Source organism: Rhea pennata, chromosome 9 (assembly GCF_028389875.1).
Source record: "Rhea pennata isolate bPtePen1 chromosome 9, bPtePen1.pri, whole genome shotgun sequence".
Classification (NCBI taxonomy): Eukaryota; Metazoa; Chordata; class Aves; order Rheiformes; family Rheidae; genus Rhea; species Rhea pennata.
In genome coordinates this window covers 21690078-21834256 of record NC_084671.1, presented here as the reverse complement: position 1 = coordinate 21834256, position 144179 = coordinate 21690078, and positions in this window count along the sequence as shown.

Below are 144179 nucleotides of genomic sequence, written 5' to 3'. Positions count from 1 at the left end.
TGAATGATAATTGACAGGTGCTATAGGAGAAACTATATGAAGAATTCATTACAATATGCACCATTAAGTGAGATTGTGTATTATATTATATTGCTATTTAAAAGCAGTTTATTTTTGTCCATATACCTACAAACTTTTCGGCTTCACTGAGGACTAGTTCCTAAGGTAAAGGGAGTCTAGATTTTGTTCTACAAAGTTAGCAATAGACTTTATTTGATCTGGTCTATAAAAATGACAATAAAGATCTAAAATAGGAAAACCTGTCATTTTTAAAAGAGGCTGTAATTTGAGAAACTCTTGGCCAAATTAAGAGCAAATTTTTACAATATACCGAAGGCCTAATCCCTCTTGTGGCAGTTTTGAAGGTAACTGAATAAAACTTGTGAAATGTTGGTAGTAAGCTATCTTGTTATTACCAAAACCTAAAAGCTTTAAAATATTATTTATTTGGAAATTTGTAATCTGATCTGATTATAAATTTCCAATTTGATGAATTAGCTGTTTTATGATAATAAAAGGACTGAACCAGAATCTCAGCTAATAGCCCTTGTAGCCAACTACAAGGACTTCAGCATGCTTTGAAAAATCAATTCTGTATAGAAAGTCTGGGGCACTTTTAGGTAGACTGTCACTATTCTAACTGTCCTGTATACAGAAATTTAAACTCACATGTACTATAAACAACAAGAATTGATGATTTAAGAACACAAGAAATACATTTTTGACATTTTTGTGGAGGAAGGCACTATGTGCTATAGACAGTTGTGAGTGGTGTGCGTGCTGCTGGCCAGTCTGTATGTACTGACAGGCCGGCTGCTTCTTGTTTGACTCTGTAACAACCGAGTCCAGCATGTCCACTTGTGAGTGACGGGGCTAACTTGAATCTCTCTGCCCTATCTGGGCACCAGTCTTCAGGAAATCTACAGGAATGTAACTACCTTTTAAACTTCCACTTCTAATTTAGTTTAAATTAGTTAGCAGATTCAAAGATTTTTAGCAGGGAATAGACAGCACAATCACAGAAGCCTTGTTTTGTTAAGAAGTCGGGCTTGAAAAGCTAGCAAATTGATTCAATGACAATTTAAGGACATAGACATAATGAAAAAACAGCTTAATGGCCTTAAAGTTAGAGGATTTAAAACCTTAATCTGTTTCACTTACTCTGTTTATCCAGCTTTTTTCCTAACAGAACTTCCCTGTACCTTGCCTTAGAGATGAACAGAAAGTTCTCTCTCCTAGGATGTATTTGGCAACATGATCTGGCAGGAACACAGAGTATCTGTCTCTAATTTCCCTCTGCTATGAGAGAGTCACTTCACCTAATTTTGTCTGCTGGTAAATTGGTGATAATGGTTGTGATCAGCTTTGTCAATATTTTATTATGAATAGTCCTTTATAAGAATCAAAAAATATTGTATTGCTCCTATAGAAGGCTATGGAGCAGCCTCCTCTGAGAGGTTGAGAGACACATATGAATACTATCACTTAGAATATCCTGAATCTCCTTCTAAACTTCCTATGTATGGTTCTGTTGTCTGATGGAAAAAAAAATGCAGCTGACTAAAGCAAGAAAAAATTTGATAATACAGATAGCTGGCCAGCTAAGGTTGGCAGGCTCCAATTCTCTTGTTTTGGCTAGATCAGGAATCAATTACCTTATTTATTTTTCTTTTTTTATAATTCTAAAAGGCCACAATTGGATACTGGTGTCCAACAGCAGTATTACTTGAAGTCATTAAAGAAAAAATACAAGCTGCTGAAATCTGTTTCTTCGTTGTCTTATGCTTTGCAGTTGGTCGCAGCTTGGTGAGGGACTTGGCTGTTTCCCCACCAAGAAACTTTGCACTCTAAGACCGCTTAACACACTGACCTCCAGGTGGGAGAAGTGGGACACTGACTATTTTCATTTTTTCAGCCCTTCACTAGTGCCTGATTCCCTTTTTGTTCGCTCTCCAGGAGGTCACATGGTTAGAGTGAGAGTGAGTTTGACTCACAGCTCTATTTAGACCTAAGCCTGGTTAGTAGAAATAGCATTTCTCACAGTTGCAGGATAATGTAACGTCATAAATTGAGCTATCAAGATTGTCAGGCAGCCTTTGTGGTTGTCAGAGCAGTGATGTTAAAAGAAAAGGTTTTTTTTGTTGTGGGTTTTTTTTTTTTTTTCCTAAATAGCTTTCCTCAAACTGTCAGGAGAGCACCTGGTGAAATGAAGCCTTGCTTTTGCTGTGTAGCTTTTTGTTCTCAGGGATGGTTTAAGTAATAAATATGATGAAATAATTACATAGAAAAATAACAACTTCATTTCCATCAGAACGCTAAGGGGTGGTTGTGATTCTTCAAAATGTCTTGAATACTTGAGGAAATAATTACAGCTGGGCTACAGCTGAAATACTCTATGCAGTATCCCAATATCTGTGGGTTGAGGAGGCTGCATAATACCTGAAGAAGCAGGGGGAGCGAGCGTTTGATGCTCAGGCTAATTACTCTGGAAATGGTTGATTGGGAATGAATCACCTCTCATCTCATTAGCATTCATCAGCACAAGGACTGGATAAAAAAGAAACAAACACTTGGAATTGCAAAGAGAAGCAAAAAGGGCCGCCAGTTTTTCTGTTGATGTAAATCATGATGGTTTTACAGGGAATTCACTAGAGCTTATTGTGATTTATGCCTGCTGAGGACCTAGCCTTAAGGAAGCTGCTAGAAAAAATTTCGTTCTTAAGGGACTGTGAGGTCTCTCTGGAATCTCTGCAAAATCAAGCAGTGCATTTTTGGCTGCCAGGGGCCTGCAGACATCTGTCTGGTTTATCAGTTGGTTCATTTGGTTATTGTTTTCTAGCAAATAACTGTAGTTTTCTACAAATGGAGAAAGGAGGGACCATAAGACTCCTTTTATCACTTGTTGTGGGCCTTACTGTTAAGTCTTCAGTCCTAACCCTAGAGTTATCTATTCTTAATTCTCCGGACAAGGAGACAGGAGGTTGCTGTAGCTAACCATGTAGCAAGGGTGGAAAGGTGTTGCTTAATATAATCACTAACTACAGCTGTTTTGTGCCTTACTATTTCTACCACAGGTTTTACATTTCATGAGCATGACTGCAGGCCCCTCCACACTTCTATGTTATTTTCTTTCTGCTAGCTACAGGATGCCATAAGAATGCAAAGCTACCAAAGTGAGTGAGAAATTCAAGTCTCCTGTTAGGACTGCTGTAAGCCCTCTAGGATAAAGGTACAGAAAGTTTTATGGGGACTTTGCTTCTCTGCATTCTCTACATCTTCATCATGCAGTTGTCTGGTGGTAGAACATCTTCATAAGACTAGGTATTTCTTTGCCCTCTACCCTTGTGTGTGTACAGAGGCCAGGAAAAAAGGGTCTTGCTTTGTGGCCTGCTATCATGGGTAGCAATGAATAGTTAACTGTTCCTAAGGATTGGGACAGATAACTTCTCTTGCTTTGACTTGCTGCACTAGTGACAGGCACAGTTTGGCATGAACCAAAGAATTTGCACTATGCTAGTGGCAAGAGAAACCTCAGTTCTTGGTTTTTAACACTACTTGTCACTACTTCTTGGTTTTTGTTAAACTGACTCAGCATTGAAGCCCTTTGGAAGTGTGTTTTGGGTAGCTTGGAGTAGCTTTCTAGTTTCTTAACAGTTACTGTTTCTCAATATGCTAAATATTTAGACAGAACGTGTGTGGATATTGTACACTACAGGGGCAGAGTGTTGCTGTTGACGTGAGATACAGCAGCAGAATAAATCTGGTTTATAGCACACAAGGTCACAGCAAGAGACACAAGAGTATGTCAGGCATCATTACTGTCCCAGGAAAAAAAAATCTCACTCTGCAACATTTTATAGTGGTAAAGGCTTTATTAACAAAATATGGAATGCTTCTTATACAAGGCTAAAGCAGTGAATTTTTATGGATATTTTCTTACTGGAGAATGAAGTGTGATGTGTGTGTATACTTCTGGTGAACGAACTTTTCATTTCATGAGATCCAACTAGTTTGCCTGTAGCTAACAGAAGAGAGAGTTCTGCTCTCATATATACATCTGAGATTTGGGGGCATTTTCCTTTTTCTTCCCCTTCCTTCCCCTCCTGGGTATGTATCTTGCCTTCATTTTGTCCGAAAGCAACTTCTTCTTAATTCAAAATACTACTTTTCTGAGTCAAACCTTGATAGCAATATAACCTTTCAGTTTAGCTGACTTTTTAGAAAAAAAAAAGGGGGGGGGGGGAACTGGAAACTGAGGGAAGGATTATGACTTGGCAGGGAAAGAAGACTCCATTTAAGAGGTTTCAGAAACAGATTGGCCTGGTTTACGGTACACATGCTTGGCACTTACTTGATGCCTTAATGCTGCAAAAAAGGCCTCTTTCAGGAGGAATGCTACCTGCTTGACTACTGTATAGGCTTTTGTTGCTGCTTGTAGATTTTGGTTCTGATGCTGTCTAAAAATAGTTTCTCTTTCACTTACAGTTGTTAGAATTTTATAGTGTATGTGTTGTTCATTTGTGGCTGCAGAACAATGTTTTTTTCTGACATGGATATGTAAGAGGAAGACAGTTCCTTACTATCAGGTGTCCATCTGTCATTTGATGCACAAGTGTGTGTTTTTCCTTAAAAGGGATGTATTTGCAAATATGTATTTGCAGGAGGGCCATTCCTTTCCTTAGAAGATATTTTTGTCCCATTTGATTTGTTGTCTGGGGTAATGGGTGTGCACAATATTTGCAGAGGTTAAGTGACTGCCATAAAGGAAAGAGAATATGTCAGCAAAGTGTTCTTACAAATGTCATGCAAACTTGGAGACTGACTTAAATAACCAATTACATATCACTGTACAAGTTAGGATATATATGGCAACACAACAACCCATGCATGAGAATTCTGTAAACTAAAACACTGTTTGAAAACAAAGTAAATGGGTCAGTCTGTCCCTTAGAAGAGAGATCACTCCCACAGAACTGGCTAAAAACGTCAGGGAAGTTGTTCACTGAAAATGTTTGCCCTGCTTCAGTTGTCTCTCCTTGAGCATGCAACTCCCATTAATGAATATTTATGAAAATTTAATACACATTCAGAAATGAGCATCCTCCTTGAACTCAGTGATTGTATCCTTCAGCAGGATATGGTTTAATGCAGAAAGCCTGTCACTGCTGGCCAGTGAGCTCTGACCATTTCTCCCCATCATGAGATAAAATTATCCTCACTTTATTTAATATTTTGCATGTTATGTGCTGGTACAATACTCGTTGACCAATGGGAAAGAGTCCTTCCCCTGCCCCTCCCCCCCCCCCAAAAAAAATAAAGTGACAGCAAATAGTGTTATTTTATTGATAGGGAAACAGCACTTGGATTCCAACCCCCCACTTCCTTTTTTTCTTTTCTCTTGTGACTATATGCAACATCTATTGCTTCTTTAAACTCCACAAGGGAAATGATGAATGGTGGATATGGAATTTATATCAGATACCTGCTGGGTCATAAAATAAAATAATAGAAGGATTGGGATGCAATAAATAGGACACCAGGGTAGAGTTAGGGAGATCTGAAAGGTAGGTCTTTTTCTGAACTTATCAATGCTTAGAAGTTGTGCACTGTATTCAGTAAGGTTTCGTACCTCAGTCTTTTAGTTACTATTTTCTTATACAGAAGTCATGCAATGTTTTAGCTGCAGCATGCAAATGTAGATGTCTCAGGGCTGAAGACAGAAGCAGGGAATCAGTAAACTGATGTCTGGCCAGTAAGCTGGGATTAATCCCTACATTAGTAAAGTAAATATCTATATACTCTTTTCCTGTTATGGTTATGTAGTATATAGCAGAGGGAATCTCAGTCCCTGGCACCTAGATGCAACTGCATTTCAAATAAATTATGAAGCACATAATTTTTTGAGGGGTAGATTGAGGCAATTTTGTGTTATGATTAAACCCCCAAAGACAAAGAGCAAAACAATGTAATGTTGCAAATATGTGGAAAACTGGAAACACTAGAACACTTTGCAACTTAAGTCTCTTGGAACCAGCTCAATATTCATAGCTCATGGATTTTGCTGAGCTTGTCAAACATAAAGAAACAATGTTTAAAACCTTGATGGTGAAAGAGCTGGAAATTTCTAGATAGCATAGTGGTTTCATACATACAGTGTCACATCTCTTTACTGACTTTGTTATCTAAAATCTCTTTTGATAGGTCACCAAACTGATCTTAGGGTTCCAAATATGAACTTAAATCGGGCAAGGTCATCTTATGTTTCTGTAACTCCAAAGAACATTTGTTTCTATTTGCTCTAAATTAATAGTGCATATAATTAGAGACTATGTTATGGGAAAGAAGGTATCCTTGGCTTTCTTCCAATAAAATGGGGAAATGAGTGACTCTTCTTCTGACAGCTCTTCCTTTCCATTTTGTTTTGGGGAAGGGGGAAATGCTAGTACAACATGAGATTTGATAAAGTTGAAATGAGAGAGTAAAAACTAGGCATTGAATGCAACAAATTTTATGCTGCACTGGAAGGAACAGTTAATGACTCTTGAGAAGTGGTGAAATGAAGCATGGTTGGGTGATCGGCTCAAAAGACTGAGTCAGGTCTCTTTAGCCTCTATTTCAGAGTAGCAGTGACTGTCTATCTGACCTTGGACCACTTGCTTGAATGCATGAGATCAGACACTCAGTGACTCTACTCCTTCAAGTTCGCGTATTGGCTGACGCCTGTAATCGCATAGAACCACACAGAAGTCAGTCCTTATGGCATAAACATGCAGAAATATTTGTGTTTTGTGATGTTAGAATATGACAAACTGCTAAGAACTGGTGCTGTCCATGTCTATATTATACTTTCAACAGTGAGGATTCAGATAAGTAGAGCATCATCATAGAGACAGGGGAGAAAACATTAATCTTGATTCGTAAAGGTTGAATGTCCTAAAATTTGTATACTTAAAATCTGTTATCATGTAGGTTTGATAGTTTCTAGGTAATACTCAGAACTACTGGACTAAATGTGGAAGAAAAATTCAGCAGAATTCCTTCTATCAACTTTCTCTTTGCTTCACAGAGACTATATCCTTTATAGCTGTGCATCTGATCTGGGATTTTTGAAATCCATTCAGTCTTCCCATTGCTTTCAGTGACCCTGGCTGAAGCCCAGTAGGCATGCTGGGATGGCTCTTGGTGCACATGAAACAGGGTCAAGCTCCTGGATCCTTGATGATTTACCATTAACGTGTATCTTGTAGACTTTTCTGCATGGAGGGGAATGATGTTGCGACAACACTAAATTGGCATCTCTAGTTTGATGAGCTTCACATTTTATAGTAATAGATCCCAAATTAAAGGGTAAAAAAGTTATTTCAGAGGAGAGGGAGGTATGAGAAATAGACCAGAGGTGCCAAGAGGACAAATTCTGGGTGAGCTGCAGATGGTGTAGAATAACTCCAGACTATCGCTGAAAAGGTAGAAAATTGTAGAGGTGAAAGCACCGCACTGTCTAATTCCCAAGATACGCTGTGTGTATGCTGGGGAGCTGACATGCGAGGAGAGGTGAGAGAAAAGAGACTGCTGAGAACTGGTGGAGTTCCTGTGTTTTCATTCCCTTGATAAGGCAGTCAGAAGTTATATCAAAGCCCAGCAAAGACTGACAGGTATTTACAGTAACATGCAACACCATCCTGGCCAAGCTTTCAGTTCTGACTCAAATGTTTTCATTGCTGCAGATCTTCCAGAATCATAAGAAACTTGTAACATATATGCATAGAAGGCCAACATTTAAAATACATTTAGAGAGCACCATAATTATCAGAGTATAAGTGGCCAGCTATTGTGAGGGATGGTTTCAAGTAGACTGAAGTTCTGAAGTGACAAACCTGGGTTGCTAATCCTATTTACAAGAGTATAAAATCTAAATTGCTGTCTCCTGTGCAAACTTGCACATCCATAATTTTATTATTTCAGAAATGTGCTATAAGATCTCCTGGGAAGAAACTTGATTAAATGTTGTCCTGGGGTAAAACATGAGGCATCATCATCTCCTCTTTAAAATGTTTCAGTAATCCCAAAAATTTAGCATGGAGTTAAATTTAGAAAGTCTGGATGCCAGTGAAGGCAATTCAAGTTTTCTGCAGACAGTGACAAACAGTATATTCTCAATCACTCACTCAGGTCAGAGTTCAGCTTTCATCCTTGCCTCTGGTCAGACACTGGATGACATCCTGAACAACTGGCTCCTTGTGGTTTATGATGCCAAGTGACAGTGGAGTAGTTCGTTATATGATCTACAGCCTTTAATTGTCTGGAGAGGAATGGAGTTGGCAATATTTGATAAGTCATTCATGATAAAGGAATAATTGCTACAGAGAAGTGGAGCTGAAGGAGCTGCAATGCAGGATACAAATAGCTGTTGTGTTTATTCTGAGTGCTCTAACTGTGTAAGTCTGACCTGGAGATGCATGGTGAAAAGAATGGGAAAATAGGAACATTACTGCCTGCCATATGGGTCTCTACCCAAAGAAAACCTGGGTTTTCTGGGCTTTGAGAAAGAAGCATTGTATTGAAATTATCTTACAAATTAACTTTCCTAGTGTCAGCAAACATATATGTATATATACATCAATAATGGGAATCAGCACTTGCATAGTATATTACAAAACTAAACAGATTGATAAAGTGGAAACTAAGACAAAGACATAAAATGTCTATTCCTTGTTTATGCTAAAGCCATGCTCCTGTGCTAGGGGTATATTTGTCAAAATTACTGCCAAACACCTTATGTCTGTGTCTTTGACTTCATTTCCTTTTGTGATATTCTGTTTGCCCTCTTCATAGCACAATGCTACACTAACTGATGAGGAGACAAACTAGGCATCCAGAGGCTAGCAAAGGGCTTACAGTGTATGTGTAATAACAGCCACAGCAGTCCCTGAGACCCTTTTGCTGTGCTTGACATAAGTGGACTCGAGTTATACCAAAACTGAGACTTTCACCAGCTTTTTTATAAGGTCAGAGGGCAAGTGCTTAACTAGAAGGACTTTCACTGTTCAAAAAAGCCTGGGAGAAGATTTCAGGCTTTATGGTGTTCTGGGCTAATCTTGAATTTTGCAGGGAAATCTGTAAAATAATACATATATATATATATTATTTAAAGATGAAATATTACCTGCGATATTGAAATACCCCTGAAAGTCTACAGATGAGTGTGAGGATGGAAAGCTAGATCTGCATGTCTTTTTTGCTTAAGAGAAAAAGCAGATTTCCACTGATACAAATACTGCTTCTGAATTATAAATCTTGCATGGGTAGTTCAGAGATGGCTTTCCCATTCCTAGTAATTATCCAATGGTTCTGCCATTTAGTAGATCTGGCTACAAAGCACAGAGATGTGGAATGAGATCTGGCTGGCAGTGCTTTCTGATTTATGGCTTGCTCACATTAATGGAGCTTCGGGCACATAGGGTGGTAACAGAAGAGAAAGAATGTGGCCATTCAGTGCAAGTATTGTCGAAGAGTATCTGAGGGAACAGGAGGTTATTGGCAATGATTTTGTGTGTCAGATTAGCAAGATTTAAAGGGGTGTCACTGTCAAGAGTCACCCTGAATGCAGTTTCTTTTAAGCAGAGGTGTATCATTGCCTTAAGTTGAATGAAAATTATTATACAGATGAGCAGGTAAGCAGGGATGGGGTGGGGTTGGGGGGGAGGACCATTTGTGATGGAAGCTGTTCAGCAGGGGTAAGAGCTGTGCCCCATTAGCCTTCAGCTTTAGCAAGACATGTATTTCATTGCAATGTGTATGCAATTTCAGTGACGTACAGTGAAATCCTGCTTTCTTCCACTAACACCCAAAAGACAAATTTAGAATGAGCTGTATCCTCTTCTATTATTATCTAAAGTAGAACTGCCATTGATGTTTGAAGGACAAAAATGTAGAATGCATGGACCAAAACAAATAAGTGGTGATGAATGCAGCTGACAAATTCTAAGCTGGAATATTTATGAATGTTTGCTCCAGATATGAAGGTACACACGTTTGAATACAGCTCAGAAGTCAAAGATGTGGTAGTAAGTAGTGTAGAATAAGGAGAATTACTACTTAAATGTTGGCTCTTTTAGTCATAATTTGAGAAAGAGGGGCTCTGTAAACCTCATATCTGCTCCCACCCTGCTGCAGACACTGCAGAACACAACTTAGCTGTGTTGCAAGAGCTGCCGTGCCTTGCTCAGTATACATGCGTGGGCAAGGAAAGACTGCCTCAGAAGGTGCAATGTTCACAGTAGTAATGCTGAGATTCTGGGAAATCCTCCTTTCATAGGACATCCTAAAGAGTCTGCTGTTACTTGAGGCTCCAAGAATCTCTCCAGCTTCTTGATCAATCAGCAGCTCATAAATGTCTGCAGTCTTCTCCAGACAGATGCTGGCTCATTCTGCCAAGAAGCCATGTAACTGCATCAAGCCTGGGCCTGATCTCAAGCTAATATGAGAGACTGTTGAGAGGCAGCTTTATTAGTGAGAGATTTAGTGTATAACTTCTGGCAGACTCAGAGGTGGGTGAAACAACTTCACCTTTGCCTTTTAAAGCCACTTTTGCACACTTTATTTCTGGGTAGCAAGCTGACCTGTATTGCTTGCTTTGTATGTCTGAAAAGTATACCAGCTAGTGTGTCTAGCCTGAGCTCCTTTGGGCATTCCTGTTCACATTTCCTCTCTGTTTAAATAAGTGTGCTTCTCCCCTCCCTCCCTTTCCCCCCATCCTGCCCCAGTTGTTTGCAATCTAAGAACTGTGTTTGAGAGCATAGTCAAGATGTTCATATTCTGAATTATTACTCTGAACAAACCTTGGACACAAGGGATATTCTGGGTTTGGAAGAGCTGTTTTTTATGTATTTGTATTTTTGGAAAAATATGAGAAGCAGCAGAACAAAACCAACTATATTCAGTTGGTTTCAAAGGGGAAAACAGATGCACCCCCTTGCCCCTAGAATACGAATGATAAAACAGTGCAATGGGCAGATCAGGATCATGGCAAACATTTAACAAAAATAGGTATTTTTAGCTGCTGCTATGAGCCTAGTATTTAAGATATACGTTATAGTTCTTCCCATGTGGATTTCAAAATACTTTGCAAGTGTGGAGAAGTGTTATTCCTATTCTGTACCTGGGTAAGCTGATGCAGAGAGATGGAGGCTGAGGTTTCAAACTTGCTTGTCTATTTGGAAGCCTCCTGTGGCACTGGTACTGGCACCATTTAACATCTTCTCAAACTACTTCAGATGTGTTCAAGTGAAAGACTGTTAACTCGCACAAGCGTTAGAGCTGGTCTTTATTTGGGTGCTTGATAAATAGGCAACGGAATAATTTGATCAGAATTTTGTCATTCCATTTCAGCTAGCTTCTCCAATGAGCTTCATTCCTTTCCTAGCAATGGCAAAGTATTGCCATTATTGAACTATGAAAAGGCTCTGTATCCCACCAGACTTAGAGTCAGTAAAATGGAAGATGCTTATATTAATGAAAATCACCTGGTAGCAATTAAAACAATACTTTCTAAGCAGAATAGCTGAACATGCCATTGATTTAAACTTTGGCAGTGACTGTTTAGTTGGATTTACAGGAAGCTTCACATGACATTTCATTAGTATCACAGTGAATTAACTTTATAGTGGTGTAGTGCTTAATCCAATTTAGGCTTGCTATTATTAATGATACTGCTAGGGAAATAGTTTTTAAGGCAATTAAACAGCCGTATGTAATGTTGCCAAGCATCACTACTGATATCCGACGGCATCACAAAATAACACATTTTAAAGGGGATTTGAAAATGGAAAGATAGCACTTCCTAGTGATTTAATCCTTCGCATTTGGAAGGCTACCAAGCCACATAAAAATCCGTTCTAGAAGATCTAGTTTCAAGTGAGCGTAAGTAAATACATTTGTCCTTCTGCTTGCTAGCAGCTTGAGCCATATGCAGGGCATGTGTTAACTTCAGCAAATGTTGCTTTGTTTTAAAGAGGAAGGGGGAAAAAAAGTGTATTCTTGTCTCCTAATGTCAAATTAGGAAAAATAGAAGTTGTAAAAATGGAATATTTTTAAATATTAGAATGCCCAGGCTAAAGTAAACTCTAGTATAGACTGCAGCAAAATCACAATATTTGTGTCATGTCTGCATGTTTGTAGTTATCTGGAGCCCCAAAAGATTCAATTCGGGGAGAAGGAAAGCCTGCTCAGCAGTGTATAGGGTGTGTAAGGCTCTGACTCATGATTTCTGGATAGTTACCTTGCAAACAGGCTACTGTTTATGGTTGTATATCCTTCCCTTCTTCTTAACCTCGCTTTCTCCACAAAAAAGGCTGTAGAATGGATATGGTCTCTGTTCAGTCGCCACAGTTCCTAGCTTGTATTAACAAAAGCTGGGTTGATGCTTATTTGAGTTGATATGTGCGGCAGTGAACTTCAGTATTTGAGGCCATGGACATACTATGTCATCTTTCACTTTTTCAACAATGACAGTAACCTAAGGCAGTGGGTTGGCTGATACTTACGGCCAAGAGCTGCTTTAAACACCCAGTCTGAATCAAGAACCAAAGGCCACAGTTTGATCTCTCTCCCCCCCCCTTTTTTTTTTAATTCCTTTCCTTTCTTTCCCTTCCCCCCCCCAACTGTTTCAACAACTTGACCTTCTTAAATCAGCTCACTGGATAGCCAAAGTATTGAAGCGTCAGCAACTTCTTTACATAAAATGGGCCTATAATCTTTATTTTCCCTCTTATGATTTTGTCAGCATCAGTAAGTCTGTAAATTTTTTGCATGTGGAAATAAGTAGTGGCCCTAGATTTCAAGAGAACATCTTTTCAATAAGAAATTGGCTTCTTTACTTTTCTATCGAATAGCTTTGTTCATCAGGAGGTACCCAACCAAAACTCACAGAAACTGATTGAAAACATTGCTACTGATTTGACTCTGTTGGGGTCAGGAGAGGGACCAGGCATTCAGTGGATTTTTCTCTTCTCTTCTCATCCGTCCTTCCTTCCATCTGCCTTTCGATTGATTTATATGAGTTAAAACAGGATATGGTACTGTAGGCTTCCTTCAGTCAAAATACTTGCTCACATCAACTGTAATGTTCCCTGATTTATGACAGCACCCATAATTACCCATAATAGCAAAGAATGATGAATTGGACCAGGTGAAGTGACAAGTGTATTTTAAGAGATCGTAAAATTCCTATTTCTAGGTATCGTTGTGTTAATGCCTCACGACCAATAACCCATATCACCATATACAAGACTGGGTGCTTATTAAACTGTATTTTATAACGTGAGCTGCACTGTATAGTATAGTGGTTTGGCTAAGAGATCCTGCATTTATCTGTTGTTCTGGATGTGGTCTTAATCTTGCTTACTGCCTCAGACTTGAGTACTTTAAGTTCTGCCCCCATCAAAAAAAAGTGATGAATAAATGTGTAAGATACTCTAATGTCACTGGTTTAAAGGAATAAGCTGTGGGTTCTCTTGAGACAATTTCTTTTATGATCTTGCTGGTTACTGTTCTGAAGATGATTCCTTATGCTAGTCCCATTGCTAATTTTTTCTCCTTGGTATTTTTAATAATGACAAAGTACCTTATTTTTGTTTTATGGCATGAAAATGCAGTAAGGGAAAGAAATAACATGTCTACACCCTTCACACTGTAGTATTTCACTGCCTAAACTAACATGACAAAGACACATACTGTATGGCATCATTTAATTACATTTCCATACAGTGATTTTTCCTTATCACAAGAAAGTGGGCTCTTTTGCCTGTTTGATTTGGTGTAGGCACACTAATTCAGGTGTTGTTGTTTGGATTTTTTTGGAGGGGGTGCTTTTTATTTTGGGGGTTTTTTGCTTTCTAATTATGGAACAGAAGCTTCTTTCATTACTTAACATGGATATGCACAAATAGATCGCTTTGTATGCTGTGACTTAAATCTAGTTGCTGATACTAACAGGTACTTATAAGGCCTAAATGGCAAATTCAAAACAGGCAGACATTGATGGTTATTCACATAATGTGAGGTTAAAACACTCTCTACTGAAAGATGTTGTGGCTTCTAAAAGTTTACATATAGTTAAAAGTAGACTCACTACATTCATAGACAAGAAGTTCCTGAAGCCACCAAGTGCAAAGAAAGCACCTTGGCTGGGAAGTGCTTGTAGCACAGGAGCTAGAGGATGTTTCAATAGATATTTTCCCCTTTTCTATCCTTTTTCAGAGTCATCTCCTGTGTTCTGAACTGTCAAAGTCTGACTGCTCATCAGACTGCTCTTATTATGTTCTTTATGGCATAACTAGACTGAAAAAGGAAAAACGTAGGAAATGTGTATTTATACCAAAAGGAACCAAATAAATTTACTACAGGAGAATAATGAAACTGATTGTTCTTTCCAGTTCCAAGGCCCTCCAAAATCTGATGCAGGCTTTGTTTGCCCTTGTTACGTATGCTGTTGTGGGGGTGAGTAAGAAGTACAGTTACTGTAAGATTTTTGTAGTCTGTGCTCACAGTGTAGTGTAATTGATGGCATAAGCTACAAACATTAATAATGAAACCTTGAGGAGGTTAAGCCAAGTACTTTGGGTGGGGTTTCTGTCCACGAAATAATACTAAGGGAAGTGGAATTAAGTACAAACTCCCAGGGCAAGTATTCTTGGAGGAGTTGATTCAAATCTGGACCCTACTGATGTTCTCTTCAGCTCCTAACATGTGGAATTAACCTGGTTAACGTGGAGTTTTTTGTGAAGGCAGTTTTTTGGAGAGGAAGTAGATCAAACAAGGAACTTTAACTGTTGTAAAGCAGCATAAGAGTCTGTGAGCTATGCTAAGCTATCTATGCTGTGCATTAGGGCTGGGGGTAGCCTTGTGCATCAAGGAGCAGAATCTGGCATTCTAAAGCCCCTTTTCTTAGATGACCAAAAGTCTACATAGCCAGTGTCAGCCTTAAAGATGATCACAATTCTGTCATAGTTTGTGCTAAATATCCTGATTTCCTTTATACCTTTGAAAACACAGTTTCTGTCTATGTGAAAGTCATCATAATAACAAGTTGAATTCTTGAGCAAGCTGAAATATATATTCCATTAATAACTATTAATTACCATATCAGTGCAGCACAATAAATCTATCCAATTTTATATTGCTCAAAGAAACACTGCTTCCCTTCTTTGTATAGCGCTTCCTTTCTTTGAAAGTCAAACTTTCCCTTTGAAGGGAGTAGTGCCGAACAACATGCTGAACGAAACTGTGCATTACACCGAACATGTATGTGTTGACCTCATTGGACGTATACGGGATGTGTGTGAGGGTAAAATCTGGCCATCGGCCTTTGACTTGACGAATTCTCCTATTTTAAGTTCAGTTCACAGGTATGCTAATTCTCCTTTACTTATCCCAGGGAGGTCTGTGGTCTGTAGTTGATTTAAGGGTGGGAAATTGTTGCAGCCTGTTGCTGCCTGTTGCCAGTTTGGTCAAATAATTTATGAATCAGGAGTCTCTGGACAGTTACAGAATCCTAGAAATTGCAGGTGGAAAGGGACTAAGTGTATCATTCAAATAGACATGCCAAAGCAGAATTGTTCTGTGTAGCTTATTCTTCAGTGCTTTGTCCAGACATATTTTGAAAAGCTGTTACATGATGTTCGCAGTGAGTGTTGGGAAGTATTGTGTTCCTTAAGTGTGTGCTTCTTGAAACTTATGAAAAAACATGTATTCATGTTGCACATATTTGTCATGTGAATGAACCATTTTTCCTGAGTGACAGGTTAGAAAAGCACTTTTTGATACTAATTTATTATAAACTTCTCTAAGACACCAGTTGTAGGCTGTGGGAGTTAAATAATATTTAAAACTGAGGGCCTTGGAATCTATTATCACTCAAATGATCATTTTCGTAAAGTACATTAAAGTCTGTATTTCAGAATCTGGGATTTGGAGGAGCTGATCCATTCTCCTTCACAATTCTGTGCACAGACTAGAACTAGGAACTGAGTTACAGAAGATGCACGTAGGGAGGAGGATCTGGGCTACTGCTCCTTCCATGGCCGTTGCTTTGATTTTGTGTAGTCGCAATATAGTAGTAGTGGATGTTTTCTGAAGGATATTCTTTGGGAATAGGAACAAAACCTCAGTGGAATACTCTTGCAACTGTGATTTGTTTGAATGCCACCCCTCTCTATAAGTTTTATATGTTAAAATGGTAGCTTGGATTTAACTATCTCTTAAGGTTCTGAACTTGATAATGTCAAATTCACTAGTCTGACTTTTGATACCAAGACCAAGAGCATCTTTCATTTAAGAATATTGTCCTTCTAACATTAATCAAGAAGAGGCTCTATGGATTTTCTTTGGAATACATGTATTCCTTTTTTTGTCACTTGATTTAATCACAAAAGTGATAAAAGTTTGACCTTAAACTTTGTGATTGAATTTAAGATTTAGAACTGTCTTGTTGCAATACAGCTGATTTTAGCAAATAAGGTACTTTGTGTAGTAGCAGAAAAATCTTTTTCTTTTTTCTTTCTTTCTTTTTTTTCCCCCTCTAATACTAGGTGTTAGTACCCAAATGTTGATCTGTTTTGTAGGCCAGATTGTTCCGGGCTTCTGCTTCACATGAGTTGCCTAGCCCCTCTAATTGTTCTTGTGGTGCAGAAAATGTTAGAAGGTATAGGTGCTGTACATGGAAAGAGTAAATATATACGAAATTTAGCCTTAACTCATTAAATTGCATTAACTTCAACTAGATTTCAGTTGGCTAAATGAACTCACATGGCTTAACCCAAATATTTAATCAGATAATGTTAGTAAGGTCAGTGTCTCATTAAAACAAGCATCAGATTTCTACCTTGGTGAATGGAAGACCTGAATTACTGACTTCTGTGCGTTCAACCAGATTTGCAATATATGTCAGACATATTTTTATTAAATCAATAGCTGTTTTAATCAAAGTATGACCTTTCTATTGAAGCAGTTTGTGAATATCTCGGTGGGTAAGTTTGGTAGAAAAAGTGGCATATTTTAAAGAGATGGAATAATGCACAGTGTATATCTTTGCACTTTGTAGGAGTGCATAAAAGTAAATGCAAGACAAATGAGACGTGGCAGACTGTTTCACATGTATGTGTCTGACAGGATGATTTCCTCATGCTACTTTTCACTCTTGATATTGACTGCAATACATTCAATAGCAGACCCAAGAATTACAGTGTGGGAGGATTGCAATCTTAAAGGACCAACCTCCCACACTAAGATTTGCAAGATTGGTTATACTGTTCTATGTGTTTGAGAAAGACAAATGTTTCAAATTTTTCAAAGATCTTTTTGGAAAAGGGTGGTTCTAGGGAGTACGTAGTGACTAGATAAGGAGAGTCATTTTTTTGAGGACTTGAGACAGGGAGTCTTGCAAAGATTGCCATGCTCTTCTAGTTGGCTCAGGTTCTTTCCTGCTTTTAGGCTGACTTGAAAGGTATTGAGGGAACAATTGGGTTCTTGCACATTGTGGCTAGGAAGAGGTTACCAGCCAGAGCTCCAGGGAAGTTCAAGGAGGACAGGCAAACGAATTTTTGAGGCAGATGAACACTTCAAAGCAGCGAGCAAGGAGAACTAGTGGGAGAAGAATGTATCAGGGAGTTCCTGAACTGAAGAGGCCAGGGATGGAATGAAAACCTGAAAGCCTAGAGAAGGACACTTCCTTACCTAAACAGAAAACCCTTATTTTAGCTGTTCCACTGGCCTTGGGAAATCCAGGGATATTGAAGAGCCTGTATGATGAAAAGAACTGACAATAAGCTCCAGGAGAGGAGGAATACTGACTCGCAAATTCTAGGTTGTCTCTGTTGTGTTTCAGAAGCCAAGGTACAAACATATTGGGAGTATATAGAGTCATTCCTGTGCACAATATGGACTGAGGTAGCATTGCTTCCTGGGAATGCATACAAATATACCCTTCTTGAATACAGATGGATTGATGAAGGTGTATACTAAGCTGCATCATGTGAAAGAAACTTGTCTCTACCTATAGTCATTGCTAAGCTGCTTGCACTATACGATATGCAGAAAGAAAATCTCTGAGGCAAAATCCCTCCCTCATCTCTCTGCACTATAGGATCATTTTACCCCTGTCTCAATCCCTCTGAATAGAATTAGAAGTAAAACATAAGTTTTTTTAAAAAATTAATTTATTTTTTTAAAGACCTGCAAGTTTCCTTGGCTAGGATAAGCTTCAGTATGCAAAGGAGAGGTTCTTATAAGTGATAAAAGTGATCTTAATCTCATATCTATTATCATTTCAAGAAGAAGCAGGAGCTAAACTGAGTCTATTCATTTGAATGAGCATATACAGTCCATGAAGGCGCTGAAATCCTGTAATCTGCAACTGTGAATTGTAGTGACTTCAGCATCATACCTGATAAGCAATGCAGAGAGAAGGGTAAATATCAGAATCATAGCCTTTGCTTTTCCATGTGTGTGTGGGTTTTTTTGTTTGTTTTTTTGTATGCAACAACTGAGAGTGGGAAATCAGGTTTTACCTCTTTTTATATGGGATTGTGCTTAAGGATGACTTTTAATAAACACATTTTTGGATGACGACACAGTGTGATATGAGAACTTAACAGTCATTGTAAGCTTTTTCATTATCTGAGTAAACACCCCTTAATCTGAGAACCAGCAGAGTTTAGTGCCCCCTCAGATCTATAGGACAAGAGTTCTCTCAGCTATTGTACTCTGACAGATATTTGTTGAGAGATGTGATATAACTATTCTGATGCTCTGATTGGACCAAGGATTTTCTGCTATCAGTTACCTTTATGCTATATTGTAACAGCATAAACCCTATGCCTGGTTGGCTGTGCTGAACAAGCCATGTTTATAACTTAATCCATTTCAATGTCATGTTTTTCTGTTTTCTGGACTCTGCCAGTAAAAGTAGAATTTTAGTTAAGGTAACTTGAAGTAGAGCCTGGTTACCGTGAGATTGGGTGTGTTGAGGCCCCCATAGGTCGGGATGTCTTGAGGTTAGAGGTAACCTTTCTGCAGCTTGCAGGAGGGCACTGGTTTTTTTTTTTTGTTTTGTTTTTTTTTGTTTTTTAAATATTACATGAGTTATCATGAAAAAGAGTTTTCATGGGCCATAACTGAGCTGAAAGTCTCCAGTGTGGCTGTCTGTGCTTACTGGCATCCAAGCCTATGACTCAGATGGTCCCTTTAAAACCTTTGCCCTTATTAAAGAGAAAGAGTAAATCTTGGAGGAGGCTAAATCAAAACTTCAGGTAATGATCTGAACAGCTGGTCACAGGCATTTTGAGAACAGGCTGTTGCTGAGGCTCTTGGAAGAGCCAGATGGTTTGGGTAGTGCTAGTTTAAAGTAGATCTTCCTTTTTGGGAGATGGTAGAGCCCTGAATAGAGTTGCCTGAATGTTGTATCAGTTGGTCATCTGTTGAACTCTTTATATTTGTCTAAAGACAAAGGGGGAAAAAAAAGCAGAAACACTTCTATACTCCTGGGAGGTTGCTGTGATTTACAGGAGGAGAGAAGTACAGTTAATTACTGTCTGCAGGCTGATGAGCACATATCCCTGAGAAGCTTTGCAGAGACTGGAAAGGAAATGCTAGCCCTGCTGAAATCAATGACAGCACTCCCACCGAGTTTGGTGGGGCCACTCTTTTACCCAAAGAAACCATAAAGTAATCAGGAGTATTGCCAAGGACTGTGGGAGAGGTGGGAAAATCAGAGTTCAAAAACTTCCTATTCAGGTGCTTCAATTTCTAATTCTTAATTTATAAAATAATAATAATAAAAAACCTTCATAAAGGAATGGTGCAAAACTCTGGTTCTTGTTATTCAAAGGACTTTTATTTGGCACACTTGCTAGGTGGCAGCTTCACAATATTTACTCTAAAAGTAGCTCTCCCAGGCTTCCATAGACAGTGTCTGTCTCAAACGTCTTGGGGGGAGGGGGAGAAGAGGAGGGAAAAAAGTTAGAAGTAAGGTCAGTAGAGATTTAGTTTTGCCACAGACTGGTGAATACCTTGTATACACACATGCAGATTTGAGAGAACCACTCAATATACTTCTGTTATATTCATGAAAAGGAAAATTTTAAAACATATCTGAAGAGAGGTTAATTAACTACTTCCTAGGACCCTGGCTTGTTCCCCAAAAAATTCAAAGGCAAAACTCCCACTGACTTGAATGATGCAGTTCTAAGCCCCTTGAGATTATTTGAGAGAGAATTGCAGACTTCGAAATTCAGGGTCTTGTGCTTCGCTGTGATTTCCCTAGAACAGCTGACAACAAAAATAACACCTAAACCAGCTGTGTTCGTGGAGTGCTTTGGGTGTTAAAGTAGACTTCAAATACAATAGGCAATACAAAATACCTATATTTCAGCTCTGGCGGGTAAGCAAAGGGTGGAGGGGGATTTTGTGCTTTTCAGAATGTGTGTGACAGTCTTCCCTAACACCCCAACTCTGCCTCTCCCCTCCCTCTCTTTCGCTTTTTCTGTTAACAATGTGAGATTTTGAAAGCCAGTTTAGTGTTAATTATTCCCTGTTACATTTTGGTCAACCCAGAAGTATTCATGGTACTATTAAAAGCAAATAAAAAAGGGATCTCCACTGGAACACTCTTAATTCTCTAAGTAGGATTTTGGAATATAAAGATGTTATTTTGGCTTTTAAGCCCCAGTTTGTGACGGAGATGCAGAGTATAAGTTCTTGGGAATGTTTTGGCTGAACCACAGTTCTTTCAAAAGCGCTGCTGGAAAACAGAGGACTGAGGTGGGAAGAGTGAGAGACTTGTAAGGGCTAGTGTCACCAGAACTGGCACTGTGACCCGTTCTTCTCATGTAAAAGCAGCTGGGTCTCTTCCAACTCATAACTGCTGGCTGCTTGAGTGCTGTAACTCCCTGCTCACCTCTCGTTTTAGTGAGTTTGCTGTCCCTGGCTGCGCTGGACTTATTTTGACTTTTGAGAGTTCATCTCTGATAAATATGATAAAGTATCTAGTTGTGGCTGGTTTACTGTAAGCTTCTCAAACCTTTTCATGGCAACATGAGGACAGACAGGGTGTAGTTGTACCCCTGCTCTCAACCTTTGCAGGAGCAGGGAGAAGGAAGCCAGGTAAGACTGTAGAAACGACAAAAAAAAAAAAAAAAAAAAAAAGATACTTTTATTTATTTGCCAAGAAAATTCATTTTGGTTCACAATTAATCTTGCTGGTCATACAGACAAACACAGGGAAGACTTGCAACACATTGTTTGATGCTTTTCACACAGAGAGATATTAGAAAGTGCTCATTAGCTGTCACCTCTGTCTGCAAATAAACTTCCAAATATTTGGAAGTGAAATACTTCCTTCAGCATCTAAATTCTAGGAACATCTTGTGCATTCCACTGGTGTAGCCACAAAGACAGGGGAGACCTCATCTAATCATTGACTTCTGCTCATTGACAGAGCCTCTAGGTTCATTTCAGGTAGGGAATAGGAAATGGAAAACAGTTCGTATCTAACAGAGGTATTTCTTAATATGCAACTGATGGAGAAACTAAGCCCTAGTTATGGTAAGTTCCTTTTGGAAGAGAGATTTGCAATGGAATCAGTTAATAAAGTTTTAGAGGTTTTAATATTTTGCTAATGTTTTCGTGTATGTCCTGCAAGGTCAAATGCCTGGGTTATCTAATCTGTTTCTGTGACTGGTTGAAGTTCTTTAATTATCAATAAATAGCTGATTTTGCAGCATACCTTCTGGCCAAGAAGTGAAATCACAGAAAACACTGCATCATGTTTTTCATTTGGATTATTCTACTGAAAAGCCCTATTTTTTTCTTGCACTGGTTTTAAACTAATATGGAGGGTAATTTCCCTTGGAAGAAGCTACCCTGTATTGTCTTTATACATGACCCTTGTAGTTTTTTTGGCTGTTCTCTGATGTGAATTCACCTGTTTCTTCATTGCTGTAGGCAGTAATTTTGTTCTGATCAGTCTTGTCTGTGCTTGGCATTTCCAGGACTTGAGTACAACTTATGCCCTTTGGCTTGCACAGGAGTCAGCCCAGTAAGTCACATGGGAAGCACTAACGTTGTTAGGATTCAGATGATAGCCAGACTGATGGGAACTGATTCTTTGTGGCCAGCTGATCTTTCTGGGTGCCTTTTAGGCTCCCTCCTGAGAGATGGCAGTCAAGAGAGGATCCTGATGGCTGACCTTAGTTCCAAATACAAGTGATTCCTTATTTTCCACCAATAAAACCGAGAACATAGCCTCGTGGAGACTTTTGAAAGTGCAGTAAGTGATAGAGGGTAAAAGAAAAGAGAAAAAAAAAATGTCAATAGATGTTCTGCCTGACCAAAAGATCTGAAAGCAATGTAATTAGTCTAAAACAGGTTATAGGTGGTTGCCAGCAACCACCATTAATTATTGGGAGCACTTTTAGGGCATGCGATTCCCTTTCAGCAAAGCTATGTTTCATCATTAAAATATTAAATCAGTTTTGTAAATTTCTGTACATTTAACATTTCCAGTAAGCTCATTTTCACTTTTATTTCTGTTCTTCTGTTGTGCATCAGGGAAGTGGTGAGGGAATACGCCTGTCTGTTGTGTCTGAAGTGGCAGGGTATGTTGACACCTTCTTGTTTCTTCCATCTGTCGTAGACTATGTGACTTGTGGCCTAATTTTTGTTCTCCCTCCCTGGGTCCTGTTATCTTTCATGAATTAAACTCCCAGGTTGAGCTGCAATTCTGTATTCAAATCTGTGAAATGCATGCAACGTTTGCATGATGCCAGCTCTTTTCAAATTACTGCCTATAATAAGTAAGCAATAATTGTTAAAATTAGTGATGACTCAGAGATTTTTTTTTTTTAATCTTCTCTCTACTATTTGATTCCAAAGCACTTCTGCAAAAGATAAGCAAACATTACATGAGACAAAAGCTGGGAAAAACTGCAGCAAAGGTAGGCCAAATACTAGTATTTTCCAAGCCTCACTCATCTGAGTTGCTTTCCAAGATCCCAGTATCTCCAGCCTACATGATGCCCTTTATAGTACTTGTAACTGAGACAGAGATTGGTACTGACCGGATGGTAATTCTTTTTCTTCGGGAGTGAAGAGTGGAGGACAGGTGCTATTTACTCCTTGTAAGTTATCAGTTGTAAGGCTAGGCTCTCCATATACTGAATAAAGTAAAGGAAGAGCCTCCAGAGTGCAATTCACAGATAAGAAGGTTGTTTTGACTTGGTCTCTAGAAAAACCCCTGCCTTTTTCTCTTGAGTAAACAGGATAGCAGGCTGCCTAACCTGGGTCCCTGAATCATGTGCCTGAAAGTATATAGTGAATACCACTATCCTATATAGTGATACTACTGTGATTAAAACATAAGTTTCAGGCTACATTGTTTTCCAACTTTTGGATTTTTTTTTTTTTTTAATTTTTTTTGATTGGTTCTGGTAAAAGTCAGTCTCCTTCAGGGATCTAGCCCCCTCAAAATGTTTTTACTCATTTTTTAGGAAGATATCCCTGATAGTTATTCATGAGCAGCATAACTGTCTGTGGTCAAGTACAGTTTGGTGCAAGGTTTTAGAGTTGGAGACCTCCTTGAGGGTAAAATCCCCAGCTAATTGAATTCCATTAGTTCATAGCAGCTAAGGATGTGACTCTCTTGATGTGTCCTTGTTTTTTCCCAGGGAAAATCATCTTTCCCGCATGTGGATTGCTCCATGATTTTTTTTCCACCTTTAGTAATATGGGGAAGGCAGGATGGTCTGGCCACAGTGGCAGATCATAAACCCTGTGAAACTTGTGACCCTTGAAGGAAAGTCCAAGCCATCCTTTGCTCCTGAACGGAAGTGTTTAGAGCAAGTCAAGGGAGTTGGAGGCTTAGGAAACCATGTTAAGCAAGTCATCAGTGCATGTTCTGTGAATCCAAACAAGTGATTCTAACCTCACTTCTCGAAAAGCCATGGGGTATTTTATGGCAGAGAAACAACAAAGTCTGAACACAGTTTTCCGTTAATCATCACACAATAAAGAAGGCTTCCTTGAGGTTTGCCGTACTGAAAATGCAGGGGTTCTAAAATCTTAGCAATTATCCCTTCCAAGTACATGGCTTATCCCTTTTGCCATAATATCTCTGGGCATAAGCTGGATAGTTGATTTGTGGCTACCTAGACTGTCTTTCACTTGCTGCAAATCCTAAAAAAAAATTATTTGATGAATTTCCTCTGGAGCTTAGCTGGTCATTAACCACAAACACATGCAGGAAGTTACTGTGTATGAGACTTTCCTACTGAGACTTGTAAAGTGTAAGACACATCTATAGTTTTCACCACATTAGCTTTTTAAGGCAACAGCTGTTTTTGAACATCTGCAGCCATATCATGTCAGCTGATTGAGTCACTGAAGAAGAGAATTGCTTTGGCTTGACTGGCAGCAGCAGGCCTCCAGATAACATTAATAACATCTGGAGCAGGGTACAATCAATGTTTCTACCGTGATGAAGTTTGGCAGCTTTTTGCTAATCACAGTCTGATGCTCACTAAGCCTGAGTATGGTGCTTGGAGAGCTTTCATGTTTGTAACATTGCCATTTGATAAATTGCACTTATAATTTAGTCACTCGAGTACTTTCGTTTGAAGAATTCTGCTTATTGTGAGGAGAAAATATGGATGCTTGGTTCCTAAATAACCTATTGTTCTCTTTTGCTAATAGCTATGTGCATGTACGCCATCTACTGTGGCAAATCCTTTGAAATCAGTAGCTGGGGAGTTTTCAGGTATGCTTTTGTTTAACTTTGCCAACAAGAAAAGCATGGCTACAGAAAGCAAGATCACAGAAAAAGTTTTTAATAATCTTGCACTTGGGCTCTCTGAATACAGTACAAGTATGTTCACCATAATGCAGCTGATAGAGAAAATTGGAGAAATTAAGCAAGTGGAAATTCAAGTAAAAGGAAAATAATTTTTTGCAGGCCTTGCTAAAGCTAAAAATTTTTATTTCTTATTAGGTGGGAAACGGGGGAGAATGTCTGATTTCACTGGATGGTGTGACACGAATGGAGCAATTCATGTGGGTTAGAGCTGTTGTTTCTGGCTGTCTGCAAATTCAGGCAGCCTTTGTTGTACTATTTTACCCTGAATCTCCATTTCTGAAGGACCTCTATGATCATAAAAGCAAAGAATTTTCTTCTTCCACAGGAGGAAGGAGGAATCTTATTTTCCCTGAAATCTATTCCTCACAGTTAACTGTGAGATTATATCTGCCTATTTCAGGATGTCCTGTGGCAAATGGACTGAAATCACTAAACCTAGGGAGAGTTCTTATTCCATACTAGCTATTTATCTAAAGTGAAAATAAGCAAAAAGAATAAGCAAAAAAGAAAAGGTAGTGTTCCCTTGTTTATATTTATTCCTTAAAAGACTCTGAATTTATTTGCTGAGTGTTTGTATGTTCTTGTTCTCTGGACTTGGTGGAACTGGCTATGGAACCTTTCCTGTGTTCCTGCAATATACTTGACTTCTGGCAGAGATGTTTAAGGGGAATGAAGATGCTAGCAATCTGCCTTCATAAGGCTTCATTGCTATGATGAGCTTAGATTTCCCTCTCGTTTGCTTCCCATAGATGCAGTGAATTTTTATTTTTTAAAAGCTAAACCATTACAGGCCTAGATTATACCTTTTGCATGTGGACAGAGGACCCTCGGTGGCTAATTCATTATTCCAGACTGGGAATCTTGCCCTCAACAAACATATTTAATGCACATACAATGTCTCTTGGCTGTGTACGCTCATGGCCCATCTGTTTGACTGGCATGGTGCCTGCTCCTTAGGGCTCAGGTTCTAAGCAATGATGGGTTTAATTTGGCATTGCATATGACAGTGCAAATACCATTACCTCTTCAAGAGGTAGTTTTGTGAGTTATGCTATTTCATTAGGTCACTGAAATCTTTTTAAAAGATATTAAACCTGTTGACCATTCAGTCTCTCTCAGAATAGCAATAGAGGAAGAGGAGGAAATGCAGAATTCAGAGGCATTTATTTAGACTGGCAGTGATCTGGTTTATTTTTGTGGTTGTTGTTGGTTAAATGAAGGCCTCACAGAATATGAAAATGCGAGGCACATTTAGGGCTATGAAGATGATCAGAGGGCTGGAGCATCTGCCCTAGGAGGAGCGACTGCGAGAGCTGGGCCTCTTCAGCCTGGGGAAGAGAAGACTGAGGGGGGATCTGATCAATGTGTACAAGTGCCTAAAGGGAGGGAGTCAAGGGGGTGGGGACAAACTCTTTTCAGTTGTCCCATGTGACGGGACAAGAGGCAATGGGCAGAAACTGAACCACAGGAAGTTCTGCCTGACCGTGAGGGGGAATTTCTTCCCTGTGAGAATGATGGAGCCCTGGCACAGGTTGCCCAGAGAGGTTGTGGAGTCTCCTTCTCTGGAGATAGTCAAGGCCCACCTGGATGCAACCCTGTCTACCAGGCTCTAGGTGACCCTGCTTGAGCAGGGGAGTTGGACTAGATGATCTCCAGAGGTCCCTTCCAACCTTACTGATTCTATGACTCTATGTGATAAGAACCTCCATATGTTATAATGGCTTTATGCAATAAACTGCCCTGGAGAAATGCAGCAGTGTCTTCCAACATGAAATAAGTTAGGTACTTGTCTGTTAAAGCCATAGCTTGATGAATGCGTTTAGTTTTTTTGAGTAGTCGACACCAGGGAGTACATTGAACTTGTCTGTATTTTGAAAGCATGCAGAATATGCTTGATTTGACTTACTATCATCTCTGAAGGCTGAACTGAGGAATGGTAGTCAGCTACATGGATTTACATGGCTTCAAATTCAGATCAGCACTTTGCTGATTGAAGATGGCATTTTCAGTCGGTCTACCTTCTCTTAATTATTTCATGATATGAATGACACTTCAGCTAGGATGTTGGGATAAGCATAAATAATGTCCCACATAGTTGAGGGCAGTAGTTAGGAGGTTCTGGATGCAGGTTCAGAAACTTTGCATCTGGTGAGCTTTAGGCACATGAAATGTGTGCAGACTCTCTGGTTGATTTAGCTCTTGTGCACTGGGTTGTCCCCTGTAATAAAGGACAATAACACTTCATGGAATCCTTCTATCCTGCACTCATGACCAGTAAGTATCTTGGAGTGTGCCCAGTGTCCTAAATGAAATAGTCAGCTACATAGATTCACAAGAAGAGCTGCTGTGAACTAGGTGTCCAAATTCCAGTGAGAACTTTCCGGATCCCACCTGTGAAGTATATTGGTATAAGTAACAAGCAGTGCATGTGTTTTGTTTGCTTTAAGTTTATTTTCTGTGGATACTGTATGTCTCCATCTGACTGGGCCAGAAGGAGAAAAGCTTCTGTCTCCTAAAGCATTTTAAGGTTATGTGGAGCCATGAGAGAGGGAAGAGGAGGGAGGAAGGACTATGCCGTGCCAGAGGGCAAAAGGGCAGCAAAGAGCCCTGCTGGAGTGCAGGCTAGGGAACGGGCTGTTACTGGGAGTGGACGCAAGAGATGCCTGAGGAGAGCAGGGGACAGATGCAGAGACTTGGTTGAGGGAGCCAGAGAGGGTAAGTGCACAGTTTGTACAGCTTGGAAGCTGCTGAAAGTTGCTGGTCTTCTATGGGAAGCAATAGTGGTCAGGAAGGGAGATCTATTTGCAAACCTTTTATCTGACTCATCCAGCAAAACAGTATTTTCTGCTTTAAAAAGTGACTATGCCCTAATTTGCATCTGAATAAAACAGAGCTTTTGATACTGGAAAAACTGCTGGGTGTTTCTGATATAGCTTCTTTAATAAAAAAGTGCAAGCAAATCTTTAAATCTCTAGTCAGCTTAGACTTCCCTTGCAATACGCTTCTAGTAGGTTACAAAGTCAGATGCACTGTTTACTTTTTGTCCTGTTTAATCATCATGATGCATTAGTTTAGGCATTAGTTGCTTCTCTCCCATGCACAAGCCTTTTATGAAGCTAATAACTTTACTGGTTTTATTCAATTTTAAGTATGTTAAATGTCTCAAAATTTACGGAATCTTTTAAAGCAGTGACAGATTTTGAAGTGCAGGAACCTCAACTTGGTTTCTGCATTCGCATACTACATGGAAAATCATGAACCCACTGGTTTTTGAGTTAGCCTTTTTGAAAAAGAAATCTTCATAAAGAAAAACATATCTGAAGATAAGGAAATCATGAATAAAATATATATTTTATAAAAACCCTTAGCCTACTGGATGAATATAAATCGATCTTTTAGCAACAGGTTACTGTTTCCTCCTACTCAATGACCCTTAATGGTCTTTGAAAAATGATAACAATTTAATGCACTTTTGATTGCCTTATTCTGGAGGTCAATCTAATAGTGTATTGCCAAATTACTCTTCTCACAGTTAGCGGATAATAATTAAAAGCACAAGCACTCTGTTTTTGATTAAGAGAGCTGAAAAGAGTTTATTTTTCTTAATAAGAAAAATACAGTTTCATGGAAATAACTTTGGGCTTTTAGTTATGCTGTTGCTTAACCTTTTCTTTGCCATTAAAGTCTTTGGGTGTATGACTGCTTAGAACAAAAAGTGAATCAGCAAAGCAAACACATGAAACAGCATCTGGGGGTCTTTCTAACTTCTTTTGAAGGAAGTATATCATATATCCTGATCCAAGGTAGAGTGAATTTCATAGAACTCAACTGATAACTGCCCCCAGATGACTGGTGTTATAACCCCCTGCTTCTGTCTCTAGGAGAATTAGAGACATCACTTCTATCCGTAGTATTGGAGTAACTTTACACAATTAAAAATGTGCTGAAATACAGTGGCAGAGGAGCAAGAAAGTTAAGAAAGTTAAAACAAAAAAACAAACAAAAAACCCCCCAAACCAGATTTCTCCAATCAGTAATGGAGAAATTACAGCGCAACTGCAGCTTGAAATATGATCCAAGTGGCCTAAGTACAAACAAGGATACAGCAGAATTCCATCCTATTGTAATTTTGTAAAATTCATGGTTCTTAAGCTATGTTTAGAATTCCTAAGGATTTGGCTCATGATTTCTGAATGCGTCAAACTGGCAGTACTATGTTTTTTTAAGTAACCCAGACTGCACTTATTCACACAGTGTAGTTTCATGTCGCAGAGGGCTGTTTTCTTGTTCTGTTTTTGCTTCTTTTGTGTTCTGATCTGGAGCTGATTTAAACTCATATTTTCAAGCAAAATAAACATTCTACATCTTGGAGTGGAAAACTTAGTAGTAAGTGGTGTCTTAAATGTAAAAAAACTCAACCAACCAACACCCCCCCCAATTTTCTATCTGAGTATATTTATATAAACACTGTAGTAAAAATTATTACAATGCTATGGATATAAAAAGTCACAAGTGGGTGCGCAATGAATTTACTAGTTGCTCTGACATTCACAATTGCAGGAGGTATTTGAACTGTTTCGCATCAACCTCCTTTGTAGTAATGGAAAGAATTTTAATGGACTCGCGAGCCTCTGGATGAGGCCATCACACTCAATATTTTTTCCTTTACTGGTAATTGTTGTCCAGTGCAACTGAGATTTCTTTGCTGTTAAGCAGCAATTGGTCAGAGCAGTTTGAAGAAGTTGAGGTTCCTTTCCCTGCCGGTAAAAGGTGGACTGCTCCTGCCAGCAAGGAGGGAGGGTGGATGGATGGATGCTTGCCACAGATACAGCAGCTCTGAGAGTATGCTGATCTCTGAGCACATGGGGCAGTTCAAACCTGCCAAGCAGTAGGAAATGAGTTAGGTCAGCCAATGTCTTTGAACTGTGGTTTGAAGGTTAAAAAAGACTTAAAACAGCTTTCCTGGGTGCACAAATAGTACAGTCTGCTTTACTGCTCAAGTAGGTTTGGAGGGGAGCCCAAAAAAACCACCACCACCAACAACAAAAAAAACCCTGTAGCTATAGATTTTGTATGAATTGAGTTCAAAAGAGAGATCACTTGCTCTTGTGGACTGACAGGTATTTTCAATTTTTTGTAGCATGATTTCATTACTCATAGTCACCCAGATTTATTTTGTCCTGCTGGAGGCACTTACTGGGCACAGGGGTAGATTTAATTTTAATAGAGGTTTGGACCTGCTGGCAGTTTAGTATTATTAGTCTGGGGTGGAGAAGGGAAATCAAACTTGGATTGCTGATTTGCCTCTTGGCTGAGAGATTATCAAGAGGGAAATAAATTTGCAGTAATAAAAGTTGTTCTTGACATTCCCTTATGCAGAGGAGGAAAAGGTGATGATTAAATGGGGGTTACACATTAAACTTCACAGCCAGAGGAGGGGAGAAAAGGCAGAGCAGGATGCCTATTTGTCCCGTTGGATGCTGGAAGCTTCAGGTACTGGTTTTTATTATGGGCTCTGATGGGTTATAAGACCTTCTTTCTACTCCTAATGGGCAGAATATATGGTGTCAATTTACATTATTTATGGTTTCCTGATAAGTTCAGATGTGCAATCATAAGGATTGCATGGTTACCTGTTATGCTCTCATTTGGATTTCTTTCCAGTCAGTCAGATTAAAGAAGATAGTAGGGTCAAATACAGATGTGTGCTGAAAATGAATGAATTTTCCTCTCATTCTTGTGCTGAAGATAAGGTTTTCTGCAGAAATGATTTAATATGCATTTGGACTCCCCTTCATACATTTTTTTTTTATGGATGCAGTTTACTGGGATAATGAACACAAACCTAGACTAGTTGAAATGGGAAATCACAGGTAATGACTATTGTTATGCCCACAGAATTAATAATTTGTACTCTTATGCCTCCCTCTCCCTGGTACTTTAAAGAAAAATGAGCTTTACTGTTGCTTTCCTGTGCAGTGTCAGGTTTTGGGTATCAACAGGGTAACACTCAAGTCTTGTGTACTATGTTGTCTACTTCTGCCTGAATCAGGCCATCATCAACTGGTACAGAAGCTGGTGATGAATATGAGATGTAGTCAGTAGCCTGAGTTTTCCTGTTGGATAGATCTAGTGATACACATGTGATGTGCAGCTGGCCTGAAAAGCAAGTAGCTGGAATTCCTCTTAGTAATGACCCAGAAAGGGAGAACAAGACTACAGTCTTTTGTGTTGTGGAGTGTTTTTCTTTCTTTTTTTTTTCTTTTCTTTTTTAAACAAAATTGCATTTCTGCACTCTCTTTCTTTTGCAAATTCTTGGGCTACATAGTCCCTTGAATATAAATTGCGCACCTCTTGCTGTATCTGTCAAAGTCGTGTGACTGTGACATGAATACTGATGAAAAGATGGTACCTTAGGAATTCTCATAGTCCAAGGAGGTTTCTGCTGGGCTGCGTCACTTCTTCACTTGTTTGTCTAACCGACCCTCAAAGATTGCCAATGATAGAAACTCCACAAACTTCTGAAGTAATGTGCTGTTCTTTCCCTGTATTTAGAAATCTTTCCAATGTGTCTAACCCCTTTATTTCCTGTTTTTTACACAAAACACATGGAAAACAGTGTGTTCCCTTCTGTGCGATAGCCCTTTTGTGTACTTGGAGGTTTTCCTCACAAAGTCCCTTCTTCTGTTCTAGGATAAACTGCTCTGGTCGTTCAGTCTTCCCATGCCAGTCACCTTTTCTAGAAATGAAAAGAGACTAATGTACTGTCTTGATGGGCTGCATGGGAGGAGAAGGTTGCTGAGTGAAATTCTTCTGTGAGAAATTATTTGTGCTCCAAGATGTGCTAATGAAATAATTCGTAACTTAATGTGAACATTGGAGTGTATTATTTAGATTCATGAACTTATATTCCTTCAGCATAGTTGCTAATGAAGTTAGTTAGTTGGTTTTACTGAGAATTAGAGTTTCAGCATAAAATGAAATATATAAATATGTATTAGATACAGCCATGACTGTGCTAGCAAAGAGCAGCACATGTGGCAGTGGCTTAGTTTCAGCTGACCAGGCCACCAGCATCTGAGAGTTGAGTACGCAGATTCCACTGAAGTTATAAATGCCAGTCTCTTCCTTATCATAATCTACAAATGAAGCTAGGTTTTAGGTGTGAGGTTAACTGCACTTTTAGAAGGCAAGTGTGACAAGTTTTTGAAATGCTCTTAGTTACAACTAGTTGTGTCTATTATTTCTGTGTTAGTAGTTTGACTAAGATATCTTGATTTCCAGTCCTCTTCCTCTTCACAAGCTCTATTTTCCAATACTTTCGTTATTATCAGTTATGTTAAATATGCAATGTGTCTGAATTACTGCCTCAGGGTAGTAGAGTAAGAATGAGTAAGAGGTTTTCCAGCATAACATGAAAATAAAAAGAATTCTCTTCATTCCCATCTGTTCTTTTATCTCCTTACCTCTTCCATCCTTCTTCCTTTCTCTCTTTCCTCTTCCTATTTCATCTCTTAGCCACTCATAACTGCTACTGTATAGCCTTCTGGCACTGCCTTGAATTTGACAGGAAATTCACAGAGCTTTTTCATTATGGGATCTGCCACAGGAGAAGTATCGAGGCCTCTTCTCCCCCATTGAAAGAGACAGAAGAATCAGCATGAATGAAATCTAATCTATCTTTAGAGAAATGGAAGTGGATGAGATATTCCTGTCTGTGACACTTCTTCACTTCTTTCTCTTCCCCCATCCTACGTGCCATATGTAGTGGGTAGGTAGAGCAGGACCTCAGTAGTTTCTCAGCCAACAAAAAGCTATCTCTGCATTTCACTTCCTAACTCATTTGATGCACCCACAGAAAGAGTGGAGAGTCTGGGAGAGGCATGGAGAAATTCTCTTCTGATCAAGAGGAAGTGATTACTGCTATGCTTTTCAAGGGGTGGACCAGTGGGTCTATTCTTTTAGCAGCTGTTTCTCAGATGCACTTTGTTATTACTTCATTTCTCTGACGCAGGACTCTCTACTAACATCTTACATCCCTGTGGCCAGTGTATCTAGCAGGATAGATACACATCTGCAAAGCTGGCTTCAGAGCTGGAAGTGCTGTAATGTGTGAGCTCTCTCTTACCCTTGCTTATCATGTGTTCTGCATCTACTGCTGTATTTCAGGCTTACTACTGTCGCTTGCACAAAGTGATTGTTTTGACTTATCCCTCATGCTATGACAAAGGGAATCTAGAGCAAGAAAAATGCTCCAAACTATCTGAATCTTGTTCACAGTGGGATATATTTTTCTATATTAATTCCTGTTAAACCTTCCACAGGCAATAGACAAAAGAATTAGAAACACATAAGGAGATTGATATACAGCTACATAGCTGTTCCTGTTATAGTTGATTTAGAATAATTGAATCATTTTCCTGTAGAAATCTCTTCTTCCACAGACCACTATTATACTCTGCAATACCTTTTGTTCCTTTGGTTAATAGAGCTATATAACAAATGCATATCTGCATTGGCAAATGCAGGCCATTTGAACTTTAAAATATTAATTTTCAATGTACCTATGGCTATTTTTAATAGTAATTTAAAATGATCCTAAAAAGCACATGTTGAGATAATGAGATCCATAAATATTAGTTGGCGTTATTGATTCACATGTATTGCTTCCGTAGATTACTTCCATTTTCCACATTTCATTTCTTTTTATGTCTACCCTTATCAGGGGTTTGGATTTTAAATGTATTTATTTATACTGAGCCTTGCATAAATACAATGGAATAAATTTTCCAGTGAGAGCAGAGCTAAGCCAGGACTCACCATATGGAAAAAAAAAATGCAATCCTTAGTTTTTCTTAAAGATTAAGGGAAAGTGTTTAGCCTATTACATAAGAAGGGAGGAAGTTAACTTTTCCTTTCTCAAAAATCAGGAGGAACATTCCTTACTTTTTGCACTGCAGAAGAATCTTTAGGGAGTGGAGATAAAAGGACCTGTTGTAGGAATGAAAAAAATCATCTTCTATGAGAACAAGGTGGAACAGCACGGGTGTGTCCAAGATGATGTGTCTTAGCTTGTGTGAGTCAGTGAAATTCTATGCAGCTGGTGTTCTATGGTCAGGACACTGGAATTATTTTAATTGTGTTTCTGTAAGATAGTCTGCTGTCCATCCCCACTGATGTTCTATGTAATTAAACCAGGAAAAGGTATGACGTTATTAAAACAAGAAAAAAACAAAAATGGAATCCTGTCTAACTTGTGATTTGGAAGTGATTCTGTTATACCCATTCATATTTCTGTCAGGCTGCTCATTTTCATGTTGTATATGGTGGTTTTTTTTTTGTTGTTGCATATGAACCTTTCCCAAGCTGATTTTGAGATAATCCAAAGTAAGCCACACTTAAAGATTCCTCATACAAAGTCTCAGCATTAAAGCTTATTTAAGTGGCCTTTGGCAGCTGTCCCGTATTAACAAAGTGTATCCACATTAGAAAAAAACTAGTGTGTTCTTACCACATGGTTGTTAAGGATTAGTCATTTAATACTGGATAAATGCTAGTGAAGCAGTTTGTGCAGGGGTTCTGAAAGATCGTCCCCACAGGGTTTAAGATGTCATCGTACTTGCTGTCACCTCTACTCTTCTGCAAAAGAATCCTGCCAGCAGAACAGGGATGGCAGAAGTCAGCGTTTTTCCATGCTTCTCATTATTGCTGCTCAGAAGCAGAGCCCTGCCAATCCTGTTTGTCACACTTCTGGGCTGTGTGGCCAGTTGACTAAGTTAAATTCTGCGGGGAGCTTCAGATTCCAGACATATTGCACCTCGTACAAGTTTTATGTTCTGTTATTTCAATACTTCTAAAATAGTTTTAAAATTTATGACTGTTTAGAAAGAACACTTTTTTGAGAAATGCATCTTGTGATGTTTTGAGATCCCTAAAATTATTCATTTTACAAATTATACTTCTATTTCTGCACTATGGTGCAATTGCTGAAATGAGACTAAAGTCTAAACTACTGTGGCTTATGCAGTTTTTGTATCATAAAGTTTTTTTGTTTCCTTTCTCATGTTTGTATTCACGCAACAATATCGACCACGATCTCTGTCCAGTGAGAGGTGACATACAAAGGTGGAAATAATATGGTGGGAAGTAGGATCCTATCAGCACTGGAAGTATACTAAGATGGTAAACGCTGAGAGGCATGGGTGTAAGGCAAAGTTTTATACAAAATTAGTCTCTTTTGCACTTGTCATCTGCTCTGAGATTGACGGGTTGAATTATTTACATAACACACTTTCCATTCATAAGATTTCTTCTCAATATGGTAACAGAAAAACAGGACAAATTTTACGTTGAAGAGGTGACGGGTCAGGCTTTTGTTTTATTGGACATTGATAAGGCAGTATATCACTAAAAGCAGTTTTAGAGCCTAGGAAACAGCATTATTGATCTCCTCCCATTTCCTTGTTGCCAGAACTTGTATTAAAAAGCTTAATACTATGATGTGTAGCCTCATGGTCGCAACATAGCCAAGAAAAACCTTTCCCAGAGATTAGCAAACTAAGAATCCTGGTGATATGTTTATTATCTGCTGTGAAGAACTAAACTTGGAAGATAAATATTACTTAATTACTATATTACTATTACAGATTTGTTGACAAAAATCTGTTCGACAACTGTAAATGCAAAATTAGTCTCTACCAGTGAAATGAGGTGTTCTAAATTTATGCTTATTAATTGAAATTAGAATTGTAACTCCATTTAAAAATTAGGCTAAAAGCCTTTTATTCAAAGAAAATGCTTTTTCTTTGATGCATGTTTAAAAAGAAACACTGCATTTAATATATAGCTTAAAAACAGGTTTGAGTTGTTTAATACTGCATGAGATTTTGAATGTTTACATATGAAAGACTGCTTTTACGCCAGAATGTGTGTACTGTAAAAACAAGTCCATAAAGAAATAATGCATAGAAATTTGGAAAAGTATGCATAACTACAATTTTTGTCTACGTGTACAAAATGAAAGAGAAGCCTGCTTAGCTTCTGAAGGATCATACTGTATTTGTTTCTAAACAGACCTGGAGTTCCTTAGAAATTTAAGGCCAGATTTTCAATATATGTAGTCACCTAAAAATACAGGTAGACTCCTTAGAAGTTCCGTGTTTCATGCTTCTGATCATAGGCATCTCACTTGGATATTTCTGAAGTTCCCTCAAGGCATCTGTTTGTATCATTAAGCATTAGGCTGTGTCCTTAGTGTCTTTGAAAATCTGATTTTTAGCTACTTTTAAAAACATAACCTAATGTGTTCTTGAGAGAAAATCTGCTTATTGCAAATACAAAACATAAAATTGTATTCCAATAACCTTATTACAATCTTCTAAGCCATATAAAACAAGATAGGGAATGTCTCATGAATGTGGGTATGCTTTGGTTCCATACTCCTTCACTGTAAGTGAATTGCTGCTATTTTCATGCCCTGACCCATGGAGGAATGTCTTTTGGTAAATACTGGAGATAATTCCCTTATGCTAAATACCTGAAAACTTGGTGCCTTAGCCTCAGTTTCTCTTAGCTGTTGAAATTGCTTCATTTTTTCAAAGGGAATGGGAATGCTCTTAAAGGGGGTGGGAATATTCTTTTTTTGGGGGGGGGGGTGATTTGGTTCCATTTAGAACTAAGAAATGAAACAGGTGCAAGAAGCAAAAGGTTATGGAGAAAAAAGTTAAAATTGACTGCAGCTTCTCAGTTAGTCTTAGACAAATACAAAAGTTTTTTTCCTGTGACTTTTTTTTCTGTGTCCCATCTAATAAGAATGTGTTATACTTTTTACTGAAATGTCATTTTTATAAACTTTCATACAGCAGTTCTGATTTATGCAGCTCTCTTAAGCTCTCTTTTCTTTCCCATTTGCTCACAGGTCCCTTATTAAGCCACAACTTAATTGGAAAGCATTTAAATATGGAAATATGGCTTGATTCCCAATATCAGCTGTGATTCTCATCCACAAGTCAGTGACTAAAGCTAGAATTACTGTTCTATAGATTTCAGCATTTCATCTATTTAGCTTTCTTTTCATTCTATGTTGCTTCAGGAAAAAACTCGAAATTTCTACTGGGGGGGGGGACACCCTCCACATCTGCAGGTCAGGCCTACTTTTAATCAGTGGAGAAATGGGAACTCTGATGTAAGTTAGTGCCATTAAAAATACTTGAACGTACACAAGGACTTTGTCAGCAGTGATCTGTGTTTGCAGAATAGCTGAGTGCAGTGTTTAGCCAGGAATTCAACATATTTTTATTAGATTATTACCCAGAAAAAGATATGAATCAACCACGAGAAAACTGCTTTCCTTAAAAAAACAAACAAACAAACAAACAAAAACCAACCAACCAACCAAAAAAAAAAAAAAAAAAAAAAAAAAAAAAAAAAAACCCTTTCAGTAGGAGGAGTAGTCCTGAATGTGCTGTGGCTGGTATTCCAGTTTTTCATACAGAGAGCAATGTCATCTTATTTGCATTTTGACCCTTCAGTCTGTTCTCCTACCTAACTCTTCAAGTGTTGTTCAAACTTTGGAATATGTCTTTTCAGGTTACACGATCCAGGTGTTTTTTCTGCTACAACAATAGTATTTTCTCTTCAGTTGAAATGAAGTTGTGGATTGTCACTAGACTAAATCCTTAGATATAGAGACTTTAACCATATGGAACACAAACTTGGCCTTTCATTGCTGTGGGTGTAAGCTAGGCTTTGGCATGGGCAGACAACACAACTGTGGAATGAGGCACAGCCCTAGCTGTGCTCTGTATTCATGCTGTGTTCTGTATCCTCTTCTGCCTGTCCTACAAACTGGAAATGTGGTAATCATGACTGTGAATTTTTGTATTGCTTTATCCTCTAATTCTGTTTTATTTGTAATTTTAGATGGACTCAAAGCCCTAGTCCCAGATTTACAGTCACATGCTGTACTGTTGATGTCTCACGAAGAAATCAAAAGCACAGCTCTGAGCAGCTTCTGCTGTGAAAGAAGTGACATATTTGCAGCTTGGAAGTCAAGGGAGCTGCCACAAACCATAAGGTAACATTTTTAAATGAAAGCACACCATTCTCTTTCTGAAGGATGGTTGCGTGTTAGGCAGACTTTAAGTGAAAAAGGCTTAAAGGAGGGTTTGTCTTCTCTGTAGAGAAAAGACAGCTACTAACTCTTAGCGCTTGTACCCCAATCAAGTCACCGTTTTTCTTATAAATCCATTTATAGCTAGGGGAGTGAAGGGTGCTCAATGGATGAGAAGGAAGTGGGAAGAATTCAGAGACTTGCTAAGTTTCTTAAAGTTCAGTGGAATGGAAAGTATTCAGAAGAGATGGGGCATATTATACACAGCCAACTAGAAGGAAGAGCTTAGTTTTTCTCAGCCATCAGAGGAATGAGAAACAATGACTTTTTGGAGTGCAAATTACCACCTATCACAGAAACAGGCACTCCGCACTGGAAGCGAGGCTGAGAAATAGCTGGTTTCACTGTTAGGAAGAGTTGCCCCTGTGCTCCAAAGGTGGTACGTGCTGTAGCTCTGTCCACAAACTGTCATGTTAGGCCCTTAGTTAGAAAAGGTGAGAGAAAATAGTAGCTTAGGCAGCACTCCTTCAGCAGTGTTTGCATGTGTGTGTGTGTGTGTATAGAGAGTGTGTGCCTATATGGGAAGCTATTGTCCTTACAGAGATGGGCTGACTTCTATGCAGTTAGTGCAGGAGGATGATGCAGGTAGGTTGTAGCATGTAGACACTTTCCTGTCTCATAACATTTTCCTCTGTAAAATGCATGTCATTTTATGTAGTGCTTTCCCCAAGTCCTTCAGTGATTATGGAGTTTTAAGGTTTTTTTTCACCTCTGAAAGCAACACTTTCTCATAAGAAAGCCTGAAGGACAGTCTGTCGATCAATAGGCTTGTGTATTACCTGTGGGATTTTGTGGCAAAGTGGAGGTAGCTGAGATTAGATCTCAGTTAAAACGTCACTACTTTCTGCTGCTCATCACCATCATTTCTCACCACTTCCCCACCCACATCTGTTGGCCCAGCTGCCTGTGTGGTTGCTTTCTAACATGGTTTTGTCAGGACAATGAGAGTTAACATAAACTCAGTGGTTAGCAGGGCTTTTTGCTCTGTGAGATGCCCAGCTCTGCAGTTGAGGCATTGCATGTTGATTACGGTGGGCAAAGAGCAGCTGCCTTGGTATCCAACATAGATGCAGTCAGAAGAGTAGTTCTGACTGAACTGTGAGCCAGAATAATCAGTCATGGCCTGCCTCTTGAAAAGTTTCCTTTGGAAGAAATTGAAGAAGCAACAGCCATTAGGTGGTCATTGTCTTTATGGAGAGAAAGGATTCACATGGAGATGATAATGTTACCAAAGAATTAAAAATAAATGCCTGCAATGATTAGAAGGACATTTATTTTACACTTTCCCCTAGAATTGTCTATGTGATTACTCATTTTACAGATGCAATTTTTGGTCCAGCATTTCTGCTGTCACAATCAATTGACTACAGTTAATAAGGTAGTGTATAAGTTATTTAGACCACACAAATGAGGCAGTTAACCAGCTAGCTGCAAAAATTAACCCTTGAAAATGGCATGAGTAGAAAAATGCAAGTAGAAATACTTTGTTGGCTCTATATTTCCTTTCTCCTTCTCTTGTCCTCCCTCTTCCTTCCAAGACAGATGCATGCACTTGAGGCACAGCTGAAGATTTCATTTAAAAATAAGTAAACTGCTGCTTAATTCATTGCAGGCCTTGTGCATAAGGTAGATGTTATATTTCCGGTTACCTAATACAATCACTGATGCCTATGATAAAATACTTATTAAATGAAATTTCTTTTGAAACTCATTTGGAATTAAGTTTATTTTTGTGCTGAGATGTTTAAATTCAGATGTTCACTTTTCAAGCCTTACATGCTTATGCAAAGATTTGAGAGCAGATATAGAATTAGTAGCTGTGCTTTTTGATGTATTTTAAGTAATCAAAATTCCAGGTTTTAGGAGGATTTCCAGACATGAACATATATGAACATTTTGAATACCATCTATAAAGAATTCAGAGTCATTTTTTCAGTCCATGAAACAGAGAAGATGGGCTCTGGAGATAGCAGCGGCTCCACTTGCTGACCAACAATAGTGCAGGAGGAGAAATGAATGAGTTAATTGAAATGCATCTGTTGTTATTATAGAATCAAGTTCTGTTCTGGGAATCAAATTGCATTGAACTTAACATTGAACAATGATTTGCTTTATAAACAAGCCAGCTGTGCTGGCATCTCTGGTCATTTCACGTAGTATTGTAGCACAGAGCTGTTGTTTTTCTTCACCGCAGCTTTTAGATTCTGTTCAGTCCTTATATCTTAGTCATTTCCTGAAGTTCATCAGTTTCTTTGCTGCTTTATTTCCTCTCATGCTCTTTCTCTACATTGTCATGCTGGAGTTATTTCCATTTCTTTCTATCTGACATTACAGAAATAGACAAAATGTCTGGATTTTAATTTTATGGTCGTTTTAAATCTGTATAGCGTTTTTGACTTTGGTGTAAATTGCTCTTGATAAACTGTAATGCCAAGGTGATTGGCACTAGGCTCCCAAACGAAATTCTATTAAATTACCTTCACTCCATGTTGGCTGTAAAGAAGCTGGCTGGATGCAAGTATTTGAAACAGTTCTGTTTCTGTGGAAAACCTTTACTCATAGTTAAGATTCATAAAGAGGTACTGTCAAATTAAACAAGCTTTTAGTCAGGTTCAGCATATTTGAAAATCAGGCCCAGTACATCTTGATTTTGGTACCCAAAGTCAGATGCTTCTGGCAGCTTTCTAAGACAGATGGGAAGTTGTACAATAGAGTTCTTGTGTAAAATGATGCTGATCGTTAGCCCAGGAGAGCTAACTCTTCCTCTAAAAGCCATGCACTGCTTAACTCATTAAAAGTATCTTTTTGGCTACCTCTTTGGATGTCCCTTGGGAAGGCATGTTGCATTGCGGTGGAGTGGTGGTGTTTTGGGAAGCGTGTTTAGCTGCAGTAGTATTTCAGCTGTGAGTGCTGTGAATCTGACTTCCAGCAACCAAAGCAAAGAGGTCTAAATTCCAGTCAACAACCTCTGTCTTCTAAGGAGTAGTTCCTTATTGGGTCAAATTTCTTGCATCTAGACATGTCAGAAGTTTGAGTAGCTGATAAATTAGGCCCCATTCTGTGTGTCTCAGTGACTGTGTATAAGGCCTCATTTTAAATTTTCTCATACCTACCCATCCTTCAAAAAACCAAATCAAAGCAAAAAACAGGTGCCATACATTTGGGAACAGATGGCAGGAATTTTAAATCTCTGAATAGGGTACAAATATATCTTAAGAGACCTAACTGAATTTCAAAATAAAATTAAACATTTTGTTTTTATATTGCTTTTTTTTATCAGTAGTTGTCAAAGCATTTTATAAAGGAGTTTGACATTACTGTATTGACTTTACAGTGGGAATTCAGGAATACCACTGAAAGTCCAGCCCAGCACTCTTATAAAGATTGTAATTTTTTTCTTCTTTGGTAGTTTCAGATTACTATGTATTTCTCCAAGACCTGATTAGCTGACTTCACTGTGGTTAGTGCCCAAATACTGAGGGAGGGGCATTTGGAAGGGCATCAGGATGTTACTCTTGGAGCCTACTTGTATCTTGGGATGCCAAAATGTTTGCAGGCCAAAGAGTTCATCTGGCATTTAGGCACATGTGTGAAGAGGCTGCTTTTGCCCAGCACTGTGAGAATAAACTGCATTGCTGTTGTCAGGAGGAGCTGCTTGCTGCTGCCTTCTCCAAGAGAGGTGCCTGTCTTCAAGGCACGTGAGACATGCTGAAGGGAACTGTGCTTTATTAGAATATTAAGGGTTAGAGTGGGGAGACTAGTGGTGGACAAAAAAAATTTGATCTATTGTAATTACTTCTCTCCATATTTTATGAAAGCACTCTTTTTAATCAATTATTTACTCTATAGATGGCATCTCTTATTATTTAGGGAATTTTTAAAATCAGTAAAAGGCCGAACTAATTCAAAATTGTGTTTTGACTTGTGTCAGTTCACAGTGTGAAAGCACCAGTATTTGGTCCATGGAATATAAAACAGATTGTGCCCCAAAGGTTGCTCTCTTATGTGCAGGTGTAAAATGCCCTGCTGTTGTCAGTGAGAGCTCTCACAGTTTAGCTTCTTAAAATTTTGAAAAAAATATATTAAATGTTCTCTGTTATATGCTCATTATAATAATCTTTTTATTGGGTTGTCATTCAGTGGTGTTTTTGTCAACTTCTGGAAGCTGCTTGGGGAAACCAAAGATTCAGAAGCACAGACAGCTGCAGGCCTCAAATAACCATGCTGTTACTAATTATAAAATGCAGTTATTAATATACTGATTTGGACATGAATAACTAACTTGTTACTTTGTAAAATGCCTTGAAATTCTTTATGCATATAAAAGTAGTCTCTTGGCTGATTCTTCAAACATGTCAGATGATAGATTCAATGTCCTTTTTAGCACAGACAGCCTTGTAGCTCTTGCTGCTGAGATTAGTCTCAGGGCTGCCTTAAATTGCTCAAGCTACTAGCTTAATTGTTTCCATACAGAACGATCTGTAGTATCAAAGGAATTCTGAATTAGGGTAAATTTGTTGTGTGATAGAATAACAGATTTAATGATAAGGGTATTTCACTGCATATCTGTATAAAGACAAGCATTTACCCTACCATTGAGTCTGGATCTATAGTTTTCCCACATTTTCAAACATTTGGATTCCTGCTTCCAGATTTGAGCTATTAAAATTGTGATGGTGTGGCAGGTTTTGACTAAAAGAGCTGAGACCTGGAGCTACGCACATCTGCACTTCCAGAATATTCTGGTTCAGACCTATTGCTATTTTGTGTTTGCTAGTGTATTAAGCTCAAAGATGTGTCTGTATCAACATCAGGGAACCTCCAAACCCCTAGTGTTTTGTTGTGGCTCAGAAAATAGAGAATTGCAACTACCTGAAGCTGCTTTTCATGGTCCTACAGTCAGAAACAAAATTTTTCTTTCTTCCCCTGCTTTCTTTTTTCTTTCTTTCTTTTTTTTTCTTTTCTTTTTTTTTTTCTTTTTTAATATGGGACATATATGTGGGCTGACAAGTTTTATTCCAAGTTTAACCCCATGTGACTGAAAAAAAGCTGCGCTATAAATCCCTAGATATTGGTTTTACAATGGAAACCTTGACAGAACTTAGGTCTGGTATGGTGGCACTGGGAGAATGCTGCTATAACTACTTCTATTTCACAAAAGAGAATGATCAAATTCTGCTTATAAGAGAAAATGCTATGAAAGGATCACCCTCATGTCTGATATAAAACCAGTGTGTCACAACAGAAAGTTTTGCTGTGATTAATTTGGTTTTAAAATCCAGTGTACAGGCTGTGAGCATGTTCTTCATCTGGATTTTTTTGTATTCCAAAGTCTTTTCATGTGGACTGGGAACATAAGTGAAAATAGGAGAAACTGAATAGCCTGGTATACTGCTGTAGGGGAATATCTCTATCTCTCATCCAGAAGATTGTTTCACTACCCTCAAAGCAACAAGAGCTTGCCTGTAAAATCAATTTCTTTTCTTCCATTGCTTTTCTCCTCCTATCTTAGTGTTCATTTGGAAACATTTTGAATCAATTCTGCACATATAAAACAGCATTAGGGCAATAGTTGTACTGATCCAGACCCCAAATCATTTTGTATTCCTTAAAAAGAGGGGGGGGGAGGGGAGGGAGGGGCGCATGTGATTTGGTGTTTCCTTCTGTTTCTTCCCTGTATTTTCAATTCCTGGTGCTAGCTGCTTTAGGTGTATTACCAGCTGCTCTGATATCTCCAATTGTATGAAAAATGAATTGAGATCTCTTCTACAAGTGTGAAACTCATTTCTGTAATAGAGAGACATATGCCTTTCCAAGACTGGTTTTCCCACTTGCAGATATCTAGAAGCACGTCAGACCTCACTAACAGTCTATCATATTCTAAGCTGAACGGAAGAACTTCCTATGTCACAGATATGCCCATGACACCTCTCTTAATATTCACTAATGGATATCTGGAAAATGTGTACCTGAGATAAATACCTAAATAAAGTAAGTACTGTAGTAATTATCATCTGTGACACATGTAATTGTGAGAAAGGCGCCTTTTTTTTTTTTTTTTTTTTTCCCTAGTAGCATGTTGCAGTGCTTTTCTAAGAGTCTTTAAGAGCGGTAGTATGGTATTTCAAAGCATTCCTGTAAGAATCCTGTTGGAATTAAGTTATTGCAAACACTGCCATTGATTATTTTTTTATCATTTTTAGTCACAGTGACAGTGATTATATATGTCACAGCAGGACCTTTTCTCCTTTTTGTTAGTAAAAACAAATGTTAGAAGGAACTTTGGATAAAGACGTTGTTATAGTACCTAGTGCTGTCTTGCTTTGGGTATCAAACTCTGTGTTTCATAGTATTTTAGAGACAACTGTAAATCTTGGGTCTCGGTGTTCCACCTTGGACGTGAGAGATAGCACTATTGCCTAAAGTCATCGCTACCTGTACCTTATTCTCCACAGGTATAAGGCAAGAGTAGAGTTGCAGTGAGCGCGTATAGCAAAGTGAGAGTTTGCCAGACTTCTCTGTTTCATTTTTATAGATTTGAAATGTTGGATTTCACCACATCACAAGGAAAATGGTTCCCATGTCTAGTTATCCCAACTAACAACTAAAAAAGAAAATACTTTATTTCAGAGAAGCCTATCTCCGACTCACAGCTTTCATTTTGTCTGGTTTTCATAGATTAAAGAGCCACTGGTATCACACTCTTTTTTCCGTGCGATTTCATACTCTTAATCATCTCCTGATTAATGAGATGCATGGAATTTAGCAGCTCTCTCATTGTAAAATAGGTCCTTCCTGTTTTTAATATCAAGTTTGTGAAATAAATACTAGAATGAACATAGTATTTCTTGAAAGGTCTCACCCTGTAGTGAGTGCAGAAGTCTTCTTCCAGAGGAAGACTTTTTGGACCTGTGCTTTGTGGTAGTTCTGGTATGAGTGAGTTGCAAATGTGTTATGCTAAACAGTAGTTATCTTTAATTTAGATACTGAAGTAAGATGCTGTGTTCTATCAGACCTCTTTGAATAATTTCTGAATGACAACTGCAAAAATGAAGGAAGTGAATTTAGAAAAAAAAAAAAAAGAATGGAAGAATTGAGCAGTCAGAAGTCTCAGTACTGCAGAGAACAGTTAAATACAGCTTCAATTTTAAGTTATAAGTAATATATCCAGCAAAAAGAAGGTGGCTGGAGATTAGCCTAACTTCTCACAACAGTAGGTCCTTAAGCAGCTCGGTATTTGCAATATATTTCGCTAATTCTGGTAGAGTGTGAAATTGTATGGGAGACATTTTAATGCTGTATTGCACCTATATTTGATATCAAGTGACATCTTTTTAAGCAGCATGGTAGGAAACCCCCCTCGAAATTTCAGAAGACTGTTGTCAGTCTTAGATCCATCTCAGTGTGGTAAAAAGGGAAGAGATGTTCCAAAAAAGGAAAATGGACTGCATCTGAGCTCTCAGACACACTGCTAAGCTCCCAGTAACTATGCAAAGTTGATAGAATTTACTACAGGAAAGAAAAGATGCCGGCCAAGACTGGGGAATGTGTTGGTTGCAGAGTTGCTTAGGTTACTAAGCTACACTACTAACAAACCCACTTAAACTGGATGATGGGTTCTTATTCATAAAATAGGCTTTTCGGTTAGACCTACCTCCCTCCCACCCCCAAGAAAATCAGTTAAGTAACTTTTTTTGTCTATTGAGCAGAAATTACAGTGACACATCCTGCTAATTTTACCAGTTATTTAAAAAACCACCATACTTTAGCTATAATTGCTTAACATGATTTTCTTAACCAAATTGTGTGATAAGTCTGACCAAGAAACAGAGCAATAAAGCTGCATTGATTGACGTTAATCTTTAACTATTTTCTGTTTGCATCTCTCATCAGTCTTTCTATTATTTTGCTTGGGGAGAGTGTCAGCCTGGACCAAGCTATTATTTGTTCATTCTCTTTCCCATTCCAAAATATTATTTGATTTCTTTCTTTCTCTCTCTCTCTTTTTTTCCTATTCTCTGAAATTTATCATGACCAAAATGTGCTAAACTTGACAGTAATACTTTAGTTTTATGCAGGTTATTCTTTTTTCTCTGAGTGGAAATTACCTGACTCTGTAGAGTTAGAAATACTGAGTTTCTGTTAAATACTTTCCTTGTTCACCAATACAATGGAAAACTTTGCTTAGCAGTGAAGGAGGAATACTCTGCCTTAGATTTGTCCGTATCCAGACAGAAAGATTTTCCTTTCCTTTATGTTTGGTTATCCTGTACCAATATCAGATCAATACCTTGCAGGCCTAACACTGATAATGAGGAAAATCAGCAATATGGAAATCCAGGATGCTTTTGCAAGTCATTAAATAGAGGCCTGGTGATATAAATGACTGATTTTTAATCTCGTTTCCACACCTGAAAACCAGAGGCCCCTAAATTGACAATAATGTTGTTCCATGTTAAAATGACATACGTGAATTCAAATTTGAGGCCAATTTAGAGGATTAGGTTTCATAGGACAGTGAATGGTCCGAAACATTCTGAAATTAAGTGAAATCATAATCAGTAAGTATTGCATGTAGTATGTGTCTATAGGTGTGTGCATATATAAATATATATATGTATATTTTAAGCACTGTTAGGAGAAAAAAAATGTGTGAACTGCAAGAAGTAGAGGTTCAGATTTCATTGTGTCTAACAGCTGGTTGATTTTCCTATACTGACACATGATTATCCTTGATAAAAGTATAATCTGAAGCAAAGTATAATCAACTTAATTTTTTCCCTTACCTGTAGTTCATCTAAGGCTCTTTATAAGCCTTATAAAATGCTGTATGGCATTTTACAATACTGAGTGATGTCTGTGTAGGTGTATCAGCCTTTAGGAACTCATTTTCTTCTGGGGAAGAAGGGATTCCTCGAGGCCCTTCAAACAACTATCATTCACATGATCTTTGTTGTTTTTAAATTATGGTAACATTCCTTCTTGTCACACCACACAGATCATAATGAAAGGGAAAGATTAACCTCCTGATTACCACAGTCCATTGCCTACACCCTCAGCTAAATGATAAGAACTGTAAATCAAAATGAAAGGTGTTGTGCGCTTCAGCATGGTACACTACAACCATGACTTCACTTAATAGATGTGCTCATTATCTCCTTAATCTTTAGTGGATTGGGAGCATGAGAGAACTTGTTCAATCCTTAGTTAAGCAGTAGTGATGGTTACTGTATTTTCTCATTGCAATACATAAATTTTCATTAACATTCTCGCTACTTTTTTATTCTGCCTACTTGTGTTTGATTGACACCAACTTTGTGCCTTCTCAGAAGATGGGTTGTATCCAAGCAACCAATGTAGCCCTTCAGATAGATTCCTTCCCCCCCCTTTTCTTCTTTCAAATACAATTTTTTACAAGTTGGTTTCCTTTCTCCAGAATTTTCTGAATCTTAAAACAACAATATTGCATCATTCAAATGTCAGCAGAAAAGCCTCTTAAAAAAGAAAAAAAAAGTAATATATAATTCACCTTGACTAATGTTTGTCAGACCAAAGAGAAAGAAAATTTAACGTATAGAATTTTTAAGGACAGGGTGGGGGAGGGAGGCAAGAGGGAGGATATTTAATAAACATCGGGAAACTCAAATGAGCTTGGAAAAGCTTTTCTTTTTCCCTTTTTGCTTGTTTTCCCCTTTTCACTTGTTTCTCCCCCCTTCTCTCGCACTCCCCCCCCCCACTGTTCCCCAATGTTGTAATGTGAGGAGGCCACTTGGAAACTCTATTTGCTGAAATTCCTCTCTCCTTGAATTCTGTGTTTTGGGAAGAGCTTATTTTGGTGTTTGTTTCCATATTTGTTTCCGTAAATGTCTTGATTTAAACATTTGATTGTAATGTTCATATATATCAAATGCAAATTTGATGTGTTGAAACAAGAATAAAAGAGAGGCTGTTGTGAGAAGTGAGGTTGAATGTTGTATTGGACATGACACATTTCCATCTCCCGTGTTCTTTTGGAGTGTGGGCAAGGGATGTCCTGAAGGCTCTGGTCATTGTGAGGGTTGTATAGCTAGAAAAAGTGGGGTGGTGGGTCTTAAAGGTGAATCTTTTCAGGAGCTGTTTGGCGCAAAGAGGACCTTCACATCTTCTGGGGATGAATGTGGGAGTACCAATATCCTCCCTGGCCGACTGGGGAGTTTTGCAGAATTTGTGGCAGATAAGAGGAGGCGGAAAGAGGCAGAAAGAGCAGACCTTGAACAAACCCAAGGATGCCACAGATTTTTCACTGGAATGAAAAGATTGGAGTGGTGTTAAAGCTCTTTTACTCTGCACTTGAGAATTTTCCTAGGAAGGGAAATTCAGAGAAGCGTAGTTACTGTCTGCTGTCCCCCTAGGAAATTTGTTTAGTATACAGGGTGGCAGGCGAGAGGGGTATCTTGGAGGTCTACTTGCAGAACACAATGACAAAAGAATTATGGGCAGCCTTGCCTGACAGTCGAGACTTGCACAGCCTCAGCTCTGCCATGGTCGTCCCTAGGATGGTCTCAACAGAGCAGCTCTGTGCAGTGCTGGCTCCCTATAGCCCTTCTAGTATACAAGTATCAGGTCTCACCTCAAATTAAGAAATGGAAAATTCCATAAAAGGCCTGCTATGAAAACGTTAAGTTGTATATTACATTGTCAAACATTATGACATGGCAAAGTTAAACAAAGATAATATAATATCCATTTTTAGAAATTAAGATTCATACCATGTCTTGTAATTTTTCTGAATCCTGTATTTTTACACAACTTACATTATCGTAACAGTTCAGAATATTTTTATTAAGTTAAACATTTTATACGATAAGATCTTTTCTCTCCAAGGTATTTATTTTAATAATTTAATCAGCAGTCACATAGCACTGAATTTTAAATGAATACAGCTCTGCTGTTTGTTGAAAATAAACTCACTAAGTTAGTTTCAGACTTAGATGGCTGACAAAAGCCTGCAAATTCTCACTCTTACACCTTTTTTTTTAATGTTTAAATTGTGCTATATTATGTAAGAGCAGATCTCTCTCTATCTTTTTTTTTTTTTTTTCCCTCTTTAAACAACTCTAATGAATTCTATTTGTGTGGAATAAGTAGTGTAGTCCCCAACAGCAGAAGTTATGGTTTTATCCAGGGGTATATTAAAAACGTAGGCCCTGTTGTTTCATTTGAAAAATGAGATGTAATCATGGAAATAAATTATTAGAACAGAAGAGGCAGTGCTGCAAATGTGCATTCAGCCTTTGTTTTCTGAGAAAATGTTTGGGTTTCTCACAGCATAAATCCTTTAGTTATGTAATTGTGAGGCTTTTGCAAAAAAAAGTTTAGTTTTTTTGAAAGAAAAATGGAGTAAACTTCCCTATAAAATGGGGTTTCCAGCATGTTCAATACTACACACTTTGTTTTCTAAAAAGATTGTGCACTTTGGTTTCCTGCTTCTGTATCTTTCCTAAGAGACATTGGTGGTGCCATGCTGGGCAATAGGAAACAGAGAGAATCTCTGTTTATTCCCCTCTCTAAATTTGAAGTAGCCTTCAAAGCATATTGCTGCACAAGATAAATATGATTAGTATTGTTTTATGCTTCTTATTCACTGCTTATAATAAATATGCCTAGTGTTGGTGGATTGGGGCAGCTACTAATTGAAAACCCAGCTCCTCTGGGATGTATGTATTTGCTCAAGAAGCACTGCTCCTGTAAAGCAACTGTCCCAAGCCATCTCTGGCTTGGCCTATCTTAGGTGAATATTGGCAAGCCTTTCTTTCTGAAAAGGCCTAAATAGCTGTAAGAAGCATGATTTGGTCAACTTCTGTGTGTTTCTGAGTATTTCCATGATTCTTCTGAGGGGAATGGAGGCTGACTAGACTATTGAAGGGGAAAAAATAGTATTTTTCAAAGAAACAGATGAAGCAAGCTCTGAATTGAATTCTGAAGTCATTATAGAAAGGTGTACTTCTGAGAGATGAAATGTCATTTTGAAAAATTATCTGGCAGAGTATGGAGAAAGGACCTAAAAAGTAAAACTCAGTCTTGCACTGAATTTTTGAATCCAGAAAGACTGTAGCTGATGAACAAAGCTGTAACAAGACCCTTGGAGCTTCCTTTAATGCAGTTGGTTGAATCAAAAGGCAAAACTCAAGTAGGACAGCCTTGTGTTACAGAGAAGGTAAAACAAACTGGAAGTTGTTTTATTTACAAAAATGCTTTTTGCGTAGAGTTTTATTTTAAAGAGGTACATTAAGGCATGCAGGTGATTGATCTGCTTCAGCTCTGTTAAAGAGCTGGATGGGAGGCCTTATGTTTAGATAGTTTTTTTTGAGAGGTCTTAGATGTTGAGACATAAAAGTAATACAGCAGTCTTCTGGTATCTCATGATGAGTTGTTTTGAACCCCTCAAGTAGTTAATGCACTCCAGCATAGATCTTGTTAAATTATGTGTAATATATACAACATCAGGTGGATTTTGATTTGCCTATCTTGAAAATACTTCATAGGCTCATACTAATTACAATTAATGTGTCCACATTTTCAACATTCCTTAGAATTCATTAAAAGAAAAAATGCTATCTGGAAGAAGCTGGGCATCTCTTTCTCTTTTATTTGTACTTGGGTACAAATAAAAGCCGTGCATGTATATTGGAAAGACATCGGGCAAACATAATAACAGAGCTGATTGAAAAAGGTTCATCATGATGTTTTCATGTTCAGCAGTTCTGCTTTGCTGAAACAAAACTGTTTCCAGTATAAAGATGGGATGCTGGGGCTGGGAAAGAGAGACAAGTCAGAATAACTCGGTGTCCAATGATTATGATATTCACGAGATGTGGCATAAATTAAGCCCGTTTCAAGGCTGAAATCAGACATTTCTTAAACTTATGTCTTCCATATGCCATCTGAGTGCCATCATCCCTGGGATATTATGGGGCATACGTGTGTATCTTTCTGGCCATTGTACAATTTTGCAATAATCTCAGCTCTGTTTGACAGACAAAGGAAATGCTAAATTGTCATTATTCTCTGCCCCTTCCCATCTGAGTTCTTGTTTTCCAGCCAGGCCCATTCCCCATTTACTCTCCTACTGCAAGATGAAATAACTTGTCCAAGGCCTGTTGTGTAGGCAGGAACAAAGCCAAGTTCTGTGTGCCAGTGCAGGGTACTAAGCCCAAGGCAATTCCTCTTTCTTTCCTCTTTGTCTTTTGCTCTATTTTTTGTGGTGTCATTTAAAGTGTCAATATTCTCTGAATTAGTGAGTAATACTTTTAAATTAAGAGTGATTGTTTTTACAGTTGTTATAGTGAGAAACATTTTTTCACAAGTACCTCAGCATAAATTCCAAGCATTCATGTACAAATAGTATTTCCATATGTATCAGTGAAATGAATTCTTCCAAAGCATATTAATTCATTTTTTTTGTTACTGGACTGCATTGCCTAGGCATAGTATTAGACTACTCTAGACTCCAGACTTCAGTCACAAAACAGTCCTACTGAAACAGGGGCTTAAATAGGGGCTTAAAATGCTCCCATCTTATCAGTACTTCCCAGTGCAATTTGTACTTTCATTGTTTGTTCTTTTTTAATAAGAAGCCTTCCTAAATCCTAAGACTTGAATAAATGAATATTTAATTCCAAAGTAGGATGGTAAACTGTCAGAAAGTTTGTGTGTATGCCTGGGGTTATCCATTTGGTTACTTCATCTCTGAAAGTTCACTGTGAAGCACAGATTAAAGCAACAGGTATCTATTTAAATGTCACAGCCTGCCATACAGACTCATCAGGCAGCCAGAGGGATAGATTTAGATGTCCTTAGCTTCTGCTTAGAAACACCGCACAGATTTCCATAGTGATTCTCAATCAGAGTAATAGAGGTGGAACCTCAGAATTTGTGTTTTCAAATAGAAATGGGTCACATGCAGATCACTTCCAATTCTCCTTCTAGGTACACTTGCCTAATATGATTGCTGCTAGCTCAGCTTCCTCTGTTACTGTGAAAGCAAGATGTATAGCTATTTACTAAGAGGAATATAATGGAGATGAAGATGTTGTATAATTGTATAGGTTGTGTAATTTTAGGCCCAACTTTGACTGTAGTCTTTAATCTTGGACTGAAAGTATAGGATAAATTTTTTGGTGGGCTTGATTAGCCCAAATAATTTAAGCAATTATATATTGGACCAAAATTTGCCGCTTTCTGTGAGTGTTTCTTTGGAGTTAAATAAAAGCCCTTGCTGGGGGATTAAATAATTCCTTTTTTGTTTACATGGGAAATATCACATGTATCCTTTACAGAAGTTACATGTCTAGCATGTTTAGTTGCTGTATGGATTCATCTTTAATAGTTTCTATTCACCATATGAGATAATGTTATTAAAAAAATTGTTTTTGATTAAACTGGAATAATTCACTTGATTTAAAATGTAATACATACAAACATACATATATCTACATATACATATATATATATATATATAGAGAGAGAGAGATACACACACATATATGTTTAAAAGTTTGTTTTACTATCTTCATTTTTAATATAGGTTAGCCTGTAAATGAAATGCCATCTTGAAACAAAAGCTCCAAGATTTGTTTTGAAATCATTCATGTTGAGACTGAGATTCAAAAAGAATTGTTTTTGTTTCTCTTTTTATTAGAATGGGCACAAATTTATTCATTGTTTTGGTTCCCCAGTGCCCTTCTTCAGCAAATGTACTTTCTATAGCAAATAAGAGAACATGCCTACTTTTCCCTAGATGAATCAGAGGACAGTCTGGATTGTTTGTACAAAGAATATAATTTTGAATGGTATATTATTACCTTAATTTTGAAATGTTGAGCTCTTTCTCCTGTGAAGGATCAGCAGCTCCTGTGCACTGCTTGATACAGAGAGGCTGAAGCAGAGCTCAGGACTCTGGCAGTAAGAAAGCTTTGTCTCTTATTCTTCTAAATTTAATAATGCCATTTATTTCAGAAAGCTTTCTACTCCATTCCTCAGCCTCTGCCAATCATGTGGTGTGATTAAAGTTTCTGGCCTGTTTTTGTTTTGTTTTATGTGAAGCTAGGGTGGTACAGACGCCCTCTAATCAGCAGAACCTGGCTGGGAGGTAAATCTCCTTCAAGGCTTGGCGCCTTTGCACTGTCACTGCTTCTCAGTGAGATTACAGGAGAATGATGTTTTGGATGATTAGTCAACCTTATCGGGCCTGTGGTAGAGCTGGTCACAGAATCTATTGCAAACCCAAGCATTTCTGTTTAATTCTAAGCATGGAGACTGACTAGAGATGCTCCGAAACTTGATTTTTAACTCGTTATGGTTTCGTGCACATGTCAATATTCTCTACTCTGTAAAGGTCATCAATAGCTAAAGAAAAAAAGTAAATTTATATGAAAAGTTACCAAAATATTTTTTTTACAAACTGTTCTATCCTTGGTTTGCATCATCCAATTATATTTATCAGTTATAATTAGATATGATTGTATTCTGCATTCTAGGAAGATTTTTTTTTTTGCTACCCTCTCCCTCTATATTTGCTTTTCAAATTGAATTTTCTATACCAAAGAGCGAGAAGGCTATTTAGCACACTGATATTCATTCAGAATACTGATTATATAGCATTCTTTCCTCCTCCCCCACTTCTTTAAGATAGTGAATTCCATGACATGCTATAACAGTAATAAAAAATTGTAAAATGTATCAATAATAGACAAGCAGTAGGGTTGGTATATAGAAAAGTATCTTCTTTGTAGTTGCTTCATCATCATAAAGACACAGAAATTAGGGTTGAAGCCAAAGAAATTCAGGGATGGAGATATATATGCGTGTATATATATATATATATATATATATATATGTATATGTATATATACATTACAGGGATGGATATATATGTGTTTTTTTCAAAATGCCTTCTTAAATGATTTGATTTACTTATTTTAGCTCTATAAATAAAATGCATTACTTATTGTAAATAGCATATTAATTGATATTGATAGGAAGTAACTGTATTACAGATGGTTCACACTGTGGTACTAAATTAACATTCACCATCACGCTAGAAAATTTATTGGTGTGCTGGGGCGGTGTTGTTACTTCAAATGTTGTTACTTCAATTATAAACACTGAAAATCAGGATAAAAGAGCATGCAGGTTTCTTCATTCCCTGCTTTCCTGAGCAAAATTCTTCTCTCACTATAGTAACCATTTAACACTACCAGGAAGTGCTGTTAAAATGTAGGATGGTTGCAGAAATTAATAATTTCCTATTTACACTGACATTGTGCTTTAAAGAGGACAATGTCATAAAGAGGTACGATTTGCTCGACAGTATCCAATGGTTGCCTCCAGTGCAGGTTAACTGTCCTGCAAACATGCTAAAGGCCTTTTTTGGCAGAAAAAAACGTCTTCCATCCACTCCTAAAGAATGTTATCAGAAAGTTTGCTTCCTTTCAGCTTTTTCAAAGGTGGTATGCAATGGAGAGAGCGTGTAAAGATTTCATCACCTTGTAGCCAATTTAATGTATCAGCAGAAGTGCAAGTCTTGAGGTCCACATGAATTGTTTCCTCTGTATTTCCTGGGCGGAATATAGTGTCCATTTCAATGATTTTAGAGTGTGCAGAGACGTAATTTCACTATGACCTCCTCCTGACCAGGGATGTCAAACACACAGTTGAATGACTTTGTCAGCTAGTCTGGTGTTGACTAGCTTAAGGTCCTCTTACACTCTGAAAAGAGATTCTGCTGTAACTGTGATTTCCCCTTGCTCCATACAGCTACATGACTCAGTTTGTTGTATTGCTCAGTCCAGCTCCAAGGAACTGAGTGTCTGATAGACAGTGGCTATTTGCATCTGTTTTATGGCAGGGCTGAAACACAGAAGGATTCCAGGATGTCCTCTACAAGCAAAGAGTGGCCTGCCCAGGCAAGCACATGCGCCTTAAAGGCAGCGCTAGGTGCTTCCCAGATGAGTTGTCTTGGTGAGAGAAAGGTAACTGCTTCCAGCATTCACTGCTGTTTCTTCCTTGATGCACAGCAGCACTATCTTGATGAACACTTAAATTTGAAAGGCTTTCCCCACTTACGTACTGCAGAGCAGCGTAACTAAAACAGAAATTCTGATCCCATTTGGAGAATGCCGGCCAGGTACAATTTAGTGAAATAGTCATATGGTTACAGAATTATTTTTAGCTAAACATTCAATACCTTTATTTTTACTTAGGTCAGATGCTTTATTCTGAAACAGAGCATCACTTATACTAGCAATGACACTGCATCTAACTGTAGAACTTAATGTTGCTTTACGTCATTCTGTAGTTCAGAGTGCTGATAAAACATGTGGTTTCAGTATGGTTCCAACAGAGCGTAACTACTAAAATTAACTTTATGAATGTCTTTATTTTCTATGGTTTTCAGGGTAGCATAAGGCTGATTTTTCTTTAGTGTATAGCAGAATTGTGAATGTGATCTTCATGTCTTAATTACAGTGTATATTTTATGAATTTGAGCTCTTCCAGTTACGGGAGGAGGGAACCTAACATAGGAAAGCTGATGCCAAATGCACTTGACAGATTTATAGTTTCCTGCTGATATCCTCTGATTCTGATGTGTCTTTTTTGTTCTGCTATTTCATTATAGCACTAGAAGAAGAATGCACAATATACTGTGTATTATCTTCCTGCAGTATAGTAGAGTATATTTTGCTACAGTAGCTTGTTGATGAAGAGAGAGGACGCCATAGAGCACTAGCAACTCTATCTTACTTTTTGAATAAAACAGAATATATTTCCATTGTGTGTCATCATGGAAAAGAATGTGAGTCTCTATTTTTTAATACTTGACAAGGAACTCCTCTAAAATGAGAAAACAATTTAATCTTGATTACAGTTTCTTGCTGTAGAGTCAGTGCATCATCTTGTATAGTATTTTTCCCAGCTGTAGTTTTATAGAAATAGTGCACACATCCGCATGCACTAGATAGCTTAAATAGAGATGAATGCTGTTTTTCATTTCATTAGATTTTGAATAACAAATTCATAGACACACTAAAATGTCAGTACTGCAGACAAATTTCAGTCTTTACAATATTGTCTTTGTATTTTCTGCTTGCACTTTACCTGTAAGTATAAGTAAATGATTCAATTCCCTTGTAGTAATTAAGATAGGAAGGATGTTTGAAGGATGAATGTCAAAAGCTCAATTTAACTGTTTGGTTTACTGTTCAGCTATTGCTGAGTTGCAGACAGGAAATTGAAATTGGCTGGAACTAAAGGAAGACTTGAACAAAAGACTCACCTGCTAAAGGTCGTGTAAGAAGAGGTTTAGACAGAAGCATCTTGTTTAATACAAAATGTATCTATCTGAACTAATCCATGTGGATAACACATTTAGGGTTCTCACTGACAGCAGGTCATACACCATCTGTATTTGATTGAATAACATTGTATCAAAGTCAACATGCACAGGGCCTACCAGAAGTTATCAGAATTATCATTTCAATTAAACAGATGGCTGAGGAATCAAATGAAGAGCCTTTGAGTGATGGCTACAGAATCAATAATGTCTTTCTGAGCTTTATTGATTTATCTTTGTCCAGGCAGTAGAATTGATTTATGTCTGCAGCTTTATTTTGATAAGTCAATGATAGCTCAACTATTCCTAAATTAATGTCGTCTTTTTGTGGCATTTACATGTATATATATTTTTTCCCCTATGGCAAAGAGAGTTTTACATCAAGCCAGACTGATTTTGCAAAGTAATTCTGTGGCTAACAGGGTATCATAAATCAAGCAGAAGTATGGTCTTTGTACTTTGACATGGAGTGTATGACTTAGAATTGTGGAAAAGGCATTTATTTATTTAACCAGTCAGATGGTATTGCATTTTTACTTTTTGTGCTAAAAGACCAGCTGACATTTGTAAGCAGACAGGATTCTTGCTGTGAAGAATGCAGTAGTGTGAGGCTTGCAGTGTCTTTCCACAAATAACAGTTGAAAAAGAGGAGAAGAATGTGTCTGTGTGTGAGAGAAGGAGAAGAAATGGGCACTGCAACTCCACAAATGAGTTGCTTCTGCTATGTTATATGTTCCAGATGTATGTGAAATTACATAACACATGGTACTCATACTCCCCGGTGTTGTGGTTAACAACGCCTGGCGTGGTGCTAGCTTGCATCATGTCTGCTCGGTCGTAGACTTGCCAGCAGTTGGTTTTGCTGCTGTTAAGAAAGTCTGTATTAGTAAACATTTTGTTTTCTAGGTCACTGGAATATTGGTAAAAGTTTTACAAGCAGTGTAAAGAATGTTCACAGCTGCTTACTTTCTTTTTAAGTACGAGCCCTTTAAAGTTTCCAGAAGCAGTTATATTTTGCTTAAAAAAAAGAAGACGAAGAAGAGAGAGAGAGAAGTAATAATGAAAAAATATCAGAAATAGTCTCTTATCTGCCCTTTTTCGGTATCAAATTTTTTCAGGTAGATTGCTCAGTAAAATCTAAGTAAATTGAACCTGTGGCAGACCTTATGGTAAACTGGTATGGGAGTTGCTGAGGCAACAAAGAATTATGGTTGAGACTTCGATTTTTTTTAAAAAATTTTTATTAGCTTAGCAGTTTAGATTGAACTAGCTCATGTTCCTATGTCCTTTCAAACATATGCTCTAGAAAATGTGGTGCAGCCTCCTAAAATTTCATATGCCATGTAGACTCTTCCACGATTTATCATTTTGGGATCTTACAAATATCAAACAAAGCACAGCTTGAAGTGTCTTCAAATATCTAGTCTGCATTTATTTTTTTTTTTTTGAAATGAAGAGAGAAAAAATATTATTGAAAAGGCAGTGTGTTTGGAAAGAGTGTCAGGAGATCTAGAGTTTAATTCTGCCACTTGCTGACTTGAGTACATGGGTAAGTGGCTTAATTTCTTTTGTCTTCATCAATACATAAGGATAAATAGGTCCAGAACTGGTAACGCCTTTTAACTTTTTAACTCTGTTCTGGTGACAGTTTGGTATCTGAATTCCTTCAAGCATATAGGTTACACTTTTAATCACCTTTTCCAGCGAAGTTTTGTTATTTAGTTTGTGACAGTCTTTCTGAGATCGTAAATTCAAAGCATTGCTGCTACTGATTAAGAGGAATAGAAATTTTGATTAAAAAAAATCAACCTTATGCAGAGTGGGGAAGAAGGAATTGTGTAGTCTTAAAAAGCATAATAGAAAGCAACACATTAACAAACTAAAAAAAAAAAAAGATTCCTTGAAATCAGGAGTGTAAAATAAAAAGTACCTTTTCAACAAAAAATACATGGTTCTTCATGGGAATCAAACCACTGTAGCCGTTGACTGATTTCTCATCAGTAATTATCATCATTAAGTGGTATCTGAGAGCTGTGTTACTCAATATTCCAGATCAGTTTTTCTATCAAAGCATAAACAGATAACCATAATCAAAAGCATCTAAAGTCAATGTAAACATTGTTGATCAACCTATATTTGTCCTGAGTATTTAGTACTCTATTACTTGAACATTTGTATACTGGATGCATAATTTCTTAGCTAGTTGAGACAAAATACATATATATTTATACACATGCGCACATATATATGTATGCATATATATATATATACACGTATAGGTGTGTGTGTGTGTGTATATATAAAATATATTGTATGTATGTATATGCAAGCACACATCTTCAAAGGCTTGGTCCTTACAGACTAAATTAATGATAGTGGAGTGATTCTCTAAAGGCACACCTTATCTAAAGGTAGATTTTGCTAGTTTTTAGGTTGTTAGCTATGTTTTCATGTATTTACTGCTCAATCAAGTCCATCATCTGGAAGTAGTGCCTTTTTCTGTTGTCTCAGAATACTAAGTAATAAAAGGCATTTAAGTATCATTTTGAAAGAGGTCTGTTTGAGGGATCTGGAAGAGGTATAGTGAAGATGTTTACAGTGCAAATAAAGCAATAGCGTAAAACCACTTTCTTATAAGGGATGGTCAGTCATTTTTAACTAATATAGTAAAGTTATGCACAAACACAGTAAGAAAAGGAAATAAAAGTGTTCCAACTGTCATACGAATATTATCACTTCAGTCAGATTTCAAGCACACACTAACACACTAACCGTAGTTCAGCATGTCAAGCCATTGTCTGGCATGAGCAGCTGTGTATCTGCTATTGTTTCAGTGAAGCAGTTGCCATTCAAACCTGTGATGGAGTAGGTGGCAGGCATTCCACACTTAGAGTTGCATTGTGCTACACAAAAGAGACCTACTGGGATAACTCCCCCCTCTTTTTTCTTTTTTTTTTCTTTTCCTTTTTTTTTTTTTTTTTTTTTTTAACTTTGCATGACTTTAATACAAGAAATCTTTTATTTGAAATATTAGACAGGCTGATAAGCAGAATCTTGGAGATGAAAATTACAATACAGAAATATCTATATATAACATGATCTGTGTGACAAAGTATAGATGTATAAGTTGTGCTTCTCATTGTTTCCACTGGTGGGTGGACATACACCCTCTACCTGGAAATATCCTCTTGTTCTTGCTAGAGATACTTCATTCATATCAGAGAATTGGCTTATGCATGAAAGAAATTAAATTTATTCACTTGAAGAGAGAATGAATATATTTTCATAATCTGCTGTGCTGAGATTTTTAGGAAGGAGGAAAGTACAGATAGTTCAGAGGATGGCAGATATGGCTCTCAATGTAGCTGAGTGGTCAGTGATTAGTAATCAGAATGTGATGGCTGGCTAATGCAAAATGAGTTGCCAGTCTCAACTGAATCCTTAAAGCTTTACTGCTTTTAATTACAATCTTCATTAGAGGTAAGTGGAAACCTCTTCAGAGAGAAGAGGAGGAGTGAAAGGGCAAGTCAGTTTTCCTCCTTTGAATTTCTTACTGAAGTACCGTCCTTGTCGGGAGAATCAGGACTAAGGTTATCAGAACCACCTGTGAAGGTCTGAAGTCTGCCCGCCATGTGTGCTTGTAGTGTGGAGGAGGAGGAATGGAGGAGGAGGCTGAAGGAGGCATGGAGGAGGCTGAAGGATGGTGTGGGCACCATACACTTGAACCATACACTTGAACCTCTTGAAAGTCAGAGTGGTGGAGAAGAGAAATACCAGAGTTTTAGGATGAAATTAAAGGAGTCTGGAATACTGATAAAGGTAGCTACATCTCTAGGAGATGTATCCAAGCATCTATGGGGTCTTCCTAAATTACCTGACAGGTCATTTTGTTCTAAGACAAATGTTAGGAAGAACTGCTCTGTTTGTGATTGGCTCCTGAACTTTTGTCTTATTTTGGGGTGACAGTCTATGCCAACCTAGTTTACTGTATTTTTTGACTGAAGTGGCAGTTTTAGGCTTGTGTTGCTCATATAGCCTTTAATAGTCCTCAATGCTTCCTTCTTGTAAGAGAGGTATTTTAGTATTTACTGAAAGCATATATAAATGTATATCTACTGTAATTCTACAACATTTAAGGTGCAATATCAACTGTGAAGGAGGATGCTGGATTTAAGCTTGGTGAGGACAATGCTGGAAGTTGTACAGTCCAGATTAGCAGAATAAACTGTTCAACAGATTGTTTACCAAACTGTCTGTCAGGCAGTTCCTGCTGCTTCTCCCTCATCTGTAATTTCTAGTAGCACTGTTGGTTTAGTATGTTCTTTCCTTTCGCATATAGCTTCCTATCTGTGCCTGGGTTCAAAGCTGGAAAATTCAAACTTTTCCTCGTCCCCATTCCCTCTGACTCTATATGTTATCTTTAGTTTCACATCTGCAGTACTGTTGGTTTAACTGTACTGGGAAACCCCAAACACCCAACAACACAATTCTCATTGGGGCAGATTTACAGGAGTTTTACTATTGCAATCCTAAAAAGCTTGTGACATTGTACTGGAATAATAGTACTGGGCCCTGTGTGAGGAGGAATTCCACCCCGTAATCATGATCCAAGGTGCCACAGGGCTTCAAAATCTTACTAGTGCTACCCTTACCAGACCCACTGTAGAGTGGCCTCCCTTCTTCCTAAGAACAGCTATGCATAAGCAGAGATGGTGGGACCAAGCCCAAATTTTGCAATAACCTGAAGGTCTATTCTTGTTTTGATTCATTTGATTTCATTTAATTTAATTAAATTAAAACAAATTTAACCAAATTTGTTCATTTGATTTAAAAAAAAAAACAAAACAACAAAAAAACAAACTTCTCTGTTAAAAAAATAAAAAAAATTACTTATCTGCAGTAAGAGTTAGTGGGCACAAACTGAAATACAAGAAAATCAAACATAAGAAAATTTTTGCTGTTAGATGGTCAACCACTAGAACATGTTGCTCAGAGTTGTGGAGTCTCCATCCATGGGGATATTAAAAACCCATTTGGACATGGTCCCCAGGAACCTGCTTTAGTTGCCCCTGCCCTGAGCAGGAGGGTTGATGGCACTAGGTGATCTTCAGAGGTACCTTCCAACCTCAGCGATTTCGTGATTCTCTGAGGAGACTTGGGAAGTTTTTTCACCTCCCTTACTGCCTGTTCCATATATGTCACTGTAACTTTCCATTGACTTAGTGGCTTTAGGATTGACCACAGTGGATTTTAGGTAATGTCTGTTTCTCTGAACGTCCTCAAAGGAATGCAAGGGACATATGATATCCACAAATAGTCTCATAACATTCCATAATGAATAAATAACATTTTTTTCTAAAAAAAGCAAAAACAAAGAACTTGCCAGGCATACTTAATTAAAAAAAAAGGGGGGGGGGCACTGGAAGGCATGAGCCTCTATGTCTCTAGAAAAAGTCTTTTGTAGTTTGTAGTTGCAGTGACTTTGTCTAAATTCCATGAGACACCAAAGTTTGCATTGAAATGATCTTTGTGGATCAATTTTTTTGTAAAAGAATGAAGCTTAGAGAATTTTCACCATGGAAAGTAAACAGTATAATGCATTTCAAGTTGAGGTCCAAGCTTTGCAAATGCATTATCTGAGCAGTTCTTGATAAAAATCCTAACATTTTGAAGAAAAGGGCAACCCTTGAAGAGAAAAGTTGCCCATTATTACATTATTTCTGTCTGGATTGGTATCTTCAGATGGATTAAATATTGGGCAAATTGTTATTTAAACATGTAGCTGCAACTGTATGCTTGCTACTAACCAAGCAAGGGGCTTGTTGAATGAGCAGGTTATTTTCCTAGTGGGTTGTGTTTGGTTTGGATCATATGAGGAGAGACTATGCCTTGCTATTAAGATTAAAAAGAAATAAATGGAAAATTGAGATTTTATTTCCAGCCTCTCCATCTTGTTTCCTAAAAGGAGAAGATGCATATGACTTAAAAATGAAATTTGTAATAAAAAGAAAAAAGCAATCTGTGCAGTAAAGCAAAGGGAAAAGGAACAAAATAAGACAGAAGCATTGAACAATTTGTTTCCAAACCACTTGAATTCAGTGGGAGTAGTGTCAACAATGTTGCAGGTGGTGGGAGCACCAGCTAACACTGCAGTGTTGGGGATATGGCAGTGAGGTTTATCACTTCTCTAGTGCCACCTGCATCACTTGATAATTTTTAAAAATCACTTGGATACTTCTCTGAGTAAGCTTGAAAAAATTGTCACATTTCTTATTAGCTCAAATGGGAGGAGGTCTGTGTATTCTTTCCCCTGCTCCCCAGTATCCGTTGTATCCTCTGGCTTCACAGCACATCCAATGTGAGCTCACCTGCTCTTGGGAGGTATCATGGTAGTGCAGAGATTTTTACAAAGTCCTCCAGGCTGGTATGTGCCAGCTTTCAGCATATTGCCATTTTATTGACTTGCCAAAGAGGAATATTAAAGGGTCAGTTATGTAAGCTGTGATTGCTGTTGGCACCTGAGGCAGAAGGAGAGTGTACAGAGATGTGAGGTATTGAAAACAATATTAGTGTTCACTGCAAAGAATTGCATTCTTCCATTTAAGCTACAGTCTCAGTTTTCAAGAGGTTTGTCAGCATATGACCTTGAAACACTCATGCATACATGCAAGCACTCAGCAGATAGAAACGTTTTGTTACGACTACTAGAGATTTTGACTTAATATTCATAGTGTGGACATTTCTTTACTTACAGTAAGGAGTCGCCAAGCCGAAGCTGAGGGCTGCTGCCCTTGCCCAGTGCACACAGTTGCTTGTATTGTACTGCCTGTCAGAACGTACTCTGCATGTGTATCACTGTCAGACTGAAAGGCAGGCATTAGCACATGAGCTGCTGTTCTGTGAAGTCACTGATAATCTCAAAACCAGTACAATATAATACTACTGTTTATACTTGCAAAGTATCAGAATAAAAATGGGGAAATTCAGAAGGCCCTAATTAAAAATAAATTCTAAGATGCTACGTCTATCTTGGCTTCACTGGGAATGTTGAAAACAAAAAAACCCCAACAAAGCAAACGAAACCCAGAACCTTTGGCAGAGATGTGTAATGTGGAAAAATGCAGAAGAGAATAAAAGACAATAAGATACTAGACTGATATAAAAACAGAGAGAAAAGAGCGTAAAATACGATGGTGGTCTTTATAGGGCAGTGTGCTAGATCTTGCTTTGAATAACGTGCTCATTGATGTATCCCTTGCCAAGGCCCTGAGATGGAAGGTGGAAAAAAGAAGTCTCTATTGCTGCTGGATTCTTGGTTACATGTTTCTTTGTAGAGCAGGAACCCACTGAGCCCCTGGTGTGGTCCATCGTTACATAATCACAGAGCCATTGCAGAGCTGTATGGCCTTACTGGGGGTGGTGTTGGTTCTGGCCTGTTTCTTCTGCTTTTGCAGAATCATCAGATAGTTGTAGCACTGAATTCAGTGTGATTTGCATTTCTTATGTTTCTTCTCACCGTGCTCCAGTGAATGCAGTGAAATGGATGCACCTGGTGCTGTGAAAGAGAATGGAGGAATCGGCAGCACTTGCTTACTATTTGGGTTAACAAAAAGCAGTCGCTGTCTGGGGATGGTTTTGAGAGAGTTTCAGAAAACGTGTACATTTATGTATGCACAGGATTTAACAGGTTTTTGTGATTTAGCTGAAGACAGGAAGAATAATTTTGCAGGTTCTTGTGTTGAAATGGTGAGGCCAGGCCTGTCAGAAAAATTTACTGCACCCAGGCCTGCAATGGTTGAATGATTTGTGTTTTGGTGTAGCCAGTACCCAGGTCTGTGCATTGCTGATGCACTTTTCCCACTGTATGTCTGTATTTGGACAGATAACCCCTGATACTGCTGATATTCTTTCTAATGAGCAGTGTATTGTGATCAGGTAGGAAAAATAGAAAAAAACAATGTAGAACTACTGTTCACTGAGGGGATGTTATCAAAGCAAGGCAGGAGAATTGCCATGAGCTGAGAGCTCTCTGCTGCTTCTTGTGACCCACTTTGTGTTTAAATGCACGTGGTTTGAAAGTTAAATGCAGAGTGAATCCAGATACTGGGTAGACTTGCTGCTGGTGGCTAGCACAATGCTTCTATTACAACTTGTACTGGATTTTCAGCCCCTTTTGCTGTCTGAATCTTGGTAAGTCTAGGTTCAGCCATTTATTTTGGTGCCTGAAACTGATGTGTAGGGTGTGTTGGTTATGGTGGTTTCTCTTATTTTTTATTTATTTCTAAGAATTCTCTGGCTTTACTGAGTGTGATCTGGGCAGATATTTGGTGCGGTAGTTTGAGACTGGCATTTGTTTTAATCTCTAGTCCTTGATCTTCTGAAATCGACTTGAACAACATTAGCTTTTTCTGCGCATTCCATATTTTGAAAAGGTTAATACTAGCTGCTGTTCCAACACCTTTTCACAGCAAGATAGGTTCATTGCTGTAAGTGTATTTTTGGTGATTTGAAGGCAAGTAACTGATTAGGGATTATACTTCCGATTGCCTCCTTAATTTAGTTAGAATAAAAGCAGCAGTGACATTGCCAATGACCCAGATGTTTGCAAAAACCTTAGATTAAGCTATTGAGACCCTCACCTTCAAATCCTACAATATTATATTAATGCACACTCAGAAGCTGCAGAATTGGATTTAAATCCAGCACTTGAACCCCCCTTCATAATCATATTTTGTACTTTGTGTGGTGAAAATAAGAGTAATGCAGCTGGTACAGGAGTGAGTGTGTGAGCATTTTTCACATTAGAAAGCTTTTAATAAAGTAAAAGTGCTTTAAGTGCAGAAGCAGCTTTCCTTACTTTGTTGCAGTCTTGATGACAATTAATAAATTTCAAAGTATTGTTAACTCAGTGTGGCCTGGTGATTGGGGGAAAAGGGGTATGGTTCTCTAACTCAGTGTAATACAAGCTTCATATGTTAAAGCCTTGTTAAAGGTAGATGATGTTTTTCATCATTTATGGTTACTTTCAATTTTTGTTGCATGTATGACTGTCAGATAGCATTACAGATGAAGCTGAAGAGTGAGAGCAGTGATTATATCAATCTCAATTTCAATCCTAGATGCTCCCTAAAAAGGGAGGGGAGAAGGGGAAGGGAAATAATAAATGTATATATTTATAAAGACATCCTAAAGTGGGTTACTATATCATACATTGAAGGTCCTCAGCAAGGGTCATTAATAAATGTAAATGTAGTGGCTTACATCCAAGTCAAGATGCAAATTTGGCACACTTCTCCTAAGTTTGATGAACGGGCACTGGTGTAAGAGAACAGACAGTAAGCAGCATACACTTCAGGCATGCTACTGGAGAAAAAATAAGCACTAAATCAGATAGCGCTTCGCTGGGGCTTACAGTGCTGATTTACCTCCTGATGGTGGAATTAGAAAATGGGGTTTCCAGTACAGGTGATCCTTTTCAATGCTAATTTACCATCTGCTAGGAACAGGTGGTGTTTCCCTTTGAACATGTTTCTATCATACATAAATGAAGTGATGAATTTCTATTCCAGGACATTTTGTTCAAAGAAAAGTTAATAATCTGCATATTTTTCAATTGGTACAGGGACCTGCTAGAGAATTACAGCCTGAGTGGGGAAATAGCTCATTTACAGTACCTGATTCACATAGGGGAATTTACAGGTATTGTCAATGCCTCCCCTCCCCACCATGCTCCAATGTGTTAAGTTATAAAACTTAGTTCTGAGTTCTGTAGCCCGTAATAAAATGCTAAGAACGGAACCATGATTTAGGCTATTTTTCATCTGAATAGAGAGGCAGCTGTTTTGCAGGCTGTTGTTTTACTGGCAGAGGATATAAGGAAGGCATGAATGAAGATTAAGGTCAGACATGTAGTTACATACTACAAAGCCTGTAAGCATAGGAAGTGTTATCCAGGGACTGTGGACAGCTAAAGCCAATTGCCTAAGTCAAGTCTTGCTACACCTAGCAGTTTGTTGAACTGGCTGCTTTTTTAGCAGATCATAACTCTTACAGATCACTTCCAATAGCTACTGAAGTTAACTAGTTTGTCTACTCTTTGGAAGACATTGGAAGAACCAGGAAAAAGCTACGTACAATGTTATGCTGACTTGTCCTTGGTTTAGGAGCATTTTTTCTCTCTGAAATAGAGGACTAATCTACTATGTTCAGTAGAAAGATAAATTAGAATTCTAATGCTTTGCAGTACATGAAGGAGTACGATGAAGGCTTTGTGCTTCTCTTGTACAGACACTTGGGTAGTTTAGCCAGTGGGTATATCATCAACCTAGAGAGCATCTTAGGAATTGCATTTATAGCTTAGATATGTCTACTTTGGCTTTGTCCTGTCCTGATCCAATTTTTGCCTCCGAACATCTGTGTTTTCAAACATTGAGATGCAGCTACTAGGTGCTTGCTTTTGTTGACAGTTAGTCTGACAAAGACCAAAGATCTGGTGGTTGACAAAGGCATCTCAGCAGCACACCCTTCCTTCTGGATGTGCCTTTTTTCCTTCCAGAGAAGAGCAAGAGGGTATTTGTATTGTAATGGTCTTTGTATTGAATATGTGCCCTGTCAATTCATTCTTCTGTTCAAAAGACAAAGCCAGCAGTGTAGCTTCATTCTTTCTGCATATCATTTCTGATTAAGTTTAATGTTTGGTTCATGACTGCAGTATATTATTTATCTGTGCATAGACAACTACTGGAAGTTGTCTTCATGAGTCAGGCCTATGACACAGGTAGTTGCTGCTCAAACAAACAAGAAATTCCTCAATAGATACAGGTAGCAAAATTAACTTCCTACAGATCCTAATCTATAGTATGCAGAGAACAGTTTAAGGCCTGAAAAAGGAGACATTCCCTTCTGAGATTCTTTTTCTTAGGGTTAGCTATCATAACTCTGGATATTCCTGTTGAAGAGTAAATGATCAATTAAGTGGCATGAAGACCAGGTAATTGTTTTAAGAAGTGAAGATAGTTATGCATTAGGCTTTAAAGTTTTCTACCATTAGTTTGATGAACGCAGTTTCCTCAAGAAATGTCCTCCAAATGTATTTTATAACTCAAGAATATTAAAGTATGGGTATTTTAAACCACTGAAAGAGAAAATTGGTAAGAAAATCTCCAGAACTCAAAATATAAATTATTTGAAGGACTGCTTCTTTTTATTTTGAATTTATTTGCATCACCCTTAACATTACAGTAACAGTATTTGTGGCTAGTCAAGTTTTTGATTCAATGTCTCCGTTCCAGGTAGTGGGCATTACAGAACTGTGCTTTGAGGAACATCAGAAGCCCAAGCCCTCTTGAAGACCCTTCTTGCCCATTGTATTAGCACTTGATGTGACCTAGAAAGCTTCTCCTAGCCTGCGACTCCTCTTCTGTGGGCTGATGTGAAGAGGACTGATGTGCCTCTTTGGTCTGGCAGATATGTGGTTATCATATGTGGCACATATGATAAATCTGGCTTTCTCATTTTGGAAGAAATGAGCATCAGAGACTGCCACTGTGAGGGCGGGAACTGCAGTCTCCCTCTTGTGCGTGTGGTGGGAGAGCTTTGTGTCACCTACGCAAGGGCAAGCAATCTAGTTCTAAAACAACTACATCCAATGTGTTGAGACCTCTGTTAATGACTTTATAAATCATGTTCCTAGGCATTTAAGGTCAAATCTGAACTAAGTTCACAGTACTCAAGGTTTGTATTACCTTTATTTTTTTATTAGGCTTTTTGTTGGTTTGTTTTTTTTTCTGTTTTTAAGAAGGGGTTTCAGATGAGACTCTAACACTTCTCTCAGGAACACTGATGCACATGGAAATGCTCCATAGCTGGTTGTAAATGTTTAACTCTGTATAGATGGGAGGGATTTGTTTCTAATAAAAATATTACTGACTTTTACACTTTCCCTTCCCTTAATTTTTTTTCGGTATTACATATGGCTTTGGTTATTGTATGCTTTTTGAGTTGGCAATTAATTAAATCTTTACCATCCTACCAAAATGTATTACTCACTTTTAATTCTTTCAGTCTGGTTATTTTCCCTGTACTACTTATCCAACTTTCCTTCTTCAAAGTTTTCATTTGTTTCAGTTTAATTCATTGGCAGAGAATTTAATTTGGCATTTACATCAGTTTATTAAATAACATAATGATTAAAAATAATTTAACTGTTTTTTATTTGAGTTGGGAAGAAGTATAAAACTCCATACTGTATGAAAAATTCTAGATTACTTCAGATATATTTTTCAGAGTTGTTGCTGATTCCTCAGAATGTATAGCTGTATATATGTTTCTGTATTATGTGCATCGAACATGTTGCATAATCCCAAGCAGTGCTTTCTGGGTGAAGGTGACAGTGAAGTCTCCCATTGTGATGGAGATTTTGTAACTTTGCAAATGGTTTTCTGTCATAATGGAATCCATACTTCAGAATACTGTAATCACATAAAACCCTACAGTGTCTTTCTCTAAACAGGATGGCAGAATTTATTTTTAATCCACTACATTCCTCCAAGGCAAAATGTTTTCTGTCGGAGAAAAGCTTGTCTCAAATTAAGTGTTTTAGAGCTGCATTTACCAGGGTACTCAGTGAAATCTATTCATGCAGGTAGCATCAATGAGCTGGAGACCTCACACTGAAGTGCAGTCACACTTCCAGCTATTTCTGCCTACTGTTATACAACTTCAGTATCTGAATGACCGTTGTTGATTGATAAGATAAAACAAAACCCTTTGCTGTGAGATTTTTTTTTTTTTTTTAACAGAAGTCAGCAGTGCAACTGAAATGCCCTACAGCTGCTTTTGCCTCAGGTGATGTATGTTAATGTTTTCAGCTGGCACTTCACAGAATCACTTTGTTGCAAAATGCAGTGGCACCAGCTGAAAGTGTGGTTTGAAAGAGTCTGAAATTCTGTGAGGGCTTCTTGAGAGGCCTTTCTAGATGTAGCTATGTTATGTGAGAATTTTCACATGCAAATGATGTGTGAAACCCCAAGCATGAATTCTTACTGCCTTAGAACTGTACTTCCTATTTGACTTTGCATAGCTTGTGGGTATTGGAGGCGCTTTCTCAAACACAGTGCTGTGAGCTTGCTCTAAAGTCACAGAAGTCAGATCTGTGTGAACTTAGGCAGATCAGTGGTGGCTGAAGTTAGCTAAGTGAGATGTTTAAATTCCTTTCATGTATACCTTTATAGGAATCTTATTGTAGGTTAAAACCTTAAGTGAGCCAAGTAGTGGAATCACAACCTCGGGCTTCAGGAGAGCAGAGTTTGGCTTGTTCATAAATCTGCTTGTCAGGATCCCATGGGAGACTGCCCTGGAGGACAAAGAGGCCCAGAGGAGGTGGTCAGTCTTCAAGGACAGCCTGTCCAAAGCCAAAAGACGTCCAATCTGGTGTGCGGCAAGTGAAGCAGGTGTAGCAGGAGGCTGATGTGGATGTACAGGGAACTCCCAGCAGAACTCAGGCATGGACAGAAGGTATGCAGAAGAGGGATATGGGGATGAGCCACCCTGGAGAAATATAGAGCTATTGCCTGAGCGTGCAGGTGTGGATTTAGGAAAGCTGAAATTTAGTTGGAGTTGATTCTAGCAAGGGATATCCAGGAAGGGCTTCAAGTACATTGGCACCAAAAGAAAGGCTGAGAAGAATGTGATCCCACTGCCTCTGCAGGGCAGAAGACCTTATGACCAAGGATATGGAAAAGTCTAAGGTACTGAACGCTTTTTTTGCCTTGTTTTATACTGGTAAGGTCTACTGTCTGCCCTCTGGGTCTCCTCACAGAGTCTATGGGAGCAGAGCTTTATGCACAGAAGAAGAAGATAGAGATGGGGAGCACTGAAGTCAGCTGGGAATACAGAAATCTATGAGTCCAAGTGGGATACACTGGAGGGTAACTGCATTGGAGGGTGCTGAAGGATCATTATTTCATTTAATCATATATTATATGATTATTTTCCTCTAGAGTTTACAAAGGCTGTACTGCATTTGAGTATAAAAACAATTCAGTATTCAACTGACTATATTTTCAGATATTTTCCTCTTTTTCATTAACAGCTACTCAACTGAATATATTGCTTTTTCTTACATAATAACTTATTCCCTTTTCAGAGAAAAAAATTAATTCGTTTATACAAATTTAAAAAAAGAGAAAAATAAACTTTTTTTAAAAAAGATCTAGAGGTGGGATAAAAAACTTATGAGTGTACAGCTGTCACTTGCAAAATATATATATATTTGTAGTCACAAGGATAGGTACAAAATCTACAGTAAATCTAGTGCAAGCCTGAATCAGAGACAGCTGAAGTTACTGGGAACTTCTTCATTGACTCTAGCGGGTTTTGAATCAAACCCTTGGTGAGCAGGTATGTTTTGGGTTCTGTTTCAGTGTTGGCTAAATTCAGTTGCTCTTAAATTCAGAGAGATTATTTATTTTTCTTTCTCATATTTCTTCGTTTCTATTTCATCTTTGACTTATTTCTTCTGTCTGGAGATCTGAGCTCACAGCATAGGAGTATGGTTTCAGCAGTTCTGTTGCTAAGCTCATTTGGGGTGGTAGAGAGTAGCTGCATGAGCCAGTGATCTCTTCATTTTCCGTGCAAGTTAGTTACTTGTTACTGACAACATTTTATTAAATCCTTAGATACCTGAAGCAAATACTATTGCTCCAGTGCTGTTATGCTCATCCATGCATGTGCATGGAAAGCTTCACAGCATGCACATTTTGCTTTGCTCTTTATTGAACATTTCTATTCAGTTTTGAAGGACTTGTCCATTTCTTTCAATTCCAGAAGAGTGTATCAATATTAGTCTGAATGCTCCAGATCTAGTAATGTCGTGTTATAGCTGGTAGATTAAACTATTAAAAGCAAGGAACGTAGATGTTCCTTATCTCACAGGAATATTTGATTGAAAGTGAAAATCCATGATAGAGCACATTAAGAAAGGTATGGTGAACTTTTAACGTTTATTTAACTCTTTTACATAGTCATGGTAGTAACATTTTCTGCATGTTGCATGCAGAAAACGTGAGATCAAGTTACTTTCTTAAATGAATGTGACTCAGCTAAACTAGACACTTAATCCATCATTACAACATCCATGAAAGTAGTATGTGCTATTTATTTTCAAGTGGTAGTTGGCACTGTCTGAAGGGAAACACTTTGTGTTTTGAGGAGACTTTGCCTAGCAAAATTTTAAGCCGGATTTATATTACAAAGCAGTCTTGTTAAGGACCAGGTAATCACCCCATATTTCATGTGGCCACTATCTTTAAAATGTGATTAACTATACCTATTAACTAAAAAATATCTGAAATATACATATGCTGTTGGGCATAACTTGCCTTAAGACATACTGTTGGTCATCAGCTGAGCTTCCACAGCTGACCATGTGCTCTGCCCATTATACAGAAGGAGGTGTTAGCCTGTTGAAAGCCTATGTGTAGTGTGTTACTACAACATAGCTGACAGACTGTGGCAACTTGATGGCATCTGTCCTTTCTTTTAGTGGACTACTTAATTATTTTAGTCTCTACTATGGTAAGTCTTTCTTTTTCAGTGGTTTCAGTTTTCTCTTTATATTTTTTGTCTGTATGGTTTAATTAACTGTAAAAGAAAAAAACAAATTCACTGTGCTTTCATGGGGCGTATGTATCTGTACGTAGGTGTGAAATAAATGGAGAGAAAGAAAGGAGGTAGGTATATGCAGAGTGTGCAGCTTAAATGGCTACGGTGATACACTATTAATATTTTCAGAATATGAACTTGAATATAGGACTTCCAGTTAAAAGCTTGATTACCCAAGACACTAGGATTAGTTCAAAGAATTTAACTGGAGCACATGAAAGTCAGTCAGCGCATCTCAAGTAAGTAAATGGATTAAGGGAAAGGTGGCAGTTCCAATCAGTTTGGAGTTGCAACTGCAAGTAATACAATTTTTAATTGCTGGAGTCAGTGATATGGGGTTATTATTCTGGTGTGTTGATGAGTTAATTCTTCTGTATCGAGAGGTTATGATTGTGAATCCCAGAGCTGTTTTCTGAGCTGTAATTTCTAATTACAGTACTGTCTCTGAATTTCTACGTTATGAAGAAATGCTTCTGCCTATGTATATCCCTTGAAGGGAGCAGAAAAAAATAATGAAAAGAGGGATGCTCTAAATCCTCTGTAATTGTTTTAGGACACCACCAAAGCAGAAAATTGTGCAGAGTCTTATGAGGTTTTTGGTTTAAAAAAGGAGGGAAAGAATCTCACTAAGCAGTAGTGGTTTTGGGGAATGGAGTATATGGGATCAGATCTTTAGACAACAGAGTAAATAGTCTAATATTCTGTGCCCAAATGCCACGGAGCAGAGTGAAAAACTTGATCTTCCTTGGCTGCAGTGTGCTTTGTCTGTGAAGTTGTCCTTATTGGAGAAAAGGTCTTTCAGATGTATTATGAATGAGTTGTAGTAGAAAGAGTAATAGTCAATTGCAATTAGATCCCTGTTTTCTGCTGATAGGTCAGAGTCTTGGGAACCAGAGTCTAATAGTAGAAATAGGGAACCTAACCTATTTTGTCACCCTCTCTGGTGCTATAATCAACTACACTGCCTCTCTGGGACTCACCACCTGCATTTGCAAGCAGCACATACGCTTCCCTGTAGCAAAGTGGAAGCTAGAGCTAACCAAAATCTAGACTTTCAGATTTGCCGGAAGAAGATAGATTTGCAGGAAAGGTTAAGGCCTAGACATGGGGTTTGGTCCAAATTGCTCTGGCAGCCCTTTGTGCTAGCTCTTAATACACCTTCACTCTGAGTGGCACAGCTCTGGTGGAGCAGCTGGTGATGCTGGTATGGGACACAGCAAGGCTGCCAGATCTTGTGTTGTAGCTAGTGATTCTCCTCTGAAAAAAACTTCACACAGAGCAGAGTGAAATTAGCAGCTGAGCTAATTGCTCCGAGGGTGCAACAATGGGGGGCAGCAATCAAGGGGCAGCAGTGCTGAACACGCAGGCGCTCGAGTGCAACGAACAGAGCTGCTGTTATGGCAGATCGCAGAAATTGGCTATTGACAGAAGGAGAGAAAAAGGGAAGAGATATGGTAAAAGTATCTAGAAGAGGGAAACCTGGAGTGAAAGCTAGGGAGTGCTTTGTGCTTGTGAGTTCCTTGGGCTCTGACACTCCCTGGGTCTTTAGTCATTAGGTCACCATTTCAAGGAGTGAACAACTGTGGCTTTTAAGGTTTTTGCATGCAGAAGCCAGGGAGCTGCAAATAGATGCTTGGCTAATAGCATTTAAATTAGAATATAAATCCAGCCTGCTGCAAAGTTCAAGAATGTTGGAACCTACACTTTACTGTGGCCTGATACGAGATAAAGCCAGATTAGAAGAATGGGTATTATTCAAATAAAAATAATGGAAAATATTTGTGATTTGCTTTCTTCTTCTTCTCTCTCTCCATCACCTCACTGCGTATGCATTTTTGATTTTTTAAACTAGAGAAATTGATGTTCCCTGTCTGAAGCAAACTTTTCTAGAAATAAGGAACTAAGAGTATCTTTGCTTACAACTCTGATACTTTCAAAATAACAGTTGCATAGTTCTTTTAGGATAGTGAACAAATAGCTTTAGCCAGACTTAAGAATTATGTTTAGAACAGATGAAAAATTGAGCTTCTCTTGGATCTGCAGACTGTAGATTACAAGCAGAAATTATTATTCACAAATAGGCAAATGAGGACACCAGCTCAGACAAGGAAGACTAGGAAAAAATCAACATTGCTGCTCTTCTTTAGCTAGCCTAAGCCCTTGTCTTGCTTCTTTGCACACAGGCTAGTAATTGCCACTAAATTAGCTATCCTATAAATTAATGTCTTTTACCTGGATAATGGAATTTTCTTTCTTCGTAGTAATTTGGCTGTGGAAGTGAGCTGCCAGATTTTTAATGGCATTCAAGTTGTCCAATTTGCTTGCCTCACTGTTTTTATTTTCCTCCCTTATTAATCTTATAAGTCTCTTTGGAAATAGCACTCTTGCCAAAAAAAAGAGAAAAAAACATAAAAACCAACAAAAGAATGAAAGGGCAGAGTAGCTGCACTAGCTATCATACAGTGAATAGCAAGTTCTTGAATGCTTGGTATTTCATTCTAGTGACAGAGAATGAGTCTGGGAAACGGATATAACCTGAACTGACAAGATCACTGCTCACACAATACATCAGCGTGTTTTCTTTAAGCTTCTTAAACCTTGTTTGGTTAATTTACAGTTAGTTTATCATCATCAGTAGGTCTAGAGAAAGAAGTGGCTTGCTCTGATGATGCCCAGAAAAGCTGCCTGGGGTGTTTTGGGGGGAAATCCCCCTGCTCAAGCTATAGGAGGCAGATTAAAGCAGGTAAGTTGGACTAGATGATCTCCGGAGGTCCCTTCCAACCTTACGGATTCTATGATTCTAAAGCAAAGGTCTGAGGCTGTCTTATTCCTCCACTGGTGTATCTTGATAGGAAATGAAGCTGAATCTCGTTAATAACGCACCCAAGAAGAATCTAGCCTAATACTTAAATGTTTGGCTACCACTGTATAACATCTAACAGATGAAGGGCTGGTTTGTACTACCCCAGAGAGGAATACAATTTGAAATTTACCCTGCATGCCTGGGTTATAGGAGAAAACTGCCCAGACCATTCCTCATGGATGGTGAGATGTCAAGACAAGCAATGTACGCCACCTGAGGGTGAGAACTGGAGAACTTGCAGCACAGCTGCATCAGTACTGTGATCTGCCTCCTTGGCAGATCTCCTTGGGAGGAGACAGAGGAAAAGTAGATGGTCATGTAGAGCAGAGGTGTAGCTTTACAGACATGTAGAGAAGAGGTGCAACTCATGTAGCAGCAATCATTAGCCTTTGTATCTTTAGAGAAGGTATCACAGAATCATAGAATCAGTAAGGTTGGAAGGGACCTCTGGAGATCATCTAGTCCAATCTCTCAGGGTCACTTAGAGCATGTTAGACAGGGTTGCATCCAGGTGGGCCTTGACTATCTCCAGAGAAGGAGACTCCACAACCTCTCTGGGCAACCTGTTCCAGTGCTCCGTCACTCTCACAGTGAAGAAATTCCCCCTCACGTTCAGGTGGAACTTCCTGTGGTTCAGTTTCTGCCCATTGCCTCTTGTCCTGTCACATGGGAGAACTGAAAAGAGTTTGTCCCCGTCCCCTTGACACCCTCCCTTCAGGTACTTATACACATTGATAAGATCCCCCCACTAAGTCTTCTCTTCCCCAGGCTGAAGAGGCCCAGCTCTCGCAGCTGTTCCTCCTAGGGCAGGTGCTCCAGCCCTCTGATCATCTTTGTGGCCCTGCGCTGGACTCTCTCCAGTAGCTGATACTAGAAAGGAAACTATGTTGGCAGCAATAGGAAGGAACATGTCTCTGCATGATATCCAGGATAAGCTGCTTTCTTTGTCTATCCACTCAGGAAAGATTAAGCTAGCATCTCCTGTAAGCAGAAGAAGAACACTGGCCAAGAAACCAGGACTTGGGCGAACTTGTTATGTGATAGAAGTTGTATTTCTAATTTCATTCTGGCATCTTCAAGTAGAATTGCTGTGAGTTGGAATGTCTGAAAATAAGGCATCCTTCTCCAAATTCGTATAACTTTTCCTTGTAATATGGATGACAGCGATGACATATCAGCTAGTTTTCCACTATAACTTCCTTTCCATAGTTCTGCAGGGAACTATGTGTGAGAAACAGTTGTTAAATTCCAGAGGAAAGCCAGGGTATTTTGTTACCCTTTGATTAGAGTAATAAATTGTAGTGAAAAAGAGCAAATAGCAATAAAGCATTAATTTAGCTGTGTGTGCCAAAACCAGTGAAGTGACACCAGTTAAAAAAAAAAAAAAAAGAAAAACCACACAATGGTTGAAGCATTTTTCCTGGTTTTAGATCCAGTGACTGCTGCATTGCATCACTTCCTAGGTAATGTCTCACTTCTGTCAGTTACAACACAGAAGTTCATTTCACATGGTGGCAACAGTGTCAGATACTCTTTGACCTCCTGGTTAGGCTCTCAACTGTGTTTGGAGTGATGATGTTTGCTGTTGCCGTTTTTTTATACTTGATCTGTAAATGCATCTGGAAGTTGTGTTTTGAGAATGCTAGAGATTACTGATTGCATTGGGGTTTTACTGGCTACAGATGCCAAGATGAGTGGCCATTGGCATGAACAAAATTAATGTATGCAAATGAGAGCAATTAAGAAGTTTAATCATGAAATACCATTTTCTTCCCTTACCCTTGTGATTAAAGAGCTACGCTTATGTACAATTCTTTTAACTCGTAATATGCTGGTGTTCTAGTCTCAGTACTAAAAAATACTGCAGTCCAAGCATGAAGTAATTTGCTCTGATTTAATATTGCTTTAATTTTAGTCCTTCCTCCACTTGTAATGGACTTGTATACTTCTTTCACACTCCTTGCATCTGGTCAGTTAAAGCATTTAAAGCAGTAAGTCTGGAAGGATGTAGTCTTCAATAAATATTGAACCCCTAATGCTGAAAATAGCAGGTAGAAGGGTATACTGTCACTGTGTATGACAACATTACAAGTCCTTTAAAAAGAAAAGCTGAGGTATTCAGTAAAGACCATACAAGAAGCATAGCTGAAAGAAGCATCTTTTTTTCTTCTTTTTCTTTCCTCTTGTTCACCTTGGTGGTGGGATTTATCAAGTCTTCTACCAAGACTGAGAAGAAAAATCCTTCTGAGCTGGCTTTTGTCCTCAGTTAAAATGAGTTGACACCATTTCTTATCAGTATTCTGCTGAGGCACTCTGGGCTGTTCATTTCTTTCTTTAACACATGATTGATCTGGACCTGAGAATCAAGGGAAACATTGAAAGTGCAAAAGCAAACAAATAGAGATAGAGGGATTGATTGTGCTCTGCTGCAATGATTTTATGCAAGTGTTTTTTTCTTTTCCTTAAGAGATTTCTAGCTTTTGAGTTGGAAAAAAAAAGTTTATACAGGCTCAAAGCATTAGAATTTTTATTTACTTTCAATTAATGATGTTTGAGGAAAGTTGAATATTGGAATGGTGGCACCTGACAGCCTGTTTGTCACATTCTGAGTGGATTTTTATGAGGACTGTAACTTTAAAAGTTAAGCTCTCTAGATAGAGAGTTTGGATAGAGTACATGAGACTGTTATGTTAATACTTTTAGACCTGATGAAGCACTGAACATCACATCCTCCAGTGAGTGGATGGTCTCACTGTAGCTGAACGACATGTCCTGTTGCAAAGATCTCTTATGATTAGCTGCCAAGAGCAAAAGGTGCCATAGCTTTTAGTCCTGTTAGTTTGAAGACTAGCTTTAGGCATTATAAAAGTTGGGAGTTGCCAAGGGCAACAAATGATAGTGGCCTATTTACTTTTCCTGTTCCTGACTATTGGAAAGCTATGCTGTCCTATGAAAGCCAGCCTGCAGTTGTGGCCAAAATAGGTTGAGGAAGGAGGGAGGCTGAGGAGGGAGCCCGTTGAAAGATGTGGCGTGGCTTTCGTAGGAAGTGCATTTTTACTGCACTAAGGAAGATAAAACCAGAATTTTATACCTCTGTAAATTTGGAAGAATAAATCCTGATGTTTTTGTAATAGAAAGCTGTGTAGTATCTATGAGAGACTACAAAACCCACATAACTTTGTTGGGGCCAACCTGTCTGAAGGTAAAACTGGACAGTGGATAAGACTGCCTCATCAATGAGGACGAGTCTTTCATTGTAGCCTGTGGAAATGGCTGCCTTCCTGTGAGAAATCCTGTGAAAATTCCTTTTCTTTCTTGGTGATTCCTGACTGAGATTTGCCTATGTTTGCAGACCTTCCACAGTAATTGCTGCTGATTTCAGGTGTGGATTTAGGCTTTATGGGAATAAATTATCATGGAAAATGAGTTGGGGAAGTGAAAGGACAGTTCAGATGTGAATGAAAATGACTGTTTTCACTCCAAGTGAGTTATACAACTGGAACCTGAGAGAGGTGAGCTATTTCTCCATCACTCCCTTGGGCCACATTCCTCAGAATGCATTTGTTTGATCAGATACAGTGCTTAAAGGGAATGTGCAATAACCATCATGCTTCACCTGGAATTGTCCAGCCTTGTTACTCTATTAACCAATTTTGCTGCAGACTTAAGGCCTGACAGTGAAGATGTCTTCAACTGGTGTATGTGATTATACCGATATAATTGCACTCAGGATAAGCTAATTGTAGCAAATGCCTGATGTTGAGTGGGGTGGATTGAGATGCTCTTGTGAGGGGCTAGTATGAGAGAGGTTAATATGAGGCATAGAAGGAAATCAGAGTGATGATTCTTTGATTAAGTGGAAGTAGCCTGTGTGCTTGAAAGGAGCAGTCTTTGTCTTACCAACTTTGCTCCTCTTTCTTGTCTGGACTCCTGTTGAACTCATAAGCTTTATAGTAAGGGACAGCAATTGTCAATGTGATCTTAGTGGGAGACAGGTCAGAGTAAACACTAGGTTTCAAAGAATGTTGTCAATATTCATTCTTTCAAACAAACACACAGGTTGCTCTGATAGTACTTCTGGATCAGTACTTCTTGAAGCAGCACTGGCTTCTCTTTCTAATGCTTGGATCACCTTCAGAAGAACTGTGTTGCCACAGAAGTAGGCTATTCCTACAAGCAGTATTCCTAAGGAAAATTCCTACATGGGCAAGAATTGGTTACATTTCCTATCTAGAACAACTGCCTGAGTTCCTTTTGCTGGCCAGCATCTGGTTGGAAGGAAACAGATTGCATGATATTTAGCCATAGATGCTTAGGATGTGGATAGCTGCACTGGACTGGCAATTTTTCTTAAAGCTGTCTTATTTGACAGGAACCTGGCCTGTTAAGCTTCAGTTTTCCTATGTATTCCAGTTGTCGCCTCTCTCTGTGGTGCTCCTTGTCTGCAGCTGTATGGGTTGGAATAAGTTAAATGGTATTGAGAAGTGGTGGCAACAGAGGTTGATGTGGAGTAGTTTTAGAGGAGGAAAGTCTGGTTGCTTTTGGAAGGAAAGGGAGATGAATCCTGTTCTCTGGACAGAGTCACTTCTTGAAAATGAAGCTGAAAGTCATAGTTTGCTCTTTGACTACACAGGAATAACCTGCACTGCATAAAATGTGGCCAGTAGTTTCAGAGAGAGAGGTGGGAAGACAGATTGAGAGAGAGAAAGAGAGAAAGGTGTTATATTTAGCATATTTAAGAAAGGAACTGAATAGGCTTGATTTGCATTAATAGAGTAGCTAAGGGGAAGGGGGGGAAGCAGGATAAAGGTTAGGAAATGAAAGATTGCTGTGAACAAAATACAAAATGATCTTTGAAGTTCAAAGTTTCTTTTCTTCCCTGTGTTCTCATAATAATTTCACTTGCATATATAAAATGCATCCTTTCAACGTGTTACATATAAATGCCAAAACAATGAAACATACATTGACAAGCACAGTAAAGCACCTGGTCTCATTTATATGCAGCATAAGAGAAGTCCTTTCAATGTACTTGAACTGAGGGTCAGGTGAACTGTGTGAAGCTGGGTACAAAAGCAAAAGCATTTTAGAGTTTTCATTCTTTAGAAGGAGCAAAAAGTCTGCAGCACAATGATCGATTGATTTGCTTGTGCAGTCCATATGGCACTTGACGTATTGTAACTAAACATTTTCAGTAATTAGTACTCATGGAGTTCATCCTGAAATGGGAAGCTCCCAATTACATCTTGAGTCTGATTCTTTCTGCTTCAGAAAGGGTTTGGAATAGGTATTTCTTTTGATCTCTTCATTACTAATTATTAATAATAAAGGGGTTAAATTTATGCTTTCATGGTGAGTTTAATAGCTGCAGATTCTGCAATAATATTACCTAGTATCTTGTCTGTGAATTCCAAGACTATTAAGAATTAGAAGGTAACATTGTACCCTTTTTTAATGTTTAGCATATCAAAAAGCAGCATTACAAGTAACTGGTGTCAAAAGTTATTTTGCACTTAAAAATCATGTCTCTTCACTGCTAAACATCAGTCCAGTCTTACTAGATCAACTGAATGAGAGAGGCAAATTAAGGCAATTTGTTGCCTACTATTAAACAAACTGTGTAAGAACATAAAAATCAGCAAGAATGAATGTTGGTGAATTCAGGAGATGACACTTTTGGTTGGAAGTGATCACTGCAGATTTTTTGTAATAATCGCAGTGGCATTTTGTAAGGCAGCTGGTATTCTGTCAGAAAGAAACTGGAACTTTAAAAACTGGCAGTTTTCCAGTGAAGACAAGCAGAATTTTATCATGTGTCCACTAAACTAACTAGCAAAATAAACTTGCTTAATTTTGCTGTTCAGTGTCATTCATGATCTTAAATGATGGGGGAATTGAATTCTATAGGTGCACTTTTTTAAATAAGAATTTTAATTCAAGGAGCATTTTCATTGGACTGATATTCTTTCTGCAGCCATATCAACTGCAAAAAAGGTGTTAAACTGACAGCAGGTATCAGCAGTTATTTTTTCTACTTCTCTTCTGTTTTTTAATATTAAAACCAGATGAAATTTTTCTGTTTTATAAAGTCAGTCATTATTTTCCGGACTATTACAGCTTAAGCAGTAAATGCAAGCTCTATACATTTATTTGTCAGAAGAAGCAGGAGATGTACCTGAGAATTGTTTCCCATGACTCTGTTCTACAAAAGCTTTGTCATTATTTGCTAGCAAGAAGCAGCAATAAGTGCTGGTAACATGTTTTGATTCTTGTACCTTTTTTTATTATTATCGTTATTTTTTACTTGGTTTTCATACTGGCTGGATCTTTCCCTCCTACAGAATCAAGAAAATATTTGTGTTGCTTTCCCTTCTACAGAATCAGGAAAACATCCATGTTGCCCTTTTTTTTTTTTTTCCAATTTAAATTCTTTTATCTCCTCTTCCTGAAAATTCTGGAGACTTTCACAAACGTTGGCAGAAACCTCAGCACATGTACATGTATTTATGTCATGGTAATACTATTTCACAGAGAGGGGAGTTGAGGCGTAGGATGACTTAAGGTGACACACAGCTATGATTATTTTACTCCTACTGCAAAGCTTTAATCTCTTGATTTTATTAGAGTTCACAGTTTTCCTAATTACTTCTTAGCCATAGGAAAAACAGAGGAGAGGGGACTGATGCTGTCGGAGCTTTCTTTTTCTTGCTACATTCCATACCCATTCTCTTTTACTACTTTTATAAATGTACTTTTCCTTGCAGTTGCTAAGCCTTGAAACCTTGTTATCCAATTGTCATCTTCTTAACAACTAGACATGGAGGAAAATTCTATTGACTTACTCTCCCTAGTAGAAGTAAAATCATTTCTTTCCAGGCTCCTTCACAAATAGTGGTTTTTGTGCTGCAGTTTTCTCTCTTTTGCTACTTTAAAATGTAAGCCTCTTTTAGACTTTATTCACTTTTCCCTTCCAAAATCCTTCAAAATACCAGTGAAAACTGTCCATTTTATCTTAACTATCTCCTTGAAATCTCCTTACTGGCTCTTGGATATGTGCTGTGCTGCAACTCTACAAAGCTCTGTCTTGTTTGAATATTATTCCTAGGGTTTTTTTTTTTTTTTTTTTTTTTTTTTTGTACAGCCCCTGTTCAATCCTTTACCTTTTTTGCTTTGTTTGTCATCCCCTGCCACTCTGGACACCATACTGTAGTTCACATTGCTGCATTTGTTTGCAGAGAACTCTATTACTGTTATTGTGCTCTTCTAAGGACATTTCTTAAGTGAAACTTGTTTGTATCTAGCCTTCATGGATAATTTTTTCCCAACCTGTCCTTTAAATTATTTGGTTCAGTTTGATAACAAAGGCTGCATTTGCTGTTTTTTCACTCATGCAATAATGTATGTTCACATGAGGAAACCCATTCAAGAGGTGATCTCAGTATTTCTCAGCATGAGTAGGCTCTGGTCTGCAGACTGCAAAACACCTCACGCAACAAGCTGTAAGCGACATTTCACAAGTGCTGTGCACCGAGGCTACTAAGAAAGTACATTGTAGTCTGTTATACAGAGCATGCTATTTTCTCTACTGCTTCAGAGAAAAATAGAAGGATGCGAGGAAGATATGGGTATACTGTTGAATTTGCAGAGAATTCATAAGATTGATGTTTGAAGTTCCCAGGACAAGAGTGCTGTAAAAATAAACCATAGTCTGCACAATGCTGTTCGTAGTAGCATCTTTTGAGTACTACCTGTATGACTCCAAATATGAGAATGTATGCCATTCACAGGAAATGGTATGCACTACCAGTAGATGTGCTCTTTTTAAGAGCTGCAGTCAAATAATGCCAAGAATTCATTCACTTAATTAGTAGTAATAAAGTGCTGGTCATGAATGTTGGATGAAGCAATGAGCAAATTAATACTGGCTTACTACTGGGCCTGAAAGTAAGATCAGATTCATTACAAAATGATGAACTTTTGAGGACTGCATACATTGGAGATTCAGTTAAGGTATTTCAGTATCATTTCATGCATGATGTAGTTTTATGTATTGTTTTACAGTTATATGGCCATGTTGAATTTTAGGCTGCTCACATGCCTCCGCAGTCAGCAAAAAAGAATATTACAGCTACAAGTAAATTTTTGAACCTCCAGTAAGAAAAACTATGTTAAACTGTTAGCAAAGTAAGGAGACAAATTAGTGCCAGCAGTCTTGGAAGTTTTACTTCACTGTTCCAAGGACAAGAGAGACATAAGAAAACAAGTCTGATGACCATAATCATAAATACACATTCTAAGACTAATTGGAAACCAATTCTAACTAATTATGAGAAGGATCTCTGGGGAAAAATAAGCTTAAATATAGCCAATTAAAGAAAATATACAAATAAAGTTCTAATCTGAATAGGGAGCAGTAAATAAAAGAAAGAGCTAGAATGTAGTTGGAGATTGCATCGTAAAAGATTTGAAAGCACCAAGGGATGAGGAGCTTCAATTAATCTTACCAGTGCAGGATGATATCTCTTTTTATTGTATATCTAAAGCTGTGGTATTTGTAAATTAGTAAGGATTCTGCCTGTCAACAACATGTAAGTGTTTAAATAGGTCTCCTGAGAACTGCTAATACATTCCTTCCTTCCTTTCTTCCTTATTTTGTGGTATGTTACTTTTTTTTTTGAGGAAAAACTCCCATGTAACATGAAATACTGTATTTTGTGCATAAAGTATGATACATATACACATGTAAAAATGTGATATAGTAATTTTCAGTTGTGCCTCAAGTATCAGTGATGCAGATGGAGCTATTCCTGATTTATCTATTGTTAGCAAAGACTGTGGAGCAGGGGAATCTGTAGCTGGCTGAAGCTCAGTCCAGACAAAGTGAGAAGATACCTAGAAGCTGCAGAGAAGCTGCAGACAGTATTTGTTTCCAAGCACTGCTTTTGTGATGAGCATCCAGTTATTATATAGGTTTTGGATATGGCACTATATACCACATCCTGAATACCTCGTACAAGGTTGCTGGGAAGAAAACTTTTCCTTAACTGTGACTTGAAAGAAGGTTTCAACCTTTCATTTTGATAAAGACTTTCCTTCCCTTTTTCACCCCCAGACTGAATTGCTGTCATGTATAAAGTGCTATTGTTAGGGTGCAATGAAATTGAAGCAAGCCCAGTGTGTAACTTGTTGCTGAAACTGTAAGAAATGTGATCACATGCTCCACTGGTTAATATTGTGATATTAGAGTCATCTGAGGCTTTACTTGGTAGTTTTATCTTCCATCCATGCATTCAGACTAATTATTCTCTGAGTCAAGTACACATTCTTTACATAGACTTCAGCTCTGGGATCCAACTTGCTTGTTTTTTCCATCTTGTTTGCTGCAGCCTATACAAGATGCTGAAGAACTTGTTCTTGAACTTCTTGAACTTCTCTTAGTGGAAGTGGAGCATATGGTGTATGAGATTGAACTGATGCAGAGGACTCCTAGCATTATTTATTAAAATACGCTTACTGAAATATTTTAGGAAAAGTTTCTTATTATACTGGACAGTTATCAAGGAGTCATGAAACTGGTAAGGGTTCAGCACATGATAACCAAAAAATCTCTCTCTCTGAAGGAATCATCTGTATATTGTGATGTTTCTAACAGAGAAGTTCAACAGTCCTTGTAAAGGCAGATGGCTGAACATAGCTATAATGAAAATAAGACCAAAATATGGAAAAAATGTATAGTTGGGAAATGCAGAAACATGAAAAGGTAAATATTTTCCTTTTCATTGTATTCAAGTATTTTTAAAACTAATTTTCATTCTTTGTAATAGATCTTGGAGTTACTTTAGCTGTCTTTGTTATCTTTCCAAGTTCTCTTGTCCCAAGCAACAAAAAAAGGAAAAGAAAGGAAAAATTGAAGAAAAGCTAAGAAAAATGAATTCTTGATTTCCAAATCTTAAATAGGTTCAAGGGAGTGTGGACTAAAAAGTGTAAAACCAAAAATGCTCTTTCCATTCAAATAGAAAAATCAAGCTTCAAAAAAAAAAAAAAAAAAAAAATCTTTCCATTTGATACTCCTTTCCTGTCTAAATATATTTTAGCCAACTCTGCTAACAAGAAATGCTGCAAAATGTGTCTCTATCTTGGCTGGTTTTGCTTTGTCCAGTAAAACCTATTGCCTGTTTTTAAGCTGTACATAGCTTATTTACACTGCGAGTTCTTTGATGCAGCAGCAATAAGCTGCTTGTTTGGGTGGTGTTACCCACCTGTCTCTGCAAGACAACACAGGCATCGCATCTCACCACACAGGCATTCTCTTTACTTTTGAAATTTTACTGTGTAAATTGGGGCTTGCTGGGCATGCTGAAGAAGTGAAACTATGCTGGAGTACATTAACAGAGATTCATTGTGCAGCATTTTAGGTTTCTGTGTAATATCAATCCTTTTATAAGCCTGAATTAAAAAAAAAAAAAACAAATCTCCAAACAATAGCAGCTAATTATATCCTAACTTAACACTAAATACAGAAGCATATTATGCATAAGCAGTATTTGAATCTTTGGTTTAACTGTAAAAAATTGTTTATGAATGCACCAGTGGTATTTAAGCTAGCGTCATCTTTTCGGTGCACCTTTGAAATAAACTACTCCTTACACATCCTGCTGCACTGGCTATTTTAGGCTTCTGTGAAATTAAAGTAGCATTTTAGTAAGGTCTACCTGACAGTACAGAGCTGGTAAAACAGATAGGATGCCAAACTGCAGGACTGCCATAGTAACTTTATGTTTGAGTGAGCTGAAAGTGGCCAGAAATTTAGTTTGATCACTTCTTTCCTTTTGTCAGAAGTAATAGCACTGCTGTGGTAAGTGGTTTCAGATTGCATAAAGAGCAAGATTAAGAGCTGATTTCAAGGGGAGACACTCAGGAAGTGCAGTTTTACAAACAAATTACCAAGAATGTCCTGAAAATGCAGTTGCATTTCACATACTTTTATTAGACTAACTCAATCAAAGTATAGAGTAGCTTTCTGGCCACAAGACTCACTTCTTCAGGTCAATACTGCATTAAATACAAGCCGTCTCCTGATAGATAGAGGCAGGTGCTCTCCTGAGCACCTGGGGCAGATACTGCTCTTCAGGCATATGCTTGCAATGCTGCATGAGGCTGTGTCAGTTTTTCATTATAGTTGTTCTTCAGGGTGAGTGGGTCAGGAATTTCAATCCTTTGGTTTGGATCAGGTTCAGGTCAATGAAAACTTGAAGTGACCCGACCCAGCCGTGAACTAAAGATAGGCCCAGAAGCTTCCCTTGTGATGGAAACTGGATTCCTGATGATGTTTATCTACTAGTGACACAATATGCATTTCTAGATAACATATGACACTGTGGGGTGCTCGTGATCACAAGCCCTTGTCTGGAAAAAAAAGAAATAGACTTTTTCCTAAACTTGATGAAGTTGCTAGTGACATTGTCATTTGCTTTTAGGTTCACTTTAATGGGTCTGGGAATCCATAATTTTAACAATGTGTTCCAAGCCTTTTATCTCTGCTTGATCTATTTTTAAATGCTTTTATTTTCACAGCTAATTTGCAGATTCCTAAAGTATAAACTTACCATCCAGGACCACAATACCATATGGCTTTATGGTTTCATTGATTAGTTTCACCTTATTATCTTTAATTTATTAGGAGAAAAAGGAAAGTTCCTATATGCCATAGGTCACATAATTGAGATCAAAACTGCAAGGGTAAGAGCTGCCTCTGCCTTACAGGAGAAACTGAGCCAAGGATTGTGTGTGGATACACTGTGTGCTTTGTCGTGTGCTCCAGCTTAGCATAAAGCCTCACTTCCTCTCTCCTTGTGCTTTGTGGTTTGTTTCTGCCTATCCTGATCCATGGCTGAGGATCAAGATTATTTTCAAGAATCTCTTGAAGTGTTCTACCCTTACTGTGCTATCGAAGCGAGTGTGAGGAGCCATTAAAAATACAGGTAGCAATATCAAAGCTTATAGCATTATATTAAAGCTACAGACATCAAGAGGCTTGATACTTGTCATACTTCTCCTTGCTAGGGAGATCTGAGTACCTGAAAGGCTGAGTAATTCTCCCTCTTCATGGTGACTTTGACTAACAGTACCAAAATTAATAACATAAAGTGAAAACAGCAGAGTACTTACCAATTTTTTCCCCATTAATCTGTGATCACTATTTCTTAATTCCCTTTTAATAAAAGCTGAAGTGTGTCTGGCAGTTTTGTTTGATTGCTTGATTTTTAAAGGATAGCTATTTGTTTGCAGCTCTGTCTAGTGTAGTCAGTTAAACTGGTTTACTAACAAAAGTTGTCCTGTTGTCCAGATGGCACTGAACTCCAAATCCATGTGCTCTGCAGAGTACTAGGAATCACTGGCAAATTTTAGTGGAAGAATCCTTTGATCTGCAACTGGAAGGGACATCGGTTTCACTCCCCAAACTTGAGTATCTTGAAGGAGATTAGCTGCCTTCCTCTCCACACAACTTTTTACTTCTTTTGCTTCCCCGCCCATCAGTGTATGCTCAGTTTTCACAGGAAGGCATGAACTCTGCTGATATGGGAGGATGCTGCTACTTCCTTTAATTCAAAACAATGAGGAAGTGGAGCCTGCTGTTACATAATTGATACTTAATTTTCATTTAGAGAGTGGCAAAAGCAGTCTTTAGCATTTCTAACCCCAACTCCATGGAGCCCAGTGCAAAGAACTTCTCGAATAAGAGCCTGTACGGGAGTAAAATCAAGGTAAAACATGACACCAAGGCTTCCCTGTGTTTAAAGAAATGAAGGGAAGCATGAGGGCATGAAAGGGTATGTTTTATTTCTTAACAAGATTACTTTTTGCAAAGTTTGCATTACCATGAAGCCCAAGATTGATAGGCCTTATCATGGTTAACCTAGTTTGTAACCTCTTTCTCTTTAAATTTGTCCAGATTGGGCATTAATAATAGGACCTATAAGACAAATAGGGATGGATGTTTTATTAAGATAAATAAGATAGACGTTTCAGGGCAGAGCACTGTAAAACAAGTTTCATTTGGGAATGCAGCATAGTTCGGATCAGTCCTTTCAAATGGACACTCTCTTTTCTTATTGTTGGAGTGTTTTAGTAAGCATTAAATTAAGGATTAAAGGCACTTTAGGTGATAAAAAGGAAGAGCTGATGGTTCTGATGGGATATGCATGAAACTGTTCCCTTTTACATTATTTAATGGGCCTAAGACAACCTAGTAAAACTACCATGCGAAGAAATGACAGAGATTCTGAGAAATGTCCCTTTCCCCCTGTGCCTAGTAGTAGTCCTGCTGATAAGTTCTGCTGGTGCTTGTAACTAGTAAACTAAACTCAGAAATATTCCATTTCTAACCTGATTGCAGACCATTCATTTTGTGAAAAACTCCTCTGTGGAGTATAAGTAAAAGACTAGCTGTATAAAGACCTGATAGGTTTCTGTGAATTTCCTTTACCATATTTCTCATTTCTGAGCAGATAAAAGCATAAAACCTAGCTCTGTCCAGGGGCCAGTCTTTCCTGCTCTATTACAAACAAAGCCTGCATCAACTTACCATGAGAATACTGTTTTTGTGTGTACTCTGAGCGCTCTCTATCTGCTTGACCAATTCAGTTAACAGCTTTTTTTTTTTTTTTTTTTTTTTTTTTTTTTTTTTTTTTTTTTTAAGGCTCTGCAGGGTCACTGCAGATGATCTGCTGTGTTCTGTGATGTATCGCACACCAGTCAGTGTTATGCTTTTGGGACTCAATGTGTAAGTTTTAGTAGAAATATATCTCTCAAAAAGCAACCCAGTTGGGAAACATCAGACAATGGACTCATTGCTTCTCTTGTTAGTTTCTTCTACAAATTAGTCTTTCAAACCATTAAAAACTCATCTCTTTTATGTTGAATTTGTCTGGATTCAATTTCCAGCCATTTGCCCCCTGTTACTCCTTTCTACCAGATTAAAGAGCCATTAAGGCCAGGATTTTCTCCCCATAAAGTTACTTATCCACTGTAGTAAGTCACCTCTCATTCTCTTGGGTAAACTAAATAAGTGGAAATCTTCATGTCTTTTACTGCTTAACTGTTTACTTTTTTTTTTTTTTTGCCTGTGTCTTTCTCTCTCTCTCTCTCTCTCTTTTTTTTTTTTTTTTTTTTTTTTTTGGCACAATAGAACTTTACAGTATCATTTTTTCCTCCTGCGGATAACAGAACTGTCCACGGAGTCATAGTCTGTATTTCACCACTGCTGTTCAGAGATAAAGCTACATCTCTGATCTTTGTTGAATTAATGTTCTGAGTAGTCCTTACTGCCACATCAAATTTGTCTCTTTACAGATGTTGAACATATATCTGTGGTAAATGTTTTTTTAGACAAAGAACAGAAAGCATTTATTTCTTCAGAATTATGATTATTTTAATTGGTTATTGCTGTTATTGCATAAAGTATCTTGATATGTTATTTACTTTTCAAAAATACATTGATCTGCTGAGATGACATAATCAAACGCATACATCATATGCTCAAATCAAGGAGGTGAGGATGTTCCAGATGTATAGAATTATCAGAATTATGCAGCCAGGAATTTCCTGGTTAAGTTAATGTGCTTAAAGCTGGAGGTTGGTGTTCTTGGAAATGATATGGCCTTTTTATGTTCCATAGCAAGAATCATTAACCTCATTCTCAAATTCTTCAGAACTTTTTCCGGACATCACACTGTGGGCCCAACTTTCAAGTAGTGTAAATCGATGTAGCTTTGAGGTCATTAACTCTGCTAGCTTACACAACCTGAAGACCTGAGGCATGTATGTCAGATGTGCAGGAAATTCATATTTCTTTTGTAGGCTGTTTAATTATTTTGTTACTATTTAAAAAAAGAGGGAAATTTAATATTTACTGATACCAGTTTCAGAAACAAACTGAAATTATATCAATAAAATATGTGGCAGCAAGTTTTGAACAGATTCAGCAAGTGAGTTGTTGCTCAGCGTAACTCTAAACTACTGTGACCTGTAGGTCTGCCTTACAGTGATGCACTGGGAACATGCTGGTTTTGACTGATGGGGCCACCCGGCCAGCTTCACCAGACTGATGAATGCTCCAGTCTGTAAAAATGGGGTCATGTATTTATTTTTGTATGGTGGCTTAACCCATCTAGACAATATTCCTCCACTAAAAGGAAAGAGGAGATTTTGTGGCCTTCCAGGCAATGTCCTTCATTATAATTTCATGAACATGTGTGCTCATGTTTGCTGCAAAGCATCAATATCTAGGGAAGTAATACTCTATATGTCTCCACTCTATCCATTATCCAGTATTACTTCTGTGTGTGCTGAATTCATTGTATGACATAGCTGCTGGGGTGCTTTCCATACGTATGGCTGGATAGAGAATTTATTGTAATAGGAAATTACAAAGAGAATTTTGGGTTTTATTTTTATTCTGTTGAAGTCAGAGTATAACAGGGAAATGAATTATTTATTTTTTTGGTGTGTTCTATAGGTGTTTTTTTTTTTGAGTAGTGTTGGAAGCCCTGAGTGCTTTAGACTTAAGCCACTAGAAATGTGTTTCCTTTCAGCCATTTGCCCTGACCTAAAATCTCTGCATACTGAATGAGTGGATTTGGTGGATGGCTTTTCTCCTGAAGAGTGCTTAGGTAGCTCTGGACGCACACAACTTAGGTACCACATATTTGAGCTTTGTAAGAGGTAAGATTGAAAGTTACTGTCTTTTTGGTTAATCTCCATGATCAATAAATAACTGAGACTTCATAAAACACTGGGGTGTGCTCTGAGCTGAGTGAGGTTTAAATAAAATGACTTTGTATTTATGTAGCTTGTTTAACTTAGTTTCATCAGCATCCTGAATGTTTAAATTGAGTGTTTCTACGGTAAATTCATCATCTTAAGCTAATCCTACAAAATAGAAAAAGTCAGTAAAGTTTGACACCCCTTACCAGGGGCCCAGCAACAAAAGTTTCAGGGCAATAGACAATTTTACATCATAGCTCGTTGTGCTGAAAATGAACTTCTCTCTGGAGTTACAGTCTTAATTCAAAAGTTGGACACTGGAGTAGAGATCTCAAGTTTTCTTTTTGTCATTATCTTTTCTTTTCGATTTCCTGGTCAATTCTCATGGGGATTTTGGTGGAACATGTTAATAGATTAGGGTTTGAGTTAAAACCCTCTGGAGTAGATGAAAAAAGTCCCTCAGCGTTGGATACATTCTGAGTAACGCCTTGATGTCTACAAAAGTACAGCAGAATAAAAAAAAGAATATTCTATTATAAAGTAAAAATAAAGAATATTATTCCATTGTTGGCACTACACCAGTTCTAGTAGCATAGTTCTATCTGGATATCTGGCCAATCAGTTGGAAGACTCAAACTCAGCATAATTTGAAATCTAAAACTTTCTAACCTTAGAAGAAGATCTGGATGTTCTTTCTAATTTTTGTGGTACTGACATTCCATATTGCGTACACAGCTGTGACGGTCTCTATAGCCTAAAGTAGGGTACCTAACTTGTTCAATCCAATGGGCATTACATTGGAGATTTCTAGAGTTCAAAGTATAAATTATAAACCCATACTGGAAGATGTAAAAAGACTGAATTATCTCAAAGATGGACACAGTAAGGGAAAATGTGATAATACATACCACAAAAGAATGAATATATATATATATATATATTTTTAATACTGCATGTTGCATAGGTGCAAAGTCCCTCCTTCTGCATAAAAAATGGGGGAAGGACGTTTTTCTTTTCAAAAGAGGCCAGTCTTGGTGATCTGCAGGTAGTGAGGAGAATTAATCAAAATTTGAGCTGGGTTGCCTTTTCACCAGTAAAACTCAATTTTGTTGTTCTGTGTGATAAATTTGGCAACTCATACTGCTCGTAATAATTCATGTTATTTATATACATTTCCTGTGGGCCAGGTGATTCAAAAAAATTTTTTTTCAACTAGTCTATGAACAAAAGTTCATTAGAGTTTAATAAGGTGGTTTGGGATGGGCTATGAAGTTTCTCCAAAGAGAAAATTATAAATAATTTGTAAGAATCCAAACTGCTTATGGTGTATGTGATGCTGATAGTTATTTGAGTAGTAGATGAAAATGTATCAGCTGTTAAAGTATATAGAACCTATTTGTACTATTATTTATAGTACAGCTAGGCCAGCTGAGTCATAGTTCTGCTCGCCCGCTGAGCCATTAAAAATAGGAATGAAAGGGGGTACCTGGTGAACAGTATAAAGTGGCACATGAAAACTTAATGTATTTTAAAAAAAACCATTTTCCTACTTTTTGGCATGCAAATAGTTGTATTTTTAAACCATGTGTTCCTTTAAGTATTTGTGAAGAGGGAATCCATAAAAAATTCTTGGATTTTGAAAAATGAGTAGGAGGGGAGGCAGGAAAGGGCCCTTGAACCTGATCAAGCTAAACAACTGTTTGAATATAAAGACTTCCTGTACTCTAGTGGGATATTTTTGTCTGTCTGCCCGTCTGTTTTGTGGGGGAACTGGAAGTAATGCTGTAATCTGCCAGCCTTAGTCCCAATTACGATACTATTGTTTCGGTTTTATTTAACCTCTTTCTGTTTCTCCACCACACATTTAATTTGAGAGAGCTTAACTAGGTATTAGCTACCATAACATGCTGGATGCTCTCCGATTAGGGAAACAGACCTCTGAATGTATGGAAAACAAAGGTAATATGTAAGTTAAGGCCTTGAACATTCAGTTTCTGCAGAGGTGCTTTCAAAGCCCTGACTGCAAGTCAGGGTCACAGAGGAGGGCTTCAAAGACTGCTGGGTATAGTTATCTGAGCCATGCAGTCTCTGTCCATCAGGCTGCAAACCAATTCCTGTAAAGAGAAGGAAACACTCTGCTTGCAGTGCGATTCTGCTTTCTGTGGGTTTTGTTGCTGGAAGACTGATGCCCATTGCCCGTCTACTGTAGGACCTTTTCTCTGTGCCTAGACCAAAGCCAAAGGGTCAGTGAAATGGATGAGTAAGAAATGTCTCATACTTATACTGCTGCGCAACTTAACTTCATTGCTGAATATGAAATAATAAGTATATATATGTTTCCAGAATGTGCAATGCCATATATTTAAATTTTGTGAAAAATATTAATGTGCTTTGAAGGTGTTTCAGAAATACACTTTTATAGGCAACAATTTTTGTGGTATTAATGGAGAAAGTGGCTGTGTAGAACACTATTGGAACTCCTGAAATTCTGTGAGAATTGGCTTGATATTAATATCTCTACTAAAAGGTTTCAGCAGGAGCAGTAGAAACAAAGTCAACTCAGATACACATTGTGGTACAGAGTATTACTGATAGAGACCAACTTTATGGTAGGTTGTTGAGCCTGAGATAAATAGAGCAGTTCTAGGACAAGTTGATGATTTTATTCTGTTACTCAGTCAGAAGCATCTGGAATTCTTGTCAAAACAGCATCTTTGCTGGTTATTTTACAACCAGGCTGGCTGTTTTACAGCTAGGTAGATGAAGCTTAACGTATACCTGTTGTTCATATGTTGTGCTCTTTTTTTTTTCCTCTTTTTTTCATTTAGAAAAGTTTGACACTTTTCTTCAGACTATACCACAGATGTGAATTTGCCTTTTTGACACATACACATACAGATATTGAAATGGCTGACAGCAGCTCCAGAAAGCCATAGAGAGATCACGTGGTATAGGAAGTGGCTTTTCATCTCAGAGGCAAGGGGATGCATTTAGTTAACTGAATTCCTCCAGGGCCATCTCAAAGTGTAAGCTGCCTGCCCATCAACACAAACTAGTGATGTGAAGGTTGTAAAATACTCCCATTACTTGCAGATCAAACATACCCTTGTTCAGAGCAATCTGGACTTCTCTGGCTCTTTTTCATTTCCCTATAGATACAAATTTAGCATATTTGGTATAACTTTTTTTAAAGGGCATTACTGGATCAGCATATGTATTTTTGCTACAAAGAAAATGTATTTTTCCTTTTAAAAAAAGTGCTTCTTGTTTTACATTTATGCAGGCTTACCAAGATATATGTGGGTCTGTGAGTATATATTGCAGAGATATCTGGAAAATATGTGCAAAATATTTACTGTTCATATGCAAATACTTCTTATACCTCACAGTAAAACAAAGGCATTCTTTGATTTGCTGTGCTGCATGATGTAAAAGTATCAGTTCATAGTAATACAGATTAAAAAAAAATCACCTTATGAAGTAGAGAACATTAGGGTGTATATATGGAAGAAGAAACAACAGAGCGAAAGTGAAGGATTTGAAGCCTGGTCATAAGTACTACACCCATACAGTGCATGGCAATCTTTTTGCAGGGCAGCATGCACCTATTAATAATGTATGAATTACATACAATTTACATTCTGGGGCTTCCATCTGGAATTGCTGGAATTACTGACTAACCTCTCCTTACAGCCATAGGAGTTTGCAGTGCTCGGATAAAGCAGGTACAAGGCTCCTGTGGTTGCAGGATTTGCTGTGTATTGCTCTTCCCTCCCACTTGGGGGGAATGCCTTTCCTCCTGGGTCTTGTACTGGCACTGTTATCAAGCTACAGTACAAAGGTTTCTCCAAGATTAACAGGAATTTAATGTATTTACAGCAAGTTAAAAAGTCACTTTTTTTTGTATATAGACAACAAACATTGTTGACATGTTGATTTTGGGGAGTGTGCCTGACGTTAAATACTTCGGTTGGATTTCTTTACGAAAGAATTGCCTTCATTTTAATGCATGCTTGCAATATAGAAGGCTGACAAATGTTCCCTTTAAAATGACAATGTTTTCCATCTGCTGAGAACCGTTTTTTCCAAGATTATTTTAAGAAAGGAGCTTTGTGCTTTTTGGTGCGCTTTACACATAGTCTGTGCGCAGACCCTTTGTCTCTACAAGAAACTCTATACAAGGCCACAGTCTATGGTGCAATAATATTTCTGAGATTGTAAACTGTAGCTACTAATAACAAATGTAAGGTTACTAGTAGGTCATGAAAGTCTTCAGAAACCTCATAGCTGAGCCATGTAGGCTAACAGAATAAAGCCTTTAACCTACTGAACAGCATTAGGCAGGTACCGTATTAAGTAACCTTGTCTAAACATTGCTGAAGTATGCTTAGGAGAAATGCTGTCAGAAATACACATGCCAGAGATGCTTATATGGTCTCATAAATGCTTTGAAAAGCTCTAAGTACTACATTTGATTTGCATTTTAATTAGTTGCATTGTCCTATAATAAAAAACTTTATTTCTGTTTAAGACTTCTATTAAAGGGAGGGAGAAAGGAACTTTTATTATAAAGGAGAAGAGTTGATTCACTTTGGTGTTTTTCTCTTGCTGTGAAATGGTTATTCTACTGCTGAAATCCTTTAAGAATCCTGAACTGTGACAAAAGAATTGCTGTCAGTATTTTTTAAAAAAGTGTTAAATTAATGAGAACAGCCCAAATTCAATCAGTTAAATTTGATCTCTGCAATGAGTGGGGGGTAGACTGACTTAGATCTCGCAATAATTCATACATGATGTCTAATAGAATGAATATTACTAAAGCTCTAGAAAATAAATGCAGCCTTTCTTAACTGAAATGTAAGGAAAGGAAAACTTGGCTTTCATTTGACACCACCAGTCCAGATAATGAAAAAAGAAATAAAATAACTCTTTTAGGAGAGAAGTTGAAAGGTATTCATGTGGAAGTACCAAAGCGAGGCTGAGCAGGGAGCTGTGCAGTCTGTGAGGTAGGGTTATTTCCTGCTCTTCCATCACATCTCATTCTCTTGAATGATTCCTGTTGGTGGAGGCCTTCCAGCAGACACAGACGTGCACTGTTTGTGCATATGTCACCACAACTAATCAGGGTAATCCCTTTGGTGGAAAGAGGTATTCTGAAAATAGTGTGTCTTTTATTTTGTATTTTTCAGACAATTGAGATCTCAGAGTTGCACAGTCAGCTACGTAATAGAAAATGGTGATTCCAAATGTTTCAACAGAAGCCTACAGGGCTCTGTGTGTGTGTGTGTGTGTAACTTCTTCCATCCTTAGAAAGCCTATTTGCAAAGGACTACGTGCTTCATACAGCAACCTGCCAGCTTTGAGTGTCTTCTGTACTAAGCACAGGTTGCCTAGCATTAAAGGTACTGAGGAGTATGCTAATGATGAAATATTACCCGATTACCCCTGCAGCAGCCTCCTGCTCCATAAAAAAAACTTTGCAGACTGAACTGCGGAGAGCCGGTGTCAGTTTCTTCTGGTTTCTCAGCATGTCTCTGGGTGGTGTTGCCGTGATGGGTGCCCTTGTTACTGCTCTTTCTAAAGCTCCTTGGAGCAGTTCCTGTTGCTTGTTGGTAACATTACTTTGGTTATATCTCTCTTAGGTCCTTAGGAAGAGTTGCTGCTTCCTCTGTCAAAAGGAGAGCACCCAGACTTCATTTTGAATTTCCAAAGATTGGAGGGTGGGAAACAGATGAAAAATCTTACTAATCTGTTTGATCAGTATTACTACTTTTATAGATTATCTATGCTTTTCTTACTTGCTTGTGATAGCAGTGTTGCTAGTGGCTGGGATGCTAGTCTTGATTAGAAAACATCTTTGCTAAATTTGCAAGTGATTAGAGTGAATGTTTTTGCGAAATGTGTATAATCTTGTGTTTTACAAATTACAGATTACATATAGTGGCAACCAGCAATAAACTCAGAGCTTTAAGAAATCTAAGTTACAGAGAACTTGTGATTAATAAGAACTGCTCCTATGGTGTATCATTACAGTGCTTCCTCCAAAATACAGTGCTTCCACAAAAATGATGATAATCATACATTTACTCTCCTTTAATCTAGATAGTTCCTAAAGCATTTAAGATAGTCTTTCAGTTAGATGTGTTATATCAAAACTTAGTAAAAGTGGCTTGTGTTTTGTGCTTTTCAGATTAAGTCAAAACTGAACGGTTTGTATGATGCTCTTAAGGCATGCATTTCCTCTTTTCAGATGAAAAAGTAGATTTTTGCTGGGCACAGTAAAATTCACATGAATGAAGGAGTTGGCTAAAGTAATCCTTTGTCTCACATACGTGCATAAATTAAGGTATGATGAAATCTTGGTAATTTTAGCCATTAAAACACTTCTCTGGGTTTCTTTCTGGAGAGAGGTTAGAAAACAGCTATTGCACAGGAGTAATGATTTCATATTGGACCACACAGTAAAACAAGAGTTCTATAAAAACTAATCTAAGGAATAGATCATTTTGTATTTCAATAGAAAGACATCACACTTCTGTTTTTGCTGATAAAATGCATGTGTGGGAAATGTCCATTGGATGTCTTTGCTGTGGCTGAAACAACTAGAGCCACGTCAGTTGGACAGTGAATAGGATTACACACAAATGTTTGTAGTGATTTGATCATGTTTCTGAATTAGAATGATGAGCAAAGCAATTTTTGCACCTTATTTCTCTATATGGATACAATGTTTCTGGCTTTCTGGGTCCTCTAAATTAATCTCTGGTTATATCCAAAGAGGACTACAGCTGTCACAGTGGCAGATACAGCTGCCACTCAAGTTCTCCTGATGCTTGTGGGTAGATGAGTTTTGTCTGTGCAGAGGCATAAGTGACTTCTTTCTGCAGGTGGATTCTTTTTTTTGTCTTTTAATCAAAACAAACAAACAAAACAAAACAAAAAAAAAAAAAAAAAAGACAATAAAGGAGTCCTCCTGTCGCTTTTATTTTGTACCATCATTCCTGTTGGTTTGGAGATAGGGGCAGAACTGACAAAGGGATAAGGAGTGATTTTGCACCCTAGACTGGAGGAGGAAAAACAAAGAGCATGTTATAAACAAGTACAAATAAGTGGTGTTGGTAAATACAATTTTATACCTATTTTCTCTTATCTCTATATATGCTTTTGTATACTATGGTAAAATGTGGGATTGGACTTCATTGTTTTCCAGATTTAGTGTTCTTGAATGGCAAGTTAAAAAAAAAAAAACAAAAAAAACCCAAACAAACAAACAAAAAAAAAAACCTCTAGCATTTCTGATAGTTTTAACATTTGACATTTCTGTGTAAATACCATTTGTCATTTGACTGTCCAGGCTAGTTCCTTTTCTAATTAAATGCTCAGAGATTCTCCAGCCTTCATAGCATGCAGAGGTTGCTGAAATATAATGTGCTCTAAAAACAGTTTCTCTTCTGAGTCTTTGACTTTCAATATCATCCTCCAGTGCTGATGGCCATCTGAGGCGTTTTGTAAGGCTTCCTGTTTCAGATACTCACTAATGTGATGATTCTCATTTGTGTTGTCAGTCTCACCACGGTATGACTGTAATACTCCCCTACCCTAGTGGAAATCAGAGAAGAATCCACTGCAAAAGTAATTCTTCAATGAAGAAAGTGTCATTTTAACTTATTTTTCAAGAAAGAGTTATGAATTTAAACAGGCAAAGTTCGAGCAAGCCATATAATGACAAATGTTTGAAGTGAAGGGCTTGAAAAGGTGAAATTGGTGCAAACGCTGCAGTCAGGGACATTGTGGAAGAGATACAGAGGTAGAGTATTGCAAAAGTACTTGCCCTACATGCATAATTTATAACAAGGTTTTTGACACAACTGCTTTTTCATGACTCGTGTATTAGCAGACTTGCAGTTTTCTCTGATTTATTCATTATTTACCAAGCTGAGTTCTTGATAAATAGTTCTCTTCACAGAAAGAGTAGCTCAGATGTGGACAATCTTTTTGCCAGTGGTTTAAGCTCTTTTGACTGCATACCCAACGTATACAGTACATATCTTCTTCTTGACAACACCAATATACTGTTTCAAGAGCAAATTTTGGGCAGAATTCTCTGCAAATGAAGTATTTGCAGAGATTTTCCAATATTGATCAATCTTTCATTGCTGCAGGAAAACTTTCTTTGCTGCAGTAGTCATAGAAAGTGAGCAAATAAATGTATTCAGAATGGAAATAAATAAATTAGAATTTTTTTTCAGCACCTGATCAGAGTTCATAGGTGATAAGTCTTGTGAAGTGTTTTCTGTGGCTTTGTTTGGTCACTGGAAAAGTCTACGGATTAAAGCAGCTGGAGCTGTTTATCACATTCATAAATGATTTTAGCTGGAAAAATAAATGGGAAAATAGCAGTGGAACTATTCTGTTCTTCAGGCTGGATTTCACAGAGGCCCACAGATACCATTCCCATATCAAGGAGGGCCAGATGACACCACATTATTTCCCCATTTGGGTCTTTGGAGCATTAACTTATGTCTGTGTATTGTGGGAACTCTGAATTCAAGTTCCTCCTTTGTTTACGCAAATACTTAGGCCTCTTCCCTCTTGTGAGGCCAGAGTCATATTGTTATTTTAACCTCACATTTCCAAATATCTTTTTCCTTAAAAATCCCTCAAAAGGAGTACTTTTTGACTGTGAATGATTTTTTTTTGCTTTTCTTGGATTTTTTGGGGGGAGGTTAGTGAAAAACATTTAAAAATATTTTTGGTTTCAACAAGCATACAATAAAAAGAAATACATTTCTTTTTTCAGTTCTAATGCTATAATTTTTCCTTATTGTCCTCTCCCTGACTTGAGCTGAGCAATCAATTCTTCAGTTTGAGCAAGACTTTCTGATAGATCACCAACATCTGCTACTCTTGCCTCTGCTTGTAGCTAGTCTGCGCAGTGTATGTGTCTCAGTTGTCAAGAACACATAAATCATGTCTTAAGGTCATCTTTATTACTTGCTCCTGCTTACTTAGGAAGTGCATCATCAATCAGCACTTGTGAGCTTGCATCCCTCTCATCCTTGTGGCCGGCTTGTGTGACTAGTGTTAATGCTGTAGGCAGAGAAGCCTGGATTTAGAAAGCCAAAGGGTAAAGCTATGAAGGAGAAGTGGTACAGATTCTGCTGATGGAGTGGAAGGAAGCTTAAGCGAGTAGCAGGATCTTGTCAGATCAATGATGTCCTTGCCATTTTTTCCAATGTCTCTCTGCTAAAGATATTGTACTTGAAATAAGCCCCAGGCAAAGTGATAGCTGTGCTGAAGAAGTGTAGTATGCTAATGGGCATTTACCATTGCTTTTCTTTGTCTCTGCTTTGTCCCTGTATACATTAGACTGACTCCGTATATAAGTATTTCTTAATTTCTGTACAGTTCCTGATACAGTGTCAGTTTACTCCTGGAAAGATTGTATTTTAAGACTGGACAAGTGAGAAACATCGCATGAACATTAGGTGTTAAATTGCCCAAAGGCCAATGAGAAGTTCATAGTTTTGACTCTACTTTACTTTTAGATCTAGACATTTTAGGGAAGCATCCTTATTGTGGAGAGGCCAAACAGCACGAGTCCCACTACTAGAGTGTGGGACAGGTATATACAGGAGAGAGAGATAGCTATATCACATCCCATCAGTGATCACTCTCCATCTCAATGAAATGAAGAGGTTCATTGATTCTTGGGAAATATTGTTCACTCCCTAAAAATGTATTTATAGGGACAGAGTTGCAGTGCTTGCCTTCCTCTCAATCTGCTCTTGTATCATCTCAGCCATGTTCTGTCAGATATTATTAAGTTGACAGAAATTTGGGTTTGGTCAGTGCTTGGACAAGCAACTCTCAAAGAAAACTCACATACAGTAAAACGTATAGGTGATTCAGAGGCTTTTTCCCTGCATTAGTTCTCAGTCACTCCTTCCTAGGCTGATGCTAGCTAGCACTTCACTGCTATTTTTGAGTAAGACATAAAACTTGTCTGAAATATTGCAACACTGCTCCATTAATATTTTTTTTACTTTCCAATTAATTTCTTTTATTGGCTCTCAGCCCTGTTTTCTGTTCATTTACTGTGAATTGGCTGTTAAACCCTGATTGCATTAGTTTTCCCAGAGCATGAAATATTACTATTACATTTCCATTGCATTGCTTGACAAAACACAGAACAATTAAATTTGGGTAGGAGAAGCACCAAAAGATTTGGAAACTCTGAAATCTTATCTAACTTGGCTAAGGTTCTTGGGCCTAGTTTAATTTTTACATTGTGGAAAAATGTTAATACAAAATTATGGAGCTATGTAGGAAGTCTCAAGAGAAGAAGCTTCCCTGCAGTCTTCTGTTAGGTCTTTTTCCAATCAAGCAGTATGTACAATCTTTTCAAGGTATTTTGGCACTTGGCTTGATGATGCTTGCTACAACCTACAAGTGCAGATGTGCATAAAAATGAGTAACGTAAATAAACTGTGTTAATTAGACAATTCACAATTTTCAAATTTGTCTGATTTGAGTTTTGGGAAAACAGATCATTTTTCTTTCCAGGGTTTCCCTTCCCTGTTTTGTGGCCTTTCCTACTCCTCTTAGATTTATTTACGAGATGGTTTTAACTTTGTCACAGGCAGTAGGCTGGGGTTGATTCAGTTGCCATGTATTTTGATAGATGAATTCCCTAACGTTCATCAATTAGATTTGGACCAGCCTTAAGTGTCAAAGAGAGCACTTACAGAGGTAGCACTTATGGGTATTTTGAGAGTGACTGACTAATGGTCATAGTATTGTTTGAATAATAACTTTTTGCTTTCCAAGCCACCAGGATCCATGTTTTAGGCACACAGGGAAGTGTCTGAAGTCTCAATAAAGAGAGACTTTCAGGCAGATATTTCCCTCAAAGCTTGTTCTCATTTGAGTTGTGTTTTTGTGACTGTATTCACCATGGAAAGAGTGACTGTAAAGCTTGATTTCACATCTTATTTAGCATCAGTTCAAGAGCATAGACAAGGAATTCTCCACATTCTACATGCTGTGTAGTTCCTACTGTCTTAAATATAATAAATTAATTACGATAGAAGAAAATTGATACTGAGCAAGAATGTCATACTATAACAGAAAAGACAGAAGTCCACAATTCTGCATAACTTGTGCTAGGAAATTGGTAGAATCTTACTTGTTTTCAGAAATTGCCATGAAGTATTTATTATTTAAAGTGAGTTCATTTTGGGGTGAATTTATTTCCCTCAATAAAAATAGGGCTTAGGAGAAGATGAAGGAAGTGGGTTGGATAAAATACAAAGTATGAGTAAGCTTTCAGTTATTCCTACATGCAAATTGTGCATATTCTGATCCTGCATAGGAAGATTGAAACCAAGAAATAATTCACTTTAATAGAGTGTCAGTTTTCTCTTAGCATGTAGATAATCATTCTTTTTTTTTTTTTTTGTAAAATAATGCAATATGTGTTTTAACATATCTGAAATTTTTTAAAATTATTATCTTGATTCAGTAATTCAGAATCAAGTATTAATTAAACTTTTGTATCAAGAATTTTGGAATTTTTGTTTTTCATTGCATAGAGAAGGCATGTTCCAGTAGAAAAGAAGTTTCTACTCCTGCCAGACTCTTTTGCATTGATCTTTTGAATTCAGAGATGGCAGTTAGAAACACTACTAAAGGCCCAAATTTAACATCAGAATTCAAGAATACTTAAGTGGACAGATATTCAGCAAGATCACTCAGTTCTGGCTGTGCCAAGTAAAATGAAGTGTTTTGTTTATCCTAAAACAGTACTGGAGTCTTCTGATTGTTTTAGAGTGTGATCCTTCAAAGAATTTTAATTCAAGCATGTGCAAAATCTTAGTTAAGTGAACCTCAAATACAGTTGAAAAACTGTATTTCTTTACAAAGCTCTATAAAAAAGTCAGTGCTTTTTAGAATGGAAGTTTATCCTTGAAATAGATTTTTTTTTAAACCCTTTGTTAAATTTACTCCTTTAGAGATATAAGGCAACATACTGACCTGCTCCTGTATGTCATGGTATTTGGTGTACACCATACATGGTGTATGTCATAGAACTTGACTATTCCCATTTTCAGAATGAAAATGCTGAGCATCTTGCTCTGCATCCTTACCATAAGACTTAGCATTACATTTAAAGATGTGCAATTTCTTTATTTTGGTGAGGTAGACTAAAATGGACTCTAGTAACCTTTGGAAATTACAGATATTTTGGCTTTTATTGCTCTGTCTGTTCTTGAGCATATTGTGACTTTCATGCCTTCTTCAGTCAAGACCCCTTGACTTCTAGCAAGAACTATACTCAGTTTGGCCTTCCACAATCAAAGTTATGTGCCAAGTTGCCGATATGTCTGCTGTTAACTTATCTCCTGCTCAAGCAATCCACATGCCTTGCCTCCAGCACCCAGCAAGGCAGTGTTGGGAAAAAGAAGATACTCAGCTCCCAATTCTGTCCTGATTGCAATTTCTATTTTACATCTCCCCTTTTCTTTAATCCCATTATCAAAGCTGTTTAGCTTGTTTCCAGATGTGTCCCTGAGCCTGTAAGCACTTAAGTACCTGAGTATCCTTATCACGCAACCAGCACTGCTGACTCGGATCAACAGGACTGCAGTGGGAATGCTCAGAGAGGGGGAAAGAGCACATGTGTTTAAGGGCTGGCAGACTCATAATTTATGGAGTCAGCATTTATGCTCCATATTTTAGAAGGCACAGATAGTAAGAATGTGGAGTCTTTTAGGTACCTACAGATACTAACGGGCATGCAGAGGTCAGAGAGGGCTGGCTTCCATATGGATTTCATAAAAGCACTGTTTGCATCTTTTGGCACTTTTGAAAATCTGATGCAGTTTCCCTGCTTTAAAGAGCTCTCAATGGCAAAAAGAGAAGATAACAGTGTCAGGCTAAGTAAAGCAATGGCACAGAGTGTGTGCATGCAACCGTATGCAAAGGTGATGAACTACAGATGTGTAGAGCTGACATTATGGCAGTGTTGAAGCCTTGTTCATTCTTTCTTTCTGCTGAATTAGTCAGGTATCTTATCCTTCTCTCTTGTTCTGTCATCCCACAACTCATTTTTTCCCCCCACCCTTCCCCACTGACTAATTCGCCAGTTTGACTGGGGGACTTTATTTTTGTGTCCTATCCAACAGTGGTGTTGGGTTTTGATTATTTGAACTATCATGGTAGACCTAGGTTTTGCATCTAGCTTGCTAAGTATTGCACAAACATGAAAATATAAAATAATTACACTTTTTTTAAAAAAAATATAAAAAGGTAGGAGTGTAACAAACTGAGCACAAACTTGCAAGGAAATCTCATCTTTTGCCCTTGCTCAGAATGATTGAAGAGATCCTTAAGTCAGCAGAGAGTGACAGAATCCCTTCCATGTGGGTTGATAGGAAAGGTTATACATTTATTACAGGAGAAACAGTTCTAAATGAGAAGAGATTTGCTTATATGAAATGGATGATAAAATGAGTAACCTAGCTCCTACAATTTAAGTGGGATTGGCTGATTAGGAAGAAACTAAGATGACCTACATTGACCCAACTTTTGGTCACAAGGCGGAAAGTGCTTATGGTGCCATATTTTAACAAGCTACTGCCAGATAATTTGGTCCAAATAATTCATCTCTATATGTGCTCTTAGGCAACCCTTAATTGTGAAGCAAGCCATGTTAGATTAAGTGATCATCAAATGTACTCTTAAAAGTTGTTTTTCCTTACAAAGGATATAGGTTAAGAGCAAGCTTGACTCACTGCTGTGACTCAACTACAGATGGTACCTTGTTAAACCGGAGTAACTCAACTAATTTCAGTTGTGTCTTTATGCCCAGTTGTTCTGTGATGACATGGAAATAACAATACATGGAAATAGAGGAAGGTCAGAACTGAAGTTCTGAATTTAGTTTGGAACTTTGGTGTTCTTTGCAAGAGACTTAGGAAGGTGAAAGTCAGAATCAGCACCAATCATTTTGTTGACCACATAGATTGTGATCACACACATCTTTATTTCTTTATTCTATCAACATACTTCAAAACTGTTTTCAATCTGTCATATTTGTTAGAAGTACATTTTACTGATTACATTTTAGAAACAATTATCTTCTTTGGGAATATATCCCAAAATACCCTGAACTTTTTCTGCTTATCATCTTAGATACTGGTGGTGCCTTTCTCACGGCGTGTCATGAAACCATCTATTCAGGATGCTCTGCATCTCACCTGAGAATCCTGGTGACATTAACAGTAGCTGTTCTGTAACATGAATACTGTTGGAAAGTGATGCCCTAGGGCTGGACTACTCTTATGAGACCTGCTAGAGAGCTGCTTGTTACCCTTGCAGAGGAAGTTTTCCCACTGAGTACTTGTGAGCAGCTGCTCCCAGTGGGCTCATGATCAGATATAGTGAATGAGTGGAACTGCATGAGCAGGAAAATATTTCTGCCCTTCTAGGAGGATAACCAAAACTGGCTCTAAGATGGAATGAGAGTGTTAATCTCCAGGTATTTTCAAAGTTGTGTTTGTTTTTAAGCCAGAATTTCTGAATTTTAGGCCAGTCTTATCAATCAGAGCAGCTATTCTACTGCATCAGTAGCAATCACAGAGTTCTCTGTCATTCAGATATTTAGTTATAATGTCTACATTCTTAAGCCAGAAACACTGCTTTGCCTAGAGCCTCATCATAGTGGGCAATAGTAGACCAGTAGAAACATCATTACAGTTGATTTTTTAATGTGTATTCCTAAATAATTGGTTATTTTGGATACAACATACAGTCATCGTATTGCTTTCCTGTATGACAATAGCAATTCTCTAGATGCATAGCTGCTTTTTCCTGGAATATTTTTCAGGCTTAAAAGCATATGTTTGATGTTCTTCATTAAATGTGTGGGGTTTTTTTTTATAAAACTCATTTGTATTGTCCATATTGCACCCTATCTCCTGAAATTCATTTAAAAGCACTAATATATGATGATACAAAAGGATAGTTAAAATCAGTGGTTGAGTTCTAAAATATTATTCTCTTTACATTTTGAAACATAATTGATTGCTTGGAAAGATCTAAGTCCTACATGTTCTAGACCTGTGAGTAAAGGCAATTTGGATTTTCAAAGCTTCCCACTTAACTCCATACATAACTCTCACTAAATTGCAGTTGGTAGGCTTTTTTTTTCCTTTTGTTTTCTTCTGGAGAGAAAAAAAAAAGCATGATTTGTGATAAAAAGAGAGAGATGCCTTTTCTTTTGCAAGAATGCCTTCCCACTGTGCACAGCAGCAGTATTACTGTCTTACTGAATCCTAAAGTTCATCGAAGTTTAACAGGCTATGAGAAGCAGAGAAATGAGGAGTGGAAGAAACTGGCTCGGTGTGCTGACACTTTAGTTAAGGACATGCCTGCATCACGAGCTGAAGACAGTTGTGCACTTCCACCTATGCTCAAAGGCATCTGGTTTAAACTGGCTGGTGTGGAAGCCGAGTAGGAACACTAGCGCAGAACAGCTGTATTGGCACCGTGCTGAGGCTGAGCTAATAGGGCTCACAAAAAGGCCAGAGACATTAGCTCAGGCTTAGTGACAATCCGGTGTGGTTTCACTCCTTTGGAGTAGTCGTGGCTTATTTCCAGCTACAGCAAAGCTGTCATGTGACTGTCTGCAGCTGACAAGCTAGACATGCCTGAAAGTATTTAAAAGTCTGGAAAAAATACTGCTCTTTCTATGTAACTGTACTGGTAAACTTGGCCCATCTTGCATCTGCTTGAGAACCCAGCAAGAGTCAGTTTAAAAGCTCCCTTTAGTTTCTCACTTCAGCTTTCCTGATAGGTTATGGGAAATGCATATGCTTGTAGATGACTGGAAAATGTAAGGGAGTACAAAAATAATGTTTTCAAGCCATAGCTTTGCTAATTAGCATGCAGCTTTAAACAAAACAGCAGCGCCTCAGAGCCACTGCTGCCAGTCTAAGGTTGCACTGAAGACAGGCCATGGTGAAGCCTCAGATCAACTTAAACTTTGTAACTAAGGTTTCCGTTCTCTTTAAAGTGAGATTCCCATGTCGCCTGTCAGGGTTATCTTAGTGATAGCCTTTTAAACAGTCAGACCACTTGGATGTTCCAAAGTTTGACAGTCTCTGCATTGATCCCACTCTTGCATGAAAATGGCTTTATCAAGCCTGTAATTAGAAATGAAATACTCTCAAATGGTTTCCACACAGCTTGACTTTCAAGGAGGTTCCAGTTTCACATAACTTCATATAAACAGAGAATCAGAAGATATAACCAGATACCACAGTTCCTGCTTACTAATTGCCATAAAGCAGAGCCATCTGCTTTATACAAAGTCTAGGTCAGGTAATCCTTCTAAACTCTGACCTTTGGGGCTCCATGGAACTTGTTCTTGATTAAATAAAACCTTCTTAGGAAGTTATTGGGGAAACTTTGTGCAGATTCTGTTTGAAAAGAGAATGTAATTGACTGGATTTTGGTACAATAAGCAGGCTATTCTAAGCTGATAGTCTATCTTTCGAACTTTCTTTTCTCACCAGCGTTAATCTTTCATAGCAATTCAGAGTACAAATGAATTATTTCAGTTTTTAGAATGATTCCTCATAAAAAATAAATTAGATCGCAAACGAATAATTTAAAAATATATTCATGACAGTTAAAGTGAAATGACTGAATGTTCTGTCAGCCTGAACTGAGATCAGACTCTGGGCTGAGGAAGCCAGCCTGCAGGCTCCACTTTATGCTGTTGTCTATGCTTTTAGAGAGTTTGTTGTCCATAGTTCAATGAGCTGGTAAATATGCATAGAGCAAAATAAAAATAATTGCAGTTCAGCAAATACAACAGAATACTTTTCATTCCTCACAATTACTTCATTACTAGCAGCAGAGCTCATGCCATGAATGCTCTGAAGTGTTCTATCTCCCTCTTTTCCATCATATACTTTATTTAAATATTTGATCCATTAAATGCAAATAGTTACTATGATTAAAGAATCAGTTCTTCTGCTTTAGTTTTCTTCTGGCATTGGTGACTATTATTTTTGGCTTTCTCTCTTTCTCAGGCAATTGCCAATTTTTCACTGCCAAATTAAAAATAGAGGTATTACTGCCAAAGTAAATAATACATTATTCTGCACTTATACAGAGGTTTCCTGCTGAGGATCACAATGTATTTTATATCCACTAATGAGTTCAGCTTTCTACCACCCACCAGACATTGGTATTCTTCTTGTCTTTGGGATGAGAAAGCTAAGGTAGACAGAGTATACCATTTACAAGAGCTAGTGTAGATCAGCATTTATGGGAAGGCACCAGAAGGCGAGAGTCACTTGGGGCTTATAATTAATTGAGAGAACCTTGCTTGCTAATGCAGACAACTGAGCGAACAGTAGAGTCAGTTTGCCTGGTGCATGGTTCCTGCTGTTACAGTTCAACTTGTCTTTGTCTCCTGTAAGTGCCTTCCTTCCCAAAAGAAATTGCAACTGTACCATTTGTAGGGTGCTGCATTAGTAGACTGAAACAATGCTGTGAGACTAAGCACATTTCAAGGGAGCTTTGAGAGTTCCCTTCTGATTCTGTGCAAGATCAAACAGGATGTTGGTCAGGGCAGAAGAACACAATTCTTTTGGTTGGTGAATCTCATGATATTGCTGTTCCTCCTAACAGTTGATGCAGTCCAATATACTCATATTGACTATGGGCTGTATAGCAACCTTGTGCTCTTTACAGAAATTTTATGAACAAGTACTACGATGGAGAGGAGTTTCTTTCTGAAGTTGGGGATCTGGTCATGTCTGAGGACCACTGTCTTCTGTTTTTAACACACTTTCTTGAAAATGTCAAGCTCTTTGTAGCATCAGGATCAAAAGTCTAAACACTTTCCCCAATGTTTGTCCCAATGTTCCCACTGTCGTTTTCCTTATCTTTGAATATACTCCTTAGAAATGTGCTAGCACAAGAGTCTAGCTCTGTACTCACATTTATGTTCAAGTGACAATTCTCTTTTCCTTGGTGGCCTGTATGATAGAGAAACCTCCAGGCCTTCAAGGCATATCGATATTTGGAGAAATGTGGCTCTGGTTCTAGGTTTTGTTAAATGAATATGATGAGGGTGTTCTCTTCTTTCTTTGTTCTCAGTTGTTGTAGGGACTGGAATCATGGGTGAGCTAATGGTCTTCTCTTGGCTGCAAAGTTCCTCATCTCATGGCGTGGCAAGTCCATCCTGTGCTACCTCTGTCCTGTGCATGTCTTTGCGACAGAACTTGGGGCATGCCTAGGAAGCTTGGTAAGCTTGGTGCCTGTGTCAGGGCAAGAGTGAGAAACAGCATTTGTCTGAGACATTTCTGTTAAGAGGAGGTGTCAGCTTCTGTCCTAGCTAGTTCTAAGCTCACCAATAGAATGGCTAGCAGTAGTTATTTAATGTAATAATACTAGGTGGGTGTATGAATTCAGTGATCTTATTTAAGTGTTTTTTCTTTTTAAATTATAGAGAATGTTTTTACTTTAGGAACCATCTTATTTATGATCTAATCCTGCTCACCTTGTATAGAGCATATAGAGTGGCCATTAAACTCAGAAATTCTGAGGACTGAGCTGTCTGTTTCATTTCTTTAAATAAAGAGGCATCTGAAATCAGATATCCAATATACTGTGTGAGCACAGCAGCAGTGGGGGCAAACAGAGGCAGTTTTCCTTGAAATTCAATGTGCAGTAGCTCAAAGAGAACCATCTGTGTGTATTTAGGTAATCTGAAATGACCTGAATGCCTGGCAATTTTTTAAAAATTATCTCAAAATGAATTTGATATTTCTTATTATTTGATAATTCTCTACCTCTTCCATTCCTACTTTGAAAAAACTTACTTAAATCTGTTGCCTATTTTATTCCTTGCTAGGAGTTAAAACAAAACAAAACAAAGGAGCTCTGAAAGATTTTGTTGGAAATTATTTGTATTAAATATTCCAGATTCCTCCTCTATGGCAAATAGACAAAGGAGTGCTGAAATTTGCCACACCAGTTTCGCTGAAAAATACATTATTCTGTCACTGATCAGAAGTAGGGAAAATCACAGAAAAATTTGGCAGAAAAAGCATGGGTAGAACATAGTTTTAGCAATGCTGAGAGAACAACTACTTCTTTTTGGCATAAACTCAAAATGTAGGATACTCTGTAAGGTGAATCTACTTATGCAGATCATTTCCTACAGAGATGTTTTCATGGGGACATTAACTGATGTATTTATTTAGGATAAGTATTTATTTGGAGCTTACCAGGAATATCACTCCTTGGCAATCATACAGTTGCTAAATGACAGTTGACTTTAACTTCTGCATGCTTATTTCCAAACATTTGATATAGAATAGCGTGGGATCATGAACTTAATTTTATATTGATGTGTTGATTTTGTATAACTAGAGGTGCAGAACACTGCAATTACCAGTGAAGCTCAATGATGAACACCCACTTTTACTTGGAGAATCTCTCTTTGGTTATAGACAAGAGACAAAGATGAATGTTATGTCACCAGAATACCATCTTCAAATTTTAGAAATAGGAAAAGTAGGTCTGTCAGCTATGGCTGATTTATATGATTTTTAAAATAATTTTTGAATGATACCTAATTTCTGTGTCTAGAGACTGTAGATTGGATAGCATATTCATTTTTAATTTCTAGCAGTTTTGAAGTATATGGTAAAATATTTTAGCTGATCGAAGGTACAGTTGCAGATAGAAGACATTACAGTCTTAGAGGTATACTACGCACTCACAGTTAGGTGCCTTTTGAGACCCATACTGACATCTCTGTCCCACACTGTTGTGCCGCATGCCCATACCAGCCTGGGCAGTGCTCCCCACACTGTGCTCTGTTGCTCTTTGCAGGCCATTGCCGTGTGTGTCCGTAGCCCTGTCACTGACGCAGGGATGGGTCGTGTTGCACAGACAGGGACTGATCACTGCTTAGTGAGTCCTCTGGCCTCCAGAGGCTGGGATCTGCAGCAAAGGCTACTTGAATGTGATGTTTTGGAGGTCTGTGTTTTTGTATGCAGACTTTCTTAGTTGCAGGCAGAAGAACATCTAAATAAATTGTGTTAAGGGAATTTTTCCAGTTGGAACTTTGAAGAGATGGAGTTAGCAGTTTGTGACCTGAACTAAGAGTTTTATGACAAGACAATGTTGGAAACATTACACATTTCTATTTCATAATATTTTTCCAGTATGAAGTGCTTAATATTTTTTCTCTAGTGGAAAATTTTTATCTTCATACTCCCTTTTCTCCTTTTCTCCCAAAATAAAAATTGTTTCAGTTAAGAATCATGGCTTGATCACTGTAAAGTTTGCCCCAGAGATGATTTTGACTGTAAGAGAGGATTTACTTCTGGAAAAATTTAATGACAACAATCTGAGTGCATTCATTGGTGTTTTCTAGAAATTAATTTTCTTATTTGTTCTTTTAGCAAAATTCTGTGACTTCCCATGCACCCAGAATAATAACTTTATTCCAGCTTAGTTCACTAAGAGGCAAAACAGTCTTCCCCAGATAGCTTTTGGAAGATATTGGTAATTTTATCAGGGAATCCTAGATCTTAGTTGAATTTCTAAACTTGTCTGCAGTGCAGTGCACACACTAGCAGTCCAACAGGACAGGACAACAGAATCGCAGAATGGTTGAGGTTGGAAGGGACCTCTGCAGATCATCTACTCCAACCACCTTGCTCAAGCAGGTCACCAAGAGCATGTTGCCCAGGATTGTGTTCAGATGGCTGGATTGTGCCCAGAAAACAGATTTGTGAACCTACTGCCCAAGCTGAAGCAGATAAGAGAATTATTTCCTGAACTCTAAAGAATCATTGTAGAAATTCCCAAAACACAGTGAATTAGTTGTGAAAGGGTCTGTTGGTAAACCACAGCAGGATTTATAAAAGGCAAATTGGAACTGTAGAGGTTGGAGTATAGTTGTAGCTTCTTCCCACATTAAAATATCGTAACTTCTCAATAATGTTTGTCTATCCTAAGAAGAAAGGAAGAGGAGTTCTTGAGTGAGCTAGCTCTGGATGAAGCAGCTTTTTCTACCTGTAGTACCTCTAGTGCCTCCTTCTACTTACACTTTTGATGGAAAGGCTTCAAATTCAAGCTTCACTGCTGCTTCTATTGTTAAGTTCTCACTGTTATGCTATTGTCTAGATGTTGGAGCCTGATTTTTCTATGTAAGCATCTGTGGTTGAACCTCATGTATCTTATTTTCTTACATAGATCCAGCACTTTTTGTCATCATAGGAACTAGAGGAGGAAAACTTCCTCTTGAGGTTGGCTAGATTGAAAATATCTTGGATATTTTGTTCCATCTGAATTCCAGGTGTTCCCACTGTGTGTTTAAAAATACAGATACATGAGGGCAATGCGCACTTCTTTGACCTGACCTTTGTGTGCACAGCCAAACAAAGATTTGGAGTGTTGTACTGCTTGTATATTAAACCTTAGGAATATGTCTATCAAAAGTAATACCAATTAGGAGGTGGTGTAAGTGAACAAGTAATTTCTGCTTAAATAAACAGGAACACTGATGTGATATGGACTGAAGAAAACAATAGAGTAAACTGAGTCCTCTAGGCAACCTGAGAATAACATAAAAGCAGAAAACCCTAAGCAAGCCTGAATATTTGACTGAAACAGTGTATAACCATAGTTTGATATTCTCTTTTGCATACAAATATTCTATAATTTTAATTGACTCCAGTATTGACTGAGTAAAACATTATTTAACTTAAAAAGCAAAATCATGTATTTTACTCTATGGAAGCTGGTAAGAGAAATATGTTAATGTATGTGGTATTGTTTTATCACTGAATTCCACACTTAATTTAAGACACTTCAAAAAGATCTCTAAATGGAAATCATGAACAAAGAACGAAATGTTATTATCTCTTTGTAGTCTTCTCTCAAATACTTTCATTTGACTTCAAAAGCTTTGTCCATTACCTGTGTGCCAACTTTCCCACCTGTAAAATGTCTCAGCCTCTACTGCTTTATAAATGGCTCATAGGAAAAGAATTCTTTCTAATGGATATAAGAGACTTTTTGGAGGTTCATGCTACGTCTTCATTTTGTCTAATTGTATGTGACATTTTACAAGTGGCATAGTCTTCATCTGATAGGCAAAACATCAGAAATAATTAGACCGAATGATCACATAAACCCCAAAAGAAAGTATTTTCTGTGTGTTAGCTGCTTTTTATTAATAATCATCTTCATTAAATTTTACCAAACTTTATTATAATCCTATTTCCTGCCTAATGTTATTGAACTTTTAAAACACAAAGAACATTTGAATTTTCTTACGCGATTGCTGAACAATGCTTAAATTTGAGATAATTTTTATTTGTTTGAGGACAAGTAATTCTTTCCTACCAATCCTTTCTGTTTCAGATAGAAAACAGCTATAGCTAGCAGGTATATATTTTCCATTTTTCCAGGAGAGGTCACTCTTTCTTCTTTTTCTTGGCTGGTTCAGTCTACAGTAGCATAAGGAATCCTTCTTGCTTACTGTAGTAGATTGATGTTTTACTTGAAGTACTGTTTGAATGCTGTCTAATATACATGAACGGCTCTGAACTGGGAGGATTAGTAACATTTGCTTGATATCAATACGGAAAAGTCTTAAAGAATTTTATGGAAAATGATAATGTATCTTCAAGTTTTCATTAACCATCTGGTATAATTCTAGCAAAAGTCCATAATTCTCTCAAGTTCTATGATAGAATTTTAAATGGAGGTTTTAAAAGCAGAAACTACAGAAGATATCACTTAATTAAATTATACAACTTTTAAAGGACTTTTGAAGAACCCCATTGTTTTAACTCCATGTATTAGTGACAGAATTTACTGTAGTATCCATCATTGGAATAATAATGCCTCTCAGTAGAAGTTGGTAAGAATTGATCAACCAAACTTCAATTAGAGCAAACTCTAGCCAAAACTGAGTCCTCTAGAATATCTTCTTACATATTTATGAGTAAAATTCTTCTTGACTTTTCTCATTTCTGGCCATAGTAATGACTAGAAAAAAAAGCCTCGGGATATGGGTTTAGCTTAATAAACTGAGCAGGTATGAAAAGAAAATACGTTGGTAATTTCTACTTCAAACATTTCTTTCATTCCTATGTAAAATGAAATTCAACAGTTTGGATAAAATAAAATCATACCCAGACTCATGCCCCAATTCAATCCTAATCTAAAACAACTTCTAAGGTTGCAAAAATGTGTTTGATTTCCTTGCCCTTTAAATAATTTTTCATTTTCACACTCCTCTGCACTCTTAAGTCCCCAGTGATGTAGAAGCAGGGGAAAAAAAAACCAACCCAAAACTAGAACACTGTGAGACTGCCTAGTCACAACATTACATGATCTCGGTTGCATTGGCAGTCTCCCAAAACCAGCCTGTCTCATGAGATTACTGGTTCAGCTTTGCAAACTCAGGAAATTTAGATCTACATCCAAATGTTGGAGTTGCAATTTAAACTCAGCTGCATGCGTGAGATGTGTGTATGTGACTTTGCTAGTCCCACTTGTATATTGTCTCTATAGTAAAAGATAGAAGAAAAAAGAGCAACAGAACCCAGTGTGAGCATCTCTGCGTTAGGAAGTTTACGCACTCCTTTTGTTACATTTTACCTCAAAGTTTAGGATTCTGAAATAAATAGTTAAGTCAGATTTTCCACAGATTATTTTTAAACATTTATTACTTTTTTAATTGTTGTTCTTCAGCATTGCCAGCTCTTATGCAATGATGTGACCAACTGGATCCTGGTGGCTGTGAGGCCTGGTAGTAATATGTTTGATGTTAACCACTGAATACTGCTATGGTGTGAATTTTCATCTTGTTCCTTCTGTTTTGAAGGTTCCTGCTGGACCAAGAATTGAAGTGCTGAAAAAGGAAAAAGAGGTTTAGGCATACAGGACATATATATGAATTCATACTTGAATTTGAATCCTTTGGGGACAAGTGCTTTTTTTGTTTAATTGCTTGCACCTCTGAGGGAGGTAACAGCTGACTTCTTCTAAGTGCCTCTAAGCATGTAGACAATAGAAATAGTAAACAGCAATAAGAGCACTCACCTTACGCCATGCCACCATTTTGTTATTGAAGAAAAACACTGTCAAAAGAAGACTGCAAATACACCATTAAATCAAGCTCCTAATAAACTAGAGCTGTAGCAAGCTGTCTCTTTGCTAGAGGTGTGAACAACGAGAACATGTCCCTTTGAACATATAAACCATCTGCTCTTTATGCAACAGGCAGGCTCCTTATTGTAAAACTCAGAGTGCCTATGTTGCTATATTCCTCATTCTCTACAGGGTTATATAAATATTCAGCCTGAGCATCAGAACAGTTGTGCACAGAGACAGCACTGGTAAACAGTGAACTGGCTTCTCCACTACCCTTTTGTGGGTACCCTTAGTCTCCCACTAACCTTTAACTTTTGCTTTCCTATTACCTATCAGAAGTAAACATTGATAACTACTGTGTGGCCAGATCTATATACTATCATCAATATCTGCTTCATGAATCAGAGAGGAACTTATTTTGGGGGGGTTTAAGCTAGAGTGAAAAGTTGTGCAAAGAAGAATATAATCAGAGAAAGATCTGTTCTTGGATTCATTCCACATTTTTTTCTTTTGTTTTCTTTTTTTCTTTTTTTAAAAAAGGTAATTGCCAGATAGAATTCATAGAAATATTTTGCTTCATAGGATCTGCTAGAATTGCAGTGTGTCTTTACTAAGTTTGTTACTAAAGCCTAATCAGCTTCCTCTTTACTGTATTTATTTGTACATTACTTCAGGCAATCTAGCTGAAGGTGTCATTTCAGCTATGGCTAAAGGGACACTCAAAGTCCTGCAGGACCAAGTTGAGGTTTTGGGGAGCTGGGACAGTTGAAGAGCCGGCAGGTGAAATGTAACCTGAGTCCCTTTATGCAGGTGCACTGCGACACACTAGCTTATTGCAGGTTGACTTGCTTGTTCACATTTTTTACTTTGTTATACTGGAAAATTTTTCTAATCTTTATGTCTGTTTGTTGCATATTCTAATTAAAAATGTACACTAACTTCGTTTCCATAATGGTTCAATATATCTTTATTGATGTAGGGTCTATAGGCAGTAAATTCTCTTAAAAGGAGCTGCCTTATAGTCTTGATAGCATATTATACTTTTTTCTTTTAAGGACTTTGCATGATTACATTTCAGGAAATACTCTCTTTGCTGCAAGGCCTGGAGTCAGAAGTGTTGCTTCCTATTGCCTCTTTCTCTCTGGTGACACTATTAATTTCTCTGCCTGGACATTAAAAATCTCCAGTCCTTCCACCAAACAGCCCCTGGTCATGCATGATTACTCTGAGCTATTTAGCAAAGTCTTTAGCTTGCCCATATGCAAGTTCCTGTTAAAAACACAGTTTGCTACACTGCCCTGACAGTGAAACTCAAACTGACATGTGAGGTGTAGCCAGTATTACCTCAGTGCACATTCACCTGACAGCCTCTGGCTATTTTCTTCCTCTAGCAGTCTTGAGTATTCAGAAAACATTTAAACAAACTAGCAAGCAGAGACTGTAGTTTAATTTGTCTGTCTGAACAATTGGTGACTTCAACACCACTCGAAAATATGAACGTGGATGATTTCTTTAGTTGCATGAATCAAATTCAAATGAATGAATTTGTTCATTTGAGTAAAGATCAGGAAATGTGTACATGAATGTAACTAGAGGAGAGTCATACAGCTGTGAGTTTGTGCTACCTATCCCGGACAGCAAGTGTATAAAAGTTGGTCCTGATTCCCAGAGGAGATTATGATCCAGTAGACAAGATTCTGATCCATCCACAATTTAAAGAAACCTGATTTAAAGCTGGTCAGAAAAAAGACTTTCTCTGGGGAAGATTTTCATCTGTTTTCTTCTGGTGATTTTTTTTTTAATTTGAAATTTGAAACTTTCAAAGAAAAATATGACCATGCAGCAAGTATTGATGAATATGTCTGTTATCACCTTCTGATAGTTTAAAGGAGGGGTCAGAGATGAGAGAATTTTGGGAGGTGAGATAGGTGGATAGAGTGCAGTTGTCATGGACATAGGGAGTCCCAATAGTTCTTCTTGGGACTATGCCCCTATGATATGTAAATAGTGCCGTGGTCATCATATTTTCCTCCTATTTGCTTCCCTTTTCTTTCCGTCACAGTCACTATGGAATTAATGTTTGGTAATGTGACTTTTTAATGCTATCTACTGTATCAACCAGTGGTAGACTGGGTAGCTACCTCTCCTGTTATTTGCTATGTATCCTTCCTGATGAACAGTGACTGCGAGCAAAAAGGAATGTTTTCCTCAGAAGAAACCAAATATCAAGTGCAAAGAAGAGATGGGCCTCAGTATTAGAGGAGTACGCTTATTTTTCTCACACATACACACCTTGTTTCATCATGTTCTTATTTAGTAGGTACCGGCTTTGGATATAACTCATAGGAATATGAAGCTCTTAAACACCCCCTCTGGCCAAAATGTTTAGGAGTGTTACCTGGGATGAGAGTGAGTCTAGGAGTTTAAAGTTGTTGCTGTGCTTTGAACATATTGAACATATGCTTTGGATCACAACAAGGCAGTTTAATCCACATCTTGGGTAGAGTTAATACGATGCTAAAAACCCCAACAAACACATATTTTAAGGAAAGTACATGCTCATAAGCAGTGGACTAGAGACCATCTCATCCAGTCTCTTCTGGCACCTCCTGCTTTTCCAGACTAGCTGGCTCATTTTAGGAAATTTCATACAATTTGGAAACATCAGGAGCTTCAAAATATACTCATGAAACAACCATCACCGTATTGACACCACCAGAAATAGCAATGAGGCCAGCAAAAGCAGAGGCTGTACATGCACAAAGGGTATAGTATCTTGAGAACCAAGCTGGGTTAAAAAAGGAGTTTTCCTGCATATTGAGTTGAGACCTTGAATGTCACCCTGGGGAGGTGGCAGTAAGACAGGGAGAACTTTAATTAATGATAATACCTATTGATACCTATTATGCGACTCTCATGTATTGAGGTAGTTGTCTCTCTTTATTTTCTTATGGACAGGTTGTCACCTTACTAAATTCAGGATTGCTGGTGACAAGCAACATAAAATTAGGTTATTTCACAAAAAGGAGGTGAACTGAATGAACATTTATGTGCATATTCTGCAAGGTCTTCGCTACGTAGCTGGTTCTTACAGAATTCTACCAAATCACAAACTCATTTTAAGATCAGAAATTAGCAAAATATTCTCCTAACTGATTGAAACAATTCACTTTCCAAGTCTAAATGCTTCATTTTTGTTCTATGTCTAGTTTTGCATTATAATATAATACATAATTTTGATAATTATGAAATATTGAATCATTTTAAATGGAAAATTGCTGCCTATCTAGATACTATTCCCAAAGCAATATGATGTTTGTAAGCTACAAGAAAAAAATAACACTGATTTTTTTTATTTGCACCAATATAAGGCACTGATATAAAGACAATCTGTGTATGAAATGCTAAATTTACAAAACTGATTCTTCACAGTTTCTCTTTGCTAAATTTCATCTTCGTAACAAATCAAGAAATTATGCTGTTTGTGTGATACGAATTTGATAGTAATCTATAAAGGCAGATTTAAACAGCACATTTGCTGAAAAAAATAATAATGTATCTTTTCAGAGTTACCTGAAGAGAGGAACTGTTTGTGTGGCAATAGAAAAAATATTATATATCTTGAAGTACTTTCATGACTGTATTCCAGAACACACAGCTACTTAAATAAATCTCTGGTGATTTAAATAATGCTACAACAGGGTGGTCTTTCACAATTTGGTTTCCCTCTCCTTTAACTTCCCAGAGAATTCCATTAAAAGAGAGCTTAATTGAGGACATTTTCTTTACTGCATTTTTCCTCCTCTTTTTAAAGGTTTGGAGCTTTGTTCAAAGTGTTTTACTTGTAATCAAGAAATGTGTCAAGTCTGTTGCCAATTAGTGTAGCTGATGTGAAAATTGATTGGGTCCTGGGAAAGATTGCTAAGCCTTATAAAACAACAAAACAGTGCAAAAGGGGAGTTGAGGAGAGAGAGAGGGATGGGGGCAAGAAGCAGCAACAAGAGCACAACTGTATTGGTTTATTACAAGGACAAGGAGATTTAAAAATAAATATACTGGGCTAGCTTGAGAAATTTTTCTTTGGTATAAAATGATGTTTTTAGATCCCCGTGTTTTGAAGCCTGGCTTATACTGCAGCATATTCCTTCGCGTGGGCTGAGGCCAGGCAGACCCCTCAGTGCGCAGCAGTGCAGTTCCCCAGCGAGGCTGCAGCTCTGCCAGGTGCAGACACCTTTTCTTCAGTTTTTGTTGCCTTGTCAGAGCCCTTTTTTTGGTCAGCAGAGGGATGCAACTAAGCTGATATCTAGCACGTTTATACGAGGGGGCTCTGCTGAAGTAGCAGCAGAGGCAGACGTTCTGTAGTGTAGGCCGTAAAGGCTTTAAGCCTTTTTTCAAGGCTTTAAAGTAGGAGGGAAGTTTTCTGGTATAAGCAGATGATGATGATAAAAAAAATCTAGGGGAAAAATTGGAAGACAATCATTTTTGAGACTCTTACATGTTATATATTATGTATTATATATTCAATATGTATTATATGTATAGTAATACATTATTATAGGGGGTTATTCCTTCACTGGGAAGAAAATGTAATGTTTGCAGTAAGACACTTTCAGGGAGCTTGTTTTGAATGTAGTACAGCATGTTAACGCTAGACTTTGAGCTGTCAGATGTATCATCAGTTGGATGAAACACATGCAAACTTTGGCAGTGAGTGCTGCAGAAAACCTTGTGGCAGCCTTTCAGAGAGCAGAGTGCAAAGCCTGTGCTTTCAGGCCTGTGTTCGATCCCTGTGTTGCTGTGTATCTTGAGTGCATCAGATTTACTGTATCGTGTTGGTTATATTTCCTTCAAATATAAGAGTTCCTGTAATGACTCAAAGGAAGAGCACAGCTAGCTCATTTTTCTGTCATTGCGGAAGACAGCAGGGTAACACTGGGAGTGGGTCAGACTTCATTAAAATGATGCTTTCCTTTCGGAGAAAAGTTACAGGTTGCATAAAACATAACGTAGGATTTGCTTTGTTTTGTTTTGTTTTGTTTTCAGAAAGGAGGTTGGGCTAAAGTATCGTGACTGATATTTTATGAAACTATCAGATCGTTTTGATTTTGACCTCTACAAGATGGTGTGCCGCGGAGTGGCGCAATGTGGTTAGGCACTCTGCGATTATTATCGACAATATGGAAAGTATTATATCACTGCACTGAGAAGGTTTTCCTGACATTTGTTCTGTGTGAGATGAGTTCAGATAGACCCATGTACCAGGAAACAAATATGACTTACCATAAGCTCAGCGTATCCTATGGCACAGGCTGATCTTTGCTTCCTATCCACAGAGAGATCTGTCTCAGTTTGTGAAAAGTTTTCTTGGAGGTGAACAAAAACAGTGTCATTTCTGCCTAAAACCGTGCATGAATTTCAGCTAAGAGAAAGTCAGAAAAGCTGGAAACAAAGAGCGAATGAAAGGTAGAAGCAGGAGGAGGTAGGGATGTGGCCCTACCTGACCAGGGAGGTGGAGCAGAGAAACGTGCCCATGTCGGGGGGAGGCGGAGGCCATCCAGCGGGCGGATTGCCCAAGCTGCTGCGGGCTCTGCAGCAGCTGCTGCGCTGCCAGGGGCGTCTTGAAGCCCGTTCTGGCCTCCCGGCCGTGAATTTGTGCCCTGGTGAAACTAACTGACTTTTCCTTTGGGGAAACTTTTTTTCTAACAGGAGTGAATTACGGCTTTTAGGAACAAGTCGGAAATCGGGTCTCCCAGCTCCTGAAACTCAGGGAAGAAACCAGGGAAAATTGAAATACTGTTCCCAGACTGTAATAAATAACTCGCTTCATACATGTATCTCAAAGCATTGTAAGAGAGACCATAATTCTCTTTATTCCCATTTCATAGATTTGGTTATGAACTTTACTATTTGGTTGTAGTAGAGATAAATGTTAAACTCATTTGTCTGCATCACAAAAAGTGACAACTTTTCTCTATTAGAATGTGAAGTTGCAGCTTTCTAAATTTGTTTAAATTACATTTAAACATTACATTAATTGCTTGTTACTGGGAGACCAGAAGGAGAATTTAGGAAGATATGACAAACCATAGTAGCTCCAGTTCAGGCAAAAAGATATTTAAAAAATGAAAGTAATTTGACTTCTATGAAAAAAAGGATGAAATAGTAACATAATTAGTAATATCTTTTCTGATTTCTTCTCAGTAATATTACTGTTGCAACCTTTAAAAATATGCAGATGTTTCTATATTAAGATATTATGATTAAATAATACTAAATAATACATTAAATAGATGTCATAAATTCGGCTAAAAACATTTAATATGGCATCACTGACACCAGTGCAACTACACAGACCTACATCAGCTGACAGTTTGGCCCACAGAATTTGATATACTGTGCTTGATATTGGAAATCCATTGATTTTTATCTTAAAAAATAGATTTTTTTGAGTTGCAGAGAGCTATGAGATAGGTTCAAGGCCGTAAATTGCACATTGAGTATTTGTCTGAAGTCTCCTCCAGTTGTGAGTGGATGTTGTCTGATGAACTGAACCTACCCTGAAGAAAGTTAAATATTCAGTATTGCTTACAGTTTACAGTATAAAATAGCATCTAGTATTAAAGCTTATCAAATACATGAATCATACTACCAAATGAAACTGCTGTTTACTAACATGATTCTTAGGTAATACTAAACAGCAGTTTCACTTGGTAATATGATTATTAGGTAATAGTACATAGCAGTTTCATTTGGTTTTACCTGTGTATAAAATTCTTTGATTGTCAGTCAGTGTCACCCATACAGAGATATTTGATGCCAATGTGCCAGGGGATTTGTCCCAAGTACTTTCTTAAACGAGGGAGTCAGTGAATAGATTATTCTGAACTCATGAATTACTGGTGGATCGGTGATTTATTTCTTCTCTTTGCTTTCCAAAATTGAGTACTTCAGGAAAATACAGCTTATTTACTCTTGGGTTTTTTTACGGGAGAGCTGGGCAAGATCAGCTTTGACCTTGCACAGAAAAGGTTGTAAAGTAGGATCTCAGGGATATTCTGCAGGGATATTCTGCTTTTTTGGGGAAACTTTTGCATGTGACAGTGTGTGGTTTTGTTTTGTTTTATTATGTATTTTTTGAAAATAGGAATGAAGTTTAAGAGCCCTTACTTCTCAGTATTTTCTGTTGTCTGGGCTTCTGAGTGGGCCATAGCTTCCACGTGGTCTCATGATGCTCACTTTTAGAAAAAGGAGGCTTGCAGTCGTGGCAGGCATACCACATTTGTGCCTCGCTTCCCAGGCAGGTAGCTGAGAATGGAATGAGGCAGACAGGAGCACAGCTTAGCCACACTTTATCTCCTGTAACAGTATTTCCTGTTATTTTAAGTTTTCTTTCATTAATATTTTGATGAAAAATAAACAGTTGCCATGGAAACTGCTTCAATGCCTAATAATTGTGCAAGACTGCATTTTTTCCATTGAATATACCTTCAGATAACATTTGCAAACGCTTATAGTTAAAGACTTCTCAATGTGATCATTACCTTCCTACTTATGAAACAGTATCATCTTACAGTCTCCTTAAACCGGATCATTTAAAAGGCTGTCTTTATCTACTCTATCTCACATATCACCCCTGATTGCATGTTTCTAAAAGCACAGGAAGGGTAGTTGCTTTAAAATGTTTTAACAGATTTCTGCAACAAGAGAGCATTTGGACCCAGGAGAAACTTCTCCAACCAAACGAAAACTGAGGCTTCAACTGCTCACCAGCTTTAGTTACATATACACCTGCGGCATTGCCTAGACATTTACTAATAGAATGAACAAGCTCTTGATACTGAAATCAATTTTTATCATTTTCAAGTTGTTTTTAATTTATTTTGTGGAAGAGTTTTAGTGAAAATAGACCAAGCACTCCATTATTATTCAGCTGCACTGATTCTTTCCAACCTTTGTTTAACAATTTTCATAGGAGGGAAGAAAAAAAACACTCCACGAAGCAAGCATGCAAGCATTTATCTGTTTGTTCCGGGGACTTTTTGCTCCTTTTTTGTTTATTTTTCCATTACCATCTAGGAGCAGAAGCTGATCTTTTTCACATTGGCAAATTCAGGCAGAAAAGTAAGCAATGTAAGAAGCTATTTCTCATAGCAGTACTATCAAAAACTGAGAAAGATTAGGTTGTGAAATGATTGCTCAGAAGTTAAACACTTCTGTAAGTAAGCATTTTGAGTGAGATACCAATAAAAGGTTGAGTAGTCAACAATGAAATCTTTTCTTTTGGTGACTATCACTAGGAATATCTTGGAGAAAGAAAATAGGTGTCTTTAAAATATAACTTAAAATTTTAATGACTAACAGACCTCATTCTCAAGAAAGTACAGCCCTACATTTAGCAGTTACTAATGAAAAACCTTTGAAAAGGACAACAAAAATGATCTAACATCAGACACAATTGCATCATTTCTAGAAATACTTTTTTTCTCTTTAATTCACCTCTGATTAAATGTTTCAAAGTAGTACCATTTGATAAGGAGAGGTGACAGGAAATGGGATAGTGGGGTCATTTAGGAACAGTTTGAAAAGTAAAGTATTATAAATCTGTAGAATGAACAATGAATGAAGGGATATATAAAACACAAGGCAGAAATATGTGCTGCAATTATAAACATGAAACGTAGGGAGAGGAACAACTAAGAGAAAAGAAATGTTAGATGCAGAAATCCTGGGTGGTGAGACCTAAATTGGTTGTGTGGTTGCTCTCAGTTGTCTTCCTACTGTTCTGATGAGATCAACTGTGAAAATTCATTCTGTTCAAAAGCAGTCAGAAATTCTCATTTCTTCTCTAGAGCTGTCCTATACACTGCAATAGAAAGTAAAAAAGAAAAACAATTCCTTTTCTTTTTTTACTGGAGCTGGGCAAAATGTTTTATTGCAAGAGTGAAAATGCAAGTTTCATTCTGCTTTATTGCAAGAAAATAAAATTATTTTTCAATGCATTTCAACATTGTGTTTTTCACCTGTTTAGTATTTGTTGTCTGCTGCAGAATTTCAAGTGAATAGAACAGAGGATCCTTATATAACAGAATTACAGAGACTGTTGATTCTTACAGTCAAGTGTGTTGCTTTTCTTTTTTTTTTTTTTTTTTGAAATTGGTTTTCCCCTGTTTTTTTAGCTGCAATTTTGTGTTACTGAACATTTATGGAGGATGTTTTTTACAAGGACAAGGAATAGAATGATAACTTGATGTTATAACTCAGAAAACTCAGATTTTGAGGGTTTCAGATATTTAAAGTCATCCCAGGTGTCAAAAGAGTGTTTTAATGGTCAGTTACAATTAATATTATATGCATATAAAATATATATAATATTATTGATTTTATATCTATGTATATGATATGTAATAGTGATGTTATACCTTTGGACATATCCTGCTCACCAAATGCCAAGTCCTATGCCTGGTTACACTTTACTGTCCCACAAAAACCTAGTTTGTATTTGACAATGTTTGAAGAAATCTGTGTTACAAATTGGAAGTTTCTCTGTGTGTGATATAGCTAAAATCATAGGTGACTACAAAGTCATGTGTGACACAGTATCAAGATATGTGATAACCACTCTAAGAGTCAGATGAAAATTGGGCACCCTCTGTCTTAAGAAGTTCTCTGCAAAATGGATGTAGGAAATATTGTGTAGTGTATGTTGTGGTCTCTAAACCTGTACATACAGACAGATATAATCAATCAACTTTCCAAAGGCATAGTTGGAATAGAAATAAAGCTTTTATTTTGATTTTTGGAAGAGAGAATACCTTTTTGAAAGATATTCTGTAGTCAAACACAATTTTGGAGGCTTAATACAGAAATAACGATACAAAAATGTCTGTTTTTTGTCAGTAGAGGTCAGGCATAAGGAGTTAGTGGTCCCTTCTCTCCTCATAATTATGGATCGATGTGATCAACTTTCTGAGGATACATGTTTTTCAAAGGTTTAACATTTTTTTTATGAAATGGTGACTGTTGATCTCTACATCTTGGTTTTCTTATCAGGTTCTGTCTGCTTTTTTAATTGTTATCATTGAACCGTATAAATAGGTCTGCCAACAATTGCAAACTGTGATTAAAAATTATATCCTAGACTCTAGAGGGGTTATTGTGCAATATTACTTGATTAGCAGACTGAATACAGATTTAATGAGAAAATCCTTTCTGTCTGTAACCATGTAAGGAATGTGTGATGTGTCACAAGATTGTTTTGTCTTTTGTACTGAGATATAACCGTGATCTTGTGGGTGTTTCGTTGCATCTGAGCCTTCAGTAACAAGAGGAAGGGCCGAGAGCTCTCTTTCTCAGTCTTATGTCTACTTACGAGAGTTGCAGCACCATCTTTTCTTCCATGCCTTCATCAAGTATCTAAATGAGGGCCTGATAGCTGCAGCAAGCTTGATGAAGCAGACAGTCTCTCTCCTCTCCAGATTTTTTTGAGGGAGACCAAACTCCTTTTGCTTAGGAGCAAGATGAATATAAAAAAGTCTATGACTTGGATGTCAAACTTTCTCCTCACATATACCATTCATCTCTCCATTATATTAGTGCGAATCCCAAGCCCCTCCCTGGGGGAGGATATATGTGTCTCACAGTTAACATTTCTAGTTTGACTGAAATGAGATAGTGTGCTCAAAACGTAGAGGGGATAGGAGGAATGAGCACTCCTACAGGAAGACAGGCACAGAGACACACTTACGCACCTATGGTGATCACGTGGGTCTTGCTTCCTTGGAACAAAAAATGAAATTGGGCTAAAATTAAACTCTACAGGAATGGGGCGGGGATAATGGAGAAATGACTTTGATCTTTCTAGCAGGATACAAAAATTTCTCCTCTGGCAGATCTATCTGAATGTTCAAGAGATATTGCTCTCCCCCTTACGTGCCCCTACATGAAACAGAAGTGGTGGACAGTGCAACAGACTGCACCTCTCCTTTCCCCTCCCTCCCACCAAAGACAGCAGTTAGTCTGCCTGGCTTCCAAACAGAAAGATTTTCTCAATATACTAATCCTCTGCCTCCCTAGCTGAGACATCCTCTGCCTTTCCTCACCTGTGGGATTTGCAGCTGTGTTGCACATACACAAATCATCCACTCGGGTCAATAACATTCATAACTTCAGCTTTGTAGCTGGGGAAGGGAGTATCAAAGAGCCAGCTTCTGCAAGCTGCTTCCTTCGTGCATCCAGTGATTGAGAGAGGTTTTGTGGCCAAATGATGCTTAGCACTGGTTTCTCAGCTGATGGTACTTCAGCACAGGAGGTGCCCTGGAGTCAAAAACCGCTGAGTAGTGTAGTACCTTATGTGTGAGGTTAATTATCAGGACAGTAGGACTGAAGACACCGCTGAGATCTTGGCTGGGGAGGGTGCCCTGGCATTGCCACAAATTGGCAGTGAGGGCATTCATGTGACCTTACTGTCGTTTTACTCTGTCTTTTGCAGGGTTGCCCTTAAGCTGAAAGGAAAAAATTGTCAAAATCTAGGACTGTGCAGCCATATAAATAAAGTTATCCATCTCTGCAATTCTTTTTTCTTTGCATAATAACCTTCAACAGCTTCAGCAAATATCTATGGTTAAAGAAATGTAAAGACCAATATGGTATAAAACTCAGGTAAAGACTTTGATCAGCTTCCTTTGATGTTAAGAACGCCATGAAATTCAGTGAGAAAGACTTGTCTGGAAATAACGGTTTATACTGGGGTAGTAGAGATATCTGCTCTCCTGTTGGGGAGAAGAAAGGAAGGACAGAGGAAGATGTTAGGCTGGGGCCAGGTGAGGCAAGGCCGAGGGTTAGGAACCAGCCGGGACTGAGGCGAGAAGGAGCTGCGAGTGAGCGTGACACAGAGAGGCAGTGCTGAGCACCGGTACCCAAGCTTCAGGGACCTGGGACACTGAAAGGAGATACAGCAGGCTGCGTTCAAGGCAGATTTTGATGGGGAACTAGATGTGGCTGCTACTCTGAGTTAAAATGAGCTGGTCAGAGCTAATCACAGCTGACTTGTTCTCTGAGAGTTTATTCCAGCATAACTTTCAGGAGCAGGGCGGGCAGATGAGGGAGTCATTTCTGTTACTGCTCCCAGCTGGAGAGTAACTCCTCCTCAGATGTCCTGGCTCTCCACCTTGTGTGAGTACTTCCAAATTGTTTTAATGAAAGCTTCAGGGGTGTTGATCCACTTCTATTTTAACTGCTTCCTGGTTTAACTACTAGTGAAATTGCCTGTTGGGAAGGAAGGAAGCCTTAGGAATGTGTCTGTAAAACAGAACTGTGTTGAAGTAGTTGATTTTGGTTTGCGAATCTGAGCAGTCCTGTCCTAGATCAGCTCTGTCTCGTACTCTCCTTTGGTGAGAGGTTCAGTTCTTAAAAAGTTTCCAGAAGAAACTAAATTGAAACTGATATGACTGCAAACATTTTGCTGTGATAAAACTATGCACTTTAACAAAAAGTGCATTTTTATAAAGAATTGACTCCTGACTACTGAATTTTCTATTAATTTGGTGATGATTCAATTTGATACTTCATAGGAGTATCTCATTACTACTCATAGGAGAGTATCTGTGATTTTTTTTCATTGTTATTTTGGTTTATAAATTGTGCACATATATATATTAAATATTCATGGTTAATATTTGTTGGAAAGTATTGCTAAATAAATTATGGATGTTTTAAAATAATCATATTTTTCTATTGCAATGATTAAAATATCTCAAGATATAATTTATTTTCAATTTTTTATGCTTCCGATTGAAATTTCAATTCCATTTTCAACTTGGCCTCAGACATTAGGCTTGTCAGGAAATACTAGATGAGGTTCTGATTTCCCAAAAGGATTTACAATTGTCCAGCTTCATTATCTTAAGTGAAATTTTGTTGCTATGGGTGAGATGAATCTTACCTACTGTCTCTAATCCTTTCTTTAAGGTTGGTTTGTATTAATAATGTGTAAGGCTGTTATGTATACTTGAAAGAACAGAGAAGTAGTGCTGACCTTCCTCATATTCTAGCTAATCTTATTTTGAATCTTAACAATATTTGTATTCATTGTAGATTTTGCGATTTAAGCATATCCTGATGTTTAAGACTAAATGTAGCAGGGACCATTTCAAGTTTAGTGCATATGTTCTGCTCAGTGTTCTCACAAAATTTAAAATGGTAGTTTGAAAATGGCTTAGGATCAGCCCCTACAATCCTTAGTCCTAGAAAGTAGTGTTTTACCCTATGATTTATTCCATTTTGTGTAAATAATAGTGACAAAATTACTAATGTCCTACAATGCATGTAAGTATGAAACCAGAATGCAGAACATGTCAAAAATCTGAGATTTTTAACCATTCAAAATAAGATTTCCTGAAACATGAAAATTACTGTGAAAAGTCTGACTTGTTCCTACTAAAAAGGACAACATAAAAAAAGATGTAAAATCCAGAGTAAAACTAGCTCAAAATACTATGCTTATTGGCATTTACTCCCAGTTCTTCTCAGGGGAGACGTGCTTGGCTAATCTGGTGGCATCCTTTGTGACACTTATCCATAGGGCATAAAATAGTAGTTCGCCACCCACCTTGAGCAGGTTGGTTTTGAGCTGTTTGAAGGCAAAACAAAAAAGTACCCTGCCATTAGTGGCAAGCTGGAATTTTATATCCACTTGTTTTTGACAGTTATAGTTGAAGCTGTCACTATTTTTTCAGGGCCTTTAAAATGGATCTTTTTACATGTTAACATGAATACATTAAAGTGGAAAAAATCCCTGCCACTTTACTGGGTGCTAGTTGACACATGAAGACCTCTGTATTCAATGTGTACATAGCACATGTAATTAAAATAGCAATTATATCTCTGTGTTAAGCATTTGAAAGCATAAATTAAAGAGGATTGGTAATCTTTTATATTCCTAGTGTTTCTTTTTTTCTGCACGGGCCAGCCTGGGATCTCTGTAATCCTAAATTGGAGCACTTAAAAAGAAGGAAGCAGCAAATACTGTACAGCTGTTTTTGTGATGAAAAATGCAGAATGATTCAACTTGTATCATACTAAGCTGAATAGTATCATTTATTTTTTTCTTAACAGGCTTTGGTAAATGTGGACAGGGTACCCAGATACCATAGCTGGCTTTAAAAACTGCAAGTATGGTTTCTTAGGTATATGGGACTGGAAGGCATCTCCTAAATTACCAGATTTAATCTAACACTACTACAGGCTCTGTGTCATGAAATCCTATTTATAAAATTGTATCATGACCTCCATCTCATAAAACCCCACTTTATAAAGAGGGAAGCTTTTGACTACAGTATACTGTACATTCACTCTAGTGACCGCTTTCTGCACCGTTCTTTTCTTCAGGTTCAGTGTGACAGTGGGTTGTGTTACATTCCCTTACTGGGCTGTGGATAAGCAGCAAAGAGGAAGCTGGCTGTGACCCAGAAAACTACTGGAAGTTAGTGGACTAGTTGCCAGGTCGAGAGAAAAGGAATCCATTAGTCTCAGAGCAGATCGTTTTCAGACCTTTGTTTTCTCTGTTTATTTCTAATTTTCCAATCTCTAATATTTCTAATTCATGTGCAAATAAATCTCACCTTTAAAACTGAAAAGTCCTTCTGGTTCTGGGACTGTGGTGAAAAGGCAGAGCCATTCAGTCATAGTCAGTGTAATAGTCTTTCTTCACATGTACACAGAGGGGATTCTGGTGTATTACCAGAATTAAGTATGATATGGCAAACCCAGCAACAAGGTTTATGATTCTTTAAAACTTGGTTAAAATGAGGCATGTCAATACCCCAAAAAGCAATGTTAGCAATCAGAAAGTCCACAGGCCTTGATCTCAAGTTTGAGTTAGAGTATCTTTTAACCCTTGTTTTTACTGGTTGGATTCTGTCAAACTGTGTGAATAGTCCTTTGTGGGAACACTGCTTTAGCAAGACCTAAGCAATGCCTCTTTTAACAGATGCTGTCACATTTTGGGTAGCATTTTCAAGTGTACTCAGCACTTACTTCTACTCATGCTGAGAACAATGGATTTAATATATTCTTCTCAAGCAGCATCTGTCATTAGGGTGTTGTTCAGAAAACAGCAACGCCCTTCATTCTATGTATTTGTACTTCAACAGCAACCTTTATGTAGAACTTTACAATTTTCAACTTCCAATTAAATTCTAGTATTGTGTTCCTCATGCTTAGTCTAGGTGATAACTTTGGAATAATGTGAGTATGGCAGTAACATCATTTGGCTACAAAGGCAATTGGAAAGTGTTTTTCATGAGAATACTATGCTTTCTAATTTTCTTTGGCTATCTTATGTGAAATCTATAAAACATGGTGAAGAAGAAACTCCTCACTGTTCTTGGTCAATATAGCCTAAGGTCTGAAGAGTGGTCTGAGGAGACTGCAGTGATGTCTATGGCAAAAATTCAACTATCTTGGAAACGTAATTTTCTTTCTTTATGTACAATGGACTATTGAATTTTTATGGAAACATTTAGAAGATTTCCTAATTAACTTTGCAACTCTGGCTCAGTTACTGTATTTATAATTCTTCATTTTTCACAGTCAACTTTATTATTACTTCTTACTGTTGAATGCAGCTTCCCATCCTTACAGAGAGAATTTCCTAACATATGTTCAATTGCTGCTGTTTACTGGGTAAAAAAAAATCTTTTCCCTCCCCCCCCCCCCCTTGGTTTCAGCATTTCTTTTCCTTATTCTTATATGCTGTTAAGTGTGTTAAATACAAGCTTACTCCAAAAATAGACCTGTTTAAGAATAATTTCCTGCATACCGGTCTCATAGTTTAGCTATAAAGCTGAATAACTATACTTTCTTCAGTTTATGTCAGGGCTATATTTTGTGAACTCCCTTTTAAACTAGGATATAAACTTGTAAAGGAAATAAATTTACTCACATAAAAGAGGTGTTCTAAGTGGTCTTCATTATTAATTTACCAAGTAAAGGATTCTAACTCATGAAATGGGAAGGAATCACAAGAGCTTTTGCTGATTCTATGTTGTATTTTGTAAGATATCAAAGATTTTTTTTTTTAATCTATTTATGGCAGTGGTTGTACAGTGTGTATTGAGAAATATCTTGTTTCTCTTTGTAGGCTTTTCTGGAAGAAAATACAACAATACAATCCTTAGGAAAACTGCATCAGGCAGAGAGGTTAGAGGAGGGTAAAAAGCTGAGAAGTTGGGGGACAGAAGGGCATTATTTGGGAGAAAGGTATACAGGACTCACTTCTCCACTGGCACTTTCAAATGATTATCTAGCAGGTGGGAAAGGGCTTAATTTTGCTGCAGCTATTTCCTACAGCATTAATTGCTATCCATAAATTTTCTACTTTAAAACATCAGATACAGTCAAAAAGGCAACGCTGAGATTGGTATAATTTAAAATGACTACCTTCTGAGCTATACAGAGGGGGAAAAAAAAAAAAAAAGAGGATTAATTTCTTTCCTGGCTGTGATGGCATTACATGAGAAACAGCATCGCTGAGGTTTGACTTGGCCTGATAGCATTAAAACTTTGATGTTGTGGAAAGTATGATGGACTTTGTGGAAAGCCTTTTACAGCCTATCTGTGGAGGGGTGCTCTGAAAGAGAATCTCTCAAATGCAGGCTGGAGCTTTAAAGGGGTCTACCAGGGGGATCTGTGACATCTACTGTCCCATCAAGAATCTTCTTGTAGGGTAGGAACAGAGATGACTAGAAATGGCTTCCATCTCTTTCTCTGAGAGTTTACATCTAAACTAATGATGTCCCATTACAAAAATGTCTCGTTAATGCATTGTTAGTGCATCATACAACGAATTGTATCAGCCATTCTCTTGTCACCTTTGGGCTTATCTCTGGATGACTGAGGGAGAATGAAATAAATGTTACCCAGATGATAAAAACTTCAGAGTTTCTTCATCGTAGTCTTCTCAATGTTATTAAAGTGCAAACACTTGTCTCAGGAATAACAAATTCTTGTTATACCCAGCACTATGAGCCAGTTTATCAGGATAAGACATTTTGTCTTTCCATGTGATCATTTTCTCTTTCCGTATCAAGTTAAGGAAGCCTGAGTGCCAGGTGAAACAACCGTGCATATATTTTGACCAAACATTGTGGACAAGACCAAACTTTGTTATCGTACAGTTAATTAAATAAAGTGTATAGCTAACACTAGCTATACTTTATGGACTCCTGTTAAGAGTTTCACCTGTGGTAAATTGAAAATGGTTTTAGGAAATTGTTTTAGGATCTTAGATGAGGATTTTAGATTTGGTTCTGATAATCTATCTGTATGTATTGTGACTGTCAATAACAATTTAGCTGGAGTTATATTTAAACCAAATTTAAACACTCTTCAACTGCCAGTTAAAAAGTCAATGTAAACAAAGCCTTTGCTTCCTTCTGCAATAACATTGATGTTAATGAGGGAACTGTTAGAAAAAGGCTACTGCAGTAAACTGAGCAAAGCTGTGCCTGACATGATTTTTAACAAACTGATATTTTTTATTAATGTTTCTCCAGTTCAGCTTGTTGTGATTTTCTATGCTTTTTTTTCTTTGATTTTGATTACTTTTTCAGAATAGCTCTTGTACTCCAAGAATCAAGAGCTACTGAGTCTTTGTTTGAAAGGACAATTTCGTATAACAGCTTTCCATGTAATAGCTTCAATTTGGGTAGTATTTCTTCCAACACCACTATTTCAGCAGTTCAGGGGCATTCTAGCTTCCTGCCAGTTGCCTCTTTCCTGGGAATCTGAGACTGTAGTTTGATTTTTGTCCTCTAGGCAGAGCCACAGGTAGTAAGAAAATGTAAGTCCCAGATGGGAGATCATAGGATGGTAAGATTGGAAGGGACCTCTGGAGATCATCTGGTCCAACCCTCAGCGTAGCCCAAATGGGGACTGAACTGTGACCATGGCATTAGCAGCACCACATGGTAACGAACTGAGCTAAACCTCCCCCCCCCCCCCCCCCCCCCGGTAACTTGGAAAAGAGCTTGCAGGAAGAGGGAGAGCTATTTGAACGCTTATAAAAGAGGTGAAATGCTCTCCTTTGACCTAACAAATTGCTAAAATTCCTAAGGATGTTACACTTGCAAATTCAAATTGGGCTCTGTTTTCAAAATGGTTGAGTTGCCTGCTCACCTTTCCTACTATGATATTTTGCATTTTGATCAGTAAACTTGTTTATTGTCACTCCTTAGGAGAATATTCCACTTCCACCAAATACCTTGAATGTTTAAAGAAACAAAAGTATCAAAGTAACTAATGCAGACAAAGGTGTCTAGATTATAGGTCACAACAAGAGTCTACGTGAAAAATCTTGATCTTTACAATCAATTTGAGCCAACTTAGCCCACAGATAGCTTAATCTAAACTCATCTGACCTGAGGCCCATGACATGTATCACCAAAAGCTTCTTGAAGCTCAAGGAAAAAACATTTCTATTTTTAAAAAAATCTATATAGATGTTGCAGAACTTCTGCAGAGATAATGAAGAAAGTCTTATTCTGAATTTTGACAAAATACCATTATTCATATAATAAATGGTATGTGAAATTTTGTGTTTTGGAAGAAGTGGGAAGTGTTGAGTGGTTTAATTTTGCTGCTACTATTTTGTACAACATTAATAGCTATCCATAAATTTCCTACCTTAAAATGTCAGAATTACTCAAGAAAGCATTAGTAGGACCAACATAATTTAAGGTGATTAGCTTTTTGAACTCTGCAAAGATAATTAACCCCAGGAAGAAATAATATTTTTTGTTGCTTATGTGTACATATTCTGGTTATCCATGTTTTAATTTTGTATAGTCCATACTTGTACTGCTATGTTTGTAGAAATATATTGATTTGTAGGATTTGTTATACTGTTGGATGAAAGTGTGATGAAAGAGCAGTTTCGGGCATGATTCAAAGCCTCCTAAAATCAATGTGAATCCTTCTATTGACTTTAGTGGGCTTTGAATCATCTTAAAAAGTATGGCGATATAAAAAGACAGTTTTGTTTCAGACTGTCTTCACAGACAGACTTTTAGCATGTGCACTGATAATGCATTATTTTCAAAATTGTTTCTTTCCAGGGTTAGGTTGTGGACCCTCCTTTCCCTCGAAATTTGAAAATTGGACCAATGTGAAAAATTTGCTTGAAAGTATTTCTTATTTTGAATCAGGGGCTGAGTCTAGGAACCCCAGAGCAGAATATATAGAACTAGCTGCAATGGCAAATGAGAGCCTTCTTTTTAGCTCTGAAATAGTAGGTAAAAAGAGAAATATTTTTGACCTGTTCCTAAAGAAAAATACAAAGTGGTTTCATTTGACCGATGATCTATCTGGATCATCTTCTGATTCCTCAGAAGGAAGTATGAATCCCTATAATGGACAATATTCACGACTATGTTTTCCTAACCTTAGGCATACAGTGGCAGGCATTTCTCTTTTAAGCGTGAAGGCTGATTGTAGTAATCTCATAAATTATTCTTCTAGATAGTTTAACCACAGACATCTTTTAATCCTGCCAAGTTTCCTGTCTCTGTGATATCTTGTGACATTGAGGCATACAATCAATTTGCATACAACTTGAATGCAAGGTGAGCAAGAAATGGAGAAGGTTAATACAAGGAAAACTCTCTGCCACAATAAGATTTTTCTTGCATGAAGGCTGAATAATCATGACCTAATTAAGTGAAAAGGAGATGACTGCTCATACATTTTTTTGTGTATATTAATAGGTGCTTGTCTGAACCCTGATTTAAAAAGACTGAATATTTATCAAGATACTCACTTATTTAAGAAAATTGGAAGCAGTCCAGTTGGTGAGTCTGAAAGACATGCCAGCACACCAAAAAAGCCGGGAAAAAATCTAAGATATATAAGGGCCTCCTTATTTCACTCTGTGAAGTCAGTAGCCAGTTTCTGTTTCTTACATACCACATTTTTGCTTTCTCCTGAAATTAGACTAGTCTCTGTGCACTCTAACTGATGTACAGCAGCATGGTTGCGCTGTTTTCTGTGGTGACTTGTGCCAACTTGTTTAAATACGCAGTCATTTGGGGCAAGTACAAAATATGAACTATAGTAAAAATGCCTTCATTTTCCTTGCACTTATGCTCCTGAAGCCTCTTTCACATCAGTGAGTTCCCACTGATGTAACCAAGGGAACAGTTTGGTGCCTCAGTTCCCAGTGGTGAGCACAGCGCAGGTGCAAGCCCTGTGCCAGGTATGCTGCTGGGTGCAAGTTAATGCCAGAGAGTTACAGATAGCTGAGTGCTAAATAGATCTGCAGTCTCAAAGCCCTTTCTCACCTTGCGACCTTAAATTTGTTCCAAATTTGAGGCTCTGAAGCTTGTTTCACAGTGCAGGCCCTTGGCATCCATGCTCATTTGTCATGTATTGAATCCCGTCTCTCTTAAGCTTCTCCTTTCTCCAAATACGACTCTGTGCAGGTCGTGGCGCAGGCAGGCACAGGACCTTTCCCTTTGTGGGATAGCTTGGTCCGCCACTGAGTGGACAGGCCGTGGAGCCACTGAGGTGAGGAGAGGCCCACTACTTCTAGCTGGCAAATTCATTTAAAGCAGCATCCTGTAGTCTTTGCTGGAGCCTGGCACCATACCAGCTTGGTTTTGCCTTTGCGCTAACTCTACAGAGCACAAACTCACAGTCATCAAGGAAAAATAGATCAGTGAAATGAGTAAAATCATTGCCATGGTCTGAAAAATGATAGGTAAGACTCAAGAGTCGTGTTTGTGATCCAGCATGTGTATCTGTCATTTCAAAGATGCTAACTCTGAACATTTTAAAAAAGTGAAGAAAAGTAAAAATAGAAGGAAAATACAGACATGACAAGAAAGTGTTTACAAACTACAATGATGAATTTCTCTTGTCTCTGCGAATTGAGAAATTGATGCTAAGCTGCTGGTAAAAGGCTTGAGTTTTGAGTATAATTGAGTTTTTGAGTATAATTTTAGTTCTTGTTCAAGCTTATAAAGTGCAGTTAAATACATATTAGGAAAGTGTTCGTAGTGAGTAAGTGCTCGCAGATGCCACATGCAAAGTCAGTTTTGCCTTTGCTTGTGGCCACCAGTTAGATGGCTGTCAGGTAGTTAACAAGGTGAACACAGAAACAGATGGTGAAAACTGCTCTGTGTCAGACCAGAGAAAATTTACTGAAGACAGTATCAACTGTACTGCCAATATAAATATATTCCGTCCCGGTCATTCATTTCTAGTTCATTGCAACCGACCGAAATAATGAGGGAACTGATCCCTTTGGAGCAAACCCTCTGTTTGTGGGTTTGGAAATCACCCTTAAAACTGATATTGCAGGATATTGGGCAGAAGGAAGGCTCAGTGAACAGTGATGGGGAGATTGCCAAAAACTAGGATTAAAGCAGCAGGCAGGAATATTTAGTAGCAAAGTCACCTGCCTGCTTTGCTAACATTCCTCCTTTCCTGGGCACTGACGACTGAGCAGGCGACTGTAAATCAATTTAGTATTTTACCTCATTTGCAGTTTTTCTTTAATTGAGCAATTTTTTGTGTACTTTCCTACTTGCTGAAGTGCAATCTATATTTGTTGCATCACCATATTCTTGATTTTGTGCTCCTTTTTATTTTTCTAAAGGAGTTTGGGTTCGGTTCATTGTAAAAGTGACCACCATATGGTTCGTATGTGTCAAAGTTAATAAAATGATGAATGGATCTTTGTTGCTTTAATGCGTGATCATTCATTTTAATTCCTGCATAAGAATGACAGCTGTTCTTGACCCTTGTACTTCTACCTCTCATGAGAATCATCATCACCAATTTCTAATGCATCAGTCTCATTTACAGGTAATTATATATTTCTAAGAATTGTTCTAACATTCATTCCAGTTTTGACTCCAGTGGGCCAAAATTTTACTGTAGAATGTGTGTTTCACTTCCTCTTTGTATTGTGTTTGTGTGTGTGAGGGAAAGTTGGGGTAAAATTAACTTGAAAACAAGCACTATTTTTAAAAGTTTATTTTTCAGAAATGAGATAAGGATTGTCACTTCTTAATTTCCCAGGCTTTCTAGGCTCTTTACTCTTGCTCTGCCTGAATATGACTTTCCTTCCGGGAGACAACTTGTCATCACTAATGGACAGAAATATTTCTCTTCACTGCTGAAGATAGTGATAAATTATTTCTTTCTTCCTTTTGTTGACATCGCCTACAGAAATAAAGCTAATTTTCTTTTCTGGTTATGTCCTGCTTATTGTTTCACCTCTTTTCCCACAGGTGAGTAAGGGAAAGTACTATTGCTCCATCTTCCCCATCCTTGGAAGCCCTAACCCACAGGTTCGAGTCAAATATACTGATGTTTCCCAAAAGGAATGGGAAAGGTCCTTAGGAATGTTTTCAGTGAGCAAGGTATTCGAAGAGGTCAGGTTATAGCCTTTCCTGTAAAAGGAAATTCTAAAAACGCTTTAATTAAGATCTAATATTTTTAAATATGACCAATATAAGGCTGATGCTGTTCTGGGAAGAACTGACTTAAATTTTTTTTTTTTTTTTTTTCAGATGAAAGGTCTTTTTCCTTTATAGAATACCTCAGATTTCCAAGTTCTATTGAATAGACACTCGAGCAATGTTTTATCATTAGGCTGGATATACAGAGACCATCAATAACCATGTGAAACTCAAGTGTTTTTTACTTCTCTCCTAGAACTTTAGTTCTATCAGTCTTACCTAAGGATTTAGCGAATCCCTATTCAGTTGGTCATAAATATGTTCAAAACTAGAATCTGTACATCTTCCCTGCCGGTTGGACCTTCATGCTAGAGATCCTCTGATTTAAATTACCCAAATTAAAAGAATTCATAAAAGCAAGCATCCAGCATTTTTCTAAATAAAAGCCTGAGTTCTTAAAGCAAGGTTGGGTATTTAAGTGGTTTATTTTTCTAATTTACTTAAGAGGAAGCAAGTGTATCCATTTTTTTTTGTCAGTTACAGCTCTTGCCCATTTTGTTGCTACATTACATGGCAGTAGTGACTGCTCCTGTGATTAACATGAGTATTAATTCAATTCTTAATCTTTGCATGTTTGGTTGCATACCGCTGGCAGCTCACTGGATGATTATTTTGTGTAATGTTAGGAAATCATCGTCTCCTGACTATAAGACTCTGATGTTCTAGGCTGAAGTTCTGGACCTGTTTAAGTCCATGAGCTTCTGTTAATTTGAAGAAGACCAGAAAGCCCCGATACAGTCTTGTGTACTACTTGGCAAATCATGTCACTTCCTATACCTCTATTTCTCCATTTGTAAAAATGAAGAAAATCCTATTATTTATCTTCTCCTCTGAGCATTGTGAGATTTATAGGGAGAAAATTAGATATGGGAACTAGATTGCATTTTTCCCTTCTAAAATATATTTTTTCTCTCGTCCCAAACAAATGATGATACATATGCTTGTATTCCTCATGTAATCTGTCTATACAGGTTAGAGCCATTAGTTTTTTTTTTTTTTTTTTCCAAAGCCTGTTATCTGTGGTCCCTTTTATGGTTATTTTTTTTTCTAATGTCCTGAGACTGTCTTAATTATGTTCAAGTAAAGCATTATGAATTTCTATTATTTGAAACAATCTGACTGTACTAACACAGTAGCCTTTTACAACAACACACAGCATGGCTTTTACTTTTGTTCACCCTGATAATTATCACTCAAATCTCTTGATGTCTGGTCAACAGAAGGAATTGCCTTGTCAAATGTCTAAGCAAACATGAGGAGCATTATTGCCATGACATATTCTACAACTGTTATCAGAAAAGGAAAAGTTCATTTCTTTCTTCAAATGAGGCAGCAGTGGGTGAAGAAGCAGAAGCAATTTCTTAATAACTGCCATCCATTCACTGATTAATTCCACAGTACAAGAATATAGGACTAAACATTCATTCTTGCAGTCTAATTCTAACTCTGCATGTAAACTTTGAACATGATTATTTCAGCTCCTATCTTCATTCTCCATTTTGTTGTATTGAATTCAATCATACAAATCAATCATCCTTTTAGAATCATAGAATCACAGAATCAGTAAGGGTGGAAGGGACCTCTGGAGGTCATCTAGTCCAACCCCACTGCTCAAGCAGGGTCACCTGGAGCATGTTAGACAGGGTTGCATCCAGGCAGGCTTTGAATGTCTCTGGAGAAAGAGACTCCACAGCCTCTCTGGGCAACCTGCTCCAGAGGGTGAATGCTCTGTCACTCTCACAGTGAAGAAATTCTTCCTCACAGTCAGGCAGAACTTCCTGTGATTTGAATTTTAAATAGTTATCTGTGTAACTCTCAAATTCCTATGCAAAACTCACTACTTTCATTTGGTTTTCTCAAATACATTTCCTTTCAGGAACTTCCTCAGATCTTGTCTGTACAGAAGAAAAAGCTAATACAGGAACCTGAGATCAATCTCTAATGTGGAGTAAGTGTATGCAGTACAGCAGTGAGCAGGGCTGATGGAAATTATTTTAACTTGAGGCCTAAGACATCCTCTTCCTATGCAGAGAGGGAGGTATACTTACCCACCACAGAAGTACCAAAATGTAGATCTTCAGCGTGGCTGAACTCCAGTTGCCCCTTGACTGCTGTGGAAGTAGGCAGATTTGCAGCAATTAAGTCTCTCTCCCAGTAAATTACAGTAACATTATTAAGAAGGAATTTTGGAGTATTGAAGAGAAACAATGAACTTTCTGGTCAATCTGAGAATGCTAAAAAGAAGCCATTCTAGATCCATAATATTTCAGTAAGAACTGGATTCCTGAGCATGATTAAATCAAACCTAATAATGGTGATGAGCCCATTGTAGAGATGGTAGCTAAAGGAAGGTAAACAGATTTTTTTGTACATGTTCCTCAGAGTCCTTTTCACTTATAACTCTGTTCTGTGTTGACTTAGCTTCATACAGTGACACTATCCCCCTATTTTCCTTGGCATCTTACTACTGTTGGGTAATTAGGTATGATCTGAAGTCATAACTGCAATATGAACCTGTCTACCATGTGTCATTACATCAGGCCCACTATCAGGAGTAGGATATAAATATTGCCACAAATCTTTCTGAAGATTAGATTTATAATGTCATTAGATTAACTTTGATCTGTGTGCAGCAAATATTTATGGTATTTGCATATGAAAGTTACACAGCTCTATCTTTCTATATAAATTTCAATATTTTTTCATTAATTTTTACAAGACATCTTACATATTGGTATTTGTAGTTCTGGTAGGCTTATATCTTGTGCACTGGAAAGGTCAAAGCTTTTTTACAGAGTAGAGCGCAGTCTTTTGGAAGCAACAGGTCACTAGTCAGGTCAGTGTTTTGGGGCTGTTTGGTTCTCTGTGGGCTTGCGACCATGGTGCATCTAGGCCCTTGGAGTGTGCAGATGCATACCTGTTTGGGAAATGGAAGGAAGCTTCTGATGCCTCAGATCTACCCCATGGCCTGCCAGCTGAAGACCTGCTGTATTGTGTTTCCAGGGTGTTTGTGACTTCGGATAGTATTCAAGTTGCTGACTCATGCAGTTGATAATGATCATTTGCAGAGTAATTTCTAACCCCATCATAATGGTTTTCCTGATAGGCACTTTGATAAACTGCCTAGTCTTAATCTGTAGTGTGAATTTTACCAAAGCTGACAAAGCAGGAATGAGTGATCTTGCCATTACTGAATGTCTTGTATGATAACTGTAATTCTTTTTCCAGTCCGTCCAAAATTGCAGCTTTGATTTTTGTGAATATATATATATTATATATATGTAAATCAAGGTAACATAAGCTTTTGCATGTAAATGTAACATAAACTGTCTGTGCAATCCACCTCTTCGCTAAGACTGCCCTGAAAAACGCCAAGAGTTGAAAGGCCTGTTATGGTCTGCAACCAATAACTGCCAGTTTTATTAAATCTAGGAAGCCTACTAAATATCCTTGAGTACCATCTGTGGATACCTGCTAGCTCATTTCTTCCTTTCATTCAGCTGGGACCTTCCCTGCTGTTTTGGAGCATTTGCCCTCTTAGTTAGTACTGTTCCTAAGGAAATGCTAATTGAATGGTTTTCCTTTGTTGGGTTGTACTTATTTGCTGAAGCTAGTTCTGCATGTAGTCTCTTCTGTTTTTCTCTTTCCTTATAAGATGCTCTGAAAAAAGAGTTTAAATAGTCCTTTAAATTAAAGAATTTTCCCTATGATAGCTTAGAAAAAGATGTGCCTTCCACAGGAAAGGCAAAAGAGAAAAAGGAACTAAGCTTAGGTTCTGTCGTTGAAGAGGAATGTCTCACCTGAGCCATGTAGTGTGACAACAGAAGGCATCTTGTTGGATCTCGCACTTCCTCTGTACTTCACTGGTGCAGGACTGGTGGCTTACTGTGAACAAATTAGTTTACTTAATTGCAAACATCAGAGTCTCTTCCAGGCCAAATGTGAGACGCTGGTATTCATCTTGGTGGAAGAGGAAATGGCCTATAATCCAGGCTTTTCCCGTTGATCTGAGCTCCCTAGCCTTGTCTTCCAGGGATTGTGCCAAAAGTGTCGGACAACTGCAGCTCTTTCATCCAGTTTGACTCTTGATCACTCAATGTTTACTGAATATCTCATGTAGTGAGTAGAGTCTAGCAGAGAAAAATAAATAGTAACTACTGAGCTATATTATTATGGCTGAGACACCCAGTGGTCTTCAGTGGAGTTTGTGAGTGAATGCTCTCTGCTGGTTGTATACTTTCTTGCATGCAGCATATAAAAATCTTTGGTAGCTTTGATTTCAATCACTTTCATCTATTCTAGATTTTTCCTTTTCAATTGACTCGATCTGAAAACACTTGGGACAATTTTAACTAACACATTTTAATGGAAAACTGAGAAAGAAAAAAATCTACTTTTTTATGATCTTTAAATATCTGAAAATTTTATCATAAACTTTATTTGCCATCAGTTAGTACATAACAATGTTCTTTCTTTTTGAACATACCTATCATGTTTATCTCCTATTGTAATGATTTGTGAAAGCTTGAAATCTTACAAAGGAAGTGAAGGCAAAGTAATAATTAGGCAAAAAAATCCTATAACATAACACAGTTCATTTTAATTGCTCCCTATGTCAAAGACAGACCAATTTTAAATCTGCTACTTGCTCTGTTTATTCATGAAGTTATTATAATGGAAGAAAAAAATCACTGAGTTTTAGTGAAATATAGTCCGTGTGAACCAGGGGAGTTCTAGATGACATAAGCCCAGGTTCATATGATGTCAAGTCTGAATTAAGGTGCTCTGGGAATGAGGTAAAACTGTTTAAGACAGTTGATTACTTCACCTGATTTAATTTTTAAAGAAGATAAGATTTTCCATGATATGAAATCTGTAAAATTTAAGAAATAGTTTGTGAAGGACCAGAGGATGGATATATATTACTATGGAAAGAGGAAGAAGCTTGGAAAGATTTTGGTAGTATGCATGCATCAATTCCTTTAACCAAGGTTAAAATAAACTGTATTTGAAGGAGGAAGACTAGGGTGATCTTATGTTCTTATTAAGAAGGCTTGCCTTGAAGAAGATAGGAGCAAAGCCAGCTGAAGCAAGGGAGAGACCAGGATAGGTTTTATGTAAAAGACTGACTGTATGTTTGTGACTCTTATTTTGCATTTTTTGCTTTGCCAAAGGTTAAACCAGCTCAGCTGTCCACCTGCTGAAGAAGTCAAAGAACTTGAAAGGAACTTGTAAAAGATGATGGAGACTGTTGGTCAGGTAAGCAAGAAACTTGTAAAAGATGATGGAGACTGTTGGTCAGGTAAGCAAGAAATTAAGTTGCTTCCTATAGCCTGTTGCACTTGGTATCTTTGCTTGTAACCCAACTGAGACCGAAAGCAAAATGCTAAGATCAGTAGAAAATTCACTAAGTGAGAGAAGTCAAATGGAAATATAATCATAAGATATTGTGCCCTGTAGCGTATCCTTTGGATTTTGAGAGTTTTGTTCCAGCTTTTGGGAATGGGTTTACCAAAATGAATTACATCTCATGGACTAGGTTTCTGTAAGCTGTATTCACCATAGCGACTCACAGAAGGTAGTGTCTTGTTGCACTGCTTTACAGAAAACTGCTCATACAAACATTAACATACTGGATGCTCATTTAGCAGCAGCAAAAGTCAGAGTTAACTATGGTCAAACTGATTGAAGGGATGAGGGCTTCTTGTGACAGTTGTTGAACAAGCAATAGAGAAAGTACTGCAGTTCTGATGCTTGTCAGGAAGTTGGAAAAGCTGAAACCCTTAATAAGGGATAATCAAAATATTTGAATTTATAAACAAATGACTAGATTTTTTTCAGAATGTTTGTAGCTTTTCCAGTTTTATTTTCTGAACTAACATTTCACTGTTAGCTGAAGAGTGTGCATTATTGAATAGCTTTGTAATTGCCTTTCAGCATGAAAGATTTAGGTAAACACCACTTTTCTCAATATAAATATCATTCTCGTCGCATATTATGAGTGTCTCACACAACCTTCAGTGCTTGCCCATTACAAAACATCTGTAATGTCTCTATTGCTGTCATACTTGTACATAGAAATTTAGGTACAGAGACGCTAAAGCACCAAAAGCGATATAGACATCTGCTGTCCATGAGTACCCGGAGACTTAGGTTTTTAAGTGTGAACTCTGGATAAATTACTATCAAGAGCTTTCTACAGTCTTTAACAAGTCAATCAGTTGTGAGGAAAAAAAAGTACAACTTGCGAGACCCTTTGTTTGAGATTGGTTCTCTGATTAGGTTATATGTCTTAGCTTGACACAGATAATTATTCAATCTTAATGGTGTTGCCAGTATAGAAAGAAGTATTCAGAAAAATATGCATTCAAGTTTGTAAAGAAAATGGTCTGTTCCACTGACAAGCATGACTGCAGAATTGAGAAATTAAGATATTCTTGGGAACTAAAGGAAAATGCTACATTGTATAAGCCTTAAAAGTGTAAAATAGAGGTCCTGGCAATTATTCTCATCTGGTTTATTTTTAAACTCTCTCCTACAAAGAAGAAAAGCAGAAATATACTGAGTGTGTGGCAATATTCAGCCAGCAGGTTCTGAAGGTATTCAACAAGGTTGAGCTTATTACTATAATGTAGAAAGGTCATTGTATCATCAGAATTTTGAGACCTTGTGGGCAGAATTTTTTGCCCCATCAGTTTTACTTAATGGTTTATATTCTG